The 121,896-nt window shown below is 43.5% G+C and overlaps 2 protein-coding genes across 2 annotated transcripts; both read right to left on the bottom strand.

The window, feature by feature from the left end:
- Positions 1-11,242: 11,242 nt before the first annotated feature.
- LOC148523645 (pseudouridylate synthase 1 homolog) lies at positions 11,243-33,368 on the bottom strand. Its single transcript, XM_088472996.1, has 7 exons — positions 33,085-33,368; positions 32,002-32,093; positions 29,470-29,572; positions 26,756-26,905; positions 23,298-23,429; positions 13,526-13,631; positions 11,243-11,941 (listed from the first exon to the last, which is right to left on the bottom strand). The coding sequence occupies exons 3-7, from the start codon at positions 29,563-29,565 to the stop codon at positions 11,247-11,249; spliced, it is 1,179 nt and encodes a 392-aa protein (XP_088329122.1). The 5' UTR covers positions 29,566-29,572; positions 32,002-32,093; positions 33,085-33,368; the 3' UTR covers positions 11,243-11,246.
- Positions 33,369-37,866: 4,498 nt separating this feature from the next.
- TMC3 (transmembrane channel like 3) lies at positions 37,867-94,340 on the bottom strand. Its single transcript, XM_088473035.1, has 22 exons — positions 94,237-94,340; positions 93,272-93,418; positions 92,931-93,006; positions 84,160-84,241; positions 83,628-83,734; positions 81,441-81,539; positions 79,483-79,625; positions 74,949-75,096; positions 73,138-73,181; positions 63,812-63,959; positions 62,714-62,823; positions 62,347-62,419; positions 60,535-60,765; positions 54,405-54,533; positions 52,967-53,034; positions 52,754-52,882; positions 52,281-52,391; positions 50,433-50,558; positions 49,388-49,466; positions 49,242-49,284; positions 44,513-44,802; positions 37,867-39,435 (listed from the first exon to the last, which is right to left on the bottom strand). Exons 1-22 carry the CDS (start codon positions 94,338-94,340, stop codon positions 38,617-38,619), a joined length of 3,306 nt encoding a protein of 1,101 aa, XP_088329161.1. The 3' UTR covers positions 37,867-38,616.
- Positions 94,341-121,896: the final 27,556 nt, after the last annotated feature.

The raw sequence follows: 121,896 nt of genomic DNA, 5'->3' as shown, positions 1-121,896 counted from the left end.
AAAACAAAACAAAAAGGGGGTGCTGGCAAAAATACAAGGCCTATGTACAAATTAACACAGGTGTGATATGTGTATGTTGAAATCAGCAGGAAGAGGTAAAGGCAAACTGCTAAATCACCAAAAGTAAACCAAACAAGCACGAATAAAGGCACGACACATGATTACATACAGTTTGTGGTTAAAAAAAATGAGAAAGAAAAACATACCGGGAGCCAAAACGGGAGCTCCGGAAGTCCCTCCATGTTCCTCCTCGGAGGAGCCTTCATTCCCCAAAGAACGGGGAGGGGTAATGATGGACTCCGGGGAGGGGGTAATTGGAAGAGGGGTGGGTGGAGGAGAGGGGGAAGTGGGACGGAGGGGAAGGAGGCCCGACAGTTCCGGGAGAGGGTCTGGGAAGGCTGGGGAGGAGTGGGGTATAGGGGAAATATTTGGGGTGGAGTGTTGGCTGGGGGTTGGGGATAGTGGCCGGGAACGCCGTCTGGCCGGACGGTGACGGCGTAGTCTTGGCTGTCCTCCTAAAATATGTCAAACAAATTGAGGTTAGTTTCTGGGCAAATCCGGGGCCCAAATTAAATAAAAAAAAACCAGCAACAAAAAACATGCAAAAAGGAGTAGAATGAAAAAAACAGAAATAGAGGGAAAACAAGCACACGCTGATGAGGACAAATAATTAATAGGACAGACAGGAAAACATGCACACGCAGATATGAGGACAAATAATTAATAGGACTGACAGGAAAAATATGAGATATGGTAAGAACTTACCCTTGTTATCTCTATTTCTACGAAGTCCATAGGGTTCCACAGGATACCTTGGGGTATAGGTGTGACGTCAGTCGCAGGGCACCAAAGAGTTAAGCTTTCAGCCTCCCAGGATGCACTAGGTCCCCCTCCTATACCCCGCCCCCGGGCCAAGGCACCTCAGTTAGTTACCAAGCCATAGGCCGGAGGAGGAGAAGGAAGAGAGAGAACAAAGATCTGGACACATACAAGAATCACATTCTCACCAGAGGGAGACGGAAAACCGGTGACCAGAGCAAAGCCCATCTGCAGCACAGGTGCGACAGGGCGGGAGTCCTGTGGAACCCTATGGACTTCGTAGAAATAGAGATAACAAGGGTAAGTTCTTACCATATCTCATATTTTCTACTTCAGGGTCCATAGGGTATCCACAGGATACCTTGGGGATGTCCCAAAGCAGTATCCTTTAAGGGTGGGGACGCTCCTGTGCAGAAAGGAGAATCCGCCGCCCGAAGGAAGCATCCTGAGAGGCGAAGGTGTCAAACCTGTAATACCTCACGAAGGTATGGACAGAAGACCACGTAGCAGCCTTGCAGATCTGAACTGCCGAGGCACCACGTCGAGCTGCCCACGAAGGACCCACAGACCTAGTGGAATGAGCCTTCAGAGAAGGAGGGACCGGTAGGCCTTCATGAAGATAAGCTTCAGAAATAGCCATACGGATCCAGGCTGCCAAAGTTTGCTTTGAAGCAGGCCAACCCTTTTTACGGAAGCCATAGAGGACAAACAAAGCGTCCGACTTCCTAAACGAAGAAGTGCGGTCAACATAAGTCCTTAAGGCCCGCACAACATCCAAAGAGGCCTCACCCACGGAAAGACCCGGTGAGTTAAAGGCCGGAACAACTATTTCCTCGTTAACATGAAACTGGGAAACAACTTTGGGAAGAAACTCGGGCCGAGTGCGGAGCACTGCCCTGTTCCCATAAAAAACCAAGAAAGGGGGTCTACAAGAAAGAGCCCCTAACTCAGAAACACGTCTGGCCGAAGCAATGGCCAGAAGGAAAACAGTCTTAGCTGTTAGCCATTTAAGATCCACTGAGCCCAGTGGTTCAAACGGCGGTCCTTGGAGAGCCCTCAGGACCACAGCCAAATCCCAAGGCGCCACAGGTGGAACAAAGGGCGGCTGAATGCGGAGAACACCCTGCATAAAGGTGCGCACATCCGGGATTGTAGCAATCCTACGGTGAAACCAGACAGAAACCTGTACCTTCAAAGAAGCAAGGCGAAGCCCATGATCTAGTCCCGCTTGCAGGAAGGCGAGAATCCGAGACAGACGAAACTCCCGCGGTGCATAACCTCTTGGTCGACACCACTGGAAGAACGTATGCCACACGCGATGGTATATCCTCGCGGAAGACGGTTTCCGAGCTCGTAACATGGTACGTACCACAGAGCTGGAAAACCCCCGGGACCTCAGCATGGCCGTCTCAACAGCCACGCCGTCAAAGACAGCCGAGTCAGGTCCGGGTGAAGGCAAGGACCCTGAGATAGAAGGTCCGGTCGTAGCGGCAACCGCAGAGGAATGTCCACGGACAGACCCTGAAGGTCTGAGAACCAGTGCCGTCTGGGCCACGCGGGAGCTATCAACAGGAGCGTCCCTCCTTCCTGTTTGAATTTCCGGATTACCCGTGGAAGAAGGGAGACCGGAGGGAACAGGTATGCGAACCGGAACGTCCACCGGACGGACAGAGCATCCACCAGAGACGCCCCTTCGTCTCTTGTGCGAGACCCGTACACCGGCAACTTGTTGTTGTGCCGGGACGCCATGAGGTAGATTTCTGGAAGACCCCACCTGTCCACCAGTAGTTGAAAAACGTACGGGTGCAGGGACCATTCCCCCGGATGAACGTCCTGGCGACTTAGAAAGTCCGCCTCCCAATTGAGCACTCCCGGGATGAAGACCGCTGATATGGCCGGAAGATTGCGCTCCGCCCAAACCAGGATCCGAGAGACCTCTACGAGAGCCACCCGACTGCGAGTTCCTCCTTGCCTGTTTATGTAGGCCACGGTGGTAGCGTTGTCCGACTGGACCTGCACCGGGCGACCCTGGAGAAACCGCTGTGCCTGCTGGAGAGCATTGAAGACCGCACGGAGTTCCAAGATATTTATTGGAAGCTCCGCTTCTGTCGGCGTCCACCTGCCCTGGAACAAGTGTGGACCCGAAACTGCTCCCCAGCCCCGAAGACTGGCGTCCGTTGTCAACAGGACCCAATTTGGAACCCAGAACGGACGTCCCTTGTTGAGGTGGGTCGTCTGTAACCACCACGTAAGGGACAGGCGAACCTCCTGGGTGAGCACAATCGTCTGGGACTTCAGAGACTGAGTCAGCCCGTTCCACTTGGACAGGATCAGGTGCTGCAGAGGTCTGGAGTGAAACTGGGCGTATTCCACCATGTCGAACACCGACACCATGGAGCCCAGTAACCTCATCGCCGAGTGTAAGGACACCCGGCGGCTGTGCAGGCAACTGCGCACCCTTGACTGTAAAGCAGAGATCTTGTCCTCCGTCACGAAGATCCTTTGCTGTCCCGAGTCCAATAAGGCTCCAAGATGCAGAATCCTCCGAGACGGGATTAGAGTGGACTTCTGCCAGTTGATTAGCCAGCCGTGCCGTTGCAGCAGTGCAATGGTCAGGTCCAAGTGGCGTAACAGGAGCTCTGGAGATCCTGCCACCAATAACAGGTCGTCCAAATACGGCAACATGCGGACTCCCTGCAGCCGCAGAGAAGCCGCCATGACCGCCATCACCTTGGTGAAAACACGTGGTGCTGTTGCCAGGCCAAAAGGTAACGCCCGAAACTGGAAGTGGTCGCTGCGGATTGCAAACCTGAGGAACTGTTGATGGCGCCAAAGAATAGGGACATGCAGGTAAGCGTCCTGTATGTCCAATGACACCAAGTAGTCCCCAGGTTCCAGCGCCAGAATGATGGACCGTAGGGTCTCCATCCGAAACTTCGGGACCCGCAAAGACTTGTTGAGTGCTTTGAGGTTGAGAATCGGACGATATGACCCATTGGGTTTCTGTACCAAAAATAGATTTGAATAGAAACCCTGGCCCCTCTGGGAGAATGGAACCGCCACTATAACTCCAGCCTGGAGCATAGTGTGCAATACCTTCCGCAGCTCCGTAGCCTTGTTCCGGTCTGATGGGAGACCCGTGGTGAAGAAGCGAGCCGGGGGTCTGTGCCGGAAGGAGAGGGCGTATCCGTGGGAAACCACCTCCAGAACCCAAGTGTCTGTCGTAGTGGTCGACCAACACTGGGCGAACTGTAGCAGGCGGCCTCCCACCCTGGGATCCCCCAAAGGGAGGCCCGGACCGTCAGGCCGCAGGCTTGTCATCTGGCTTGGGGGCCGGACGTCTGGTACTCCATGCCTGCTTCCGGGGCTTGACCGATTTCTTAGGGCCAGCCTGTCGAGGAAACGACTGTGGTTTGGGCCTGCCCTGGGCCCTAGATGACCGAAAGGACGATGGTCCCGAACCAGAAGGAGCAGCGGCCGACGGGAGACAAGCAGATTTGGCTGCCGCCAACGTGGCCACAATCTTATCCAGATCCGGACCGAAGAGAACTTCTCCGGTAAACGGCAACGCTTCCAGACCTTTCTTGGAATCTGCGTCCGCCTTCCAGGATCGCAGCCACAAGGTGCGACGAGCAGCTACCGCTGCTGAAGAAATTCTAGACACCAGAGTACTAATGTCTAGAGCCGCCTCGTTGATGTAGGTGGCCGAATCACGGAGATTGCCAATCAACTCCGCCTGTTCGGCCGGACAGTCGGATTCAAAAGAAGCCTCTAATGAATCCGCCCAGCGCTCCATCGCTCTGGCAACCCAGCAAATGGCCATAGCCGGCCGTGCTGCCCCCCCTGCAAGGGAATAAGCGGACTTCAGGCAGATTTCTACCTTGCGGTCCGTAGCATCCTTAAGGGAGGACATGGATGGCATCGGCAATGTGGCACTACGGACAAGACGGGTCACGTGAGAATCCACCTGTGGAGGGGATTCCCACTTAGCAAAATAATTATCCGCGAACGGATAAGCCACCGCCAGGCGTCTCTGCGGCTGGTATCTTTTGCCAGGTTGTTTCCACGCCTCCTCTAAATGGTCCACCAACTGACCCGAAAGAGGAAAGACTGTGGCATCTCCCTTCACATCTTTGAAAAAGGCATACTTAGATTTAGCCGCTGGGGGAACTTCGTCCTCAATCACCAAGGCTGTGCGGACCGCCCGAATAAGTCCAGGAATATATACTTTGGACTTAGCATCAGCGTCCTTAGTATGGAGAGGTTCCTGATCGTAAGGATCAAGAATCTCCCCATCATCAGATGTCCCTTCGTCATCCTCATAAGGAGCGGACAGAGACGCCACCGGCCTTTTATGAGGCCGCATCACAGACTCCCCTTGCAACACATCCGACAAGTGCTGTACAGAACTCGTCAGGGAGTTAACCCACGCTGGCTCCTGAGAACCCGGGAGCGGGGAAATAGGGAGACTGTGGGGTACCACCAATTGTCGTGGGAACCCCTGCATGGGTGATGACACCACAGACTGCTGGGACAAACCCCTCGGAGTAAACGCGGGCTGTGGAGCTAACTGGCCCACTAAAGCTGTTAACGCCTGAGCGAAACAAGCCCAGGGCGGCTCCTGTACCGGTGCTGTAACCGTAATAGGCCGCGCCATGGACAAACACTGCCGGCAAAGGCCCTCCGCGCTACCCTCCCCCTCCGCTAACGGTACTTTGCACCTGGTACACTGTAGCCGGAGGGGAAAATCACTTTCAGACATGATGGCACCACGTATGTGACCTCTCTCACCACTTAAGTATTTAAATAGGCGAGAGACCACCCTGCAGCACCGCACCGCAAGGGCTTTAGCAGAAAAACAGGGACAGTAATAAAGCTGACAGTTTAGAGAAGAAAAGTTACAGGCAGCAGCGCTAGCACAGTCACATACAATGCAGAGAAATAACAATTCCTGCACTAACAGCGCTGATCACTCAACTACACAGACACAGGGCCTGGTAGGACACAGCGCTGCATACACAGACCTGAGCCACAGCGGAGGAGAGGTATGCGGGGGGACCCAGACCACGATGCTTCCGTCCAGCGTTTCCAGCAGCGTTCACCATGCGTTCTGGAGAAGATGGCCGCCGAGGAGCAGAGAGGAGGCTGGCCTGGGGGAGGAGCGCTGCCACAGGACCAGTCGGCAGCATGCAGAGAGGGCTGTGTGCAGCGGGGGAGGCGCCGGCTGTGAGACAGGGAAGGCGCGCTCCCCTGGCATGCATTTAACCCCTGGGACGCCGCAGCGCTACCGCTCTGCTGCGGTCCGCTGTCCCAGGGGGTAGTGGAAGCGCAGGTTGGTCGCCTGGCTCCACGCTGCAGCCAGTCCCCAGGGAGCCCCCTGCCTGGGGACTTAGGACCATGTGATCAGCGGGGACCCACCGCGGGACCCCGCTGCTTACCTCTGTCCCCCTTGAATCCGGCCATGGTCCGGAGCATCTGGGGTCACCGCTAGCTGTGACCCCAGACGCCCACCAGCATCCCCGGATCAGTACCGGCGTTCTGGTACCGGCGGGGTGTAGGGAAGACAGCATGGACGTCAGGACTGACTGTCCATGCTGTTCATCCAGATGTGCAGCCACAGCTGCATGAAGAATAAGCTTCAGGGGCTCTTCTAGCCCCCACTCCAACAGGTGCACCCGACTCCGGCCGGGCACCAAACTAAACTGGGGTGCCTTGGCCCGGGGGCGGGGTATAGGAGGGGGACCTAGTGCATCCTGGGAGGCTGAAAGCTTAACTCTTTGGTGCCCTGCGACTGACGTCACACCTATACCCCAAGGTATCCTGTGGATACCCTATGGACCCTGAAGTAGAAACATGCACACGCAGATATGAGGACAAATAATTAATAGGACAGACAGGAAAACATGCACACGCAGATATGAGGACAAATAATTAATAGGACAGACAGGAAAACATGCACACGCAGATATGAGGACAAATAATTAATAGGACAGACAGGAAAACATGCACACGCAGTTTGCCCCACAAACACAAACATGAAAACCACAATACATAACACTTACTTTCAACGATCTGCATGCGAAAGCATGCCAGCAAGCGGGGCGTTCGCCGTTGCAGGTCTGACCACCTGCGCTCAAGCTGCCCGATGTTGCGGCGTGAACCCATCGACCGCAGGCGGGACCGTGCCTCCGCATACGCGGAGCACTTCTGCCGGTTGGTGATGGGTGGAGGCTGGCTGGTGATCCGCCTATCCATCACCTCCGTAAGCACCAGCAGCTCGCGCCTGGTGAATGCGGAGGCTCTCATGATGGCAATGGAGTTTTTCATACAAAACATTTTTGATAAAGTGTGGCCAAAATTTCTGATTGGCTAATGTATTTTGGAAATTAACAGGAGCAATTTTATTGGTTAGTGTATGAGTCATGTGTTCAACAGGGCCACAAATCTCTGGAGAGTTATGATAGGCTTGATGCAGTGACATGCGTTTGCAAATTTAAATAAAGAAATGAACCCCGGAAAATATGCGGGGATCCACAGCAATAGAACAATTGTTTAATTGTGGTTCACATGTTTTTTGAACAATAAAAGCGAATGTTCCATCCGTATGTATTCTGCGGGTAAACACAAACACGGACAAGAGTAAAGTTTCTTGCATTGTGTTGAAAAAAAAAAAACAATTAAGCTAATTGATACATTGATTGGCATGATACGATTGAGGGAGGTAGGCAGAATAAAGGAGCAGGTAATCGACATCTGACAAGGCCACTTGTGCGTGCGTTCCCTTCAAGCCATTTCGGGGATGTACGCTCGCTATTTCGCACGCTCGTTAGTTAGAGGAGGGGTCGCCGGAGTTTAGGGAGGAATTTTAGATGCGAACGAAAATACGAGCGAGCCATTGAATTTAAATATTTTTGTACGTACGCCTAACGTACGTGCGCCCGCTTGCGAGTGGGTCTGAATGAGGGCCAATGTCAACTATGACTATAACAAGTTATTTATAGTTGTTTCACTCCATCGGTCTCAAAGTTTTTTTATAGCAATCTTTTTTAATTAATAGTGGATTGTGTGGCTTATAAGCTACGTAGGTGGTTTCTTCACAGGATGCTTTCGCCGGTGTCTGCCAATTGATATAAACTACAGCATATTCTTAGGTAGGTGAGCTTTTTTTTCTATAACTTTAATTTTAATGTGCGAGTATCCCCTTTCACTATATTTGATCCTGTATACCCGAGATTCCCAAACGCGGTCATCAAGGCTCTCAAACAGTTCAGGTTTTAGAGATATCCATGGTTAAGCACAGGTGGTTAAATCAAATTGACTGAGATACTAATTAAATCACCTGTGCTCAACCATGGAGATCTCTAAAACCTGAATTGTTGGGGAGCCTTGAGGACCGTGATTGGGAACCTCTGCTGTATACAGTATGTTTCTTTAAGTCATCAATCGTATTATTGTCAAAAGCAAGTTTATATTGTAGGCACATACCAAAGTACGAGTGGGGTCCTTTGTTACATAATCTTCAGCAGGTATAAGCAAAATATTTGAAACTGTTTTTTTTGTGGAATTCACCACATCATTTTTGTTCTATTAGGGACAAATACCCCAATTGCATATTTTACTGTATTGATTTAATATTATTTTGAGTCAATGTCAGTTTTTGATGCTACAATAAATACATTGGTATTATTATGAATGATACATTCTCTTAGTTTATTATTACAACTGGATTTAGAATTTATACTTCAGGGCCTATATAGAGTGTTTTGTTTTCTCTTTTCAATAATGATGTATTTGGTTAGTAAGAAAAATACCTGTTTGAACATTATGAGGGGTATTCAATATGAAACGTAAACTTCGCTGTCGAAGTATACGTTTCATATCGGAGATTTTACCTGCGTTAAAGTATCGGGCGCGCGCCCGCTTATCCCCGTATTCAAAATGAAACTAACGAACACGGGAGCCTGCGAAGTGGGATTTGCGTAAAGTTACGAAATTTTCCTTAAAAAAATTGTAGGACCCCCCCTAAAGTTGTAAAAACATGGGGGATCACTATGGGTATCCCCGTTTTAGCCTTTAAATGAAACTCGGGGATTTAAATAGCCGCAGCAGGTGTTTTTTCCCGACATTGAAGAAGTGATGCAGAAGAGCACTTAGGTTATTTTTTTCGTTTTTTTAAGTGGTCCCATCAAATTTGGGGTACATGAAAATGGGTACTAGCATATTTTGATGTCCCTAAAGTAAGTTTTTAAAAATTCTGCAATTGTGCACCTGCCGCTATAATTCTATTCTAGAAAACATCTGCCGCATACTTGCAGAATAGCCCTGAACCTATTTCCCTATTCTTAAACAATTTTTTCCCATTTTTTTTTTCACCCCAATTTTTTAATTATTTTTTGGGGTGTCCCTATTTTTTTTTTAAAACTTTTTTTGACACAGTTCTTTTTTAAATGTCATTCCCAGGGGTGCAGGCTATTTTTTTAAGCCTGCACCCCTAAACCCAAATTCTGCACTTTTTTTCAACACGTATTCAATGGTGAAAAGTTATCCCTGTTTTTTTATCAGACTTTTCGAACCTGCGAAAAGTCTTTGAAATTGAATACGGTGTAAAACTAAAACCTGCGATGAGGACGTCATCAAAAAAACTGAGTTTTCGCTCCCATAACAGTGAATACCCCTGTATATCGTAAAATGTATTACAGAAATAATCTGAGCTTTTTTATTTAAACAAGTGATATAATAGAGTGTGGCCTCGGTTCTCTTAAATAAAAAAGCACAAAGTGGTCTCAATCCAAAACAGAGTGAATAGAGAATAATGTGACCCATACATCAGCAATCAGAATAAAAGGATTCCTGATTCTGCGTTATTGTCCCAATTTCACAAATCCCCAATCTGCGCTCATTCATTAGATAGTTTTCAGTGATGTGCAGATCATTTTCATTTTACTAGTAACGGTCTGCAAATTGGCTGATCGTTACCATACACTAGTAATCTACAGCCCCGATTGGTAGGTGAAATCCAACATGCTGGACAACCTGATTTACCGATTACGATCACTTTTTCTTCAGAGTCAGCAATCATTGAACCCCATACCCTGCAAATATTATTACACAATTATCTTCAAAACAGGGATTTTCCCATTATTGATTGCTGATGTAGGGGCCCCTTTAACATCTACTTGAAATTTTATTGATTTAACAACAACAGTAAATAGAATTTAAAATCCGAAAAATATGCGGAAGCACAACCCCCATCCTGCATATGTAAATGTAGCAATGTAATTAGCTTTTTACTCAACCATTTGCAGTGTTCTGAAGCCAGATGCTGGAAAAAGTAGATCCAGCAGTTCCTGTGTAAAGGGTCAGGCTGTTCCCATATTGGGACACCTATGATAATGACAATATCTACAGATGGAAACGGGCATTGTACACCTGCATGTGACGTAACCTCTTACATTAAAATACCTTTACTTTCATACCGTTAGTGCTGTTCCTTCCTACCTCTGCTGGACAGTGTGTGATATATTACTATATTTTGGATCTCGCTCATCATCACTGGATATCATTTATTAATGTGCGCTGCCTCACTCTTTTGTGATCTCTATATATACATTTTCATCCACCTTAGGGCACCATGCCAACGTGGCCCAGTGCACATATGACACAGCAGCATTGTTTGTGCACCCTGGACTGGTGCATACAGGATCACCACATTCCCCTTCACAACTCAATGCATGTTGGCTATGGCCATATACAGTAGAGGCAGCATGTGGCCACTATGTTTACATAAAAGCATTTGGCCATGAGCACATCCGACCCCACCGCTTCTCCTACTGGGTATGTGGTTCCTGAGTAGCTTTCTTCCTCCTCCTGCTTCCATTATTGTAATGCTGGCTGCAGCACCCCCGTCTCTAGTTTTGTATGGGTGCCTCCGATTTGTATATGTGGGCATCCATTACCACTATGGATACATAAGATTAATGAATTACGATTAATTGCATACGTACTCAAAACAACTGCACAATGACCAACCATCAAAAAACTCAGTATAAACGATCTAGTTTAATTATTAAGATTGGTTTCTTGACATACCTTGGCAGGAGTTAACTAACAAAGATATGTCTTGACATCCATCCAAAAGAAAAACTAAGGAGACATTTAGACAGAAAAAACATTTTCAAGATATTATGAAGCGATCATTGTTTGTGGAGGACTTCATGTGCATTGCTCGCCCCACCTTCTTCCTATATACTTCTACCACTCGCTAATGTTTTATATTCTACATATATCTGTCTGTGTGCTGCATAGGTTATACTGGGCTACATTATTCTCAGCAACTCAATAACTACTAAACCACCTCTCAAAATCTTATGTGTTTGACGAGTCCCTATCAATGAACTTCAATAAAAAACAATAATGTACAGTATTAACTACTTGGGTGTGTTTATTCCTTTGACCACATTGGGGGACAGTCTGTGTGTACAAATTTGGTGCAGCCAATGCCACATGGAAAGTCCTCTTAATTCTCCCTCGATGATGACTGGAATGATCTTCTCCTCTCTGAAGGCTTCTATGGTAGGCAAAGCATTGTCCCAGATTATTGTTTGATGGAAGTTATTGTCATGGTTACGCCTCTGATTATAATGTTCATAATGTGTAGACTCCAAAACCAAGCCTAAAGCCGGTGCTATGGGAATATTGGCCTTGTCTTTCTGCACAGACTGAGGAAGGTAATCAGTTGAGACAGCTCCTTGTGCCAATGCTATGACAAGACCAACCATCTTCCGGATCTGGTGCTGCATGAAGCTCTGTCCTTTGATCAGTATACGTGCAAATTCTACACCATGGCGAACGAACGGTTCAGAGCAGGAAATGTTGATTATGTGCCTATATGCACTCTTGTCATCAGCCAATTTCCCTCTTGTAAAGTTGTGGAAATTATGTGTCCCCTTATAGAAGAAAAGGAGGCTGTTGATGTGATGGAAGTCTTCTCGGGATAAACGGAAGCTGGTCACGGGAGCAGAAACAGCGCACCTTGACAGTGCAAACGTGGGCAATGTGTAGGAATAGGTGCGTGCATCACACATCTCCTTGCAGCTGAATCTCTTTGGCACTCGTTTTATGCCTGAATACGAAGCAGAATAAGGAAATTGGAAGACAAGACAAGTACATTGTTTATGGACGTTGGTATTTTTGTTTCTAATACAACATATATCTTACAATTATGTACCACAGTTGTTGTGGAACTACACATCCCAGCATGCCCTGCATGTCTTGCTGTTAGGGAATGCTAAAACTGGCAGGTCATGCTTGGATGTGTAGTTCCACAACAGCTGGAGGGGCTATGGTGCCCCAAACCTATTATCATGCACATCGATCACTGCTTCCCCTGTCCCAAAACAATTTTTCATTTTGCCTTCTGCATATTCCACCTCCATTGTAATAGGTGTACCTTTATCATGGAAAAAAAGAACATAAGCTAACAATAAAACAGTGCTCAACTATATAAAGCAGTTATCTCCTAAGAAAATGCAGCAGATATATTTTCACCAGTTTAAAGTAAATTAAGTAGTTAGTATAGGAAAGACAGCTCATTTCTCACAGTGCACAATCCTTTCATGTTCCAGGAATTATTATCCAGCTTCCTTCAAACCAATTTAGAACATTACAATTGCATTAAATACTTGATGCTGTTAAAATGGCTTTATGGTACATGCATGGCTGGCGCTACCATTAGGCACCAAAGGGCGCCTCAGAGTCCCCTTAGCAAAAAAATAAAAAAAAAAGGTTTATTTTAAACTATTCACAGTGGCCGCGAGTCTTCAGCCGCAGCTATGCCCTACCCAGGGGTGGATTGGAACACCGGGAAAGTTCCCGCTGGTCCAGTCCCAGGCACCCCGCTCCTGGGGCAGCTAACAGTGGCTGCCAGCCCAGGTCAATTTCTTTGTGCCAGCTGCCGCTTCCTGGATTTGCGTTCCACTGTGGAATGCAAACAGGAAGCGGTCATCTGCTCTGGCTAGCGTGCACTTCAGGGTGCCGTTAGCCAGGAGCATCGGTCGCGGAGTGTATGGAGCTTGTGCTCCAGCCAGGGAAACACTGCGAGTGTGACTGTGTTAGCATAGATGAAACCAATAGGTGATCCATTTGTGTACCAACCCTTAGCAGTGTGGACAGCGGGCAACGGCGATCCCAGTCAGGACTCAGGAGCAGGTCGCGATCTTGGATTTAGCCGGGGGCAGGGCGCCTCCTCATCTCCAGCACAGTCTGACCAGAGACCACAGTCAACATACAGTAGTCCTGGACTCTGTGGCAGCTGCACTGTAACAACGTGACCTGGAGCTCTACTTGGTAAGGTAAGAAGCCCAGGTATCCTATAGTATGTGGTAGACTAGATCACTGACTGCTATATATATATATATATATATATATATATATATATATATATATATATATATATATATATATATACACACACACACACACACATATACTTATAAGACGCCACCTCCACACTTTCACCAGAGGGGCTTGGTAGTGGCTGGTGGTGGTGGTGAGTGCAATGTGATAAAAGATTTACCTAGGGTGCCGGGATTCCTTGCACCGGCCCTGGGTACATGCTAGTTAAAAAGTAAGTTTTAGTCATAGATGCCAATTTGAGTATTGTAATTTACAATGTACTTCAATATCTGGTGATATTTACTGTAATTACCTAACACGCAGATTTCTGGGGGTAGGTTACAGTTGATTTTCTCCATAGAATTTGTGCATGATTCAAACAGTCTTAACGAGACAACTTGAGCCAAAGCGGAAACTCCCTTACAAGAAAACAAGCAACAAAAACATAGCTGCATTAGTGACGACTTGATAACAAAAAAAAAAAAATACATATAACAAATTATTTAGGTATACAGTGGTATAACTTGATGAGGTGGATGGGCAAACATCTTTTACCAAACATGTACTAAGAACCTCACTTATACTCCATGTTAATTGTAGAGTTTATCAGGATTGTTTGGACTATCATCATCGTTAGTACTTAGAGTGTGCACCTGCATTCTTTGTTCCCTGCATTGTACTACAAGTCTCAGCATGGTAGGACCTCTTATTAAGTTTAAAATTAGGGTGTGCTATACGCCTCCCACATTCTTAGCACAGTGTCCCAATGGTATCTGATGCAGATCAAAAAGCTGAGAAGGCAATTATCCGAGTTACTGTGACATCACTGGCATTGCCCCAGTATAGCAACAAAACCACAGAGTGCATTTCTGTAAAGCAAATTGGCCCGGCTAACATTCATACTGCAGAAGCTCCTCCCTCACAAACTACTGCTGAGTATATGTACGAGAGCATGGTGGACATGTTCGGTCAAATATATTTATATGCTAAAGTCTCCCAAACAAGATGAAACGCATTTGGTTTAGGTTAGATTTGCGGTCCAACACATTGCTATTTTACAAATACCTCATGTATGAGTTAAGACTATCTTTGCCATATTTAATATCAAAAGCAGAGACCACTACCCAAATGCAGATTTTGGTATCCAATTAGCGTGGAAGCAGTTTGTATGTTCTCTTTGTTTTTGCCTGGGTTTATGGTAGGTGCTCCAGTTTGCTCCTAAGGCCTAAAGACAGACATTTGTTGGTGCTATACAAATAAATATTAATATAGTTTTATAATAGTGGCTTCCATAACTGTTCTTATTAAAACAATAGTACTCTTTAATAACAACTAAGCCCCCAACACAGTGCATTTTCCTATACAACCAATGTATGCAAATTCAGTGCAAAAGAGCACTCTGAGGTCCGTATTCAATTAGAGGCGAAAACCCGTATGACGTCATTTTCGCCTATTGTAATTATCCCCGTATTCAATTACAAAGACTTATCGCCCATGCGAAAAGTCTTTGTAAAAAAATGGGGATAAGTTTTCTCCAATGTTTAGCTGGTGAAAATAAGTGCAGAATTGGGGTTTAGGGGTGCAGGCTTTAAAAATATAGCCTGCACCTCTGGGAATGCCCCCTAAAAACAAAGTGTGTTAAAAAAAAGTTGAAAAAAAAATATATATATTTAATTTTTGGGGTTAAAAAATATAAATAAATAGGGAACACACTTCTAAAATACCTAAATTCAATCCAGATGGGTTCCAAAGTATGCGGCAGGTGTTTTTTTTATTGCGGGTAGTAGCGGTAGGTGCATCTTTGAAGAATTGTAAAAAAGCATTTTAGGGACTTAAAAATATGCTTGCACGCATTTTCATGTACCCCAAATTTGATGGGCATAGTTATTTTTGAAAAAAAATTTGCTAAATGCTATTCTTCATCACCTTCTCAAAGCCGCATTTATGCACCTGCCGCGGCTATTTAAAAACCTGACTTCCCCTCAGCAGGCAAAAACGGGGGAACCCATAGTGATTCCCCATGTCTGGACATCTTTAGGGGGGTGATGGGATGTTTTCCTGAAAATTCCCATTATTTTTCGCCACTCCCAGATTCGCCGGGTCCCGTTTTCGCGTCCTTTGACACTGAATAAGTGGATAATCGGGCACGCGCGCAATACTTTTCCGCCTGGAAAACAGGCGTAGGAGGCGAAAAGTCCAGCAAATTGAAAATGGGCCTAAGACTATGACTAACAGTTTAAAAAGGAAAAAAAAAAAAAAAAAAAACTTGGTTTCATGACATTTGCTTTTAACAAACAAACAGTAACATCATTGGTCATGTAACTGTGTGGTCATGGGCATCACTAACTCATATATAATATGAGATATGGTAAGAACTTACCCTTGTTATCTCTATTTCTACGAAGTCCATAGGGTTCCACAAGATACCTTGGAGTATAGGTGTGACGTCAGTCGCAGGGCACCAAAGAGTTAAGCTTTCAGCCTCCCAGGATGCACTAGGTCCCCCTCCTATACCCCGCCCCCGGGCCAAGGCACCTCAGTTAGTTACCAAGCCATAGGCCGGAGGAGGAGAAGGAAGAGAGAGAACAAAGATCTGGACACATACAAGAATCACATTCTCACCAGAGGGAGACGGAAAACCGGTGACCAGAGCAAAGCCCATCTGCAGCACAGGTGCGACAGGGCGGGAGTCCTGTGGAACCCTATGGACTTCGTAGAAATAGAGATAACAAGGGTAAGTTCTTACCATATCTCATATTTTCTACTTCAGGGTCCATAGGGTATCCACAGGATACCTTGGGGATGTCCCAAAGCAGTATCCTTTAAGGGTGGGGACGCTCCTGTGCAGAAAGGAGAATCCGCCGCCCGAAGGAAGCATCCTGAGAGGCGAAGGTGTCAAACCTGTAATACCTCACGAAGGTATGGACAGAAGACCACGTAGCAGCCTTGCAGATCTGAACTGCCGAGGCACCACGTCGAGCTGCCCACGAAGGACCCACAGACCTAGTGGAATGAGCCTTCAGAGAAGGAGGGACCGGTAGGCCTTCATGAAGATAAGCTTCAGAAATAGCCATACGGATCCAGGCTGCCAAAGTTTGCTTTGAAGCAGGCCAACCCTTTTTACGGAAGCCAAAGAGGACAAACAAAGCGTCCGACTTCCTAAACGAAGAAGTGCGGTCAACATAAGTCCTTAAGGCCCGCACAACATCCAAAGAGGCCTCACCCACGGAAAGACCCGGTGAGTTAAAGGCCGGAACAACTATTTCCTCGTTAACATGAAACTGGGAAACAACTTTGGGAAGAAACTCGGGCCGAGTGCGGAGCACTGCCCTGTTCCCATAAAAAACCAAGAAAGGGGGTCTACAAGAAAGAGCCCCTAACTCAGAAACACGTCTGGCCGAAGCAATGGCCAGAAGGAAAACAGTCTTAGCTGTTAGCCATTTAAGATCCACTGAGCCCAGTGGTTCAAACGGCGGTCCTTGGAGAGCCCTCAGGACCACAGCCAAATCCCAAGGCGCCACAGGTGGAACAAAGGGCGGCTGAATGCGGAGAACACCCTGCATAAAGGTGCGCACATCCGGGATTGTAGCAATCCTACGGTGAAACCAGACAGATAGACCTGTACCTTCAAAGAAGCAAGGCGAAGCCCATGATCTAGTCCCGCTTGCAGGAAGGCGAGAATCCGAGACAGACGAAACTCCCGCGGTGCATAACCTCTCGGTCGACACCACTGGAAGAACGTATGCCACACGCGATGGTATATCCTCGCGGAAGATGGTTTCCGAGCTCGTAACATGGTACGCACCACAGAGCTGGAAAACCCCCGGGACCTCAGCATGGCCGTCTCAACAGCCACGCCGTCAAAGACAGCCGAGTCAGGTCCGGGTGAAGGCAAGGACCCTGAGACAGAAGGTCCGGTCGTAGCGGCAACCGCAGAGGAATGTCCACGGACAGACCCTGAAGGTCTGAGAACCAGTGCCGTCTGGGCCACGCGGGAGCTATCAACAGGAGCGTCCCTCCTTCCTGTTTGAATTTCCGGATTACCCGTGGAAGAAGGGAGACCGGAGGGAACAGGTATGCGAACCGGAACGTCCACCGGACGGACAGAGCATCCACCAGAGACGCCCCTTCGTCTCTTGTGCGAGACCCGTACACCGGCAACTTGTTGTTGTGCCGGGACGCCATGAGGTCGATTTCTGGAAGACCCCACCTGTCCACCAGTAGTTGAAAAACGTACGGGTGCAGGGACCATTCCCCCGGATGAACATCCTGGCGACTTAGAAAGTCCGCCTCCCAATTGAGCACTCCCGGGATGAAGACCGCTGATATGGCCGGAAGATTGCGCTCCGCCCAAACCAGGATCCGAGAGACCTCTACGAGAGCCGCCCGACTGCGAGTTCCTCCTTGCCTGTTTATGTAGGCCACGGTGGTAGCATTGTCCGACTGGACCTGCACCGGGCGACCCTGGAGAAACCGCTGTGCCTGCTGGAGAGCATTGAAGACCGCACAGAGTTCCAAGATATTTATTGGAAGCTCCGCTTCTGTCGGCGTCCACCTGCCCTGGAACAAGTGTGGACCCGAAACTGCTCCCCAGCCCCGAAGACTGGCGTCCGTTGTCAACAGGACCCAATTTGGAACCCAGAACGGACGTCCCTTGTTGAGGTGGGTCGTCTGTAACCACCACGTAAGGGACAGGCGAACCTCCTGGGTGAGCACAATCGTCTGGGACTTCAGAGACTGAGTCAGCCCGTTCCACTTGGACAGGATCAGGTGCTGCAGAGGTCTGGAGTGAAACTGGGCGTATTCCACCATGTCGAACACCGACACCATGGAGCCCAGTAACCTCATCGCCGAGTGTAAGGACACCCGGCGGCTGTGCAGACAACTGCGCACCCTTGACTGTAAAGCAGAGATCTTGTCCTCCGTCACGAAGATCCTTTGCTGTCCCGAGTCCAATAAGGCTCCAAGATGCAGAATCCTCCGAGACGGGATTAGAGTGGACTTCTGCCAGTTGATTAGCCAGCCGTGCCGTTGCAGCAGTGCAATGGTCAGGTCCAAGTGGCGTAACAGGAGCTCTGGAGATCCTGCCACCAATAACAGGTCGTCCAAATACGGCAACATGCGGACTCCCTGCAGCCGCAGAGAAGCCGCCATGACCGCCATCACCTTGGTGAAAACACGTGGTGCTGTTGCCAGGCCAAAAGGTAACGCCCGAAACTGGAAGTGGTCGCTGCTGATTGCAAACCTGAGGAACTGTTGATGGCGCCAAAGAATAGGGACATGCAGGTAAGCGTCCTGTATGTCCAATGACACCAAGTAGTCCCCAGGTTCCAGCGCCAGAATGATGGACCGTAGGGTCTCCATCCGAAACTTCGGGACCCGCAAAGACTTGTTGAGTGCTTTGAGGTTGAGAATCGGACGATATGACCCATTGGGTTTCTGTACCAAAAATAGATTTGAATAGAAACCCTGGCCCCTCTGGGAGAATGGAACCGCCACTATAACTCCAGCCTGGAGCATAGTGTGCAATACCTTCCGCAGCTCCGTAGCCTTGTTCCGGTCTGATGGGAGACCCGTGGTGAAGAAGCGAGCCGGGGGTCTGTGCCGGAAGGAGAGGGCGTATCCGTGGGAAACCACCTCCAGAACCCAAGTGTCTGTCGTAGTGGTCGACCAACACTGGGCGAACTGTAGCAGGCGGCCTCCCACCCTGGGATCCCCCAAAGGGAGGCCCGGACCGTCAGGCCGCAGGCTTGTCATCTGGCTTGGGGGCCGGACGTCTGGTACTCCATGCCTGCTTCCGGGGCTTGACCGATTTCTTAGGGCCAGCCTGTCGAGGAAACGACTGTGGTTTGGGCCTGCCCTGGGCCCTAGATGACCGAAAGGACGATGGTCCCGAACCAGAAGGAGCAGCGGACGACGGGAGACAGGCAGATTTGGCTGCCGCCAGCGTGGCCACAATCTTATCCAGATCTGGACCGAAGAGAACTTCTCCGGTAAACGGCAACGCTTCCAGACCTTTCTTGGAATCTGCGTCCGCCTTCCAGGATCGCAGCCACAAGGTGCGACGAGCAGCTACCGCTGCTGAAGAAATTCTAGACACCAGAGTACTAATGTCTAGAGCCGCCTCGTTGATGTAGGTGGCCGAATCACGGAGATTGCCAATCAACTCCGCCTGATCGGCCGGACAGTCGGATTCAAAAGAAGCCTCTAATGAATCCGCCCAGCGCTCCATCGCTCTGGCAACCCAGCAAATGGCCATAGACGGCCGTGCTGCCCCCCCTGCAAGGGAATAAGCGGACTTCAGGCAGATTTCTACCTTGCGGTCCGTAGCATCCTTAAGGGAGGACATGGATGGCATCGGCAATGTGGCACTACGGACAAGACGGGTCACGTGAGAATCCACCTGTGGAGGGGATTCCCACTTCGCAAAATAATTATCCGCGAACGGATAAGCCACCGCCAGACGTCTCTGCGGCTGGTATCTTTTGCCAGGTTGTTTCCACGCCTCCTCTAAATGGTCCACCAACTGACCCGAAAGAGGAAAGACTGTGGCATCGCCCTTCACATCTTTGAAAAAGGCATACTTAGATTTAGCCGCTGGGGGAACTTCGTCCTCAATCACCAAGGCTGTGCGGACCGCCCGAATAAGTCCAGGAATATATACTTTGGACTTAGCATCAGCGTCCTTAGTATGGAGAGGTTCCTGATCGTAAGGATCTAGAATCTCCCCATCATCAGACGTCCCTTCGTCATCCTCATAAGGAGCGGACAGAGACGCCACCGGCCTTTTATGAGGCCGCATCACAGACTCCCCTTGCAACACATCCGACAAGTGCTGTACAGAACTCGTCAGGGAGTTAACCCACGCTGGCTCCTGAGAACCCGGGAGCGGGGAAATAGGGAGACTGTGGGGTACCACCAATTGTCGTGGGAACCCCTGCATGGGTGACGACACCACAGACTGCTGGGACAAACCCATCGGAGTAAACGCGGGCTGCGGAGCTAACTGGCCCACTAAAGCTGTTAACGCCTGAGCGAAACAAGCCCAGGGCGGCTCCTGTACCGGTGCTGTAACCGTAATAGGCCGCGCCATGGACAAACACTGCCGGCAAAGGCCCTCCGCTCTACCCTCCCCCTCCGCTAACGGTACTTTGCACGTGGTACACTGTAGCCGGAGGGGAAAATCACTTTCAGACATGATGGCACCACGTATGTGACCTCTCTCACCAATTAAGTATTAAATAGGCGAGAGACCACCCTGCAGCACCGCACCGCAAGGGCTTTAGCAGAAAGAACAGGGACAGTAATAAAGCTGACAGTTTAGAGAAGAAAAGATTACAGGCAGCAGCGCTAGCACAGTCACATACAATGCAGAAAAATAACAATTCCTGCACTAACAGCGCTGATCACTCAACTACACAGACACAGGGCCTGGTAGGACACAGCGCTGCATACACAGACCTGAGCCACAGCGGAGGAGAGGTATGCGGGGGGACCCAGACCACGATGCTTCCGTCCAGCGCTTCCAGCAGCGTTCACCATGCGTTCTGGAGAAGATGGCCGCCGAGGAGCAGAGAGGAGGCTGGCCTGGGGGAGGAGCGCTGCCACAGGACCAGTCGGCAGCATGCAGAGAGGGCTGTGTGCAGCGGGGGAGGCGCCGGCTGTGAGACAGGGAAGGCGCGCTCCCCTGGCATGCATTTAACCCCTGGGACGCCGCAGCGCTACCGCTCTGCTGCGGTCCGCTGTCCCAGGGGGTAGTGGAAGCGCAGGTTGGTCGCCTGGCTCCACGCTGCAGCCAGTCCCCAGGGAGCCCCCTGCCTGGGGACTTAGGACCATGTGATCAGCGGGGACCCACCGCGGGACCCCGCTGCTTACCTCTGTCCCCCTTGAATCCGGCCATGGTCCGGAGCATCTGGGGTCACCGCTAGCTGTGACCCCAGACGCCCACCAGCATCCCCGGATCAGTACCGGCGTTCTGGTACCGGCGGGGTGTAGGGAAGACAGCATGGACGTCAGGACTGACTGTCCATGCTGTTCATCCAGTTGTGCAGCCACAGCTGCATGAAGAATAAGCTTCAGGGGCTCTTCTAGCCCCCACTCCAACAGGTGCACCCGACTCCGGCCGGGCACCAAACTAAACTGAGGTGCCTTGGCCCGGGGGCGGGGTATAGGAGGGGGACCTAGTGCATCCTGGGAGGCTGAAAGCTTAACTCTTTGGTGCCCTGCGACTGACGTCACACCTATACCCCAAGGTATCCTGTGGATACCCTATGGACCCTGAAGTAGAAAATATATAGATATTAAAAAACATATTAACAAGAACGCAGGGGCATATTAAAAACTGTGGGGGCCCATGTGCAGCGGGTTCCCCCACCATGAAGCGGGCCCCTACTTGCCCAGCATCCACCTGTACCTGATGAAATGTGTCTCCCACGTGGTGCGCTGGCACACTAGGCTTCTCCTGGAGTGCCATCTTTCCGGTGTTAAATTCGGAAAAATGGCGCATGCGCAGAAGAGAGCAAAGACTCTGTCACAGTGCCTGACTCTTTGTTAGCGGAACAATCTTTTTGAATACATCACTGACAAGATGGCGCCATGTGAGAAGCATAGAGGAAAGTTTAAAAGAACACAAAAAAACACTGTATCCTTGAATACCGCTGGCAGTAACAGATTATATACTCATGTAAGTGGAATTGTATACAAACTGAGGACCTGAAATACTATATAATAGGAGTTACTAAGCACTACTTTTCTGGAATCTGCCTTTCTTTGGAACTGGCAGGGGTCTCTTGTAGGAGCAGCATTTTTTTCTAAAGCATGCCAGCATGAACATTGATTTCCATTTTTTCTTTGTTATTTTTACATTTTCATTAATTTGTTGTATATATTTTACCCCCTTTTTTTTTATTTACAAATACCACACTGTACTAATAATTTTGGGTTAACATGGAAACCCAAGGGTTTGTGTGATGTCTGTCGTGTAGAAAGCACATGACTGGTTAAGTTGGCCATACAAGGAACAATCTAATAGAGCTAATCTGTAAGCACTGTATCCATGCGTAGGACACAGAACCGGACATCTAGGAAACCTGCTGAGTGATCAGATGAAATCTGCTCCACTTCTGGATGAAGGTTATGGTCCCACCCTATCAGATAAAATCTGGTAAAAGCAGAGTATTTGAAAAGGGTCAGCTTTAGTAGCAGAGAGAAGAGCAAAGATTAACCTTTGGCGACTATGGAGATATCATTCTGCACTCCATGTGAATAAAACTATTGGGGAGCTGTATAAACGTGTGTTGGTAACTGTGCATGTTACGTGATGCAGCTAACGCTTCCATGCATGTAAAAATTCAGGGAAGGAATCAGCTCCCCTGTCATTATCGCCTCTGCTATACCTAGATAGGGTGTCAATGTGGAGTCGGAAGTTATGAAAGGTTAGTGGAACTGACCGTTCCGACAACTGCAGCTATCGATTTCGACAACTCTTGTTGCCGCACTCACACAGCACTTAACTTGGCTGTTGGTTACGCAGGTGACGCTGGGGATTTCTGAGTGGCGCATGGTCAGACTCCCTGCAAGCGCCGGTCAGATGCCAATAGAGGGAGAGCGCAATTCGCTAGACAGGTGAATTAACACTCTCCCCCTTCAGTAAATCAACAGCCAGGCGGTGCCAGGACTTTCTTCACCACTGTAATGGGTGAAGCAGGTCCTGACAATTACTAAACAATAAGCACATAATCATATATATTCAACTATGTTTTTTATCACTTAGGGAGCTTCAACCAAAAGAAACATTTGCGGTGATGAAGCCTTTGAACACTGTATTGTATTATTATCTTATATTTATATAGCTCCAACATAATATGTACTATAAAAAATGTTTTTCTATTAGCACCAGTCACAGCCCCAGTGGAACTTACATGCTAATTAGCTGACATTGGCATACAAGATAAAAACAAATTTAACCTGAACCTTTTTGTATGAGCATTGCTGATAACCTAAATAATAATATCATTATCAACATATTCTACATATACTGTAAGACGAATACTGTACATGCTATATTTTCTCTCCTTTCTCGCTACCTTGTCCGTGCGTGCACAACGCTGGAACCGCAGTAAACGCATGTTGGAAAAACACGTCTCAGGGATACATTCCGCTTTTATGAGTGCAGAAAGCAGCTCCCCTTCGATAGTTGGAAAGCCAGATTTCATTAACTGCACAGAATAGAAGCAATGATATTAGTCTGCAGAACGGCCTTTTGCATTTCACAATGAAACAATGAATATGGCACAAACAGGCTGTAATAAAGACGACACTTGTATTCATTAGTGAAGCATGCAGATTCCATTTTCATTATTTGCCTCTGTCAGAGCAGGTAGGATAATTACTGATAAATGGCAATGTGGCACTGTGCCAGTGTCATGCCATAGTAATTCCGCTGGTCTGACACATTAGTACACTTGTGTATGATTAAGGAATTCCTGAAATCTTCTAATGCTTTTATAAGGACCAAATATCATAGTGGCAAGTAGCCAAGTTCACTTGCAATATGCTCTGGCTTCGGCCACTTTTGAAAAAATTGCTTCAATCTCTACATAATGAGCGTTTTCAGGTGACTTCAAGTTCTGACAAGCAGAGAAATAAAGAAGCTACAAATGAATGGTTATCTATAGGATTAGACTTCCTGCACCAGATAACGGTCAAATACCATTGGTGTCTGTACAGCTGCATTTTCCAGTAGCGCCATAGTCTGATGTGACACAAAGGCTACAAGGTGCTTAGAGATTATCATGCAGTTTTATCTAGTGGCTTAATCCAACAATGCAATTAATGCTGATTACTAACACTGTGATTTATCTCAAAGCAGGTAATACATACTACAAGATAAGATATCTTTATAGTGTGCAAGTGGCCTGTTGGCACATGAACTACTAACACTTTCTGAACGAACTGATATATTGGCGATTTATTGTCAGATTCCTAGATTGTAATATGTGAGGAAGTTTTTGTGAGTTATTTTAATGTCTTATCAGTATGTATCTCTGGGATATTGTAATTAAACTAGTGAGTTTTAAATATATATTGCATTTAAGATACCTTGCATTGCTACTTAGCATACTGGAATATCTTGTATAGAGCCTTCTAATTACGGAGGCTCTCTATGAGATTAGGATTAGGTGTAGGTTTACTTCAAATCCTGCAATAACCTCCAACAAACCAGATAAGAAGTCTTTTATTCATTATAATGTAATACAGCAGTATAAGACTTGTCATTGGCTGGGATGTGAGCACACAAGGTGCATAAAAAACACGTGAACTACATGTGTACCTGTAACGGAACAAAGAATTATGGAAGCGCTCACTGAAGGTGAATAACTTGTTTACCCATTGCACGAGACGTAGACCGCCTTCTGCGTGTTGTCATCTTAAACAAAGCATGGCCGGTACATCTGTAAAAGTCACCATTGGCTGGAGATGGCGAGTTACAGGACTGAACGTTTCTGTACCAATTATCATTTTCTACACTAAAGATAGTAAGGATTTCTGTATAGTACCTCAACTGTGCCAATTGTCTTGTATATAATTTTAGGATATGGAACAGGGCACACTAAGTATCATTTACTGTACAATTAGTGTGAGGTGAATAACAGACATTGAAACAGGGTCCCCAATATCTCCTGACCCTTAGTGTGCTGAAGTACTCCAGGGTCTGACAGATCAGGACTCCGTTATCCTAGTAGGTTGAAATTTCCCAAGTACAGTAGCTTCTGGCCAGTGAGCAGTGCTTCAGCCTACACTGGCACCCTGAGAATAACTGGTGGCTACATAGTCAGGGAGTGTGAAGAAAGGTGCTGCACAACGTGACTTACAACAGCACTCGTGCTGCAATTACTCCAGAGAAACATTATGCAACAACCCATCTACCTGACCCAGGGAGTTATGTACTGCAAGGCGCATCTATGAAATGTGCAGCCGCACTACTGGTGAAGAAAATGATCACAGCCGCACTGTACTAAGGAGGTGGGGTGTGCTAAAGGAAGCGGGTGATCACCCACTCTGGATCCGCTACTGTCCACACATAGTACATCATGTCTGGTATGACAGCAGAGGCAATGGAGAAATCCCTGGGTAGCACTGATAGCACAGGAAGGCTGCACCTTCAGGGGCTTGTGCAATAAGTTGCGAGCTGCAGCCACTGCGGGAACTTCTGTGAGTCTTCCCGTATTTCTATAGTGTCTTTAAAATGATTGCCACTTTCAAAATACGGGAAGACTCGCAGGAATTCCAGAAGCTGCTGCAGCTCACAGCCTATTACATAAGCCCCTCAGAGTTAACATGGAACCAAGTGTAGGCGATGAAATCTAAATTCCTCTTCACTCTACAGCTCTTAGCAGAGGGCGTGCACTGCGCATGTCAAAGATAAATATAGATTTATACACAGGTAAGCACAATTTTACTATATATTTGGTAAGCACATTTATTGGCACTTATATTATTTTACAGATTGTGCTGTACCATCCGGTACAGTATGGACAGGCTGCCACCTATGGTGGGCAGTGTGTAGCTGCATATGTATGTTATTTCCTTTATGAATTATAATCCATTTTGTGGTCGATATTGTGTTTTCTTTAAGTTTTTATAACTTTACGGGCTTAACTAAATAAGAACCACATTCACTAGATATTACATTTAGCCTTAACTTCCCATCTAAATTATTATCAGCAGCAATTGGCAGTGAATCAGGAAACTGTTGCCACATCATTCAATAATATTTAATGGATACCTATGGAAACATAGTAAAAATTGCATTGAAAAACATTTAAACTAACACAATCGCTGCAGGAAAATATCCAGTGTGACTACACTAATACAAGCTTCAATATACCAAGAAACACTTATTCATTTCATATAGGTAGGTTGTCAAATAACAACAACAACAAAAAACGCCTTTTATTTACACCTAGGTGTCCACGAATAATTATTGTTTATCATAATAAATAATGTGTCACTCTTGTGCTCAGCATAGGGGCTGCTCTAAGGGGGGCGATAACTGTTACAGCTGCACACCCCGACCTGTAATACTTCTCCCCTGCCCACTAGCGCTGTATTATAGCACAATCCCCTGGACCTGGCACACGGGCAGTGAGAGAGACTGCTGCTTAGCACTGCTACTGAACAGTCTCCTCTCTCTCACTGCCTGATGTGCTGCTGCGGCTGTGCTGCTATACAGCGGCAGCACCTGATCCGGGCCCCAGCTGAGTCCCTTCAACCGGCCTGGGCCAAGGTAAGCAGCATCCGCTCCTTTCCCCTCTCGCCGCCTCTGGTACAATCAACACATTTTTTCCATGGAGTAAATCAGAATAGAAGTTTGAAGGGGAGAAAAATTGGCTAGCAGAAATATAGAAGCACATAACATAAGGCAGAGAATATGGCCACTCATAGTGAATAGTCACGTGTTTTATAAATACACGGCTGTGGGTGACATAATAAGATATATATATATGTTCTGCAGTATAGAAAGTGACGTATGCACATTTACCTGCATACCGTGATAGCCACTACCACAGTAAGCCGTCAACATGGCAAACTTCTTTAGAGTCTTCTGTGCATTCTGCGACGCATCCTTAGGCTCACTTGTGGCTTCTTTACATATTCCCTGTTCAAATGTCTTTTCTTCATCTACTACGTTCTACAAGGAATAAAGACAACACAATGCATCATAGTACAAGAATCACAAACAGAATGCAAGGCAGACATGGCAGTGGTATGTAACATGGCTACCACCTTTGGCACCACTTTAAATTTGTTACTGGAGGGTGAATCAAAGTGGTTCTGCCAGATAAGGGAAGGAAAATCAATTTATCCTGTACGGTTATAATTAATATATGTATAACATATCTAAGAAATATCACTCTTACTTTAGTTTAATCTAATCACCACTGGTTTAAAGTTCCAAAAATAAATCCAACACGAAGTAATAAACACAGTATATAAAAGTTCTCATACTTTGACAGAACTTTAGATATTTCTCATTGCTTTACCACTTACTATGCAGTGAGGTAATACACAAAATAAGAGAGAATAATGTGGTTACTGTTAGAAGGTGAACTCAGGGATAGCTAATATTCCTTTATTGATATCAATTGAAAACAAAATCAGTTAATTTCTACAAGCTAGAACTATTAAAAACAAAATAAAAGAACGTTGTGAAAAAAAACCCAAAGGTTAAACTTTGTTTGATTGAGTTTTACCTAATTGTTGGTATAATAACCAACTTCAATAGGTAACTGGATACATCATTTATGTGGGTTCTCATTCTGAACAAAGATGATGTTATAATAAACAACAGTGGATTTGTATTAGTATAAAGGGTTTGAGATAATCAAACCTTATATTATTCCCTTCTAAAATAACTGTATGAACTTTAACATTAAGGATTCATTCTTTCATAAACACTGTTAGACTGATGAATGAATCTTTATAGATATATTCACAAAAATGGTTGTTATTCATACAGCTTGCACCTGCATTTATTGCACCTCTACTCGTAATTGCTGTCTTAAGTAAGTCTTTACCAGATTGTTTAGATGAGCAGCAGTCCCTGTCTTTATTACACTTTACAGCAGAAAAGGGGTGCCGTGGCGCCCAATCTCAGGGGTGTTGCGGGTGGTCCAGTCCAAAATAAAATTATTTGGGCCATCCTATTTGTAGGCTAGGCCAGTGGTTCCCAGACTTGGTGCTGTGACACCCTGGGGTGACACTCAGGGCAGCAATTTCTGGTAGAAGTGTAGTATTTATGAATGAACCCTTAATTAAAGTTAATACAGTTAACTGAAAAGAATAACATAAGGATTGAATATCTCCCCCTGTAGAACAATACGAAGACAGGTTGTTGTTTGTTAGGACATTATCTCTCCTCAGTACGAGCATCTATGTAAATGATCAATCAAGTTACTCATTGATGATGATTGACAACTATTAGCCAACATCCGATCAAACAAACTGTATCCACTCCTCTAAAGCTGGGGATACACCTAAACGATGTGCTGACCCAGCGATGTGATGTGACGTGACGTAACGATATATCACATCACCGTATGGCGACGCAATATATTGTTACATGCTTAATTTAACAACACTGCATCCTCCGTTGCATCGTCCCATCTGAAGTGCATCACATAACACAGGAAAATGTGACCGCTCTGTTCATCAAACGATACATTTTGTGGATTTGGGGGTACACGCTATAAGATACGTTGTTGCGATCCATGGTGGAGGATAAAGTCGGCCAATATATCATTACTCTCGCACTTTTATATTGTGCTTGTTTTTAATACTCACATATTATAGAAAGAAACCAATTTCATTTTCACGGTTAAATGGAGTAGCTCTTCCCCTATTTATACTAAATATTTAAAATTTATTATAGTGATTATGATCATTTGGATTACCATTTTGGGTGATCAGAATTTCAGGGCACATGGCAAATAGTAGGCCTGAATCAAATATTGGAATCACTATTTACGCAGTTGAGCGATTATCTGTAAACTGTGCATGCGTCTAGGTCGCACCGCACATGTGTCAAGGTACATTACCGCAGTTGCTCGCATCGACTTTTTACTCGCTGTGTGATTGAGTCAAGGAGCGTTTGGGGAAGGTAACGGGGAGTGGCGGCAGAAAAACGAAGGCCTCTCGCAACCGTTTTTGGGGTATGTCACAGCTTTCGTCTGCGATTCTGTACACCTCAAAAATGGCTCCAGAGTCTCGGTTCCTGTGGCCATTCTGCACGCCCATAGGGTTACTCAGAAGACTGCTATCAAATGACCTGCAAATGATGCTGCAACTTTTCGCGCAGATGCTTGAATTTGCAAAGGCATAGGCGAGCATCAATACATTCCTCGGTGTCTGCGACATTTGCATATTCCACACAGCAGCTGCGTACAGGATCACATCAGGCTCTGTGTTCATGGAAGACTTTCTATACTGCCAAGTGCAAGCTACTGTTCTCGCTTATCAGTCATTTCAGTCTAGGGACGGGCTGACAGCAGTCCTTCAGTACTGACAGGAAATCTGTCGTGTGCAGGAAATTATCTCCAATCCACAGTTATGGCTTTATCGCAGATATCTTCATGTCAGTTCCTGAAGCTTTCACACATATATTTGTGATTGTTATTCAGAATTATTGTATATAATCATAGTGATATTTCTGGCTTACCGATTCTTTAAAACAATTAGAAAACAGCGTTTCTGTACCTGGCATGGAAAACAAACGTTCATACTTAGCGAGCGAAGAACGCACTTCCAACCAATGCTGCTTGAATAAATACGCAGAAATGTAATGTTCCTCATATTCTCCCTAATAAAAGATTACAAAGCATTCAATGTCTATATCATTGGCGAAACAGTGTGCAGTGATACAGTATGTCGGACAAATACCAGTCACCTACACACAAGGCTTACAGCTGTACATTACATGCAAGAAGTTCTCCATTTTCTTGGCAGTTATGAATATTAATGATCATAATAACAGAATACTTAGTTCCAGTATTAATTCCAACACTATTGTTTTTAATTTATTTTGTTTATGGTGCCTTTTTTTTTATTTATTTTTGTCTTCTTTTTTTATTCTCACTAAGGGGTTGTTGGTTTTTTGTGTGAATGAAGGGCCTGATTCCGAGATTGACGCTGATGCAATCACTACTGCAATTTCTTGTGGATTATTTTGAAAATATGCTAATGTCTTCCAAAGCTTACCTAAGCATAGGGATAGGCACTGCTGCCTTCCTCATATCCGTCCGACGACGTGCATCAGCGCAAAACATCCTGAAATTCAACGCAGATTGGGCAGTCGCTCAGCTTCTGAGAGAAGTCTGACCTGTCGCAAGCACTGCATCTCTCCTCATGCTGCGAAGGAGATCGCAATGGCTTTGCGAGTGAATCCTCTGCGCGAGTGTCATCGCAAACCAATCGCTAGTCGCGCGCAGTACGGCTTGCACGCATGGCTAAAAATAGCTCAATCTGCGTAAATATCGGCGTTGCATAAATCTCGGAAAGAGGGCCTAAGCTCCTACATCACAATTTATTACTCATCTAGTTCATGAATACTGGTTCTTATCAAGGCAAACCAATGGAACTGAGGAAACAATATGGAAAATCACTTTGCTTATATCATACAGTAGTTCCCCAATGCTGATATATTCTGTGGGGACTGATACATCTAATACAGTAGTGCAGTGGTCTCCAACCTGTAACTCATGAGCTACTGGTAGCTCTTTGTCTTAATTGTGGCAGCTCACCTAGCTGCAATACTGCCGAGTCAACCTGATGTGCTTCCCCATGGTTCCACCCACAGCATCTACGCTATGGCGGAGTAAGTGACTCCCGCCCAGCCCTGCCTGAGAATCACACAGCAGCCCTGCCTATATCTTTTGCTCCTCTACTGCACGTACCTCCATTGAGCTGGTAATTAAAAGTGAAATGCGCCTGTGCTTAAATTTTATTTACAAAACTACAACAATATCACTGTAATAATTAAATGCATTTTTATTTTCTATGAAACATTTTTATTTTTCATTAAATTACCTTAAATTATTTGGTTATTAGCCAGAATTTTTTTTCTGCAATCTTAGTAGCTCTTCAGGAGGTTTCATTTTTCTAAAGTAGCTCAAATTAACGTTGGAGACCACTGCAGTAGCATTTGAAAGCTAATTTGAGGACAGGTTTGAAGAAAAGCAGCAAGAGAGTAATACTGTACTGAAATATACTACTTACTGCTCTTTATGCCAGGTACAACAAATATGATTAAACTTCAAAGTCGCCACGTACCTTGCCTTAAATACTCAATACTTTAAAGGAAACATTAAGAGGCTTATGCATACTTAGGAGCAAAAAAAATAAAAATGAGCAATTTGCCCCTGAACAAGCCATGCAGAAGTATGTGGTTGTTCAAATGCATTTATTTGTGTATGCAGCGAAAATACTGCCCGCTTTTGTATGTAGTTCATATATAATGTGCAGCTTTGTTTTACACTGAAATTCAAAAATGAGCTAAGGAACACCACAGCAAGAGAGAACTTGTATCTGGGTTCAAGGGCTAAATGTAATAGCTAGCAATCTTCTGCTGCTGTGGGGATTTAAACTGGCAATCATTGTAAAGGCTAAACCAGCTTGGTTTAGCCTTTACGATTGCCACTTTAAAAATACGGGGAGACTCGCATAAATCCCCACGGCAAAAGATCGCTCACTATTACATTTAGCCCCAAGTCTCTGTGGAGTAACGGGGAAGGGCACATATGTGGATGAAGCAAGGTTGTATTTCCTTCTGTTTATGAAAAAGGAACTAGAGGCAAAGGTACACACTAATTTAGTAAGTACATTACCTAAGGGGATGAATCACTCATTCTGAATTCATCAATTCATCTACTCTTTTTGGAATTTAGGATTGGTTTTTTTCTTCTCTCATTTATATATATGGTGACTGGACTGTATTTTCTGATCAATTGTATTTTAAGATCTTTCATATGTTTATATGCAATAACGTTACCTCATACTAATGATATAATTGAATCATAGTACATTATTTATAGAGTTCATGGTATTATATTGGCCAGCACCAATTGTTATTACTACCTAAACTCTGATATATGTAATGACGCAAGGCTTAGGGTAGCACCAACTCTATCCATGATTCTGGTGCAGTATACAGCTACAGAGTATTTCCACTGCAGAAGTACTGATATACCCCTATATGGCAGAACTCGTAATCAGTGCTCGGGTGAGACTTACCTGCAGGGAGGTCACTTGTTCTTCAGAGATCTAAGTTCGACACTTATACCTTCAGTAGCCAGGCTTGTACAGGGGCGTAAACAGACCTTCATCTAGGAGTAAAAGGAGACAACAAATTGGTGTCCTGTTAAGAAATAATTACCAGCTCTTTTTACTACTTTGGCAAAGTTGGGTTTATAATATTTGACAAGTCCTTAGTAGCACACAGTGCAACTCACTATACAGTAGGACAAGCAAGCTAAGATGAGGGGTGAGCAACTGGAAGCAAACTGGCAATAAGGGAAGACCCAAGGGCCTGATTCAGAGATGTACGCTAACCCAAACCCGATTGTTAGCGCACATCTCCGATGTGCATGCTCAGGACACATTCTGCGCATGTGTAGAACGGGTCCTGCGATCTCGCTTGCAGACCCCCCCAAACCGCAGCATGATTGACATTTAGACGTTTTTTCCGGGAGGCCAGGGTTTGCGACGGTGGTTGCAGAATTCCTGGCCTCGCATGTGACCAGGACCCGGTCAGACTACGGTAAGCTTCCACAGCTTGGCCAAAGGAGCAACCATCACGAACAGTGGTCGCAGCAAAGTGATCGCAGATACAGCTCGTCGGAGTCTATATTCTACAGCTACCTCCTGCTACATTAGCATTTTACATGGACGTAACTGCACAGCCGTTTGTGTGTGGCTCTTCAATTCCATCCACCTCTGAATCAGGCCCCAATAGCGGAGAGGTAAGCGGTGATTTAGGAGGAGAGGAAGCAGAAGGGGGCGTATAAGACGCCTCTGCTGTTAATCTCTCTATAGTTTAAAACTGACCATGGTACTCATTATATAAGATGCTATTTTAAGTATTTGTCCCTATTCTCTGGGTTTTGTAATAAGTAATTTAATAAAGGAGGAACATTTTAAATATGATCTTATAACTATATTCAGTGCCTTTGTATGATGTATATAGGGTGCACCAAGGTCAGATTGCAGTGTTTTAACATGTTGCCATACACCTTTGCTCCAGCTACAGTGTACTGACATGGCAATAACTGATACTATGTTTGCAGCTATGCAGTGCCTGCAGGAACTATACTTTACCTTCTCCATCTGCAAGCAAGATAATAATGTACTTGCTGTTCTCCATGTGTCCTGCCCTAGCCGTCATCCATTAGCCCCTCCGGGCACAGACCGACTGGTGCAGTTCTGGAGGACAGAAAACAACACTGGAAATAGTACAGTGACAAATTCTCCTTTCATGAATAACTTCTGAATTCCTCCTCCTCGAAAAGACGAGACGACCCTTACTTCCAGCAACTCTGTGACACACTGTCCATAGCTCACACAGTGACTGGCACACTCACAGGAAATACGGGAGAGCTGGGAATAAACTACAACTCCCAGAAACCCTTGCGCCATCCAATTCAAACTTACCAAACTTTGTTAGCTCAGTGTCTGACAAGTGAGAAAAGTCTATTTATTATATTTGCCACAGCCATTTTCCTTCGCTTTATGTAAATGATGATTACATTGAATGTGCTTTTTCTATCATTTGAAGGTAAGAGCTTACATTTTTGTAGTAGTAATTTTAATGTATAGAGGTCAATTCAATTTGGGTCGAATTGCAAGCAGTGGCTTGATATGATGCCCCATATGGGTGTGAATTAAAATACACAAACCCGGGGCTTCCGTAAGTGTGGCATATTAGCCTGATTCAGCAGCGTATGCAACTGCAATTACGTACGCAGATCGAGCAATTGAAGGTCACTGCGCATGCATATGCACCACACTGCGCGTGCTATGCGATCGCACTGCGATTACGGACGCCCTGAGGAATCTATCGCAGAGTGAGTGACAGGCTGTGAGCGTTTCGGGGTGGTGAGGGGGAGTGGTTGGAAAAATGCAGGTGTGCCAGTCCGTTTGAACACTATTTCATGGCGTGCATAAATTAGCCACTGCGATTGCATACACAGCCTGTGTACTCACTGCATGCGACGAGACTTGCAGTTTCTGCCGCTGGTCAGACTTAGAGGGGTATTCAATATGAAATGTTAACTTCACTGTCGAAGTTAACGTTTCATATTGGAGTTTTACCTGTGTTAAAGTATCGGGCGCGCTCCCGCTTATACCCGTATTCAATATAAAATTAACCAAAACGGGAAACTCCGAAGTTGGATTTGCGTCAAGTTCCGAATTTTTCCTTAAAAAAATTGTAAAGTAGTAAAAACATGGGGGATCACTATGGGTACCCCCGTTTTAGCCTTTAATTGAAAGTCGGGGATTTAAATAGCCGCAGCAGGTGTTTTTTTCCGACATTGAAGAAGTGATGCCGAAGAGCACTTAGGTTATTTTTTTCGTTTTTTTAAGTGGTCCCATCAAATTTGGGGTACATGAAAATGGGTACTAGCATATTTTTATGTCCCTAAAGTAAGTTTTTAAAAATTCTGCATTTGTGCACCTGCCGCTATAATTCTATTCTAGAAAACATCTGCCGCATACTTGGAGAATAGCCCTGAACCTATTTCCGTATTGTTAAACAATTTTTTCCCATTTTTTTTTTTCACCCCAATTTTTAAATTTATTTTTTGGGGTGTCCCTATTTCTTTTTTAAACTTTTTTGACACAGTTCTTTTTTAAATGTCATTCCCAGGGGTGCAGGCTATTTTTTTTAAGCCTGCACCCCTAAACCCCAATTCTGCACTTTTTTTCGACACCTATTCAATGGTGAAAACTTATCCCCGTTTTTTATCAAAGAATTTTCAAAACTGCGATAAGTCTTTGAAATTGAATACGGTGTTTAGTGTAAATGCTGCGTGACTGGCCGATGTGCGTAGATGGTACCGATGTATACGCAGAAGTGCAAGGCTGTAATACCGCTGCGATGAGCTGAGTGCAGGGGGAGAAGGGCCCCGAGGGCGCTGTTGGCCCCATAGAAACCGCGCCCCCTGCATCTTCGGGAGCTACGTCCCTGCTTACCAAACTTCTGGCCAGATTGCAACAAAGGGTTTTTACTATGAACAAAAAGTGCTAAAAAGATCCGATTTAGATCCCAATGTTAAACTTGTCAGGAACAAATTGTTAAACATCATGGAATAAGCCCAAAAGATTTGAAATGTTAAGTTTTCTCTTGTTTTAGAAATTGGTTTTCTAATTTTGAGTCTGCGATATTGAAATAATTATTACCTAAACCTAGTCATGTGATATATCAAATTAAAGGCAGTAAAATTAAACAATGTTCATCCTAGTCTACAAAAATCAAACTCAAGATTTGTAGTCAGTTTAGGTGGACCGTTAAATATACTGGGCATAATTCAAACAGAAATTTGAATTGGATGTAATTATTTTTAGCTGACTGCATATGTATCTTGAAATATTCCATCGGTGTCTGGAATTGTAGTCGTATTACAGAATCTCGTGATTTAGTATCAGGCCCACTGAGTGACATTAAAATGTACATATTCCCTCAGACCTTTGCAGAATTGAAGCCTACACTGTGCTGTGATGTATGAAGGAAGCTGGCCAGGAGATAGCATAGCACAAATGTGTCAACTAGCTGCAGCATATCGAGCACATTAAATTACTGACTCCCTCTAGTGGTGAATAGGAGGCGTAAACAGGCACATTACTAAAAAATTGTATAATGTATAAAATATGTAACCCTTAATCTGGTGACATGTTAAACTGATAAATGTTTGACTATCATAGAAGAAATCAGGGGGATTGTAGCTGCCAAGTGATGTGCAACTGAAAGCCTGTTGAAATGACGGCATTCAAGCACAGCTCTGTATATCCCAATCATCCTGATTTCTTCAGGACAGCTGATTTTGTGAGGGGTAGCCCTGCCATCATATGATCATGCCGATCACTCAGATTTGCGGGAGATTGGTAGGTTTTCAGTGACACATGCTGTAAAGTGGCTCCATTGTGTGCGGTAAAAAATGACTACACACACTGGAATTTTGGCAATTCCAAATATAATGTATATACAACCATATCGGGCGTAAACTATGGCCCATTGTCCAAATTGTAATCTCCCAATTGTAGTGTGGTGTCACAATCCGCTGCAGTACCACTATCCCACAAGGGTGCTACTCTCTCCAGTGGTGATACTCCAATGTGTTCCAGCCAGACTGGTCCCATATGCTGTTCTGTGACCATGCAAGCTTGTGTTAATTACCTGTTACCACAGTGCTTTCTGGGGCAGATCAGCATGTCAAAATCTTCATGTCAGATTCCTCTTGTCATTTCTGGTGCTTCATCTGGTGTTCTTAAGCTGGCCATACACCTAAACGACTAGCATAAGATCAAATTCATCATACGATTTCCCTTCAATTCCCGGAGCTCCCTGGCAGTCCCGGCAGCATGTTTGTTGTTTTTCTTAGCACACGATCTGTCGCAAGATCGATCCTGTATCTCACAGGCTCATAAGGGAAACAGTCATTGAAATGACTTGAATTGTTGCACCATGGATCGCATGAACAAAATAAACGGCACGATCTGCACACAATACGATGGAACATATGGTCTGCGCATCTGATCATAAGATCCAATTATGGGAGCTGCGGGAGCACGCATCAGATCTTATCTTACTAAAATAATATACGATTTTCACAAGATTCATCTTATGACTCATCGAAAATAGGGCAATCAGCCCGAAAATGTGTAGGTGTATGGCCAGCATTAGGCTCCTGTCTGCGGCGGCATCTGCTGTTGTTCAAGATTCCTGTTTACCTGCATTTACCAAGTGCATTCTGCTGTTTTTTCAGTGTTCCATCTACATGCATTTACCAAGTGCATTCTGCTGTTGTTCCGCTATGTTTACCTGCATTTACTAAGTGCATTCTGCTGTTGTTCCGCTATGTTTACCTGCATTTACTAAGTGCACTCTGCTGTTGTTCCACTATGTTTACCTGCATTTGCTAAGTGCATTCTGCTGTTGTTCCACTATGTTTACCTGCATTTGCTAAGTGCGTTCTGCTAATGCTCCCATCTCCTGTTTACCTGCATTTACTTAGTGCATTCTGCTGTTGCTCCCATCTCCTGTTTACCTGCATTTACTTAGTGCATTCTGCTGTTGCTCCCATCTCCTGTTTACCTGCATTTACTTAGTGCATTCTGCTGTTGCTCCCATCTCCTGTTTATCTGCATTGATCAAGTGCATTCTGATGTTGTACCAGTCTCTGTTTCATCGTTCAACTTTGTATCCAGTGTTTTCGGCCTGCTTAAAGTACCAGCTTTATTTCTGCAGTATACCCTGTGTGATAATAAACCTCATTGGTTCACCTATACCTTAGTAGTAGTGCTATATTCTTCCTGACCAAGCACACCAACATGGGAATTACCCAGAGACATGACAGGTGGTATGCATTTCCATAGCTTCCAAATGGCCCCATTTAGGCATAAGAGTTCCAGTTTGTGGACTCTGTGTCTCTATCTCAATGAGGACAGCTATGCCCCAATGAGGCCAGAATGTTGTTAAGCATGTCCTGTTTGCTGTGAAGCATTGATGAATGGCGCTGCGCACACTTTCCATGAGGTACGAGCCATTCATAGAGTCCTTAAAGCAGGGGAATAGGACAGGAGTAATCCAGCATTTCATAAGTGCTGGAAATGCCCCTATGATGTTTATATATTTTTATATTACACCATCAAAAGAACCCCCTTCACGTGTGTCCCAATACCACAAACTACAAATTTGAGAGGTATACATTCCCCTCTTGTTGGTTTATTTCTTTAAATATGTACATGTCAATAGTTATTCTTATTTTAGTTTATTTTAGGTAATATAAAGAAACATTACAGATTAAAGCAATAGGAAAATAAAGCTCAGAATATATTACACCATCAAAAGTTAATAGAATAGAATGTATTAAGTTTGTCTGTACTAGCACTCATTCTTATATTATATTTCCTTGCTCACTTCCCTTCTGTGTACATTGCACAATAGTGACATAATTGTTCTTCTGAAAGATGGCTGAATTCATCGATCATTCTGATTTGTTTGTATGATAGGGAAACAATAAGGGAGGAGTCCAGGCAGAACCAAATGGATCCATTCCACACTATTATGGGCACTTTATTTTCTGTTCCCAATTTGTCTAGTGAAGGATAGGTAACACTGTTCCCTCATTGTAACACCAGGTTAATTCACAGGCCAGAACTGGTGCTATAGTGAGGTGACATCCTGAATTATTGAATGAAAATATTTTACTGTACTTTAGTGTACAGAATATATATGGTGGCAATCAAGGTTGTCATTATTAAATTATGTGGTATAGAAAGAAAATATTGTGTATGCCATTTTAACACATTTGTTGGGTAAATCTAGTGTGAGGACTTCACTCTAGCTTCTTATATTATTATAGACTATTAAGTGACTTGACTGGCCTTGTACATACTTGCCACTCTCTCAGAATGTTAGTGACGCTCTTGGGTTCCACCCACTTCCCCAGTGATTTTGCAGAGGGGGAAGGCCCATGATTATGCAAATTTGACCCTACCCACCACATTTGCTCCCTTAGACCTCCCCTGAGGAATCTCCCGTAGGATAGTCCGACAGAGTAGTTTAGTATCGTATTGTATCAATGATTTGCTCTTCATTGGGAAGGATACATAGCTTGAATGGAAAATATTTTACACATTTGAACAAATTAACTCATTCAACGGAGAGACATTTACGTCCACACTGGCCTTTGACTTCTTTTTAGTTAGCTTTCCACTAGCTTTGATGTATTTGTCTTTATTATGAATAACCTGGATGTATTGGTCAGTGCTGCTGTTTTGCTGGTCACTGCTAGATGCATTAGACATTGAGTCAGACTCAGTAAGACAAGGTTCAAGTTTGCGCTTTGACTTGGCTTTCCGGTGGCGTTCTGCAAAGTGTTCATCAAGGTCAAAGTTCCTCGGATGTAATTTTTTGCGTTGATGTGTCTTGTCTGAGTCAGCCTGGAAACTTCCTTCCCAAGATTTATATTGCAGTCGGGCTAGATCTCTGTCTCTGTCTACACGATCCCCAATGTAAAAGCGTGGAGGGTGATAGAGATCTGTTAAAGAGCGAGGGCGGTTGGATCTGCGGAGTAAATCTTTTTGAAATTCATCTTCTTCCTCACTGAGGTGCGGAGAGTTAGACCGCCGTGGAGTCTGCACAACATATCTTCTGACATTTCTTGGGTATAACTCCACTATGTCTCCAGACTCGTCCATTCGGAAATGTCTTGGTAGCCTGGATGTTGAACGTATGAGCTTCTTGCGAGATTCATGCTCATTAACAATAAAATACCTTGTGTGTGGCCTGTGAGAGGAAACACTTGGTGCACTGGATCCATGGTGCTCAGGTGTTATATGTCTGACTCCTTTTCTGAACGAAGGCTCTGACGGCACATCTGCAACTTGCTTCTTCTGTGCTACTGGATTGTAGTTCTTAGTTCTACAGACATCATTAGAGCTTTCCAGCTTTACACTACAAACAAAACATAATTAGTGCATATGTGTAAACTTTTAACTACAAGTTTTACTTATTAATTATTGCTTAGGAATGGGGAGTTTATCTATTTTGCATTATTTTAGAATGGGTAAAGAGTAGAGACAGAGCATCAAATGCAGCATAGTTTCCAGGCATCAGCTTACAGCGTCCAAGGTAAGAGAAATTTGGGGGCTCTTTTAGAATTGGGCCTGAGGGCCTGATTCAGAGCCGGACGCTATTTGCGGACGGTCGTTCCAAAAAAGGGGCCGGCTGTTTAAATTGAGCACTCGCTCATTGCGGTTTGTTGACGCCTCTATGTCTGAGCGAGCGAACGAAAAATGCGCTCGCTATTTTGTAAAGACGCCCCTTTGCCGTTCACATCACACGTCATCTCTGGTATTTATTAGATTAATCGGGTACATCGAAAGGCATCTGAACTGCTCGCAGTGCTTGTGGTAGGTTTTTCCTACCGCAATCACTGCGAGCAGTTCAGGCTAAAGGACAACCAAGTGACGTGGTCGATGGCGCTCCTTTACTAATTATGTACTCCCATTAAACGCCCTTTTCACTGTTAGGCACGCCTGCGTTCGGATCTCCACTCCCCCGTTTTCAAGCACCTTCCCCTGTTACCACCCACAAACGGTACATTCCCTCAATCAAATTAGCAGCCACTCGCTGTTTTGCGAGCGCTCGATTTCCGACCGCAATGACTGGTTTGCGCATGCACATTACGACCCATACGCATGCACAGTTGTGCGAACATCGCTCATAGCGAACGAGCGGCCGCTTACGAGCGGCTCTGAATCAGGCTCTGAGTCGGGCGCAGCTTGTTATAGGGCATCAGATAGCAAGTATTAGCAAACTGCACATGAGCAGAAGCAAGTTTACGCATTTTTACGTATCTACAGCCGATTCTACGACAGACGGATATTGGCTTGATCCCTTGATCCAGGGCCACATTAAAACCTTTAGAGGCTCTAAGCACTTAAAATATATTGGCCCGTATTCAATTTGAAGCGTTAAGTCCGGATCCGCGTTAAGTTACCGCCAATTACGTAATTATTGCCTGTTTTTTGGTTTTACCCCATATTCAATTTGAAATAATGCAATGTAATAGGCGGTAAAGTATCGCCTATGAATGGCAGGCGGAAAAAAGTGCAGAGTTGGGGTTTTGGGGTGCAACGTTGCGGGAACCCCCGTGCAGGCTTCAGACAGTCCCCCAAAGGTAATCTGTGTCAAAAATTGTTTAAAAAAACCTAAGGACACCCTAAAAATTGACTTTGAAAAAGGAGGCAAAAAAAAAAATGTTGGGGTACAAACTTAAAAACTAGCGAACTTGACTCTCGGGAGGTCCCCAAGTATGCCCCAAGTGATTTTTTGATTGCAGGTGTTTGTGTCAGGTGGATTTTTCACAATTTTTTAAGTTCACTTTCTCAACTTTAAATATGCTGACCCCCATTTTCAAGTACCCCAAATTTGCTGGGATAACTTATTTTCTGGAAAAAATACTCCTAAAAACTATTCTGCATCAGGTATAGAAAAACGCTACTTAGCAGCTATTGAGCCCATTTAAAAACACCAAATACCTTCAGCAAGCCAAATCGGGGGGTACCAGTGGCGGGCTGGGCCGGGGGGCAGGGTGCCATGTGCCCCCCGGGCCGCTGCGTCATGCGGGCCGCGGGCCGGTGCAGTCTGTGTCACTGTGACACAGACTGCACCGCGTGTGTAGCGCTGACCGGACGGAGTCCGGTTAGCGCTACACAGCACAAACACACAGCCGCCGGAGCCGGCAACTGTGTGTTTGCTGTAATCAGCAGCCGCTGAGAGTCTGTCAGACTCTCAGCGGCTGCCGCTGCTCCCACTGCGGGAGCCATCTTCCGGCTCCCGCAGTGGGTAATGGGAGAGACGTCGTCATGACGACGTCTCTCCCATAATGCAAAGCGGCCAGAGGAGCCGGTGGAAGCGTCGGGACCAGGAACGGGGTTTCAGGTAAGTGGTTTTTTTTTATTTTTTTATTAAGTCTCTCTCTACTGTGGGGGCACTACCAAGTGAGGGGATTACTATGGGGGCACTACCAACGGGGGGATTACTATGGGGGCACTACCAAGGGGGGGGTTACTATGGGGGCACTACCAAGGGGGGGATTACTATGGGGGCACTACCAAGGGGGGGATTACTATGGGGGCACTACCAAGGGGGGAGTTACTATGGGGGCACTACCAAGGGGGGGATTACTATGGGGGAACTACCAAAGGGGGGGATTACTAATGGGGCATTACCAAGGGGGGGTTACTATGGGGGCACTACCAAGGGGGGGGATTACTATGGGGGCACTACCAAGGGGGGGTTACTATGGGGGCACTACCAAGGGGGGGATTACTATGGGGGCACTACCAAGGGGGGGATTACTATGGGGGCACTACCAGGGGGGGATTTCTATGGTGGCACTACCAAGGGGGGATTACTACTGGGGGCACTACCAGGGGGGTGGATTACTATGGGGGCACTACAAGGGGGGGGACTACTACTACTGGGGGCACTACAAGGGGGGGACTACTACTACTGGGGGAACTACAAGGGGGGACTACTACTACTACTGGGGGCACTACAAGGGGAGGGGACTACTACTAGGGGCACTGCATAGGGGGGCGGGGACTACTACTAGGGGCACTACATAGGGGGAGGGGACTACCACTGGGGGCACTGCGAGGGACCACTGTTGGGGGCTCTATATAAAGGGCAATACTGGGGGTACTGCATAGGGGGGAGACTACACCTGGGGCCACTATTTAAGGGACATTGCATAGGGGTTACCACTATTGGGGGCACTGCATGTGGGGGGGGACTGCTACTGGGGGCACTGCATAGGGGGTACCACCATTGGGGACACTATATAAGGGGCCTACTACTGGGGGCACAAGGGGCACTGAACAGGGGGGACCACTACTGGGGGCACAAGGGGCACTGCATTGGGGGGGATCACTACTGGGGGCACTACTGGAGGCCTGCATAAGGGTGTTATCTCCTGTGGCACACGGGGGCACTGCATATGGGCACTACGACAGGGGGCTGCCCCTAATCTTTATTTTTACCTTACATTAATCCCATATGGACCCGCCTCCTCCCTGAAACACTTGAGGGGGGGCGGCGCCGTAGCACGCACGTTCTTCGGGCACCGTAGCTACACGCTACTCCTCTGCCAGGGCCGCCTGCATGCATTTGCCCCCCAGGCTAAAAGTTGCCAGCCAGCCCCTGGGGGGTACCATAGTGAACCCCCATGTCAGAGCATCATTTGGGGGGTGACAGGCTGATTTCCCCAAAAATGACAGTACTTTCCGCTAGTTACAGTATCGCCGGGTCCGTTTACGCGTACTTTCAAATTGAATTCGGGGTAAAGCGTGCACGCGCGCGATACTTTTTGTGGAACCTGGTTTAGCAGCACCATTTGCAGTTTTGCACCATAATAAATGCGATAATGGAACATTTCTGTGGTGGCCCCCTTCCCTTGATGCCCTAAGCTTGTGCTTATTTTGCTTAATGGTTAATCCAGACCTGGCTTTATCCCTCTTTGTGTGAAATGGGCATTGACACTGCGGTCACACGCAAGAGTTCCGTCTTGTGGGAGTGTCATGGGGGTGCAGCCATACTTCTGTGCTATTCAGAGTCACACGTACAATGAAGGAAAGCCTGTTTCTGATGGATCTCTTGCAGCCAGCATAGTGCAGGTGCAAGTGCTGATAATAATGATGACAGTTGTGGCTGTAGATGGAAAAACAGTGGGGGGAGCTACTTCCTGATGGCCATTCAGACCCTGGCATTAGCTCTATGATAAGGTAATAACAAAATTAGGCCCATTTTGCGCCAAAATGCACTAAAATAACACATCTTCCTCAGATTGTAGAGGTGGACACCTCTCAAGATACTTCCCGCTCTGCAAGGGTAACATATGTATAGGGCCGGCTCGAGCCCAATTTTTTTTTAGGTAAGCGAATATTTTCTTTGGCCCCACCCGGGGTACTTTTGCGGGGGCGTGGTCTCGTAGGAAAAGCTGTACCCATAAAATCGGGTTTGGAGTGCTGTCACTATGGCTCTCCACAATAAGTACCGAGAGGGGCTCTGGGGAGTCTTGTGCTGGCGCTGCACTCACTGACAGCCTTATTTATCAAAGAATTTATCACTCAAAATGAGTGATAAAAGTCACTGTGTATGATAAGTGGTGCTCTAGCCAATCAGCTCCCAACTGTCAACTGTTAGAAAAATAGGGTTAGGCACTAGGAGGGAGGTTAGGGTTAGGCACCCCTAAGGGAAGGTTAGGGTTAGGGGGGGGAGTAGGGTTAGTTTTACTTACCTTAATCCCCTGTCAGGATCTTCACTGCTGCCGGTCTTCCGGCATCGGGATTTGAACCTGACGCCGGAAGACTGTCTGTATGGGGTGTATTTGCATGAACATTACGTTAATGTTCTCTATCAACTGATCCACTTCTCTATAATCAGTGTAAGGAACAGCATAGACAATGGGTTTTTAGTGAGATAAACCCAGACTAGCATAAGGTAAAACCTGCCAGCCACAGAGTGTAGAGAGGAGCAAGAGTTGAATGGTGGCTCCTGATCAGTAGTTTTGTATGGCCTGGTAATGCCAGGTTTCATCCCCCCAAGGACCCACCCACCCACCCACGGTCACCTGCGCTGGACTGCACATGCTATAAAGAGGTGGAAAAGTCATCATTAGGCCCCATAGGGGCCAAGCCATGCTAGTCTGCTTTCAGAAGAGCATATCAGGGGATCCTGGTAATGGCTAGAGCAGCATTGCTACCAACAATTTGCTATGAATCCTGGTGATGGCTATTCCTCCCCTGATCCTGACTTCAAGTACAATAAATAGGGGGGTTCCTTAGGGACAGCTCCTATCCTATTTGTGAAATATGAGTAAGTGGGAAATAATGACTGATATCACGCCTTTCTACATGCTTATTTTAATGGCAAGTCTAAGCTTAGGCAGGTATTGTTAAATAATTACTATTACACTAGTGTAATATTTATCCATGTAAAACTGAACGGAAATCCTGCTTGTAATGTGGGTATAAATTCATTGTACCTGTTTGAAAGGTGCTCTGCCCTCTGTTGTTTTACCCTAGACACAGAAGGGCTCAGGGTTACATTAGAAGCTTGAGGAGCTGCCGCACGTGTAGCAGACTGTGAGATAGTTTGTATTCTACTACGTTTGCTGACTGGAGACTCAAAGTTCACCACGCTGCCATTTTTCCTAGGCGTGGAAGAATGCATGGAGGATTCTGGGCTGATGATGTCACTGTCTTGTTCTCGCTTTTTATCATGTCCGTCCATATTCTGGAATCGAGCTGCAAACACAAAATGTAGTTATATACATAACACTGGGGAACAAAAAAATATGACTGTGTGAAACAAAATGTTTTCGCAGTAAAAATGAGTTCTTCATGGAGACGGTGTACTAACAACATTGATGTTTTTTGTTATATTTGTGGCAAATATAGTAATGCAAAGAAACAAAAAATATAACTGTATTCGTAAAACAAGCGTAACAGGCTTATTTTGGACGTCACATAAGCCAGCAAGACAAGATTTGGTGCCTCACAAAGTTTGTAAAAACCTGCGTGGAATCACTTCGCAATTGGACTAAGGGCCTGATTCAGAGCCAGACACTATTTGCGGACGGTCGTTCAGGAAAAGGGGGTGGCTATTCAAACGAACCGTTCGCTCTTTGCGGTCTGTTCACGCCTCCATGTCTGAACGAGCGAACAAATCTTGCGGTCGTTTTTTTGGATAACTACTCCCCCTGGCCGTTCGCATCCTACGTCATGTCCGCTATTTATTAGATTAATCAAGTACATCGACCAGCGTATGAACTGCTCGCTATTCTTGTGGTTGGTTTTTCCTACCACAATCTTGCGAGCAGTTCTGACTATAAAATAACCCAGTGACGTGGTCAATGACGCTGCTGTATTAATTATGCACACCCATAAAACGCCCGTTTTGACCTTTAAGCACGCCTGCGTTCTGATCTCCACTCCCCGTTTTCAAGCACCTTCCCCTGTTACCACCCACATACGTCTCATCCTGTCACTCAAAGTAGCAGGCATTCGCTATATAGCGAACAAACGTTTTTCGGCCGCACTGACTGGTTTGCGCATGCGTATTACGATCCGTACGCATGCGCAGAAGTGCGAACATCGCTCAGAACGAGCGTACTGCCGCTTACGAGCGGCTCTGAATCAGGCCCTTAATTTCAGCATAGTTATGATGTGGTGTGAGCCAAAAGATCACTTGAATGACTGCTATTTTTGTGCTGTAAATGTGAAGGGTATGAATCGATTTAAGAGACGCAAATGGGAATACCCAAGTATGAATTCTGCAGAACAACCGATACTACATAGCAAAGATTTGCCTGTACCATCATTCAGTTCCTTGTGTGAAGTTGAATGTGATGATGTGGAAATGTTAATTTCATCCAGTGCAAGTGACAACACAGATGAAAGTGAGTTTGAAGAAAGTTCCTCTACTCCAAACAAATTCTCTCAAAAGGAACTAAACGATTTAATTTGTGACTTGAATTTAGCATCCAGACTTCAAGAAAAGCACTGTCTTGAGCCGGATGTTACTATAACGTTGTATCAAAATAGAGAGCAAGCCGTACTGCCGTTCTTTAGCCAAGATAACAATCTTGTGTATTGCAACAATATTCCGGATCTTCTCCAGATGATGGGCTTACCAGAATATCGAGCAGAAGACTGGCGGCTCATTTTGGATAGTTCTAAAAGGAGCTTAAAATGCATATTACTGCACAATGGGAATAAATTTGCGTCGAGTCCTATCGGTCATTCAACAAAACTTAAAGAAATGTATAATAATATCAAGTTAGTCTTAGAAAAAACAGCTTATTCTCAGCATCAGTGGTCTGTTTGTGTCGATTTAAAAATGATAAACATTCTTCTTGGGCAGCAAAGTGGATATACTAAGTATCCTTGTTACATATGCTTATGGGATAGTCGTGCAAAACAAAAGCACTGGCAGCAAACTGTATGGCCTCCAATAGAAGTTATAACTGGGTTTAATGAAACAATTTGTAAAAGCATTGGACAAGTCAGGCGATTGTTTCATGTATATTTGTCGAACATTTCCATCTCTTAGTATTGAAAAATTAAAGGCAGGAATTTTTGACGGCCCACAGATACGGAAACAGGTGAAGGATCCAAATTTTATTACATCTATGACTGAAACCGAATCTGAAGCATGGGTGAGTTATGTATCTGTCATTCAAAAGAATTAGTCCACAACATGCTAAAATTTTTAGAGAAAGTAGGTGCCAACATGAGTATGAAAGTACATTTTTTGTACAGCCATTTAGGCGAAGAACAGGGTGAACGGTTCCACCAGGGTATTCAGGTAATGGAAAAAAGATATCATGGAAGGTAGGATCGTCACATGATGGCCGATTACTGTTGGAGTCTGCAGAGGGACTGCCCGCAACAAGAATACTAAAGAAAATCCTACAAAAAACGGTTCTCATAGCTTCCTAACACTTATGTATGTAATTATCCTGTGTCTTTTTATGACATTTTACAAATCAAATTTAAAAAAATATATTTTTAACATTGTTTAATTTAATTTTTCATAAATATTAAAGACATATGCATATCTCAAAAACTAGAGGCAATCGAAAAATAAGCATGGCATATTCATGATCAGGATCACAAAATTAATCGAAATCGACTTTTAAATCCCTGGCAACAGATTGACTGTTCCCCAGTGATCAGTGACATTTTAAAAAATAGCAAAATCGTGACAGCTTATCCCATGATCCACCCAAACCATGCTCACATTAACTTCATGCGTTTGCAAATAGAAACAGTCCTGCAGAAATGGAGACTTTTCTATATGCTTATTTTGGGAGTTTTGTTTACACATTGGATATATCCGCGCATTACTTGTTCCCATGCACGGTTACAGGACTTTTTCCAGGCTGCGCCCACCCTGTGGAATGCCCTCCCATGCACAATAAGACTTTCCACTAGTTTCCAAACCAAGCATTCTCTGAAAATTCACCTCTTCAGACAAGCTATCAGATTCTAGGACCGCTCACCTAACCTTTTATAGCTCCCTATCTAACTCTCTTCTTATAGTAAACACCTATCACATCTTCTCTTTCTTCAATTTAACATCCTCCTAACCCTAGACCAACTTTCCAGTGTGATTGGATCATACAACCCACCAAGAACATCTGCAATCGGGCTGGACCAATTTGCAATATGCAGCACCTATCCTTGTGTATCAACCCCTATTTCCCTATAGATTGTAAGCAGGGCCCTCTTACCCTTATGTATGTCTTTTATGTATGTATGTATGTATGTATGTATGTCTTTTACAACCCAGTATAATGTTAATTCAAATTGTAAAGCGCAATGGAATTTGCTGCGCTATATAAGAAACTGTTAATAAATAAAAGAAATACATTTTATGGGTATTTATTTATACTCATAAGAATGTGGACTATGTATTCAGTAGGAAGGAATGCCTCATGAATACCAGTCAGTAATAATGCCTATTAATTAAGTATTGCTGCTGGTATATTACTGGTTCCATGTAGAGTCCTAGGCAGGGGCATCTTAAGAGAGGAGGGGGCATGTGTTCAATCCATCAATGGACCTTCCTCTCTAGCTGTCAGTGCAAGTGAGTGGACTCTGGTGCATGCGATGGTCAGAGGGGAAAATGGATTACATTTTCCCAGCAAACTTTCTACTGTGCATGCGTAAATCTCCGGGAAAATGGTTGCAGCTCCATTTTCCCAGTGATTTGTGCAGCGCTGCTGGAGATTTAAGTATTAAGAACATGGGCGTGTGGTGTGGGCACCGCAGACCCTGCACCCATTATAGATATACATTACTGTTCCTAGGCAACAGTCTGGTTTAGGCCATAAAATTAATGCTATATTGTTTTATTGTTTGCATTGTAGTTTTCAGATCAAATCTTTATATAACCCATATCGTCCAACTAAGTCCACTTTCTATCAAAGCTACACTTGTGTTTCCTAATAAGCTCCTCCTCTTTCTGGTACCGCAAGTCATAGCAGTATGGTCAAAATCAGGACTACTGAGACATAAGTGTTTTGAAGGAAATTTGTGAAACCTGCACTATAGGTACAGACGTGACCTCACTCATACACCTATACTTTTTGCAGCACATGGAGTGACTTAGGTAGCGATGGGTAGCGATTCAAAGACTTTCGTACCTATTTCTTAATTTAGCATCTGTGTTTTGCTTCTTAGCTGTATCCAAAGTCGCTTATAGTGTACAGTGCGATTAGGATTAGTATTTTTGTCTCAATGCAGTTGGTATAAAGTAGCAGATTAGGAAAACTGCTGCGTGGTGGGATGCATGGCGCTGCTTACTTGTATCAGTACTCAATAATTTGTTTTTATACACAAGTTAGCATCCGAGTAGCACAACGATGATGCATGCAGTGCCAACGGCAGTGTCCAGGGTACTCTTGCATTGCAAATTTTGTCGCATTAGCGACTAAGATGCACATTTGGTACAAACTGCATGCAGGGACAAATGGCGCGGCTTAGTCACACAATCTGTGACATACCGGCGGAGCTATTTGGCACGATTTGAGGATAGATGTATGTGGACACCTCTGTAACTGATAGTAACAAAACTAATGGTTACCAATCATTTCCTAAACTGTACTTGAAAAATGACAGAATCTGATTGGTTGCTATGAGCAACACCATTTTGTCTACAAAGAAATCACAAAACCTACCAACAGACATTTGAAAAACCTTTTTCTTGTCCTCAGTTCTTTCCTAAAAAATAAATTAATTAATATTATTATTAATAATAATATAATAATAATGATAATTTCTGCACCATGTAGGTCACAGTATGTTCTCACAAGACTGCACTTACAGTTTGGATCTGTGCCCTTAGTTGATTATTAGTGAATTTCAGTGACCTTGCAATGCTCTGAAGATAATAGATTAACATACTAAAATAAAAATAAACACATTTTAATTCACAGTAAACACTATACAAATAAGAAACGAAGAAAGATATTTGTAAAGGTCGTAGAAAGACAAAGCAACAGATTTTATTTTATTTTATGTAATGTCATTTGCTTACACCTTATTTTGAAATATTAGGAAACTTAAGTTAACCCTTGTACCACCTGTCTACAGAGGTCCAATTAATTGATTGAGTCCACCTGTCTAGAATTAAGTTGTTTCAGTTTGAATTTGCATCTGTCTGTGGGCCTGATTCAAAGGTGGATGGAGGTAGAGTAGAGGCTGCGACTTTTATGGTAATGCCACAGCAGGGATTCCTACTGAGACGCCCACCATAGGGTTGCATTGAAAGTCGCACCATTGAGCGGATATCGGTCGCACCATCGGACATAAAAGCAACCCTATGGTTGCTCCGAATGTCTGATGGCACATGGCCCCCGGTGCCAGTGGAACTGCGTCTTTCGATGAAGTCCATGACACTGGCACGCCCCCGACATGCCCACTGACATGTCCACCAACAAAAGCCACACTCCTCCCCAGGAACATCTATGGTAATGGAATGGATCTTCATTCAATTCCAATATGCATCCACTGACGGTAACAATCGGGACGCATGCATAGAGTGTCTTCGACTAATGCACAGGTTTAAAACATGTTCTAAATCCACCACCTCTGAATCAGACCCTGTGAGAAATCCCAGAGTTTGTCAGTCAATTTCCAGAGAAGAGTTTCATCATGAAAGAACATTCAATGGGAAACACTGCATGCTCACTGTACTTTACTCATAGGCTTTAATGATCCCTATATACAGCAACAAGCCATATAACAAAACAAGAGCTGTAGTTTAACCTTGACTAATTAGTTACTGTATGTATCAGTTTAGTGCTAACGTTGCCTTAGGAATATCTGGCTGTGTTTTAAGCCAGGTTCATGGTCCAAAGAACACTTACAAGAGAAGAAGTAAAGCAGGAAGGACCACGACAGGACTGCTGACATAGCTCATCACCTTGTTGAACCAAGCGGGAAAGTCTGCTTCAATGGTTTCTGAGATTATGTCATAAATTTTCTCTTGTCCACTGTTGAAATAATTGCCATGATGTTATCTATATAGTACATATTAAAAACTTCTCTAATACACAGTAGTAGAAAACATAAGTCCTTATATTATTTCACACTTTTCTCCATAGTTTTTAAAGCGGCACATCTTGTAAATTTATTACCATACAATTGTAGCGACATGTAGTCTCAAAAAAATTAGCAGTTGAACAAATGTATATATAAAACGAAACCACTGTATAACAAAATTGCATTAGGGTGTAGTTGGTATCGGAAATGCATCTTTTACACTTGAACAATTATATAACGATTCCACTATTGAGATAATCTGTGTAAAACTGTAAACCCTTAACCACGGTGGCGTGAGATGCAACCATGGCCAGATGGGCTTTTACTGACTCGGTCGCATCCCCTGCGACCGTGTCTGCTGTTGTGTCCCACAGTGATTTCAGAAGAGATCCGTTCTGCACATGTGCCGGATGGATGCATAGTCTATGACCATGATATCACTGCCGAAATCGCACCCTGAATGCCATCACTGCCGGAATTGCACACCAGAATACCATGTACTTTATGACGCATGCACTGAAAAGTAAAAAAGCAAAGAGGCTGATGTCTGCAAGTGTAGAGATCAGCTGAAGCAGGGGGGACTGATGATCAAATCCCCCCTGACACACTCTACTGCACTCTTTTTTAGGAGGGAGGGGCAATGCTGAGTGGGAGGGGCATTGTCGGGGGAGGAGGGGGGGTTGCTAGCAGAGGGTGATCCTTAGCCACTGGTGTGGGGGAGGGTTTTATACCCCCAAGTTTTATTTATCCTAGGAGAAACAATTATACATTTATTTAGTGACACAGGGGCGGCCTATGTACACTGGTAGGTGGGTGGGTTTGTGTCACTGGGGTTCTATCTTCATTAGGGGGGTAGAGGTGAGGCCACTGGGGATCTGTTGCTGCTGGAGAATTTATTGACACTGGGGGATGGGAGGTAATATTACAATGGGGTCCTATGGACACAGTAGGGGGAGGAGGGTGCGAACCCCCAGGCGAATTTTATTTAAATAAAATGTTGAAATATCTTTTAAAAATATGTCTGAAACTTTTTTCAGTATATATATAAAAAAAAAACATTTTCTGTTCATTATTTGAATAAAGAAAAAAAAACATTAGCCTGTTAAGTGATAAATGATACAACCATCATTGTGGACTAAACCTAATTAAGGGCATTGTATGGTGCACAAGGGTGACATCCCATTGCTATTAGTAAATGGCTCTTGTAGCAGAAGAACCTAAATAAAATGAGCAGGGTGCAGCCATTTTGAGACAGGTTGAGGTATCTTACAAAGTATTTTTGTTTACCAGAAATAAAAACTAATATATTGCAATTGATATAACGCTTTAGAACACAAGACTGTCACAAAAGAAGAACAAATTTTCCTTTAGCAGTTTTTTCAGTGTCCTTATTTTGCAAAGGGTCATCTAAATTATGGCCTCCTGGCAAACAAAATGGCCAAACATTTTATACTTATTTTATGTACTTAAGTATATATAAGGAAGATGACAGAGGAAGCCAGGTGTGAGTTAGGTTAAAATCATTAGAACCATACAATATACATATATGACCTTACTACATTATATAAGAACATTGATGTCTAAAATAGTACCTGACGTTTTAGAGATAATAAAATACTTTAGCTATTTGTTGTACAGGTATAAGAAATAAATATCACTTAAATATAACTTACCTAAATGGGCCACAGTTTACGGATGGCTTGTACCTTACTATAGAAAAAACAGTTGGCAGCATGCACAGGAAAAGCATGAACAAGAGCATAGCAAGGTAGAAGTTATTGGACCTGCAAGAGAAGAGATTGTTGTATGTTCTACATGATACATAGTAAGCATATGATTATCAATTATGGAGGTTTACAATTTTGTTAAATAAAATGCCCTGACAAGCAGGGGATATGAAGTGTCCTCGGCCAGTAAAAGACACCAATCACCCCTGAAGCATAGTTGCACTAAATCTGTAGATTATATAAAAATAAACCCCTGAATCCAGAAAGTATTATGATGCTAGTTGGACTTTTCTTCTATAATAGCTATCATCATTCATAATACATTTTTGGAACACGTACTGCCCAGCATTTGTAAATAATATTATTGTGAAGAGCAGCGTTATTGTGTTTCTGTTCATCCAACACTGTTTGGTCCTGACCTTGAAGCTCGGAAAACCTGCTGATGTGGGACATTGCAGGTCAGTACTGCCCAGCTTCTTAAATACATCAGTCCTATCAGTTTAAAAACATTGAAAGCCGGCAGACATGGAGAAAAAAATGCCCCCATCCTGAGAAGATGAAAGAGAACAGTTTTAGAGTCACAAGTATTTTTGTACACTATGTTAAATGTAGAGTATACTGAGTGTATATACCAGATCATTCCTTGGTTGTAGACCAGATGCAGAACATTCTCGGCTATTTTGAATTCACCATATTCTGGCTAAAATATTTAGGCATAAAAAAAGAGAACATTTTAGACATTTGTCATAATACATATTTTCTTAAAATGTTATATTTCATAAAGGATGTTTTTGCTCAGATGTTTATTAGTGAACACGACACAAACATTGCACAGTATCAGTATGCAGCTGGGGTTAAATTCGAGCAACAAAACAGGCAAATTAAATTATATCTCATTGTCTTGTTAAACATCCAAATATGATTCAACCTAATAGCTATCCATACTGAACAGTGAGGACAGAAATGAAGAAATAATCTCCCCATACAACATCATATTTACGCGTATTAAACAATTACAAAGAAACATAACAGTCTGAATCAAATTTTATGTTCAACGACAGATCCTGCCATACCTCCAGTCCCATAATGCGTGTGGTAAAAAAATACTAGTTCAGTGTTTCTATATCAGTTATATATTTGTATTATGTGTTATGTTATGTATTTTCACCAATTTGTAACATGGGAACAGTACCTTGTATCTAAAATTCAAAACCACAGTATACCAAGTACAATGCAAAATCTGTGTTTTCTGCTGTGTAATGAGCTTCTTGGTGCCATACAAGCACCAAAATGTCTCACAATATCAGCAACTTCAGCCAATATTACCCTGTGCGTGATCCATTGGCTCTGTATCGGGCATGTTTGTGAAATGCACCAGAAGATTACAGCTGTGTATATATCCAAACTGGTAAGTGTTGCTTGGCATTTGGGGTGAGCAGACTGCTGAGCACATGTGTGGCCAGAGGTAGAAATTGTGGTTGAGATCAGTCTCTTTTAGAACTACCGTAGGAATAGATTTATAATTTATAATATAATTGTTGCTTGAATTAATGTTAGTGCTATGATTAGGGCTTAAGGTTGCGATACATCAAGACTTTATGCCAGAGATAGTAGTTCTAATGTTAGGGCTAGCAATTTGACTAAGGGTTAGGATTTCAGCGCACAACTGGCAATCGAATTAGGTTATTTGGCTGTTTTATTTGTTTATTGTTTTTACATTTTAAACTTGACATAATTTGATTTTTTTAGCAAACGGCAAACTCCTCTTTTCAGTGAGAACCTTTTTACCTGTTGACTGGTGTATGGTGTTTTTCTATAGCCTTGCAGGCTACATTATTGGTAACAAGATTATTGATGGTCCCATGATTAATGCTGCTTTTAACCATTTATTACAATAGTACTGTGTTCATGTGTTACAATGATCTCCTACTTTGTGTCCCAGCACTCGTTCCTAGATTTTATTTTATATTTTTCCTCAAAAAGCTTTCTAAATGATGACCTGCAGCACTTTTCTCAATTTATGATTTCTAACATTTTCTAAGATTCACAAATGTAAGGTCTAATACTCACAAATTTACTTTCTAGGTCCCAGCAGCAGCAGTCACTCAAATATCGCACAAACAGGCCCCGAAAGAAGTCAATTAGGAGGATACTCGCTACTGTGAATATCATATCAATGATGGAAAGCTTCAGCATCTCCTGAAATAGGAAAATGTTTCAGCAGTGATAAAATCATCGAAGGTCTTGATCTGTAAAGTGCCAACATGTAACTTGGTTCAGCATTTATACATGTGCGTGTGTTAGTTCTGTAGCTGGTTATGTAAGCTTGGTACTTGGGATTGGGCATGCAAATGTTGTCGCTGTAGGAATTAGTATAGAGAATCTCATTAACCGCCTCTGATCCACCGCTTACGTGCAAAGACGCATCATCTGTCACACATTGGTCGCACTATCTGAGCAACCCAATGTCCTTGATAGTCAGCCATTGGAGCATTGTAACTGCATACGCAGACATGGTCGCAGGCTGAGACGCCCCTGAAACGGATGCAACACGCCTGCGTTTGACTCATAAGCTTACCAATGACGGTCGCAGTGAGGATTTGGACGCAGAATGATTGACAGTCAGTGAGCTCACTGATTGTCAATCATTCTGCGCCCAAATCCTCACTGCGACCGTCATCGGTAAGCCATCGAGATACATGTGCAGTGTGACTCAGACATACATATGCAGTACATACATAATCCCTATGCTCCGCAAGCATTGGCACTGCGTCCACCTCTTCCTCAGGCCCAATAGCACTAATTCTGCTCTATCCAGCACTAATCATACCATATAAAATTGTGTCACTGTGCAAAAAATAGGCATGATCAAATAAAATGCCAGTAGCACAGTATTGCTGCATCTTACATGAACTTTTCAGAGTTCACAGGCAGCAAGTAACCCTTACATTATAATGACAAGGAAGCATATATTAAGTGCATCTGGCTATTATGTATTTATGTAACTAGGCTCTTACTTAATTTTATTATGTTTTCATTATGTCTATTCTCTGCTAATAATCCCAGTGGAGGGAAAATTCCCCAGATGCTCTAATGTTCATTAACCAAGAATCTTTAGAGGAACCTTATTTAATACAGGAAAAGATGTTTAAAGAAAAACACTAAGAGGCTATGTTAATGTAAATGAACTATGCTAATGTAACTTCTCTTATTTAAACCTTCACTCCTGCTTTAGTGTTACTTAAGATGTTAAAGCACTACTGTTACTTAACAAGGTCTATATGTGCATAGAATTGATGATTTAAATAACACCAGAGTGATACTTAAATAATCAGTAGAGATGTGCGGTTCGTTTGATTTGAAATATGAACACACACCAGAACTTAGGGGTTCCGAGTTGAATCGAGTCTCAGTAAGGAATCACTTTGGGATTCTGAGTCCTGGGTCAGGTCTTCTCGCAATTCGGAACTTGAATTTAAGAAAACGGATCTTGCGTGTTTCGAGCTGCATTTAAATCCCTCCCTCGTGATTGCAGGTGTTGTGAGGTGGGTATTGCCCATAGCAACCAATCAGCTTTTAGCTATCAGTTCTCTATTATTATTATTATAGAAAATGATAGATAAAATCTGATTGGTTGCTTTGGGAAATACCTCCACTTGTATGTTTTAGAAACTTTAGTAATCTACCACCAGGACACAACCTAAAGGAGTTAGTAGATACTTACTTTGAACATACAGGGAGATGTATGACCCGGCGATATAGGGAAGAGCGGTATCAGTTCATGTTATGTGCACTGATACCGTTTCTCCCCCATGTATTAAATTGAGGTTTGGCCCCTTTCATTATCGGCACTGCTATCAACAAGATAGCACAAAGATATGCTGGGCAATGTATGAACGGTCTAGTGGCTGCTCCGGCAGCTGCAGCTATCGATTTTCACAGCTGCAGCTGCCATTGCTTTAACACCACAGCAGGGACAGCACTGTCCCTGGCTGCGGTGGCTGCCAGCTTCGGGCTGCACTGGAAATCATGCGATGCTTGCAAAATCTCACACATGCCCAGTGGAGCCAGCCGAGAAGGGAGACACAGTGCATCAGCACTAGGCAGAAGCGTTGTGTGCTATGGCGGGGATCACAGGATGGGGGAGTTTCCACTCCCCCACTCCGGCAGATAAGATGTTAATACATCTCATCTGTACTGATTCCTGCTTCACCTAGGTGAAGAGGCGAAGCAGGAAGAGTGTCACATTTGGGCTATGGAGATTGTCTACTGAGGGATTGGAAGTTGGGAAAGGAACTGGAGGCGAGGGGTCTGCATATATGCCTTCCTCATCCACAAGTACCGGATGTTGGATAGACCTGACTAAAGGTGCGGAGTCTAACTTACTGGGAGGTGTTCGCCAGTGACCCCCTCCAATTGGGATTTGGGTTTAAGCTGCACCCAGCAAGCAGGTCGTGGCCCTTTGGTAAGGTATCTGGCACAAGTGGGAAATGGAAGAACACAATCGCAGGGAAAGCACAGGAGAACTATACTGGGAGTTTGCACTTGGGTGACGTACTGAGTACACACATTGTGGAGCCAGACACAGAACTCGCATAGGAGAATGACACTAGGAGATTGTACTCGGATGACGTACTGAGTACACACACTGTGGTTTCAGATACAGAACTGGCACAGGAGAATGAAATTTAGGAGATGGTACTCGGATGACGTACTGAGTACATACACCGTGGATTAACAGGAATATATCACTAGATGAAAGGAGCTTGTAACCTGGAAGCCTGCAACAGCAAGTATTCACTGGAAGTAACAACGTTTTACAGGCAACTTCCTGTTGTCCAGAGCCCGGCTAAATACCCTAAGATAGCAGTCCATTGGAGGACACTGTCAGTTGACAGCAACGAATGCTACCATTGGGTAAAAGGCTATTCAGGTGATGTAGACTGTCATGGCTGCATCCATGATGGCAACCGGAGCAGAACATGGATGTCCTAGCAGACCCCAGGCATAATCCTCACTGACCGCTGGAGAGTTCAGGGGATGCCAGCGCTGAGGTGAGTAATGGTCGATCCTAGGCCACAACCTGATAAATAGTTATAGCGGCACGATGCGTGCCGCTAAAATACATCTCACCCATAGTCTCTGAGTGTTAAGAAGATCTTAAGGTCATTAACAACCTTTTAGGATGTCCTAAAATTCAACAATGGAGCAACTGGGCCAATGCATTTTGCCACATAAGGCAAATATGTTAAACCATGTCTATATATCGATGCCTGCACACAGGAGTTTTCAAGCCCTGGGGGGAGATGTACTAAGCCGTGGAGAGAGATAAAGGGGTCTATGTACTAAGCCTTGGAGAGCGTTAAAGTGGATGGAGATAAAGTACCAACTTGGTCTTAGTACATAGACCCCAAAAGACCAACCAATCAGCTCCTGTCACTTTACAGGCTGTGTTTGAAAAATGACAGGAGCAGATTGGTTGGTCCTTTATCTTTCTCCACTTTATCTCTCTCTCCAACTTGGAGAGAGAGGCTCGTACATTTACCCCCTAACCGATTTTTGGCTCTAATTCTGGCTGGAAAGGGGGAGTTGTACTAAACCTTTGAGAGTGATAAAATGGGGAGAGATATAGGGGTCTATTTACTAAGCTGTGTTAGGAGATAAAGTGAACGGTGATAAAGTACCAGGAAATCAGTTAACTGCCATGTCACAGGCTGTGTTTGAAAAATGGCAGTTAGGAGCTGATTGGCTGGTACCTTATCACCGTTCACTTTATCTTCTAACACAGCTTAGTAAATAAACCCCAAAGTACCAGCCTATTAGCTCCTAACTGCCATGTTACAGGCTGTGTTTGAAAAATGATAGGAGCTGATTGGTTGGTTTTTTATCTCTCTCTACTTTATCACTCACGAGGCTTAGTACATCTGCCCCAAAATGAGATAAATTCAATAAAGTCAGGTAGAGATTCTGAGCTAGGACTGGCCTTTTTTACTCTGCCTGTAAACTATATCAAAATAAAGGATCATCCAAAGTATTTCTCAACTAAACATTTTATTAAGTAATAATTGCAAATTTGTATAAATTGTCTGGAGTGTTTCATTCTTCACACCCAGATTCAACATAGTTACACTCTGTACAATAGTAACCATAAAAATACCATGAGAAAAATACAATCTCTGAATGAACAAAGTGTCTGATTCAGCTTTGGACGGAATTGCAAAGCTGCTCGCACGCAGCTTTGCAATTCCGTCTCTGCAGATATGCTAATGCACAGGAGGCATCACGCATTCTGCTGCATTACTTATCCGAGCAGCATCGTATAATCTGTGGAATATCGGCTGGTTAAGGTGACCCATGGGGTCATGCAGCCGGCTGCCGCAGATGAGAGGAAAAAGCCAGGAAATCTCCATCAGCCGACAGAGAACCTGGCTTCTTCACTCCCCCCCCAAAGGCGGCGACACACCTTCGTTTCGGGAAACGGAGGCTATCACTGCCCCCTCCCCGCCCACAAATGGCAGCTGACTGTCAATCACTGATCATCGGGAATCTGCATTCAGCAGTGCGCTAGCGTGCACTGCTGAATGAGGACCAAATACCAGAGTTAATACATGACACAGCATAGGCATTGAAAAATTATAACAATATATATACAGAAGTATATAAAAAAATATAAAAAAATAGGATTTCAAATAAAAAATAAACCATAAATTAGAAAAAAAAAAATGATGTTTCTTGCTTTTCCAGTAATGCAATGCATTTTGTGTTGTCCCAGTCCACTTCCTCAGGCAATGTTATAGTGAATGAGGGCTCTAAGTGCCACAGTGAATTGGAGTCAATTGGTCAGCAATTAACTCCAAATCACCCTGACCTTTATAAGGTGATAATGACTGATACCAGCACTGCATAATTGCTTTTAATTGGCTGATTGTGAAGCTGATAGGTGTTTTTATCATTGTGCATGCATACAGTTTATTTTTGTGTACCTATTTTAGCCGAATTTTTTGTGTGCTGACTGTAAAATTGTACCTGGTCTAATAAAGTTAAATTAGGGCTTTTTTGGTATTTTGCAACCAAAACAATAATCGAAAAACATGCATGTTAGTCTATGTGACACGTGTGGCATAAACTGGGTGCATATACTACTAGTACAGGTCTGCACTCCTCTTCAATGCGTGCACCTCAGCAAATTGTCTATAATACGCTTTTTTTTTCCACATGGCTTTCTTGATCATAGATTATGGGCCTGATTCAGAGATGGACGCTAATGTGATCGCAGCTGCAATTTTGTAAGCAACGCAGCTGCGAAAATATGCTAATGTCTGCAAAGATCACCCGAGCTGCTGCCTACTTACCTGCGTGTGACGACGCATACTTACGTAAATATTGATAAAATCGATGCACATCGGCAGCCATCTTGCCTTTGCAGTAGGTCTGACCTGCCGCAGGCTTGGGAGCTCTTCTGACATGCAGTGCTGAGTACGTACTCGCAGTGGCTAATGTAACGGTGTTCAAATGTACAGACACGCCTGCTTTTCTCTGACCTCCCCCCCTAACCACCCCCAAACGCTGACAACCTGGCAGTCACTCTGCGATGGAATCTAAACGCGTTTATAATCGCAGTGATCGGTGAGTACGCGCAGTGGGGCATATGCGCATGTGCAATGGCAAACAATCGCTCGACTGCATACGTAATCGCCATTGCATTCGTCACTGAATCAGGCCCTATGTCCAGTATGCAACCAACATCAGGACCAGTGTGTTTTTATTCTTTTATATTCGTTCCGATCTTTACTATGAGTGAGAGTTATCCACCACATCTATAGAATCCTCACCATGAAAAGCAAAATTGTTTTTGGAATGTAATTGTGTTTTTTTTATTTCACCTGCTAGTTAGTGTTTACAAGGTGTTGTCAGTTGGATTGTTTACAAGGTATTGTCAGTTGGATTGTTTACAAGGTATTGTCAGTTGGATTGTTTACAAGGTATTGTCAGTTGGATTGTTTACAAGGTATTGTCAGTTGGATTGTTTACAAGGTATTGTCAGTTGGATATCAGTACTGAGTGTTAGAAGGTTTTTAATACTCCCATTAATATTCTTGCAGTTGACTACACCATCATGACATGCAGAGATGTACAGTATGTCTCAGGAGAAGGTAGATACTCATCAGCAATCTGCTATATAATAGGGATAATGCCTCACCTGTCCTACATAAGTTTCCCAGCACTCATTCTTCTGCATAGGGATAACTGAGGTAACTGAGGATGATGTCTGGTTTATGAGTGCCAAGGGTTTTGTAAAATTCTGCTCCATTTCTAGAGGAAACGTAGAATTCCTCAGCGTTCCCAAATCAAGTATTACTGTAGATATAACATTGGCTGCTGTTGTGGCAAACTGTGGTGCGGGATCCATTAAGGTGTTATTGCTGCTGTTCTGAAATACATTGAACATCTTACAGCTTATCCTGAAACAATGGCTCATAATTGAATTACACAGCAAGCAATATAACCATAGAGAATGTGAAAATTCCCAAATCCCTGGTCTGAATCCCTGAGTCAGAGCTACAGTACATATGTGACTGATTTACATTCATTTTACTTTCTTTCCACATGCCATAGACAGTGATGGTCACTAGGGTGGTAGATTGCATTTCTTAGTAGGGGTGCACATGGATTGCTATATTTCTGTTTCCATGGTTACGCCTGATGCTCATTGAACTTTTTGGTATTGGATTTCAGTGTACTCACTTTTAAGTCTACCAATTATTAATTTGATGTTATGTTGATTTTTCCATTATATATGTCATTAGGTTATTAAATAGACCATTATATTACAGAACATCATGGTTGCCTTGGATTTTAGTTATTGATTACATGTTTCCATAATCATCGGTTTTATTGCACATAACTGCTTGCTTTATAATATGTGGAAAGAATGAGCAAACTGCATCCCATTAAAATTATTGTACTGTCCCTTCCCAGATATTGCTGAAATTACAATAAAATAATTATCAGCAACAAGTGTCTTACAAGTCAGGACAACCTCTATAAACAATTTACTTTAATGATGTGCATGCAAAATGAACTCATTTTGGAAATTTTGTAACTGTGCAGACTTTACATTGTGACTAGATAGTAAAGCTTAGGCATGTCCAAATGTCTGATCTGTTTATCATCCAAATGCATAACTCAATGCACAGAGGCATTAAGTCAGTCACAGAGCATACAAAAGCAGAGGTAACACAGAGAATTGGCTTGTTGCCCTGGGCTTCTCTCTTGTATTTAGTAAATGTAATACAACGCCTCCATTACTGCATCCTTTGAAAATGACTTCTTTGACCTATCTCCAAGACATTTTATTTACATTCACCTCTAGAATGTCATTAACCTAGTATCTACTCTATCTTTATAGTACATTAATTATCTATTATCCGCTGGTATTCAGTAAGTTAATTTGAAGAATATTGTGGTTATTTGTTAATTTTTCAAAGAAAACCTCCTAATTAGACTGTTTACTCTGGAAAATGACATACAACTTTTATAGGTTATTTCTGCTTTCATGCAGACATGTAAACTCCACATATACTGTACTGCACCTTGTATGTTGTTTATACTCTAAAGCTGCATACACACAATGATTTTTTTTAACGATTATCGTTAAACAATATCATTTAACGATAATCGTTTGAAAAAATCATTCACTTTCTGAGTCAAACGATGAACGATTATCGTTTATGCGCGTTCACGTTTGTAGTTTGTAGTTCAGTCAGACTTGTCAACTCAACGATTTTCATCAAGGGAATATGCAAAAATCATTTGTAGTTCAAAAAATCGTTCATTACACTTTAAAAAATCTGACAGATAATCTGACAGAAAATCGTTAATAAAATTGTTGGTAACAAAATCGTTGTGTGTGTATGCAGCTTATGATGCCAGAAAATTAACAATTCTGCTGTAATGTTGGCATGCTAGGAAGAATTATCACTGTATTTGTTTCACTATTCACATTACTTACACTCATGCTGTTTACTTTGTCCAGCAGGGCAATGATTAAACTGTAGAGGTTCCCCAGATACAATACTAGAACTCTGAAAAAGAACAGGCACATTGAGTGTATTGATCTTAATCTCTAATTATAAGGCCTGTACTTAATTCTCCATGAAGTGCGGCCACAATATGTGTCTTTGCACAGCACAGTAGATTTTGGTGCCCAGTCATTGCTAATTTTTCTGCACTCCTCTATGGAGTGTGAAGGAAAATTGGCAATTTTGGTGACCATTAAGTGCTGCCGTTTCAGTCATTCAGACAGTACTTTGCAGTCATTGAATTACCCTAAGAGTATTTCTTTAGGGACTATTTCTGTGCACACTCTTCATCCATACCTTGCTAGCTGGAATCGTAATGTTGTTCTAGGATGATACATTTCCAAGGCAGCTACAAGCTCAAATGCTGAAGGAGCTATCATGGTTATTAGTGACACCACAACGCTCACCTGTAAAGCGATACACAGCATTAATATGAGGATATTGCTATTTCCATACTCCATATGTACATACTGTTTTCATTTTTTAACATTTTTTTCTGATACAAGTTGAAACAAAATGGTTGACTATCACCCAGAGATCTACACTCAGAGATTCACAGGTATAATACAGGGTGTCCACTGTATACTACTACTACTGCTACTACCTTGAGGCTACTGTGGTGACTCAAGTAACGGAAAAGTATCACCAAAAATATTGGAAACGATGACATATGTTAAATAAATATATAATGCATAGAAAGTTATTTACTAATATTGCTCAAAGGTGCAAATATGCATTTAAGCCGCAACAACCAATCAGCAACTAGTTTTTCCTGCATGTCATACAATAGGAGCCACATATTTGTATGTATTCTATGGTCCTGTTACAGAGTAGCCGCTTTATGAAATGTTAGTAAATGCCCCCCACACAGGATATATCTCTGTTGCTGCCTAGGGACTGTGATATGCTAATGAAGCTATCTGTCCATCTCTGTTTATATGTGTTTGATTTCATGCATCCCAGTCACACCGTCCACTGTTTTATTGAGTCCGTGCTCCAGCTGTCTAATTAGTACCTGGACATGTGCCAGCCCCATACTGGGCACAAAGATCCATCTAAATCAATTGTCCCATCCAAACAGCTAAATCAAGCACATACAGTAAGTGAAGCTACACACCCATGACACTTACAGTACATCAGACACCGACGCTTCGTGCATCTTAATACTCACTGCCCAGTGGGCACACAAAGTGACACGGACAAAACTACATGCAATTTCAGATGCATTGTATGACGCATGGGCAGACCACAGTTTAAGATTAAGATGCGCGTGCAGACAGGACAAAATGGCTAAATGCACTAATTTCCTCCGATGCGTCCAACTCAGACTCAGCCCCACTGTTTGCAGTCTATGAAATGACTTTAGATGTAAGTATGAATAAGACATTTTTTTACCTCATTTTTTTCCCAGAGGGTCAGTTCGAGTTTTGTGCGTTCCAGTTTCTGTGATCTGTCCACCACAAAATAAATAATGTAAATGCTGCCTGCCAGCGAGAGCAAAACTAGGATGTTTGCAAGAATCCGTAGACTTATTGTGACTGCTCTAAGACAAAAACAGCCGGTTATGGGACAAATATTTCAAAACCATATAACCTGTTACATATAATCTGAGATGCTGCTGTTACAACTGATTTGTTTAAAATCTACTAGTACAGTGGTTCCTAAACTGGGTGCCATGGCACCCTGGGGTGCCGCGTGGCACTTTCGGGGGTGCCATGGGTTAGTGGTCTATGACTAAACCAAATTATTTATGATCCATGTAATAGGCAGAACCTGTGCTGGTGGCTTCTGATCATAAAATATGTAGACAAATAGAATCACAACCCTGTCCACCACCACATAACAGAACCTATTTATGACAATTTACTTAATTGAATAATTTTTGCAGAAATTCTCAATAAAAAAAAATTTGACCTAGAGGTGCTGTAAAAAAAAATTCTGATGCTGTAGGATGCCATGATTCAAAAAAGTTTGGGAACCACTGTAATAGTATTAAGGAGCCAACTTATTTAGAAGGTTTGCATTTCATCACAATATACACCACAGCTCCATCTATTTGCTAAGTGACAGTGATATTCAGTGTCCATCATTGTTCAGCTACGCAGCTGTATTAGCTCAATATATGGTTTCCCCCCAGGCTTTTAGCCAAGGGGCATTATTTTATTTTGTTTTCTTCATTTAGATGACCGACTGATTTAATCACTTAGACAAAAGAATCAGGCTCCATCTGCAAAGTTGATAAACTTTGCCAACCTCAAGTGATTGAGATATATTGTATGTTCAATGGAGTAGGTCTAGTGCGGAATGACAGCTGTAGACGTTCTCTACCATTTGTTGGTGGTAAAAAATTGACAATGGTATGGCATTGCCCGAGACTCTGCTCAGCTCCAGGGTTACAGGTGGTATTATTTTTATTTTCATAATTACTATATGTCTATGGCACCACCAAGTGTCCGTAGCGCTGTACAAGGAAAATATTAATAATATACACAATCTATGTAATACAAACAATTAAAAACCTATAGTACAAGGGGTAAAATAATATATATATAATATATATTATATATATAGAGAGAGAGAGAGAGAGAGAGAGAGAGAGAGAGAGAGAGAGAGAGAGAGAGAGAGAGAGAAAGAAATTGGTGCACTCACCAGGTTTCTTCCTGCATATAAATGCTGCTATTTATTGCTCACAAATTGTATTATTCCAATGCTCAAACGTTTTCGGACCCAAAAGAACCCTTCATCTGCAGTCACACCCAGCACAACGCAGCATATACAAATGACCAAATCACCTGTAGATCCGAAAATGTTTGAGCATTGGAATAATACAATTTGTGAGCAATAAATAGCAGCTTTTATATGCATGAAGAAACCTGGTGAGTGCCCCAATTTCTGTTCTCTATGTCTTTATCTTTACTGAAGATGTGAGTGCGGCCTTACTTTGGATATATATATATATATATTGTATGTTCACTTGTATTTGATGTTGTTCTTGATACAAGTCTGCCAAGACTGAAACGTTGAACTACACTGCTGTGTCCAGGAGTCTTTTTCCTTTGAAAGTCCCGTGAGTGCCGCTGTTTGCTTGTTTCTATATATATATATATATATATATATACCAAGCAGAAATAAGGCGGCACTCAGAGGCTTCTTTATAGCAAACTTTAGTGGGCATGATCAATGTTTTGGGGTCCGTAATCCCATTGTCAAGGTACAATCAGAACTGTGACAAGTGCATGAAAACTCTTTTAAGTAGGCTCTTACCCTCTTGATCCCCTGCGTTCCCCACGACCACGCCAATCATCCTTCCAGAGGGTAATCCTATTTAAAAGAGTTTTTATGCACTTGTCACTGTTCTGATTGTATCCTGACACCGGGGTTGCGGACCCCGAAACGTTGATCATGTTTATTTACCAGTAAAGTTCGCTAAAAAGAAGCCTCTGAGTGCTGCCTTATTTCTGCTTGGTGTACATGGAGGTATTTGCCCCTTAAAGGAAAGCACCAGAGCAAGTTAGCCTGATTTTATATACAGTGTATATATATATATATATATATATACACAGACAACTAAGGCCCTCATTCAGGGCCGTACGCTCTGAGCAGAGCGCACGCTCTGAATGAGGGCCGCCCTCCATAAAAATGGAGCGTCCTCCTGGACGCTCGTATAGCTGTGGGTCACCACCCACAGCCTATACGAGCGTGCAGTTTGATGGCCGCGATGGTCGTGACCATCGCGACCATTGAAACTGCGAGCCGGAGCCTGCGGTTGAGGTTTTCAACCGCAAGGCCCAGAGTGATTTTAGCTCTATCAGAGCCAAAATCGCTCCCACTGACATCACTAGTGATGTCAGTGGGCCGGCTTCTGACGGGAGGCGTTCCCTTGGGAACGCCCCCTTCAGGGAGGCACGCCCCCTTTGGTGGGCGTGCCAATCAACATCGACAGCACGCCCCCTTTGATCAGACACAACGAGCGAAGGACTTTCCTTCGCTCGTCGCGTCTGGCGCATGCGCACGACGGAGCTCCCTCCGTCGTGCGCATGCTCAGTGCAGACCATCGACCCACTTGCGAGCGGACAGCCGCTTGCGAGTGGGTCTGAATCAGGGCCTAAGATATGAGAATACCGACAGCGCAACAGAATCAACAGGATGCCCCCCGGAGGGGGGGGGGGGGGCAAAATCAAAGGCAACAAAGGTCGGGGAGGCAGCAGAAAAAATAATTGATACAGGTTGAGTCTCCCATATCCAAATATTCCGAAATACGGAATATTCCGAAATACGGAATATTTTTAGCATGACTGAGAAAGTGAAACCTTGCTTTTTGATGTTTAATGTACACAAACTTTGTTTAAGGCACAAAATTATAAAAACTATTGTATAAAATGACCTATAGGCTGTGTGTATAAGCTGTAGACGAAACAAATATGAATTTCATGTATGTACACAAACTTTGTTTGATCCACAAAATTATTGAAAATATTGATTAAAATACCCTTCAGGCTGTGTGTATAAGGTGTATATGAATCATAAATGCATCCTGTGTTTAGATTTGGGCCCTATTCCTAAGATATTTCACTATGGTAATCAATTATTCCAAAATACGTAATATTCCGATATCCAAAATGCCCCTGGTCCCAAGCATTATGGATATGGGAGACTCAACCTGTATACAACTTATCATCCAGACATTTTAGTTGGACAGAAATTGAAGTGCTGAACAGAGGGTTGTCATTCGTGCCGACTAATCCACATAATGAGTTCCAATGGCAGATGGAATTGCATCAATTCTCACGTAAATTACGTTTGAAATTATTTTTTGCCAATAAATCATAGTAACCTGAAACACAGAATAGATTCTGTAATTTTCTTCAAAAAAGGTCTACTTCTAGATTCGATCCACAATCAAATGACCCCTCCATTAAGACATTTGTTAGGCTTATGGATAATGCGGTTAAGGAATATAATGAAGCAGCACCAGTGCCACAATACAACTTGTCTAAAGGGGAAAGATTGGCACTCAAGGATTTGTGTAAATATGAGGATGTCATTATATGAGCGGCTGACAAAGGGGGAGCAATAGTGATACAAGATCTTGTAGACTACAAGGCTGAGATCACACGTCAACTATCGGAGGGCTTGAAATATAGGAAACTGTGTAATGACCCAACAGATGCCTATAAGAGGGAGTTGGATGATATCCTTATCACAGCATATAAACAAGGGTTTATAACGGAAAAGCTTAGGTTAGCATTGATGCAAGCGAATCCGGTAGTACCGATCTTATACATGGTTCCGAAAGTACATAAGTCTCTAGTAAAACCACCTGGCCGCCCTATAATTTCGGCACGCAATTCAATATATCTACCTATTTCACAGTTCCTCGATAATATTCTGCAACCGTACTTAATGAAACAAGAGACATTTCTTAAAGATACCACGTCGTTCCTATTATGCCTACAACATATTAAAACAGTCCCAGAAAATACAATTATATGTGTAATGGATGTGTGTAACCTGTACACTGTCATCCCTCATAGTGAAGGTTTAAAAGCGGTACAGGACTTTGCACTAAAAGAGAGTATACAGGAATTGGATTTGAATCTACTATTGTCTCTGTTGGAATTAATATTGAATCGTAACTATTTCCTGTATGACGGTGCATTTTATATTCAACAGACAGGTTGTGCTATGGGTAGCAATGTGGCTCCGACATATGCCAACATATATATGCTGCAGGAGGAGAAAGAGATGTTCTTTGGCAATCCAGAGGTGGCAAAACATATATCATTTTTTTGCCGCTATATAGATGATCTATTTATGTTGTGGACAGGAGGTGAACAAGCCTTCATCGATTTAATGACATCTATTAATTTAAGAGCATCTCCAATCAGACTTACCTACCAATGCAGTTCGGATAGCCTCAACTATTTGTATGTGAAAATTACATTACATACCGGCAACATTATTACAAATGTCTATACTAAACTGACAGACAAAAACAATCTTTTACATGCCGCAAACCATCACCCTCCGTCTTTAAAACGGGGGCTTCCAAAATCACAGATGATGAGCGTGGCTCGAATAACGAGTGATCGTGCAAAAGTTGAATATGCCATTGACCAAATAGTCATCAAATTTGGTGAGAGAGGCTACAGCCTTAAATTATTAAAACAACAGAGAGAGGAAGTCTTGGCATTATCACGATCATCCTTGCTACATACGACATCCAAAAAGAGGGATACAGTAATACCCTGGAAAAATAAATTTTCAACATCTAGTTCGGTAATACAACACGCTAGCAAGGCCCTCTGGCCAATTATTGCATCGGACAAAGAACTAACATGCTTTAGGGGTCAACGACCGATGGCATGTTACTTGAGAGGTCGTAGCATCAAGGATCTAGTTGTCCGAATGGATATAACTGGATTAAACCAGATAAAGCCAAATAGAACAGGGTTTCTTCAAAAACCTCCTGGGTGCTATAAGTGCCTCAAATGTACCACCTGTAGAAATATGGTAACAGGGCCAACGTTTAAAAACCCGCATAGTGGTGAAGTATACAAAATCAATCATATTCTTACGGGTACTTCCACATTTATTATATATATTATAATCTGCCCATGCGGATTTTATTATGTGGGAAAAACAGTGAGGATGATGTGGGAAAGAATGGCCCTGCACCGCTCAGCCATAAGATCAGCATTGGCAGGCAATCCAACGGACCAACCTGTAGCAAGGCATTATGTGGAAAGGCACCACAGCTTGGCACAATTTCAACATAAAATAATTGACCACATCCCACTTACATTGAGAAGAGGAGACAGAGCTGGACATGGTCTCAATGATAAAATTTGCTGGAATGCGCTATGATTCCTGTAGAGAGTGCAATAATAAGGAGTATCCCTTATTTATGGTATAATGGGTTCTTGGTTCTCTCAATATGTCTATTTGTCTCGGTTTAGGATATTTTCTAGATATTCTGTTTTTAACTAGTCACAGACTCAATTTATGCTGACTATTATGGGATCCCCACAATTGGGAGTTATTCGGCATCATGGATTAACAGTGTGTGCAGCATTGCCAATATTGATGTTCTAATTGCAATGTAATTATTTAATGTAGACATTGTTGCAATAGTCTGTGTTTTAATGGTGGTGGTTTTATGCACTTATTATTGTTTTTTGTATGCCCCAGTGATGCGGTACAGTCGGGCTGCGTCCCGTTACCATGGGAGCAGCAGCCAGTCGACTGGTAACACGTCATCAGAGGGAGACGTGCCCTGCAGCGTGCAGACGCGGGCGACTCCGGGGAAGTAATGACACACTCGGGTGCTATAAAGGTAAGACTGTTGTCTTTTTTATTTTTGATACCTTGACAAAAGGGCATAGAAGCCCTGAAACGTTGGTGAAACAATAAAGAGTTTGATCTGTTAAGACCTCCAGTGCCGCTGAATATTGGGTCTGCTATATATATATATATATATATATATATATACAGACAACTAAGATATGAGAGCAACAGCTGAGTGGCAGTTAGCAGCGGCATCAAATGACCCAGTGCTCTTAATACTGACTGTGAGTGGGTACGCACTGGAGGCAAGTATAGTGCAGGCTAAGACCCGAGAGGGTAGAGAGCCCTGCTCATGAGAGCTTAGAGTATTGGGAAGTGTGGGGTGTAACTGGGAAGAAGTAAGGAGGGTGGACAGAGGGCGTGAGGAGGGCTGGTAGGCTTGAATCTACAGGTGTGTTTTCAGGGCACATTTGAAAAAACTATTGGGTTTGTAAATCACCTAATAGGGTGGGGGAGTTTCATGCTGAAGAGTGAAGCAGCACAGAAGTCTTGGATGCAGGAGTGGAAAGAGGTAATTATTAGTGAGGAGGCAAGGCGATGGAGGAAGAGCGGTGAGAGCGAGTGGGAGATGTTATGTGAGCTGAGATGAGGTTTAAGATGTAAGAGCAGCAGGAGAGGTTGCATCCTTAGAAAGGGAGTGGGAAAAGCTTAAACTGGATTCTGAAGTGGATACAGTAAATGCGTTGAAGGGTAGGACAGGTTTTAAGCAGAGTAAAGAGTAAGGAATGTGAGATGTGCAGCAGCCTAGAGGAGAGATTTAAGATGGGAGAGGTGGGAGAAAGAAGGTGAAGTATTTCAGGTGGAAGATAATAAAGAAGTGAACAATAGATTTTGAAGCCTCAATGGTGATGATGGGTTGAATCCTAAAGATGTTGCAGAAGTGATATAAACAGGATTCAACGATAGCATGAATGTGGGGTCAATGAGGAAGGGGGGATAGGAAAGTAGGCAGGCATTGGTAGATAAGTAGTCAATGATTTGAAGGCAAGGGGGAGAAGAGAGATGGGGTGGTAGTTGGAGATGGAGTCAAGATCCAGAGAAAGTTTTCAATTTAGAAAGGGAGAGATGAGGGCATGTTTAAATGAGGAGGAGACAAACAATACCAATGGAGAGAGAAAGGCTGATGAGGTGGGAGCAAGCATTAAGAGAGAGGGAACAGAGGAGGGGAGAGGGAAAGGGGTCAAGTGGAGGAATCTGTATGAAATTCGATTCCCGGCATCGCCTGGCCAACCAAAGCAGAGTTCCCGGCAGCGGAAGCCCGACAGCGCTGGAAATCCCGATCATCGATAGGTAAGTACTGACTAACCTAACCCCCTAACCCTCCTTAGGGGTGCCTAACCCTAACCTTCCCCCCAGGTGCCTAACCCTAATCCCCCCCTCTAAGTGCCTAACCCTAACCCCCCCTTCCCCACTGCCTAAACCTAAGTCCCCCGGGGGGTGCCTAACCCTCCCTCCCCCTAGCCATAACCCTCCCGAGGGGGTGCCTAACCCTAAGTTCCCCCCCGGGTGCCCTAAACCTAACCTTCCCCCCCTGTGGCTGTCCGCTTGCAGCGCCCGACATCCCTTCGATCGGGATGCCGGGCACCTGTCTCCCAGCGTCAGGGAGATGTCGGGCGTCTACATCTGGACACCCGGCATTTCACCCTCGCCGGGATATTACAGTCGGGAAGCCAGCTGCTGGTATTAAGGCAGCCGGCTTCCTGATTGTATAGTGGAGGGGGAAGTACAAAAGAAGGGAACAAACTTCAATCACCAGTGGAGGGGGAGTAAGAGGAAAATGTAAGTTGGAAAGAAAGCAATAAAAGGAGGAGCAGGATAAAGATTAAATGTCCTTATGATCATTAGAAGTAAGTAGCCAAATCAAGGGCCATGAGAGAAGATTGAAGGGGAGGAGGGGAAGGACAGAGGACGGAGCAGTCGTATGCAAAGAGAATTGTAAGGAAATCCGAGATTTGAAATAAGACTATTTGGAGAAAAAAGAGCAGAGATGTGAGATGAGAGCATTCATTGAAGGAAGTCAGTGAATAAGTTGGATTTTTTACAATGCTGTTCCTTGGTGCAAGGATATTTTCGGTGGTAGTAGTTTAGTCTAGACTGCTCAGGTTGATGCATGGACTGTCAAAAATTTAAAATAGACACTAGAGCAATTAAAATGGAGGTTAGGGGGATGATATAGAGTGAGGCAACCCTGTTGGGACAGGCAAAGGTGGCGATAAGGGATAGAAGCAAGTCAAGGATGAGGGAAAATAGTTGGTCGAGGATGTCAAGGTTACGACGAATGAGGATAGTCTTGGGAGAAAGGGTGATGGAGCAAGGGAGAGGGAGATGAGGTGATGGTCAGAGAGAGGAAGGGGAAGTTGATGAAATCAGAGATGTTACAGTTGTGGGAAAGACAATATCTAGAGTGTGGCCACTGGAGTGAGAAAGGGAGGAGGAGAATAGAAGAATCTACAATAGTAACCTAGGTAAAACCGTGGTTTACAGGGACTTGTGGGCACCAGTGCTGCATCTAAATGAATGAACAATCTGAAAATCCATAGGCAAACGCAGAGGAGGTATGTGTGTGTGTGGGAGGGGGGGGGGGGTCCAGTTGCCTGGAAACACACCTCCCCAGTCCACACCATGACCACAATAGAAATATTAAATAATATAATTTTACAAGTGCTTCATATTCTTCTCAGTATCACAAATTAAATAATTATCACCACCTGTGGATCTTTTAACATTTGTCGGCCATTAATAAATACACCTATGCATCAGCTAGGTGAGCTGGAAAACATGCACTGTTAGCGGTGCACTGCTATAGACCATCAATAAGGTTAATTATTAATACTGTATAATAATACACTATCCAGTGCATAAGGGGACCAATATATACATATATGTCCAGGGCAGTGCTAGCTTCTTCTACTGCTCCCCCAGACTCCAGGACTTGCTCCAATGCTCTAGAATGATGCCCACATCTGAAATAAAAACATTCAGCTCAGTCAGGATGGCGTTACTGCCACATGTAATGGCTGGTCCTGTATATGCTGGAATAAAGACACACAATACACTTTGTATGACGCATACTAAAGCAGATAAGTGCTTATTATGCCTTCTTCATGATCTGGCCACACTCACTCTGAAATCAAGCATTTGGAATCCCTCCTCTAGAAATCCTGCATTTGACACTGATATCTTATATAGATAGCTGGTGACATAAAAATATTATTAACTAGCCAGCTGTTCCTGATTTTATATTTACATGTGACTTAAAGTAAGGCAAATAATCAACAACATTTTCTGCCGTCATATCTGGTGATTGAATCATTTGAATATTTCTAATTAAGCAGTAAGAAAAAGCAGAAGATGGAACTTAGCAATATACTTACAAGTTTTTGCTTTTCCTTTTTTCTTGTTCCTCTAAAATCGCTTCCTTTTTATAAGTAAGAAAAAATGGAAATGAGTGATCTAATTGTACAATAGATTTGGCTTTCTGCATAATAACCATACCCAGCGCCATTACAGACTGTCCCAGGCCCCTGGATGAACATCTGCCACAGTGCCTCTGTCTCCCTTTATGTTAGCGAAGCCATAAAACTACACTAACACCAGCACTAATTATAGATCAGCTGCAAATCAGTAACAGTCAGGGCAGCCCCTTGGCGCAAGTTAGAGATGTTAAGCAGAAATACTGTTCTAAAAAGATGTGCCTTTTGTTCCATTTCACATTTTTAATGTGTTTCTTTATACAATTATCAAATGGTATTCTCTTGTAATTTATTTTCATTTGGTCAGACACATTTTGGGTGTCAGTCTATGGGGTCAGAATTGATGAAATGCCTGATTTGCTCATAAAGTGAAAGCTGATTTTGTTACTGGATTTATTTATATTTCGCAATTTTCACTCCATGAGAAATAGATCTATGAACGTGTTTAGGTCTTATCATAATTCCCATAGTATAAAAAAATAAAAAAACAGTGAAGGCCATTTATTCTGTACCCAGTGACACTTTGGTTTTCTCTAGAGATGTGCGTGGACCCCCATGTTTTGGCTTTGATTTTGGATTTGGATTTATCTTCAAGTTTTGATTTTGCAAAACCACCCTCAAGTGTTTTGGATTTGGATAAAATCTATGTAAATCAATTACATATTGATAAAAATCGAAAAAAACAGCTAAAATGTCAGAATCCAAAACCCGAGTTCGATATTTAAATCTACGTTCCGAGCCGGCAACAGATCCGAACCGGGTCAAAAAAGTGAATCCAAACCTTGAGCTGGTTCTACTCTGAACCCCTAAATTCAGGTGTGTTCGGATTTCAGAAATCCGGCCCCGCACATCTCTAGTTTTCTCATATGATTGTTTCCAGTTAAGGTTATGATGCTCTGTTCTTTTTACTATGACATAATATTATTTTTGTGATACTTCCTAGGTACACAATATAATTCTGTAATTTATTTTACAAGCAGTGTGAGGGGGAGCTGAGGGAAGGCCATGTGCAGAGAGATCTGGATTGCATATATTCTCTTACTGCTGACTATAAAGATAAGCGTCAGATTCTATCTAATTCAGCATATACATGTGTGACTTCCAGAATAATCCGTGGACAAGGTTTCTTAACAGTGGGACTGATTCAGAGTTGTACGCTAATGCCACTGCGGCTGTGCGAGATGCCCACCAGTGACTACGCAAATCCAAGTGACTGCGTACATTGATGCAGCTCGGTCACAGATCAGTAGATTACTGACCTTCTGAGTAACCCTACGATCATGCCTAATGGGCACGGGAACTGAGACACCAGAGCTATGGGATCGCAGTCGCAGGCTATGACACACCCCAAAAATGGTTTGCAACACGACTTCGTATGATTTGCTGCCCACAAACAATCTCTGTTTGACAATCTCTTTGCCAATAAATCCTCACTGTGAGTGACAATGACAATGAGACTTGGTGCACGCTTAGTGTAACTCAGACATGTGCACAAATTACCGCGCACTCAACTGCGTCAACATCTGCATTGCATTCACCTGTGAATCAGGCCCAATGTCTGCTGTCGTGCAACAAGATAGAATATAAATGTGAACAACACAGTTTGCAAGACATAAAAGCTCTATAGCAGAGCTAAATGAATGGGAGAGTTCTAGTGTTACACAATTGTGATAACAGTAATGTAATCAAGTAATGAATAAAAAATCACTCACTCTAATGCTGTTTACTATAGCAGCGATTTTGCTCTCAGCAGCTTCTGTATTTCCAATGAGATAATCCCATGCGCAAAAGATTCTCCAGCAAAACGTGTAGTTTTCATCAGATGTACTTGCCAAGCTTAACCTGGAGTTCTTTGCCATTCTAAGAAAATTGGGATGCAATCACATGTGAAAAGCAGAAATAGTTCAAAAATAAAAGGCAAACTATAGTCATAAGTTATAACATTTTACAAATAGGGTTAAGAACAAATAAGATCGTCCCGCTTATACAAGGTTTTCAGTTTCACCGTCACATCTGCTGTGAATAGATTGAATATTATAAATTTGCCTAATCTAGAATATCGGTCTTCTAAAATTGACAGATTAACCTCACTTGTTCATGGCAAACAAGGCCTGGGTTAATAACATGACTTTAAAGGCTGCATGGGAGCAAGGGATATTGGCGCTGTAAGTGCCACTCCACCAGACACCCTCCATTAGATTACACCTCTTTTAGGTCCACCTCCAACTGCTTCCTACCTTGTGTAGTGCAAGCAAGCAAAGGAGAGTGGTATTAATCTCTGGGGTCTGTCTTTCAAGACCTATTGGTGCAGTAAAAATCCTTAGTTTTGGGTATTTATATATATAAAAAAATAAAAATGTTCAGTTGCCCTGATAACACTGTCTGGAAGTGGTAGGCATTACCAGTCAGTTGTCAGTTAGCATATACTTCCCATCAATCACACGTGCACTGGAAGCCCTGACATGGCATGTGTGTTAATAATGGTACATTTTCAAAAATACGAGGGTAATCCAGAAAGTAAAGACTGTTTGTCTTCCTAACCTATGTTCTAAGTGCTCTGTGAATGGCGTGCTGTTATGGTTGTTTTTGGTGATGTGTGTTATTAAAGTGAACTCTATGATACAAAATCCCTCCTACTGTGACGTGAGGAGTGTTCTTTGATTCCTGAATGTGCAGAAACCTGTCAAAATTTATCTTCAATTACAGCAAGTGTATGGTGATATGAGAAAGTGGTGTGAAATGTTCAAACATGCATGACGAATTTCGACAGGGACTCCCAATACTAGTTTTGGGTGGGAGGTTTTCGATCTTCCACCCTATAGTCCAGACCTTGCTCCAATAGACTTTCACCTTTTCTCCAAACTCTAAGGGCTCCCGGACGTTAAACGTTTTGGAAGTGATGATGAGTTGAAGCTTGCAGTCAACAAATGGTTCAATGATCTGGAGGCAGCCGAGTACAACAAGGGGATTCTAAAGCTCGGGGACAGATGTGATAAATGCTTAAATGAAGGAGGTGACTATGAGGAGAAATAGACAAAGATACTCTGTGTTTACAAAAACAAAATAATTAACAAAAAATTTGTTTTAAATTTTTTTTCTTACAACCAAATTGCCTTTATTTTCTGGATTACCCTCGTACATGTAAGGTGTATTTCTAATAAGATATCAGTTGAAAGGTAATATACAGTATAGAAACATATTGATAATGTTAATATAATGCACTAATACATGTTTTATGAAAACTTATTGCAAAAATATTATGTAAATGTGTGATATTATATTGCCAGAAGTATAAATGCATACAACTTATTTATCTAATGTTACCAATCAGATAATCTAATGGTAGTAAGAAAAGCACCTCATTAGCAATTATTAGCAATAATTGTATTTAACTGCAGGTTATCTAACAAAAGAAAATGCCATTATTAGTTTAGAAGCTTGTGAGTAGGGCCCTCTTACCTCTTTGTTATTGCCAAGTCTTGTTTTGTTCCCAGTTGTAATGTGCAACAGAATTTGCTGGCACTATATAAGTAACTGTTAATAATAATCATTGGTGATATAAACATTAGTGGTCAGTCCTGAAGACCAGATCCTGTGTGTGCAGTGAATCTATATGTTCACAAATGTTAATAGGTCCACTCCACACATAAACAGGAACATGCCCCACTGCAATTGTTCATAGTCCATCTGTGCAGCTGAGGATTTTATTATTTTTTAAAAACATTTATCTTTGATTGAACGTTCCAATTATACATAAAGCAATTATACGGTACAGTTACAATATAGCACACATGTGTACAAAGTCAAAAGTAAGCTCCTAATTCAAATCCAATAATGATAATAACCTACAATATTGGAATAGCAACATTTCTCATCATGAATTAATGTAATGGATTGTCCTGCATGTGAACCTATTGTGCTGCTGGCTAGACCTGAGCTATAGAGTCTAATGGGAATCCTATTTTTCTCTATGGAGTGATGTGTTTCCCTGTGGAAAGCTCACAGGTCATGACCCCAGATCTAGCCTTACTAGCCAGCAGGTAACTCCATTCAGGGGATGATGTAAATATGCGGATATTCCCCCGAACACGTGTTTTTGGTAGATATACTGAAAATTTGCTTTAGTAAATAGGCCCACTAAAAACATATTCACATATTCTATTTTAGTGTGTTTGAGTGTATGTGTATATATAGATAGATATATATGTGCCATATATATATTCAGATTTTTTCTGGGGGGAGGGGGGGGGGAGCAAAACTCTAACTTGCCTCCGGACGACTGAGATGAGTTTTGCTTACTTACCACAATGCTAAGACAAGCTATCACTCAGTCACTAGAGAATAGTCTGTGAGCTTACATAGAGATCACCTGACATCATTGGGAGGTGCCCAATCGGATGCTCAACAGTCCGTTGCAGCGAATAAGATTCCGCAAACATAAATAAACATAAAGGGCCTGATTCTTGGCAAAGTACTAAACCCCGGCGGTTTGACGGCGTGTCTAAACTCCGGCGTTTTGGAGGCAGTTTCTAAATGACATCAAAACTGCTGCCTAGTAATTTTACCCCTAGCCTTGTTCTATTCTATTCTAAACTGTGTTTTGATGGTGGTTTTGCAGTGGTTTTGAAGCGGTTTTGGCTTTAGTTATGCAGATAGCAAAACCGCCGTCAAACCGCCACCAAACTGCCGGGGTCTAGAACCCGCTGCTTAGTAAATTTTGCCCTTAGAGTCAAACACAAAATGGCCACATTTTTTACACGTGTGTTTGCATCTGAGGGAAGCCAGGGTGTAGATGCGCAGTTTTGCTAATCTGCTGGGTACTCTGACTACCACCCACGTAAATCATCTAGATTTCACTTGTGGGTAAATGGGTGTAACTGCACAGGAAGAGGGTGATCACACTTAAAAAAAAGTTTGCTGTTGGCCTGTCAAGTTGTAGATGGAATTTATATATATAGATTGCCAGGGGGAAAGGTACTCCAAACCAAAACAGACAATTTGCCGTGGTGCACCCCTCAAAAACCTGAATATACAAAAAAGTAAATGTCACAAGAAATAATGATGCAAATAAGCCCAAACCCTCTGTGATACGGACACCAGCACTGAGCATGGCGAGCTCTGGGTCTCATTCAGGCCCGCTCGCGAGCGCAGGGCGCTCGCAAGCGGGTCAATGGTACCCAAATGCGCATACGCACGATGGAGGGAGCTCCGTCGTGCGCATGCACGAGACCCGGATAGCGACAGCAAAGCTGTCGCTCCGGGTCTCGCACCAAAGGGGGCGTGCTGTCGATGGTGAGTGACAGCACGCCCCCTTTGGTGGGCGTGCCGGGGGCGTGGCTGCCAGACGGAGGCGTTCCCATGGGAACGCCTACCGTCTGAGTCCGGCCCCACTGACATCACTAGTGATGTCAGTGGGAGTGATTTTGGCTCTGATAGAGCCAAAATCACTCCTGGGCTTTCGGCAGCGAGACCCTACCGCAGGGTCTCGTTGCAAGCCCGATGGTCGCGATGGTCTTGACCATCGCGGCCATCATCATGGACGCTCGCATAAGCTGTGGGTGGTAACCCACAGCTATGCGAGCGTCCAAAAGGCCGCTCCAAATTTAAATAGGACGGCCCTGATTCAGAGCGAGCGCTCTGGTCAGAGCGTCCGGCTCTGAATCAGGGCCTCTGTTTGAACGTCTTTAATGTTGGTGTTGTTTAAAGGTAAGTTAGACTTCTTGTTCTCTTACATCGTATTTCCATGATGACGGAATAATTAGACTCCAAAATGTTGGATAAGACAGTGTTGTGACTTATTTGCAGTCTGTTGGAGTGCCGGTATTTGCAGCTTTGTATATATATATATATATATATATATATATATATATATTGGGAATGTATATAATAATCCTAGATGGTCTGCCGCATCTCCACCAGTGGGAGTCGGCACTGCTGTAACATAGACGGGACAAGTTCACGACCAGGAGTGAATGGGGCAGAGAGGAGAATCCTGCAGTGCCAGCACAAATAAATATAACAGCATGCCGGGGAGCGGGGCTAGGGTGAATCGATGGAAGATGGGTCCAAATTACTAGTTCATTATATAATTAAGCCTAGACAGCATCCTTCCAATATCTAGCTATAACTAGTCACAAAACAATAAAAAAAATAGAATTATAATTGTCCTATGCTCTGTATGTACTGTAAGGTGTTATTTTGTGTTTATTGCACTAATGTTCTTCAACAGATAAGATAACATATTACTTTCTCAGAAGTGTGATGAAACTGTATGCAAAGACAGCCATTCCCACAAGAAAATACGCCAGCGGCAGACGGTACCCAGCTCGTCCTATTTTTCTTTCTCGGCCATAGTAACCATAAAATAACACTGAATATTGGAGGTAGCCCTGTAAAAATAGACAGATCCCTGTCAGAGGAGAGTATGTATACAGTATTTTCTAAATAACTAATATAACTGTTCTTTAAGTGACCGTACATGTTTACGTCATATTTTCAAAAGTATATATTCAGTGATAATTGCCTGTGCGCCTGGGATAATTTCATATTAGAACGATATTGCTATACATATACTGTGTACGCTGAATGGCCACTTTATTTGCAGATTCAATAGGTGTAGAGAGATTTAGATTTTAGACTGGCGTGTCCAAACTCAAATTTAAATTGCTACATAAAAATAAAGCTGGCCACTAAACATAAATGCATTTCACCCCATTCCGCAACATGTTTTATCCATGTACTGTACACACTTTCTTGCTCTTTTTTGCTGTACTCCCAACTCAGATCCAAACCCCATGTGTCCCATGAAAACACGCACAAATTCATTACACAGACAGAGTTTTAATTTTTTACATCCAGCAGGATGGACCTCATGCAGTTTTCACCATATACCAGTCCAGGGCTGAATTAACAGCTGGGCGACCTGGCAGTCACCCCGGGGTCCCTACACACAAGAGGCCCCCACACACGGTAGGTCTGACCCACCAATTACAGAGAACAGGGACAGGGCTGCCGTGGCACTGCTGCCTAATAGGAAATCAGCAGGAGACTACCATAAAAGGTAAGTAGTCAGTGCCTGGCTGTATACAGGAAGAATGAACCTCTGGGACATAATATTATTATGGGAAGACTGTGTGGCATACTGAGGGGCACTGTGTGACATAATGGGGGGCAATGGTACTTAATATTAATATGAGGGCTCTGTGTGATATACTGGGGGGGCACTGGGACACTATATTAATATGGGGGCTCTGTGCTGCATATTGGGGGGGCACTAGGACATACAAATAATATGAGGTCTCTGTGTGTGGCATACTGGGGGCACTATGTGGTATACTGGGAGGGTACTGGGGTTTAATATTGATATGGGGCTCTGTGGCATACTGGAGGGCACTATGTGGCTTATTGGGGGTACTGGTACATAATATTAATTTGGGGGCTCTGTGTGGCATACAGGGGGCACTATATGGCGTACTGGTACATAAATATGGGGGCATAGAGACATAATATTAATATGGAGGACTCTGTGTGGCATACTGGGGGGGCACTGGAACATAATATTAATATGTTGGACTATGTGTGGAGTACTGGGGAGCACTATGTGGCATACTTGGGGAACACTGAGGCATGATATTAATATGGGGGCTCTGTGGCATACTGGGGTGCAATGTGTGGCATACTGCAGTGGGTTGTTTTTCATACTAGGGGCTCAGTGGCATAATGTTTACACTGGGAGCACTGTGGCATAATGTATATGATGGGGCACTGTGTGGCATAATGTAATTTTATTGGTAGGGCCCCCCACAAATGTTTGTGGGGGCCCCGAGTCCCCCACAAACCTTAATCTGGCCCTGCACCAGTAGTCTCTCAATAAATATGACAACAGTGTTAGTGTTCCACATGCAATTATGTTGAATCATGTCTGGAACCCACAACCATGCTGTATTCAAATATGTTTTACCTGCCTGTTCTCTGTTTCACAGAAGCCCACAGAAATGAATACACACACGCAGGCATACACACACATTCAAATGGTATCTACAGTACCTATCTGACTTATAGAATCATCTGCATATACAGTATTTAGTTAAGGTAGGTTTCTCTAATAAACCGGCCATTGAGTTTATACAGTATGGGTTATATGTTTGGTGCAGTGATAATGATATTGACTGTAATATATAGAGATGAGAATGTAAGAAGCTTGCCCCCAGTGACCAGATGGTGTTCAGGTCCTGTGCTGATGGAAATTCCTTATCAGGGATTTTCTTGTTGACAGTGCTTCCAAATGGAGCTCCAGCTAGAATCTGGTGACAAACAAGTGAAATAGTTTAGTCTTTGAGACATGAGGTAATATATCTGTAAGTAAATGTCACTGACTATATCACAATAACAATGACTTGCTGGAAACCCTGATTCAAATCTCACTGTCAGGTCTTTCTGACCTTGAACAATTCACTTTATCTCCGTCTGTCCTAGGCACCAAAAACTCAATTTATCAAGGAAACTGTCATAAAAATTATGTGTCAAACTATATGTACTATCTGAAATACCAATAATAATCCTAGTAATAAGGATTTAATAGTAATTCTGTAATAGAAAAACATAAACCTACAGAAGCTGAAAGTAAAGGTAATACACACAGATAAATATTATGACGTGATCGACGCATAGGAGAGGTGAGTATGGATTTTTTTTTTCAGGTACACCCCTATGGATTACGTCAGATACTAGGTGAGTATGTGTGAGTGTGAGTGTGCATGTATGTTTAATTAAAATTATACTTTCACGGTGTAGGTTTGTTTATTTACGTTTTTCTTTAGTTGTGGAACTACAAGTGCCAGCGGGCCCGTAATGCCCCGCATGCTGGTATTTGTGGTTCTCCAAATACCAGCATGCAGGGGAGGCTTGCTAGTACTTGTGGTTCTAAAATAAAGACAATATGGAACATTTAATTTTACACTTTACACTATCAACCCGGCACCCACCGCCCTAGGGTGCCGGGGATAGCCCCGGGCTATCAGTCTAGGCCTGGGGTGCCCTGGAGAGGGGTACCCCTTTATTGGGGGGGTATCCAACTCCCCAGGGATCCCCGGCCTGGACTGACTAGCAGTCAGGGATAATGCTTTGGCCTGGGAAACCGGTGAAAGGTTTTCCCTGGCTGTGGCATTATCCCCCTGCTAGAAAGAGTTTGGTGCTGGTTCTGGAATTTTCAGGGGACCCCTACTCGTTTTGTCCCCTGATTTTCCAGAACCAGGACCAGCTCAACAAAGCCCTGTGCTGGTTCTTTATATACAGGGGCCCCCTACGCATATTGGCCCCTGTATTTTTTGAACCAGAACAGGCTTTATAAAGCCCGGGGCTGATTATGCTTTTGGGGAGGGGTTGCACGTCATTTTTTTTTTATTTTAAAACATTTAACATAAGTACACACAGAAACATGTACATATCTCATGGATATGTGCATGTTTCTGTGTTAATCTGACCTGCTCAGGATGTACTCGCTAGCCTGAAGCAGGTCTGTTATTTGGGGACTTTTGGTAATCTTTTTTTTGCGAGTCTGAAACAGACACCCTATTACATTGGGCGAGTTGATTGTTTTCAATGTGAAAACATCTGGATGCGAGTTTGAGAATGGAGAGTTTTAGTAACTCTGTAAAATGCGAGTTTTAGTGAACAGACACCCTATTACATTGGAGAGTTGTGAAAAATTGCGAGTTTAGCACCAAACTCGCAATTTACCAAAACAGACTACCTATTACATTTGGCCCCATGTGTCTGTATTTGCACCTAGACATGTTTTTACTTGTTCCTAGAAACTGACGCTGAGAACCCTTGCATTATCTGTTACACCAGTGTCAAACTGACAAAAAACATCTGCCTGAAAGCAGAAAAATATTATGTCTACAAATCACAAACAGTGACAAGGACCATCACTACAAGGACACAATACAGCAAAAATTATCTGGCCATAGAATAGCTAAGACTAGAATGGGGCTTGCATCTGTCGTAGCTCATGGGGTGTCATAGTTGGTGGTAATGATATATGTCTTATGTCTTTTATGGTGGTTATAAAGTAATGGCCAAGAAGGAATATAATAAATCAGCTTGAGGTTTGTATCAGCAACATGGTTGTATATCATCAGCTAACTTGTGTCTGGGCAGCAGCAAACCGATGTTGACATTTCTGTAGAATATAATGCACATGGCTATCCAAGGTTTTCCCCAAGCGATTCCCAGTAATATCCTCTATTTAAATAATTAGCAGAAGGGTTCAAGAAAACTGGGAATAGATTTTCTTCAGTTGTGCATAAGCAAACTATTGATATAGATTGGGCTGAATTCTACGTTAATGATTAATGTTTGTGTGCAAGCCTTACAGTAACAGCTCATACCTCTGGTAACACCACAAAGGCTCCAGTCAAAATTGTGAGGACAATATTAATTCCAAATAACCATCGTAAAAAGATAAAGTATGAGGCAACACCAGACCCAAAGTGACCTAAAAGTACAAAGATAAAGTTTTAGAGACCTTAGTTTGCGCCAATTTAATTTTAGTTTCCTAAAATTATGAGCTATCGTACTGGGCCTTCTGACTTGTGTGTGTCTTGGCTAGGAATAAGCTGTATGTACTTTCACCTACTGGTTGATTTATGGGAATAATATCTATGCATTAATAATAAGTCAGTTCAGCAAAATGATCTATTGGTTTGAACGTTTCTTTGTTGTTTTACAGCTGTCTCCTTAAATACCCCTATCACGCTTACGTTTGTGGTACTAAAATTTCCCTGGAAAGAATTAGCTGGTACATAAAGTTTGGTTTGTGAGGCTGGCGCTGGGGATAAGTACACATTAAACAAGCAATTATCAATTAATTGATCAAAAATGTAAAAAGTGTTGGCTGTTATCACAATTATATATACTTACTCTCTATCTTCTTTATTCTCATTTCCCATGGAATAAAAAGGACAACAAAGTTGTAAGACAGTCGAATAAATTTTCTCCAAAGCTGTAGAAAGAATAGGAGCTTTAATCAAAAACTTTATTTTTTTTTTTTAATGCTTGGTATCTCTGTTAAATAAGGGTATTAATCGGGATACGGTCAATATCCTGGCAAAGGGGTTTCCAGTGCTTAGAATACCGGTGCCGGAATCCAGACACCTGTCAGAATCCCGGCGCCGGCATCTCAGAGGTAAGTAGCGGGGTTATGGCGAGGGTTAGGGTTATTAATCATAGTGCCAATATGTGTTTAAATTGAGAGCAATTTTATATATTGTATTTATATGGAATTTTTCAGCTAAGAATCTGAACCGCAGGACCTGTCACTATTCATATGGCGTTATTAGCTGTCAGAAGATTCCGCTTATTGACTAAACTTCTTTCCATAACTAACATCTGATGAATGTGACCTTATTTATAAGACTTAAATGGAGTACAGTTATTTTGGAGAATGATCTGTTAACATAGCTGCATGGTGCGGATGAATGACTAAGAGTTTATAAGCTACTTATCAAAAAAGCTTTGGAAGTTTCTAAGGATTGAAACAATAATTATGAAAATTATATACTAAAATAGTTATTGGAAATATCAGGATCCTGTTATATTTGAAACGTCCAAGAAATACATAGACTACATGTGTGTATTGCAATGAGCACACAATTCTGTGAATTAGCAGCTCCACCATTTTGTGAGTGACAGCAATCTCACCCTGTGAGAGTGCTGAATCTGCAGTTAACCCCAGGGTGTGATGGCATACCATATCTGTATTGTGCAAGGAACACGTCCATTAAGGCGTCAGCCTTAATGATCAGAATTTCATTGCTTTTTTAAGTTTGAGTGGCAGAAAATCAATAGGTTTTGAGAAATTTCAGATCATGTCTAAGACGCCTTAACGAGACATGTGAAACTGTAAAGTTTTTTGTCTATGGAATTTCATTGCTCTGTATTAACTATCAGGGTTTGGAGGAGAAAACCGGGCCACCTGCAGGGAAGAAGGGCAACAAAATGGTACATTAGAGCAGGGGGTGGGCTGCAGGAGTGCGGAGCAGTGGCAGCAGCAGGAATTTGGAGCATTGGCAGCAGTGGGACAGTGCACAGGGGCATCAGCAGGTGACAGAGGGGCTTACTGGTGCTGGGCATGCATTTGAGAAAATAAAATCAATAAGACACACATGCATGAATGTATCAGTGAGAACCATCTATGCATCTATGTTAAAAATTTAATATGTGTAAAATAATAAAAAAAAGGACATGGCCACCCACCCAAAGCACAACCAGCCACGGGCTATTCACTGCCAGTACTGGTTTTGAAAATACAGGGGACAAAAAGCTTAGCGGTCACCTGCATTTAGCACAACCAGCATCTGGCTTTTTAGAGCCAGTCCTGGTTGTCAAACTACAGGGAACAAAAGACATAGGGGTCCCCTGTATTTAACACAACCAGCACTGGGCTCAGCCAAACTGGTCCTGGTTTTGGAAATGCAGGGGACAAAAAGCATAGGGGTCCCCTGTATTTTCCATAACCAGCAACAAGCTCTTTCTAGTGGGTGGATAATGCCACAGCCAGGGGAACCCTTTCACAGGGTCCCCCGGCCGAAGCATTAACCCTGACCGCTAGTCAGTCCAGGCCATGGATCCCTGGGGAGCAGAGGACCCCCCCAAAACAGGGGTCCCCCTCTCCAGGGCACCCCAGGCCTAGACTGATAGCCCGGGGCTATCCCCGGCACCCCTGGGCGGTAGGTGCCAGATTGATTGTGTAAAGTGGCTCCTCCCCCTAAAGAACAACCAGCCCCGGGCTTTTCACATCAGGACCTGGTTGTGAAAATACAGGGGACAATTAACATTGGGGTCCTCTGTATTTAATACAACCAGCAATGGACTATTCAGAACCAGTTCTGGTTGCCAAAATACAGGGGACAAATGACATAGGGGTCCCCAGTATTCAGTGCAACCAGGCTGGGGATCTGGGGACCCCCAATAAAGGTGTCCCCCTCTCCAGGTCACTTAAGGCCTAGGCTGATAGCCCAGGGCTATCCTCGGCACCACTGGGCGGTGGGTGCCAGGTTGATTGTGTAATGTGGTGCATTTGAAAAAATATTGTCTTTTGCAGGTAAACTATAGGTCCCAGCAAGCCTCCCCGCATGCTGGTGCTTGGAGAACCACAAGTACCAGCAAGTGGGGCATTTAGGGCACATGTAAAATAAATATTAAAATAAACAGACTACACTGATTTTTTTTAAATAATTTATTTAGTCTGCACTTTCACCTGGAGGGCAGCGACCTTTAAGGTCTTTTATGTGGCCGCCACCACCCCAGGACTTTGGCGTCTTTGCTGATGGACACCAACCCACCAAGGCTTCAGCACCTTCGCCTGGCGGGCACCAACACCACCAGGGCTTTGGCGTCTTTGCCTGGCAGGCACCAACCCGGCAGGGCTTCAACATCTTCGCCTGGGGGGCGGCGGCTTTTAAGCTCTCTTTTGTGGCCACCGCCACAACAGGACTTGGTCGTCTTCACCTGGTGGGCCCCAACTCACCAGGGCTTTGGCATCTTCACCTAGGGCAGGGATGGGGAACCTCAGGCCCGGGGGTCATATAAGGCCTAGTTGGAAAAAAGGTTCCCCACCCCTGACCTAGGGGGTGGCAGCCAATTAGCTCTTTTGCACAGCTGCCATTGGGCTTCAGGTATCCTCTACACCAAGTGGAGGCGTCATTTTTTAAATGGGCTACGCTGTCGAATTTGGCAAAATGGATGGCAGGGACTGTATCTTCTTGTATCCAGGCTCGCCGCCAACACCTGCACAGATGCCGGGCCCGCCGCCGATGTGTCCCACAGCTCACACCACCGTCGCCGCTGCAGCTCCCACCACCGCTGTAGCTTGCAATGATACCGCCACCACCGCCCGCTCCACTGCTCCCGCTGACACCCGCTCCACCGCTGCTTGGTCCTCAGTAAGTAACCTCTGCACTGCCGCCGTGTCCCCGCCACCGCTTCCGCCCACTGCCATTGCCGGGTCACCCCTCCATTAAGTCCCACAAAAGGTAACCATCTTGGTGCACCCAGGTGAAGCCACCACAGTACAACCCCCTGCTGAAAGGCTCCAACTGAGGCTGCACAACAAGTTGAACTCCTTATCTCTATATGGGGCATTTGTGAGGTAATAGTTTAAAAACTGTAACTTTCTCAATTACCTGTACCCCAAAATGCCCTACATTGGAACAAGAGCTACCTAATAAAACAAACCCCAAGTTGCCCCCTACCCTGACTTATGCCTTCCCAAAAATCCCCCATAGATTACAGCACAAAAGTGATCCTAAGAGTGTCAGAAAAAAAATGACAGTTGGAATTTTATTACTCCCAAATCCTCATTTATCTGCCCTTATAATATATATATGTATCTATATATACAGTATATATATATATATATATATATATATATATATATATATATACAGGTGAAGGACCGGCACTCCAGACAAAATGCTGCAGGCCCCGGTGACAATGATAGATGTACAGATAATACAAACAACAGGGATAGCACTCAGAGTCTCCAATAAATTAACAATCCAATGCACAGGTAGTAGCCAACCTTTCAGAGCTCTTAGCTCTTTTATCAAGACTGAGTCTTGATAAAAGAGCTAAGAGCTCTGAAACGCTGGCTACTACTTGTGCATTGGATTGTTAATTTATTGGAGACTCTGAGTGCTATCCCTGTTTGTATTATCTGTATCATATATATATATAGATAGATAGATAGATAGATAGATAGATAGATAGATAGATAGATAGATACCAAAGTCTTGGTCATATGTAATATGGTGGGTTAATATCTTAAATATCTGCACAAACAAAAACTCCAAAAATATTTAACAATCACATTATTTGCTGCATTTTCCACCGATAATGCAGACTTTGCATTTCAGTAAATAACTGCTCTATAAATCAACATAGGAGAGTTAATTAATTTTTACAGAGCCATTTCAAATTTTATTGCGTGACTGAAGCATTTTAATTAAACAAAGAATTAGCCGAGGCTGTTACCGGCTCTGGAATCATCTGGACTGGGATATTTAGTTTGAGAGCTGCTGCTTATTTGTACTAAATACTAGTCAGTAGGCACAATGAACGCTTTATAAATTACACATTGATGGCACTGTACAGAGCCTGGACCTGCACTGATAAAGCATTTTGTTCTGTAATGTGGTATCACTGATGAGGTGAAGGCCATGCTACACACAGATAAAGTGCTTTATAAGCTGTTTAATGTAAAGTTCAAGCTATATAACTTCAAGTGTAAAGCAATCCAAATAATCCAGCTCATGAAAGACATAAATGATTTGCACAATAAATTCTGAGTTAGACATAGGCAATCAAATCAATGCCGCAAATAGTCCCATTGGTTTAGCTGTATGTAATGAATATTTTCAGAAATGTTTATGTTTTTAAGGTTTGCTATATTGGAGATAATTGGTTAAGTGCACAAGGCTAGATTTACAAAGCGTCCTTGTATTTGCATCTTGCTACTTTACAGCAAGCCAGAATGATCTGAACGGTTGATTTTGTTTTTGAGGAAAACCTTGCAAGACAGCAGCAACCCTCAGATCAGATATATTTGCCATTTTAATATATGGTATGCTAATTCTATGTAGCTGTGTGAAATAGAGTTTTAAGGTGCTGGTTTGGGAAGTGCTGTCACCATTGAGGGAATCATGCAGGGCAGGTTGAGGGAATACAATAGGAATGTTCTAGGGATGTGATGTATTTATACAGGTTAATGCAACAAAGATACATATTAAAATTTGAAAATGAAAATGACTTGTTTACTGAGACTCTTCACCAAGTGTCCTTATATAAGATACTTTCCAGCTAATATATTCAAAACATGTTTTCTTTACTTGGGTGCTGTATATTGTGCCAAAAAGTAATAGTAAAAGTAATTGTTTCCCTGATCCAGTCCACTCAACAACTCTTTCAAAACCTGTTTGCACTTTTTTCAACTCTTCAACCTCTGACACTCCTCTAGCAACTTCCTCGCCCACTTCAAACATGTTGCCATCACCACAATATTCAAGGAACTCTTTATTGTCCCAACTGCTCTCTCCAGCTGTTTCCCCATATTTCTATTCCCATTTACCTTTAAACTACTCAAACATCATTTGCACAATCACCTAAACATCTTTCTCTCTGCTCACTCCTTGATGCTCTACAATCAGACTTTTGCCTTCTTCACTGTCCTGAAACTGCTTTTAGTAAAATGACCAACAGACTCCTTGCAGCTAAATCTAATGGACTCTTCTCCATTCTCATCCTCCTTAGCCTCATTGCCACTTTTGACATAGTCGATCTCCTTCAAACTCTTAATTTCTTAGGCCTCCATGACACTGTCCTCTCCTGGTTCTCTTACTACATTCCTGAACACTTCTTCAGTAGCTCCACTTCTACCACATCCTTCCCTCTACTCCCTTCTTTTTGGGCTCCACAAGGATCTGTCCTAAGACCCCTGTTCTTCTCATTTTGCTCCTCTTCTCTAGGTGAACGCATATGCTCCTCTCATCTTTAATGCCACCTCTATGCTGAAGACACAAACCTTCTAACCTTCTTTCTTCTAACCTGTCCTCTCACCTGCTTTTTTTTATCCCGCTTTTCCAACTGCCTCTCTGCCATTTCCACCTCACTGTCCAGCACTACATCAAACTTAAAATAGTCAAAATTAAATTCATCATCCTCCCTCCCATCCCTTCTCATAATCTCCATCAAAGTTGACTACATATTCGACCTACTATTTATCCAAGCCCCTTGCTTTGGTCTCACCCCAAATTCCACTCTCAGCTTCACAAACACATACAGTCCTTCACCATATCCTGCTGCCTACTCCTTGGGAAAATTGACAAAATACTCCCATTCATGTCATCCTCTTTCCCCTAGATTATGGTAACCTCCTACTAGCTGGCCAGCCCCACTAAAGTTTCCTCCCAATAATCCATCATAAATACTTCAGAAAGATTGATCTCTCTCTCTTGCTGATCCACATCCAGTACACCACTTGATAAATCCATCCACTCGATTCACATATCATCCAGAACCCAATTCAAGGTCCTCACATTTAAAGCTTACACCAGGTCCTTCAACCATACATATATCACCCAATCTTGATATAAATCCATTCTTATCCTTTTTCTCCTCCACCTTGGAAAGCACCTTACACTCCCACAGCTAAGACTTCTTCTGTGCTGCTCTCAACTCCCTACCCTGTTTGACCAGGCTCTACCCTAACCTTCACTCCTTTAAGTGTTCCCTCATAACCCATCCACTACACATCCTGATTCATCTTAAACCACTCTGATCATCTGCCAATGTCCCACCTACTCCTCCTGTCTCCTTCTGCTCCCTCCCTTAAGACTGTAAAGTATCACAAGCAGGGCCCTCTGAATCTTATGTCTTATATCTCTCCCCCACATACAACCATCCCTGCGCTGTCTCTAACTGTTTGAGCATTACATGATTTGTATGACTTGTACTTTCTCTGGATTGTATGATTATACTTTCTATGAGAATCTACACGTGTCCTGTCCTGACAGGTACCTGTTTTCACGTGACTTGCACATTCATATTTCTTTTGTTTGATTTATATTATTCTGTGTAATTATTTCCTTGCCTATTTGGTGCTGTGGAACTTGTGATGCCTTAATAAATGTTTTCAATAATAATTATGTGGTTTAAATTTGGTTGTAACGTGAAAATTAATTGCATTTGAACTCATTTATTATTAAACTTATGGTCCAAACACAAATTGTTATTATTATTTATATGGCACCACAAGGGTTCTGCAGTGCCTTCCAAAGTATATAAACAAATGAGTAGAACAAGAGAATAGTGACTTACAGTACAAGACAATGCAGGACAAGTATATAAACATTAATGCAACAGCGGTCATAACCATCAAATAAGAAGTACGGTGCCAGAAGTCAAGGGTTGGGTGCTGAAAGTAATAGTATGGGAAGGAAAAGCCCATGGAGGGCCCAGCTCATGAGAGCTTATATTCTAAAGGGAAGGGGTAAACAGACAGGGGTGACACAGATGGGGTAGATAGGGAGCATGGGTCAGAGAGTTAGTATGAGTGATGGAAGGCTTTGATGAAGAAATGGGTCTTGAGAGCCCATTTGAAGTTTTGCAGAGACGTGAAGAGTCTGACAGGAAGCAATAGAAAATTCCAGAGGTAGGGAGCAGCACATGGAAATTCTTGGGAGGCGGTCCTGGGAGGAAGTAATCAATTGGCATGAGAAGTGGCATTCATTAGTGAAGCAAAGCGAGTGGACAGGTGGGAAAAGGGAGATAAGGTCAAAGATGTTACAGAAAGAAGAATGGGTGAGACCTTTGTAGGTGAGTGTGAGAAGCTTGAATTGCATTTTGAAAGGGAAGGGGAGTCAGTGCAGGCTTGTAGGAGGTGGGGAGAATGATGTAGTATGTTTGGAGAGGAAGATGAGGTGGACAGCAGAATTGAGGACAGATTGGAGTGGAGAGAGGCAGGAGTCAGGGAGGCCAGATAGGAGGAGGTTACAGTAATTCAATTTGGAGATGACCACTGAGTAGATGAGGGTCTTAGTAGTGGAGGGCAGAGGGTCTTAGTGGAGAAAGGGTCTGATCCTGGAAATATTTTTGAGATGGAAACAGCAGGACTGCGAAAGGTACTGAATGTGAGGTTTGAAGGTGAGGGAGGAGTCAAGGATAACTTGAAGAAAGCTCACTTGTGGGCTAGAGGAGATGGTTGTGCAATCAATAGATAATGAAGTTGTGGGAAGTGAGCTTATGCGGGAGGATGTCTTGGACATATTAAGTTTAAGAAAGCGCTGGGACATCCTTTCAAGTGTGCTGGAGCTGTGCTGTGGTATTTAGAAAACAGCATGCTGCACTTTCTCTTCCCTTAAATACACCATTATTAAAGTGTGGAGGTGCACTAAGCCTTTAAGGTTACATTCTCAGAAGTGGAAGTACATCTGCTCATGGTGTATCCCAATGCTGTGCTCAACAAAAGGAGATTGTAGAATCAGCACATTTCAAAACCCATGCAGATGGTGGATACAACCTGTTGCATCTGTGATCTATTTACAGTTTATCAAAATAGCAATTAATACCTGTACAGTTTATAGGCTCTGATGTTGTGTTTCCCTTCCAGTGCACAAAGCACAGTGAAGTACACCAACGGCAGGTGAACCAGCATGCATGACTTAAACTTTCACAACAATAAAAACAGGACTTTTGAGGAAAAATATCTAGATTTACTGTATGAGCTCATAATTGAGAGCTATGAAAAAATTATACTTCTTTCCATCACTCTGCAAAGATAATTAACAATTACTTAATGGGTCAATCCTTTAAAATAGATTGAAGCACTCAGCAATATTGCACTATCACTTCATTTAAACATTTGCCAGCCAATTTCACTTCTATAACAGGTGGGGTGAACCTGATGTAGATAAATTTTGCCTAGAGCATTAATCATGTAGTTCAGGTAATGTATCAGGAGTATCCCTAAATTAAATGACACTCCATTTTCAGGAAACAAGACTATAATTTTTGGTCAAAACCACAAATTAGGGACATTTGTGTAACAAGCTTAGATTAATTGGCAAACAATGCAGAAATAATCTGCATTATTTATGAAATTATTATTATTTTTATTATTATTAATTGTGTCTCACCTCTGCTCCAGCTGCTTGATAACCTCGAGTTCTGGTTAGTCGTCCTTCATACTTCAACACAATCTCTTTAGCTTGTCTGTTGAATAGAGTCACAGTGCATTGATGTTTCCCACTAATTAAATGTTCCAAATCAAGACTTTAAACTGTATTGTTTTTATATGACCTGGTGTTTTCCTTGTAGTGGTAAAAAAGAAAATAATGTGTCTGTTTCTGAGATGAGAAATAATGATGTACTATCAAGTGATTAGATTCATGACTTTACACACTCCACAAACATACAGAGGGGCAGATTAACACTCTAGAGTCAATGATCTACTAAAATTTTAGTAACTTGGACTTACTTGAGAGACCGTAGTTTCTGTCTCATAGGCCATGGTCTACATCGAATATTTGCAATGATTTCCTTCTGTATTTGTATATTCTGAAACATAGTTTCTGGGTCATTATTCTCCTCTTTTCCTTCAGCATTTTCATCATCATCTGAATTACTGCGACCACAAATAAACAAAACATAAATTACACCATTCTGCTTAAAAATATTGAATGGTTGAGTTATTCTTATGTACAAAACTTACAATTTATTAGATTTAGTTAGAGTTATGAGATATATTTCTATGTTTAATATTGTTTGTTCATGTACAGTACAGGCTTTTACTAATCACCAGAAGATTTTTTCTTAAATGTTCATATTTTCCCTTAAATTTTCCTTTGTATTTCATACTTTATGACATATGTAAGGTAAATCTCTATATTATAACTTATGTAGCCACTCCTTCCAAGTGTCATAAATTAAGTCAAAAATAGACATTTATGATAAATACATCACCGTGCTATTTATTTATTTTCAAAATTATGTTTATTTTGATAAACTTTTCAAACGACGTACAATGGAATCAGAAGTCAGGCAGATAAATAAAATAGTATCAGCAGAATAAGCAAATTACTCAAATATTTAACCAAATATAGTATTGTAATAAATAGAAAGCCATAAACTCCAGATAACATTTTAGAAAACGATAACATTGGTGCACTGTGAATCCTATAGATAACTTGCTCTCCAAGGTGCTGAATCCATTAGTAAAAAAAACCCCTAAACTTGATTTATATGAATCATGGAAAGACTAGGAAATTGTGAAAATTGCACCAATTATAATGTTTCCAAACACATTAAACAATGTGTATTTTATATTATATGAGTTACTTTGATATTTCTATAACTTATGTAAAAGCAGATATACAGCAACATGTGCATTCTCAGTATATTTGTAATAAGAGCTTACTGGAAATAAATAAATATATTGCTTACCTTTGTGGTGGGACTCTGTAGATTCCAGTATTCCTCCGGACACTTTTGTATCTCTTCATTGACTTGGTCGGCTTCAGTGCTGCAGACACACTCACTGTTGTCATTGTGGTACAAACCTTCCCCTGCCAGGAGGAGCTGATCTCTGTGCTTAGTAGATTATTCTCCTCCTGTTTTATTGCCTTTAACGCCTCCCCACCACTGTGACAGAGCTGCAAGCTAGGAGTCTGTAGTGTCAGGCTTCATAGCTGTATGTAAGACAGCAATTAACTTGTGCAGCTTATTTTGTTTTAAAACAGATGCTCGTATGCAATGCTTGATTTCTCACATTTTATTATGATCATAAACTTATAAATATCGTATTGACTGAGAGGTAAAGATATCTCTGTCTCAGAGAATTGAGAGTATTATAAAACTTGGAACTGGAAATATTCCCCAATTTATAGTCAGCTAACAAACTGAAATTGTTTATTATGATGAACTAAGAAGTTTATGTATCAAGGCATGTGTGGAGAAAAGAGTGGAACATTTGCACATTTTTTGCTTATGGATAGAGGAAGAGTGAGATTGGGAGAAAGTGGGCGCCATGGGGTAATAATATTAGTAATTACCAGTGGTGGCTCCAGAGGTGGGGCTGCAGCGCAGTCCAATATTCAAATAAGGGAGCCACACCAACTGCCAGTGAGTCCTGGTTGGTGATGTTTGGCAGTGTTTGGAAGGGCAGTTGGTGTGCCTCATGCCCCACCTCATGGAGCCACCACTGGTAATTACCATGCAGTGTGTTTTGCAGCTGGTTCCCCTCACCCTGCGGCAAAATACTCTGTCACCAGTGCTTCATTTTCGTTAGCAGAGCGGCATTATGTGTAGGAATTTTATTATTATACTAGTAGTTTTAGGCCTGTCTTGAGTCCAGGTCCATCTTTACTCAGCCCCATTCCACCTCTGTCCTCCACCACGATACCTGCCTCCGCCCCATCCTGCTATACTTACTGTGCTGGGTTATGTTCTCCTGCTGTATCATGTCTCCGACGCCAGCAGTGAGAGCCATTGGGAGCCCACAGAAATGTCAGAAAAATGCAGTAATACTATATGTATAGGTATGGTACCACTCTACTCTTAAAACAAAATGCACTCTGGGCATGTTTCAGAGTCGCATGCAGACGTGGCCGCAGCTGTATCTTTTGCCACAGTTGCACATGCGTCTTCTGCTAATGCAGCGGCTGATTTATTTAATACTGAGACACTCACCTGCAGCATCTTATGGCAGTGCATTTCCATCTAAGTGCATCTTTAGACACACCATCGGTGCACCACCAGAAGCACCATTAGACACACCATTGGTGCACCATCAGACACACCATCAATGCACCACCAGAAGCACCATTAGACACACCATTGGTGCACCATCAGACACACCATCGATGCACCAGCAGACCCACCATTGGTGCATCATCAGACACCCCCCCGAAACTTGCACCAGCCTATGGCAGATACAGTTTCTCTGTCTGACCGTGGCCTCCCATGTGAATTGGCTGTGCATCTTTGGATGCAGCTGCTTACAGTAACATGCTCGCAACATGCCCATGTCTGCTTAGACACTCTGTTAACTCCTAGGAATGTCCACTGAAATCCACAGACCCTCTGTCCATATCTCTTTTTTGCGTCTCCATGCAGTATCAATCAGGTCGCATGAGGTGTTTGACTCTGACGCATGCACAGAGGAAAATAATTGTCTGAATATCAGCCTAGCACGTGACTCTGAATCAGGTCCTCTGGCTCTATACATTAGAATATAGAGCTCTAAATATGGTTGTTGATACAGTAGTAAAAAATATATATGTTGTGGGATTAACACTAGAGATGAACGGTTTGGTTTTGGCTCAGATCTTCCTGCCAAGTTCGGATCTCAGAATGAGGCAAAACATCATCTTTCACAGATATCTGTTCTGTGGCCACAGAATTTTGAGTTGAGTTGGAAATTCAAATATTACACCCATGCATTAACTCTGTCCAGTGACTACTGAATCTGCTAATTAATTTCCCACTCTTTGAATGTTGCAAACAAAAGATATGTTAATAAAATAAAATGTATTTGTTTATTTTGGTATTTTTATTCTCCTATTGCTAAAAGAAGGGCTGTTGTAAGCTTTCTTTATCCTTCTTCTTCAAATCGTTTCCCACTGCCATCATATCTGAGTCAGTATACGTACATTGCCTGTAAATGTCGCCACAAGCAGAGAATCAGTTTAGGCTGATAAATGAATCTCAGAGAGACACATGTATTTTGTGACCCTGTTAAGCAAATTAAATGGAAATCTCACAAACATGATTAAAGTCTTTGTTATCAATCTAGGACTTTAAATGCCATTGTAGAGCTGCAAATGTGAGAGATGCTGTATGTAAAACCATCATTCAGTAGAAAATAACCCAATGAGCAAGAGCAGTCTGGACGGGGGCCAAACCCATCCTGAATGCTTTGGGATGGCATCCAGTCTGTTTAGGTAGAGTTTAATGCGCCATTGTCTTACTCAGCCTGAATATGACTGGTCTCACTGCCTTAAGCTGAGTACACACTGGGCGATATTTTGCAGTGCGTCAGGAGGTCTGTACCCCCAATATGTCTGTTAACGACGTAGTTTACTGGCATATCGCATTGGCTGTGCGGCACAGAAGATGGCTGATACACAAAATAAGTATTGAACACATCAACATTTTTCTCAGTAAATATATTTGTAATGGGACTATTGTGATGAAAGTTTCACCAAATGTCAGAAACAACCCATGCAATCTACACTTGCAAATAAATCAAACAATAGATGTCCAGAAATTAAGTTATGTGTAATAATGTGAAATGACACAGGGAAAAACTATTGAACACATGAAGAAAGGGAGGTGCAAAAAGGCATGGAAAGCCAAGATACCAGCTGAAATCTATCAGTAATTAAAAAGCAAACCTGCCCCTTGTCAGTGCAAATTAATATAACCTGGTCCAGTCCCAACTGATGGCCTATAAAAAGGTGTCTCATTACCAAGGTGTCACACAAGAAACATCTCATGATTGGTAAAATCAAAGAGCTCTCTCAAGACCTTCACAACCTTATTGTTGTAAAGATGGCACTGGTTACAGAAGGATTTCTAAAATTCTGAATGTTCCAGTGAGCACTGTTGGGGCCATACTCTGGAAGTGGAAAGAGCAACATTTCACCATAAACCAGCCATGACCAGGTGCTCCTCACAATATTTCTGACAGAGGAGTGAAAAGAATTATCAGAAGAGTTGTCCAAGAGCCAAGGATAACTTGTGGAGAGATTTAGAAACACCTGGAATTAGTAGGTACAATTGTTTCAAAGAAAACAATAAGGAATGCATTCAACCGGCATGGCCTGTATGCACGCTTACCACGCAAGACTCCATTGCTGAAGAAAAAGCATGTTGAAGCTCATTTAAAGTTTGCTGCACAACATTTGGACAAGCCTGTGAAATACTGGAAGAATAGAGTCTGGTCATATGAGACCAAAATTGAACTCTTTGGATGCCATAATACACACCATGTTTGGAGGATAAATGGCCCTGCACATCACCCCAAAAACACTATACCAACAGTGAAGTTAGGAGGTGGAAACATCATGGTGTGGGGCTGTTTTTCAGCATACGGTACTGGCATACTTCATTTTATTGAAGGAAGGATGAATGGAAAAATGTACCAAGACGTTCTTGATAAAAATCTGCTGCCATCTACCAGGATGCTGAAGATGAAACGAGGGTGGACATTTCAGCAAGAAAATGATCCCAAACACACAGCCACGGACACTCTCAACTGGTCTCACAGAAAGAAAATAAAGCTGCTAGAATTGCCCAGCCAATCACCTAACTTGAATCCAATTGAAAATCTATGGAAAGAACTAAAGATCAGAGTTCATAGAAGAGGCCCACGGAACCTTCAAGATTTGGGGGTAAATTATCTAAAGTTTGATCTGTTTTTTGTGTGATTTGAAATTCGATTTGCATTCGATTTTGCATTTGGAGATTTACTAAAGGCAAAATCGAATGTAAAATCAAACATAAAACCGAATTTCACTCAAATCCCACTCAAAATTGAACATCGGAAAAACATTGGTACTTTAACATAGACCAACACACAAATCCCTTATTTACTATGCTTCGATTTGGAATCAAACACAAAATCGAACTTCAAATCGAACTTCAAATCCCCAAATGAATAGACCTGTTTCATGCTTTCGATTTTAGCATGAGCAGGTCGGATTGATACAGATACATGCATACGTCAGTGAGATGCATGCATGTATCTTACTGTAAAAAGCTTAGGTCCCCCCTAAAACAGAACCAGCCCCAGACTTTTCATAGCCAGTCCTGGTTGTGTAAGTACAGGGGAAAAATTGTGTAGGGTTCCCCCTGTACTTAGCACAACCAGCGCTGGGCTCATTTTTCAAAAAAAATGTAACTATTTCTAAGCTTTCTACAGTAAGATACATGCATGCATCTCACTGATGTATGCATGTATCTGTGTGAAAACGAACTGCTCATGCTGAAAATGAAAGCATGAAGCAGTTCTATTCAGTGTGGGCTTTTAAGTTTGTTTTGAAGTGGAATTTGCTGTTCGATTTGTACATGAACATGCAAAATCGAACAGCAAATCACTGTTCAAAAATGAACCAAAACGAATTCAATTTAGAAATTGCTTCTAAAATCGAATTTTAGTAAATTTGGATTTGAAGAGGGATGTGTACTCTCGATTTGATTTGAGGTGAGCTAAATCGCACATCAAATCGAAAGTAAAAACAAACTTTGATAAATATACCCCTTGAAGTCTGTTTGTGTGGAGAAATGGGCCAAAATCACACCCGAGCAATGCATGCGACTAGTTTCTCCATACAGGAGGCACCTTGAAGCTGTCATTACCAACAAAGGCTTTTGTACGAAGTATGAAATAATCTTCAGTAATTGTGTTCAATACGTTTTCCCTGTGTCATTTCACATTATTACACATAACTTAATTTATGGACATCTATGGTTTGATTTCTTTGCAAGTGTGGATTGCATGCGTTGTTGCTGACATTTGGTGAACATTTCATTACAATAGCCCCATTGCAAATATATTTATTGCAAAATATCTTGGTGTGTTCAATACATATTTTACCTGCTGCATCTGCATATATTTCGGTGCATCTGCTGATGTGCACGGACGAACTGCCGATCACCCGTATATATGCTGCAGGGACCCGGCGGTGAGTGACAGCTAAACTGGGTGGTCAAATTTAAATACCAGTCCAGTTGTGACATCAGGTATGATGCATTGGGGCGGATGATTGGTAATTGTATATGCACTTACCAATCGTCAGATAGATCAGCGGGTTAGCCATCGACCAAGTGTGTACCCAGCATTAGGGCCTCCGATTGACAAGTCTGACCTCAGTCTCATTTCACGTTATTGTAGTACCGGCCCGTCATTTTTAATTTTTGCTCTACTGCAAAAGCACAGTTTGAGTTCAGAAAATTGAATGCTCCTAATGTAAGCATACAGCACAGCTGGATTTAAATGTAGAGATTAGCTCCCATCCCATTTTCTGAAATGTGTGTTGTGACAACGAGGTAGCTAGTACTGCTGCAAGTCCAATACTTGGATTTTATAGCGCATGAGATTTGATGCTTGTTAATGATAACAGATGAACCACCTGAAGTTTTGAGATGGAAAGGCTACTTATAAGCCACCCACAGAGAGTCTTTGCTGAGAGTCCTTCTGTGCCAGTCTCTCTTCCCCTGTCTGTGCCAATCTATATTTCTATGTCTAGGTGCATCTCAGTCTACTCTTTGTATGTTTGTGTCTGTTCCTTTCTTTGGAACATCTGCCTCCCCTCATTGCATGTCTGTTAATCCCTATTCACCTACTTTCTTCTACTATTTCACCCTACCACCAACTCTTCCTCCGTGCCCCTTGCAACCCACTTTCCTAATGCCCTGCTCATTTTCCCGTTTTCCTTCTTCTCCTCATATATTCACCTCTAACCTTCCTCCCCATCTTCTGGAGTAGTTTGCTATGGCGTACTGGTGGATGCTGATCATAAGCAATGTGGATGAATGGAGGCACAACCATGTCCAATGCTTCATAACTGATCCTGAAGTTGGCAGATAACTAAAGTCTTCTTATTTTAATTATTTGTGCTGAGTGACTGAATAGTAAACCTACTAATGTGGTTCTCACCCATTTTCTACAGCAGGAGGGCTTTTTGTCCTTTGATAAATTGATCACTGTGTTCTATACCCTAAACTGCCTTTTAGGCTCAACTTTTCCAGCCAGTCCTGCTAATGCGAGTTTATGGACACCGCTGCAAGTACTTGGTAAAGCAGGATCTAACAGACTGATAGTTCTGCAAGGATGTGTTTGCTGAAGCAATGGTAAGCAGGAGATATTGAATAGAATGCAACACTTACAAATGTAATTATTGCATTTTTTAACATGGCTCTATTGCTTTGATATATATATATATATATATATATATATATATATATATATATATATATATATATTAGGGATGTGCAGGCTCGGATAGGTTCGAGTTTGCACGTGGAGTTCGGATTTTTCCCTCCAAAAAAACGGAACTCAGAACGAGGCAAAACGTCATCTTACATGGACGAACATCATCATTCCTTGTCTTTTGTCCAGGAATGATGATGTTCGTCCATGTAAGATGACGTTTTGCCTCGTTCTGAGTTCCGTTTTTTTGGAGGGAAAAATCCGAACTCCACGTGCAAACTCGAACCTATCTGAGCCTGCACATCCCTAATATATATATATATCAAACTTGCTATACGGATCGGCACTCACCCCAAATAGTCAATGGCTCCGGTGCCCTCCGAATATAGATGATATAAAGAAGTCGATACAAACAAGCGGCGGCACTCAGGAGACTTTGCAAAATAATTTATGTATTAATGTAATCATGTTACATAATACCACACCAATGTTTCGGGACACACTCGTCCCTTTGGCAAGGTATAACCAGCCTGATTATACCTTGACAAAGGGACGGGTGTGTCCGAAAACACCCGTAGGAATCTGGGACACACATCTATGCCATCCCAGACTTCTCCAGTGCTTCTACCACAATATATATATATTGTGGTAGAACAATATATATATATTGTTATATATATATACAACTCCAGAACATTGTACAGTTTATTTATATAATGCCATTGTCGCAATGTATTGGGAATAATACCCTGGCAGCCCCCTAACACTAATCTGCACATAGACCACCTGTCTAATTGGCCTGGTATCACAGCATCTATTGCCCCACCCACGGATTGATCGATCACCCTACCTACCTTTTTGAACTCTAAGTTCTTTCTACATCTCTATCCTGATTAATGTGTGTCACACCCTGCAATCTGCTAGCTGTCTGAGAGTCTCTGTTATACACAGTACACATAGTAAGTAATTCAGTTTGCTACGATTTGTCCACATACATCTACCCTTCATGTGCTAAAAGTCGCATTACACATAACCCGTGTGCGCTGTGCGACTCAGCATCAGTTATCTTTTCGTGCAACTTTTTCCCTTCAAATGTGTCTTATTTGCAAATGTGAATAGGACACACAAGCAAAATGATACACGGCATGCCTATATTTTGTGTGTGACTGTGGGTGTATCTGCCTGCAAAATGCTACACTACAGTGCCAGTGGCTGTGACTCTGTAATGTAGCATTTCGCATGCAGATACAGTCAAAAGTGACTGGAAGAGCTGTTTAATGCACAGATGCTTGATGCATGAGGACACATCTGTACATACCCCTCCCCTTAGCCATGAGTGCTGAGAGACAAATGGGGCTGACACAAATTAACTCTCAGGGGCCCAGGCTTGCCGGAGATATGTAACCACTCCCCCCACTATGCTACAATGATGCCACCACCAACATTTTGTTTTTACAAAGGAAACCTGATGGTATGTGGCAATACTCCTACTAGGACACACCTCTCACTCAGTATCTGTGTCTGCTGGATCTTTCAGCTGCTCTGCTACTAGTGTAACCAGGTCTGGTGTCATGGGCTATGCAGGGAGCATAAGTTTTCCTGATAGGACTAAAACTCTGCGAGTCCTCTTTAAGCCATCCCAGGTCTTCTCTCAGCTGGTGGTCTTTTCTACATTCCCCCATTTTTATACCTTGGAAACTTTGCAAGAATAACCACTTATCCTAATTGCTAGCACTAGAATGGAATTCTTTCCATCCAAAACTGGCGTGCATCTTTTAACAACTCCATCTTGATGAGACTTTTCTCTGTTAGTCTTCTTCAACACATTTATCTTAGTATCTCCTTTGCTATTTCAAAGTTTATGATTTGTAACACAGTAATGTATCAATTAGCTTTCTCTAATTCTCACATAAGTCTCAGTTGTAAGGATTCAATGAAAGAGTCACTTTAGACATGAGTGTTTAATGGACAACTTTCTCTTACACATTTTCTGCTTTACTCTGATGTTCCCCTGTGTATTCACACTCTATAAGGGTAATGGAATAGCCTGTGAGATGCAAGCACCGGCAATTCTGCCCTCTTTTTAAACCGGCAGTAGTTGGAACTGCAAAACCAGGTTGTTTTGCCTTTTAAATTATTGCTGCTTTAAATATACTGTGTATATGTATATATATATATATATATATATATATATATATACACATACTGTATATGTGTATAAAGTATACTGTATGTCTCTATCTAAAATGCATCTATATACACAGTATATAATATTTATATGACACCTTTGGCAAATATGCATCTACTGTAAGCTGGTGTAAGGTTGAGGTCATAACTAATATAAGATGAGGTTGGAGGTGTACAGGAGGCACAAGCTAAATCTGGTGACATACTGACTTCTTTCATCATGTCATGAGTTACAACCACAGCAGGAAATATTGTATGAAAACGTAACTGTGAATCTTTTTACAGCACTACGACAGCCAAGTGAACCATATAGAGGGGAAATAAAAATGATTATTAGGAAAATTGATTCGCAAAATTTTTCCAATTTGTCTACTCCTTATTTGGGTGATCTGGAGAGGTCAAAGGTTAACTGCACTTTGTGCTAATCTCTCTCCGGTCATTGGACCTACTTTCTCATGTTCGTAAAATTAGTTTCTGCGTTACCGGCTGTGACTGTTACTTACCATACTAATTTCACTGTCACACCCCCTTGTACACTAAGAAGGACCAGAAATTAAATCCTACACAATATCTCCCCAATACAACAGCACTTACAGACATCATGATCACTGCATGTCCCTGTTTCCCTGTCATGTTTGTACCATATCCTCTGGGGATCTGTTCCTGTCTGGGCTCTGTAATTACATACACTACCATTTTCAGGCATGTGCAAGTGAAATGATAATAGTGTAACATGCATCACAAATTCTGTTATGTTTATTGATTTATGTATTTTTCAAAATAGCAATTGAGTATAATTTGCACAGTCAGTTTTATCAGTATATATTTACTTATATTGGTTATAGGCTATTTGTTGGTAAAATAAAATATTGCCATAAACTGTTAAAAAAACATCTGCTGTACGCTTTATTCCAAAATGAGGCATTTGGACTCCTCAAAAAATATCTTATGATGATCAGTCCTCCCTGTCCCAAACTTCGCTACACTCTTAGGACCTCATTCAGAGTCGGTCGAAGCGGCCGCACGGTCGTACGGGAAAAGGGGCCGGATATTCAAATGATTCCCTCGCAAGTTGCGTCCCTAAGTTCGGATCTGTAGCTGGCCGACCAAGGGGAGGAAGCGGCCGTAATTCAAAAAAATACGCCCCCTTCTCGTACGCATTGCACTTCATCTCCGGGCATATAAGAATTAATCGAGACCATCGAGAACCATCGGAACTGGTCGTAGAGCTAGAGGTTGACCATACCCTCTCTTAAGCTCTACGATCATGTCAGTGTAAAAACCTCCCATGTCACATGTGCCATGACGCTACTTTCTTAATTATGCACTCCCATAAACCGTATGCACTCCCATAAAACGCCGTTCGCATAATTAGGCACGCCTGCGTTCGGATCTCCACTCCCCCGTTTTCAAGCACCTTCCTCTGTTACCACCCACAACACCTCAATCTGTCACTGAAACTACCGACCTGGCTGTGTTCAAGAAGAGAGAAATTTCTGATCGTAGCGGCTAGTTTGCGCACGCGCATTGCGAACTTTACGCATGCGCAGTATAGTGAACATCGGTGGCGTATGACCATGCGGCCGCTTCGACCGACTCTGAAAGAGGTCCTTAGTGTGGGGAGGGGTAATACCATAGGGGTAATAGTAATTGGGTGGAAAATGGGGGTGGGGTGATATTTTGCCACTGGGAGAGTAGGGGTGTAGGTGATACACCAAAAAAAGGTTTTATTGGCCCTGAGGAATAAGGGGTATTATACATATATACATACAGTGTATAGTCACACATGGGGGTACAGACACGGTGGGACCTATAGACACTGGTGGGTGTGTAGCGTTGTGCCACTGGGGATCTATCACCACTAAGGGGTGGGAGGTAGTACCACTGGGGATCTATTGCTACTGGTGGATTTATTGGCACTGGGGTTGGGGGTCAGTTTACAATGGGGGCCTATGGACACTGGGGATATGAGACTCCCCCTAGGCCAGGAATATTCAATATACGGCCCTCCTGCTGCTGTGGGAATACACATCCCACCATACATTGCCACAGTTTTAGCATTCCCTAACAGCAAAACTATTACCAATGCCCTAGGCATTTTTTTTCTCAATAAAATATTTAAATATGTTCTCAACTTAATTAAACAAATAAAAAATGTTGTTTTGATGAAAAAAGTAGGTGGTAAACTGTATAGCACTAGTCATAGCACTAGTCATAGCACTAGTCAAGTTCTTTTCAAACACATGACAGTTAGGAGCTGATAGGTTGGAGCATTATCTAAGATTAGAAACAAGTGATAAGAATATCCCTCGTCGATAAATCTAAGCCTATATTATTATTATGATACAGTGCCTACAGAAAATCATCCTATCCTGTCAACATCCTTACGTTTTGTCACTTTACACCCTGGAAAACAAATAAAAACTAATTTCTTCAAGCTTTACAGTATATATTTGCCTTACAACATTCAACTAATGATAAAAGGTAAGAGTTCTATAAAATAATAAAAAATGAAAAACTACAATAACAGGGTTGGGAGAGTGATCAGTCACCTGATTTCATACCTTGTAGAGCCACTGTTGCTGCAGTTACAGACACCAGCCCATTTGGATATGTCTCTACCAGGTTTGCACACCTACAGTAGATCGGGGAATATTTGCCCTTTATTTCTTGCAGAGTTGTTCAAGTACAATCACATTTTGTGGTGAGCAGCAATGGACTGTTCTCTTCAAGTCCATCCATAGATTTTATATCAAATTTAGCTCAGGGCTCTTATATGGTCACTCAAGGGCATTAACCTTCCTATCCTTAAGCCACTGAGCTGTTTTCTTGGTGGTATGTGTAGGAATATTGTCATGCTGGAAGGTGACCCACCTGCTCATCTTCAGCTGTCTAGCAGAGGGCCGAAGGTTTTCCTCAAGAATATTGGTGGACTAGGGAGCATTCATCTCCCCTTCACTCCTGACCAACAGCCCAGTCCCTGCTGAAGAGAAACACCCCCACAACATAATATTGACACCACCATGCTTCACAGTATGTATTGTGGGTGGTGATCTGTATTTGGTTTTAACCAAATATTGCACTGGAGTTCAGTCCAAAAAGTTCTATTTTGGTCTCATCTGACCATATAACCTTTTGTCACATTGTTTCAGAATCTTTCAAGTGTTTTTTTTTGCAAAGTGCAAACAAGATTGAGGGCGAGATGTATCAGTCCTTGGAGGGAGATAAAGTGGAGAAAGATAATGTATTAACCAATCAGCTGCTGGCACAATTACAGTGAGAAGCTAATTGGTTGGTAATTTATCTCTCTCCACTTTATCTCTCTTCAAGCTTTGATACATATACCCCTAAGTGTCGCACTTTTTCAGAAGACGCTTATTTTCTGCCACCCTGGCATACAGGCCAGCTTTGTGTATAGCTTGTTAGATACTGTAGCTATCACATGCACAGACCTATCACTCTCAGCCATAAAGAATTATAAGTCCTTCAAACTTGCCATTGGCCTCTTGGTAGCTTCCCTGTCTGATGTAGGCAAAGTCCTCGTGGTGCTATATGATTTCCACTTCGACGGCTGCTGCCAACGAGTCGGGAAACCAGCACACAGTCCCGGCCTCAGAGCCGTCAAGTAACCAAACCTACGGGAGCAGTGCCCTGCCAATCCCCTCTTTGAAGTGACCTGACGAACAGGGCTACTGCACCACGAGGGGAAGATCACCGTACCACCGCTACTAGCGAGTACTGTGAGAACCCATAGATTGCTTGTTTGGACCTGCCCCCACTGTCAGTTTCGGGGGAACATTTTAACCTACACACAATTTTTCACAGAAAGAGCTATAAACATGTTGCTACAGTTTATGTATTGAATGCTTTGTGTCAACCAACACTGTGGGTGTAATTTTACTATTTTCATAAAATGTATTATTTCATTCCTATTGTATTTTATCATTTTTATTATTATTATTATTATTATAAGTATTTAAGTTTTCACATACACCTACATTATACATAAACCTAGGTTTACAACCTTACAAGCGCTTTTTTACACTTTTATTATTGTAAATTTTAATTGATTCCTACGGCAAATCCATTTATATTTCCTTTGGGAGTCAGTGATTTCCTTTTTTCCCCTAAGCCACTATACTGATAATATAAATCATTGGAACACAGGCATTAAGGAAGGTGCAGGTCGCACTTTGTATATATAAGTCATGTTGGCATCTAAGCCAACAAGAGCTATATTTAGAGATCGCAGTAAAGTATACGGCTCGCTTAGATTGAATCGTGTGAGATCAGGTGCTCAAGCAGCCACATTGTGTATGTGCAAAATCTTTATGCTTGAAATTTATTTGATAGAACAATCTGCAGTATTTCTTGTGTTCTTTCTTATCTTTATCACACAGATTTTCTACATGCAAGTAACTTTTGTATCTCCTCCTAGCATTAGAGCAGAGATAAAGTCATTCTAGCATAAATGTTTGTTTATATATGTATATTTAAATATATCCCAGAATTAACATTGCTTGCTTCCAGATGAAGGGGGTACAATGTCTGATTTACAGATATTTACACTAAATAGCATAATAACATCAATATATTGTAGAACATTAACCTATAATTCACAAAATTCTTTAAAAATTGGACAAAATTGCTATGTCCCCAGTCGGCTGGGATCATGACCCAGTCCCTACCAAACACATTTTACTGTCAGAAATCACCACCCTACAAATTAGACTGTTCGAGTTATGTTAACCAATAACAACATATTATGAAGTACACACAATAATTACAGAAACAGTTTGCTGCATAATACCATCAACTGTGTCAAAATTGTGCAACATAAGGCACCATCGCATAAGTTACAGTCAGGTCCATAAATATTGGGACATTGACAGAATTTTCATATTTTGTTCTCTATTCACCACCACAATGGCTTTGAAATGAAACAAACAAGATGTGATTTAACTGCAGACTTTCAGATTTAATTTGAGGGTAATTACATCCAAATCAGGTGAACGGTGTAGGAATTACAACGGTTTCTATATGTGCCTCCCACTTTTTAAGGGGCCAAAAGTAATGGGACAAACTAAACAATCCTAAATCTAACTTTCACTTTTTAATACTTTGTTGCAAATCCTTTGCAGGCAATTACAGCCTGAAGTCTGGAACGCATAGACATCACCAGACGCTGGGTTTCATCCCTGGTGATGCTCTGCCAGGCCTCTACTGCAAATGTCTTCAGTTCCTGCTTGTTCTTGGGGCATTTTCCCTTCAGTTTTGTCTTCATCAAGTGAAATGCATGCTCAATCGGATTCAGGTCAGGGGATTGACTTGGCCATTGCATAACATTCCACTTTTTAGCCTTAAAAAACTCTTTGGTTGCTTTTGCAGTATGCTTCGGGTCATTGTCCATCTGCACTGTGAAGCGCTGTCCAATGAGTTCTGAAGCATTTGACTGAATATGAGCATATAATATTGCCCGAAACACTTCAGAATTCATTCTGCTGCTTTTGTCAGCAGTCACATCATCAATAAATACAAGGGAACCAGTTCCATTGGCAGCCATACATGCCCACGCCATGACACTACCACCACCATGCTTCACTGATGAGGTGGTATGTTTTGGATCATGAGCAGTTCCTTTCCTTCTCTTCTCTTCGCATCACTCTGGTACAAGTTGATCTTTGTCTCATCTGTCAATAGGATGTTGTTCCAGAACTGTAATGGCTTTTTTAGATGTTGTTTGGCAAACTCTAATCTGGTCTTCCTGTTTTTGTGGCTCACCAATGGTTTGCATCTTGTGGTGAACCCTTTATATTCACTCTTGTGAAGTCTTCTCTTGATTGTTGACTTTGAGACATATACATCTACCTCCTGGAGAGTGTTCTTGATTTGGCCAACTGTTGTGAAGGGGTTTTTCTTCACCAGGGAAATAATTCTTTTGTCATCCACCACAGTTGTTTTCCGTGGTCTTCCGGGTCTTTTGGTGTTGCTGAGCTCTCCAGTGCATTCTTTCTTTTTAAGAATGTTCCAAAGAGTTGATTTGGCCACACCTAATGTTTTTGCAATCTCTCTGATGGGTTTGTTTTCATTTTCCAGCCTAATGATGGCTTGCTTCACTGATAGTGACAGCTCTTTGGATCTCATATTGAGAGTTGACAGCAACTGATTCCAAATGCAAATGTCACACCTAGAATCAACTCCAGACCTTTTACCTGCTTAATTGATAATGAAATAATGAGGGAATAACCCACACCTGTCCATGAAATAGCTTTTGAGTTGATAGTCCCATTACTTTTGGCCCCTTAAAAAGTGGGAGGTACATATTGAAACTGTTGTAATTCCTACACCGTTCACCCGATTTGGATGTAATTACCCTCAAATTAAATCTGAAAGTCTGCAGTTAAAGCACATCTTGTTTGTTTCATTTTAAAACCATTGCGGTGGTGAATAGAGGCCAAAATCTGAAAATTCTGTCAATGTCCCAATATTTATGGACCTGACTGTATATAAGGGTCTGATTCAGAGATCTACATTATTGATGCTGCAGCTGCAATGAGGATTTGCAAAAATATGCTAATGGGACAGCCACCAGGTGTTTCAAGTTACAATTATTGGGAGTACAACGATGATGCCTATAAAAGGGGCTAAATCAGCTGCATTGATTTGTGTGAGGATAAAATGGCAGAATATGCTAGTACTACTCAGGGGCATAGGGAGGGCGGTTCCACTGGAGCGTGAGCTCCAGGCACCTAACTAACCAGAAGGCCAGTGGCGGGCTGGGCCGGGGGGCAGGGTGCCATATGCCCCCTGGGCCGGTAGAGTTTTGCCTCAGTGAGGGCCGGTATCACTAGTGCACAGGCATGACTGACGGCCGGGTGACAGGCAGAAAGTGCTCTCATTCGCTCCGACTATAGCAGCATCAGAGCAGCTGGGCAGCATTCTCTGCCTGTTACCGGGCTGTCTGTCACCCTATGTAGCTTGTGGCTGCACACTGAGCAGCGCTCCTTCCGAGGCCGCTCTGCTGCAGGGGCTGTGCACCTACTTCTGTGTCCTCTGTCCCTTCCCCGGGCTCCTTTCTCTCCCCAGCTAAGGCTCCGCCCTCTCTCCGGGAGGCCCCACCCCCTCTCTTACCCTGTCTGACTATAGTAATCTATCTCCTCCTGTCCCTGCTGAAGACCCCGCCCCCTCACCCCGAGTCTCCGCCCTTTCTTTAGTCTATCCTGTCTGTGTCATCTCTTCCTGTACCCTGGAGCTCCGCAGGGACCAGAAACAGAGCAGCCTTCCAGGCAGGTAAGTGCCAGTGGAGGACTACATGTTTACATGACATTTGAGAGGGAAGGTGGGGGGTGTTGGAATACTTATGCAATGGGGGGCTGTAGTTATTTTTATCTTTGGGGGGATGGGGTGTTTTAATACTGTCGGTGCTGGGGGTGATGTAATAATGTGTGTGAATGTGGGGGGGAGGTATTATTATTGTGTGTGAGGGCTACTGTATACTCAGAATACCTGTGTTATATGTTGGTCACTGATGACTTCTGCATAATCTTGTGATTACTGCGTTATCTGGCAGCCATTACAACGCTCCCTGATCAGGTGGTCACTGAGAACGTCCCTGCATTATATGGCAGTCACTGCGACACTCCCTGATCTGATGGTCCTTGCGAACCTCTCTGCATTATATGGCAGTTACTGCGACACTCCCTGATCTGATGGTCCTTGCGAACCTCTCTGCATTATAGGGCAGTCACTGCGACACTCCCTGATCTGATGGTCCCTGCGAACCTCTCTGCATTATATGGCAGTCACTGCGACACTCCCTGATCTGATGGTCCCTGCGAACCTCTCTGCATTATATGGCAGTCACTGCGATGCTCCCTAATCTGGCTGTCACTGCAAACCTCTCTACATTATTTAAAGCACACCCACATTAGGCACACCTAATTAGGCTATTATAATGTGTCTTTTCTCCATTGCAATGTGCTGGTGGAGAAATCGGGCCACTTACTTGTGTCTGCCCCCCAGGCCAAAAGTTGCCAGCCAGCCCCTGCAGAAGGCGCCCTGAAGTCGGACTCCGGAGCAGCTGTCAAGTAGCTGACAGCCAGTGCCGGATCCACAGCAGCTCCTGTCCTGCCTTCCTGCTCTAGTGAGAGACTCCTGGTCACTAGAGAAGCTTGTGCCGAGCCCTGATTGGTGGACTCAGCACATGTTCATCTAACCCCAGCAGGGGGCGGGGCTACAGCAGCATGTCGAGGAAGCTGCAGGGTCCACATTAAGGTAAGAGAGGTTATAACCCAGTAGTTATGGCTATCACCCCCCTGCCTGTAGGCAGGGCCGGACTGGCCATCGGGCACTTCTGGCAAATGCCAGAATGGCCGATGGTCAGATGGGCCGATGCGGCTGAGCGCAGGGTCACCGCCGGCATTGCGGCGTTCACCCTGTTTATTACATTCGCCACGGCTGCATCATTGCATAATGACGTTATGACGCGGCCGCGTCATGACGTCATCAGGCGCCCGGCGGCCATGTGAATCTGTGCGGCTGGAAGCTATTTAGCCAGCTCCTCTGAGCTGGCATGTTGCTGCGCTGCCCAGTGTTATGCGTGGGCGCTTCATAACGCGGCCGCATCATGACGTGTCCGCGTCATGACGTTATGACGGGTTGGTCGGGTTTGAAGATGCGCGGCGGGGGCCAGGAGTTATCGACTCTGAAGGGCTGCTCAGGAGGGTGGCGTGTGAGCAGTGCTGCAGCAAGTGTGCGGGGCCAGCAGAAATGGAACAGCAGCAGGTCAGTGCTCCCATCCTTCTCCAACCAAGTGTTCCCCACCATTACTGACCCCCATCCCAGTGTCTTCAATCCTGCAAGCCCAGTGTCTCCCTCCTTCCCTCCCCAACAATCCCACTACACCCATCTCACTGCCCCCCCTAGAACCCCCAAGCCAGTCACAGTGATGCCCCTCGTTCAGCCTAGTGTTCCCACCTACAAACCTTCTCTCTGGGCTTTTCCATCCTGCCCAGTCCCCCTAGCCACAGTGAACCTCCCCATCCAGCCCTGTGTTCCCCACTATCTCACTGACCCCTCATTGCAGTACCTCCCACCCTGCCAGCCCAGTGTCTCTCCCCTTTGCTCCCCAATCAGCCCACTGTACCATCTAACTGCCCCTCAGCAAGAACACCCAGACAGTCCAGTCAGTGCCCCCCCCTCATTCAGCCCAGTGTACCCTCTTTTCCAGCCTAGTGTCCCCCCCCTCCCACCTCCATCTCACTGCCCCCTTCCCATCTAGCCCAGTGCCCTCCTATATATCACCCACTGCCTCTCCCCATCACCCACTGCCTTTCGCCCTCTACCAGGCATCACCCACTACCTCTCCCTGGCACACACTGCCTTTCACCATCATACTCTGTCACCTACTGCCTCCCCTCTGTCACCCATTTCATTGCCCACTGCCTCTCCCTGGTGTCGCCCATTGCCTCTCTCCATCACTTATTGCCTCTCCCTGTCACCCTTTGCCTCTCTCTACATTGATCACTGCCTCTACCCTTTGTCCTCTCCATGTCACCCACTGCCTCACCACCTCCCACTATCTTTTTCTATCACCCACTGCCTCATCCTTTGCCTGTCACCCTCTGCCTCTACTCGGTGTCACTATCTCCCTATCACACTCTCCCTGTCACCCTCTACTTGACATCACCAACTGCCTCTCCCCGTCAGCCTCTGTCAACCCCTGCCTCTCCCCGTCAGCCTCTGTCAGCCCCTGCCTCTCCCCGTCAGCCTCTGTCAACCCCTGCCTCTCCCCGTCAGCCTCTGTCAGCCCCTGCCTCTCCCCGTCAGCCTGTCAGCCCCTGCCTCTCCCCGTCAGCCTCTGTCAGCCCCTGCCTCTGCCCGTCAGCCCCTGCCTCTCCCCGCCAGCCTCTGTCAACCCCTGCCTCTCCCTGTCAGCCTCTGTCTCTCCCCTGCCTCTTCCTATCAGCCTCTGTCTCTCCCCTGCCTCTCCCCGTCAGCCTCTGTCTCTCCCCGGCCTCTCCCCGTCACCCACTGTCTCTCCCCTGCCTCTCCCCGTCAGCCTCTGTCAGCCCCTGCCTCTCCCCGTCAGCCTCTGTCAGCCCCTGCCTCTCCCCATCAGCCTCTGTCAGCCCCTGCCTCTCCCCGTCACCCACTGTCTCTCCCTTGCCTCTCCCCGTCACCCACTGTCTCTCCCCTGCCTCTCCCCGTCACCCACTGTCTTTCTACTGCCTCTCCCCATCACCCACTGTCTCTCCCCTGCCTCTCCCCTTCACCCACTGTCTTTCCCCAGTGTCACCCACTGCCACTTTCCTACCTCTCCCACTGTCTCTCCCCAGTGTCACCTACTGCCACTTTCCTGTGTTAACTACTGCCACTCAGCAGCATCACCCACTGCCTATCAAACACTGCCTCTCCCCAGTGTCATCCGCTTAGTTTCACCCACTAGAGGCAGTGGGTGACATGAAGCGGGTGACACTGGAATGTAATCCAGGTAATGCATCCAAGTGACAGCATACTTACACTGTTCCATCTGTAATTATGGTGGTAGGAGTTGTTTAGGCAGCAAGAGTCAAAGTAAGAGCAGCATTTTTTTGTCCTGTGAAATCTAGATTTGTACCAGATAGCCTTACAAACTTTTACTAGAGTAAATATTGCTACCATGTATAGTGTTCCTGCTAGGCTGTTTCAGCGGGGCACCGCACCCTGCCCTATTTCTGAAGGGCAGAAAGCACCCTGCCCTCCAGCACAGCGCCCCTTTGAAACAGCCTGCGAGTTCTGTCCTCCACCCGCGGGCCGCAGTGTCCCGCGGGTTGGGAAAACGGCAGAGCAGCAATCACCGTTGGTGAATGGATGCCAGGCGCAAGTGCCCGGCATCCATTCACAGTGACCGCGGCGCTTGGTGACAGCTCAGTATGTCCGTAAGTGCTGGGCACTTACGGACATGCTGAGCTGTCACCAAGCGCCGCCAAAAGTGATGAAAAGGGGACGTGTTGTAAATGCGCAGATGTTCTCTAGCTCTAGGTCCAGCGCCCTGTCTGCCACCAGATCTAGAGTGAATACTACATGTACATCATATATGGGCCCAAAAGTAATAGCCAACGTTTTACTAGCACCGGCATGTTTTTTGTTCATGAAGTCCACAGCAGGTGGGCCTGTGTGCTCTAAATGCCAGGGCTGATTTTTAGTCCCAGTCCGGCCCTGCCTGTTGGTACTGTATGTGTGTATGTGTGTTCCTTCCTGCCTGTATGTACCGTATGTGTGTCCCTTCCTGCCTGTATGTGTGACCCTTCCTACCTGTATGTACTGTATGTGTGACCCTTCCTGTCTGTATGTGTGACCCTTCCTACCTGTATGTACTGTATGTGTGACCCTTCTTGCCTGTATGTACTGTATGTGTGACCCTTCCTGCCTGTATGTACCGTATGTGTGTCCCTTCCTGCCTGTATGTGTGACCCTTCCTACCTGTATGTACTGTATGAGTGACCCTTCCTACCTGTATGTACTGTATGTGTGACCCTTCCTGCCTGTATGTACTGTATGTACCGTATGTGTGTCCCTTCCTGCCTGTATGTACTGTATGTGTGTATGTGTGACCCTTCCTACCTGTATGTACTGTATGTGTGACCCTTCCTGCCTGTATGTACTGTATATACCGTATGTGTGTCCCTTCCTGCCTGTATGTACTGTATGTGTGTATGTGTGACCCTTCCTGCCTGTATGTACTGTATGTGTGACCCTTCCTGCCTGTATGTACTGTATGTGTGACCCTTCCTGCCTGTATGTACTGTATGTGTGTATGTGTGACCCTTCCTGCCTGTATGTACTGTATGTGTGACCCTTCCTGCCTGTATGTACTGTATGTGTGACCCTTCCTGCCTGTATGTACTGTATGTGTGTATGTGTGACCCTTCCTGCCTGTATGTACTGTATGTGTGTATGTGTGACCCTTCCTGTCTGTATGTACTGTATGTGTGTATGTCTGACCCTTCCTGCCTGTATGTACTGTATGTGTGTATGTGTGACCCTTCCTGCCTGTATTTACTGTATGTGTGACCCTTCCTGCCTGTATGTACTGTATGTGTGACCCTTCCTACCTGTATGTACTGTATGTGTGTCCCTTCCTGCCTGTATGTGTGTATGTGTGACCCTTCCTGCCTGTATGTACTGTATGTGTGACCCTTCCTGCCTGTATATACTGTATATGTGACCCTTCCTGTCTGTATGTACTGTATGTGTGTCCCTTCCTGTCTGTATGTGTGTATGTGTGACCCTTCCTGCCTGTATGTACTGTATGTGTGACCCTTCCTGCCTGTATGTACTGTATGTGTGTCCCTTCCTGCCTGTATGTGTGTATGTGTGACCCTACCTGCATGTGTATGTATGTCTGTGTGTATGTATGTAGTATGTGTGACCATTCTTGTATGTGTATGTTTGTATGTATGTGTGACCCTGTATATATGTGTGACCCTGCCATGTATGTATGTGTATATATGTAGCGGTTATATTATATAGCATTATATAGCACACACACTTTTATTTGGAAAGGGGGGGGGGTGCGGCAGCACGCCCGTGCTTCGGGCACCCTGGCCACATGCTACACCTCTGGTACTACTATGCACAGCTCTACCAAAGGCTGAAGGGACCCAGGAACAAGAAAATGAACAGGCTCAGGAGGTAATGCAGGTACCACAAAGGCTACTTTTTTAGGAGGCATTTGAACCTGATCGCATTGGCCGATAGCGAGGTCATACAGATGATCCTGCTGAACCGTAACAACATATTCTATCTGTATTCTATCTGTATGTCCAAGTCAAAGTTGACCTAGACTCTGACACGGTATGCTTTCACTCTCTCAGGCCTGCAAAAGCTTCTGGCTTTCTTGAACTTTCTGGCTACTGGTAATTTTCAGTCTGTCACTTGTAGAGTTCTCAGAATATCTCAGTCAACATTCTCACACTACCTGACACAGGTGATGGCAGCATTTAAACCCCTAATGGATTCCTGTATCTGCCTTCCCTAGCCAGGAGTCACACTAGCATGCAGTCAGGGTAGCTTTTTATATAGCATTTTGGGCATGCCTAATGACCTGGGTGCTCTTGACTGTACACACATTGGGCTGAGACCACCTAGGGAAGGGGTATATGCCACCTAGGGAAGGGGTATATTTGTACCGTTTGACAAACATGCAGGTGTTGTGTGAAGCAAAAATGAAAATAATGAGAGCTGTAGTGGGCTATCCTGCCTCATGTCATGATGCCTTTATCTTCTGCCAGTCATCCCTTTATGATAAATTTAGGCTGGTCAAATGGCATGATGGCTGCTAAAATCTAAATCTATGTTACATTATCTTGATAAATTGTGTGGACTTTTGCTATATTCTTGTTTAAAGGTATCTGACATTATGCTCAGCTGCTGTCTTTTGCATAATTTGTGTTTGCAGCAGCCACTACTGGCTGACTATGCATTAGACCAGGGGTCCTCAAACTACGGCCCGCGGGCCACATGTGGCCCGCTGAGGACATTTATATGGCCCGCCGGGTGTTTATGCCGCTGCTGCCTGTCTGTCATTTTTTTTTACATGAGAAGGACGGTCATTGGTGGAAGAGGGAGAGGGGGCGGCGGCCGCCGCCGATTGGCTGGCCGGCTGAAGCGCTGGATCATGAGAATTGTTGGCTGCAATCTAGCTTCAGGCGGTGAGAGGAACCGAACAGCGCAGCCGGACTACAACTCTCATCTACCAGGATTCAGAGGAAGCCAGGGCATTTGGGAGGGCCGCCTGAGCGGTGACTTGTGGGCAGTGAAGGTCGGAAGCGGGAGCGCGAAGAGCGGGAGAGAGAGTGCGGGAAATGGAGCCATCACAGCGCAGAGGCAGCTTGGAGGAAGTTGGGAGCATTATTACCTCAGTGTGAGCCTGAGGTAAAAGCGGAGTTTCACCAATCAGACTGCAATGATGGGCATTGCAGTCTGTATGTCTCTGTGTGGGCAAAGTTATTGCTGGTATATTGTTTTTGTAGCGCTGTATATATATATTGGTATTTTACTAATAGCAATTTGGAATCCCTAGGAAACAATGATGTCAAGAAAAACAAAAATTGACTCGGAGTGTAGGATATTCAATTTGATATTTCTACGCATCTCTCCCCTCTGAGATATATCCTCATCTCAGGAACCATGCACTCAAAATGGCAACCATCTTTGGCAGCACTTATGTCTGTGAACAGACTTTTTCTAGAATGAAACATTTGAAATCTCCAACCAGATCAAGACTAACGGATGCACACTTGCATCACTTGTTACGACTAGCAGTGACAAATATGGAACCAGACATTGACCATCTCATTAGCCAAAAGCAGGCCCATAGTTCCCATTGAAATACTGGTAAATTTGTTGATTTAACTTTACTTCATTTTAAATATTGTATTTGTTCCCGTTTTGTTTCTTCACTTCAAAATAAGATAGGAATTTGTTCATAGTTTTTGTTTTTACTATAGTCCGGCCCTCCAACGGTCTGAGGGACAGTGAACTGGCCCCCTGTTTAAAAAGTTTGAGGACCCCTGCATTAGACAGTGAGCAGGCAGGGGAGTCTGTTGCATCAGGTGACAATCTGACTACAGAAAGTGGGAGGATCAGAGCCGTAACTAGACTTTTTGGTGCCCTGTGCCAGAAAGAGCATTGGTGCCCCCTCCCACCCTCTATTTTTCAAATAGGGACATAAGACGAAACACCCCCAAAAAAGGCCATGATCTCATGGGGAAGAGCCAGGGAAGAGATAGGAGAGGCCAGGAGATGCTGGGGATAAAAGAAGAGGAAGCTACAAGTGAGAATGATAATAAACAGAAAATTTACATGCCCGAACAGTGCCCCCTGCCCTGCAGATCGCACTGCCCTAGTTATGGCCCTGGGTCAGATGACAGGTTATCAGAAGCGTTTCTCCTGTAAGTTATCATTATCACTATTACAACTCTCCCTGTTTTTTTGGGTTACATCTCCACTATAGATTTAGAAAAAATATGCAAAGGCCTTGGATTTATCTTTGGAACAGTGGGCCTGATTTACTATGGATTGCAATTCTGCTTATACGCACGCACCGCAGTTGCTAATATCAGCGGTGCTATTTAAATGTTTGCATTCACATTGCGATCGCAGCCCAACATGTCATTTCAGTCTTAATTGTAATTGTATTTGGTCAGTGTGTGTGTGTGTGCTGTGTGTCTTTATTTTTTTTGTATTAGTGTTTGTGTAGGGAGGGAGTCAGGAGGATGTTAAGGCCAGAAGAAAGGCAGGAAGAGAGTGATGTGGACCAGGTGTCTGCTCAACAGCCACAATATTCTTTGCCAGTGAGAAAATGACATGTGACTGTTTTGACCAATCAGAACACGTTTCCATATTCATGACTCCAGTCTCACTTCCTTTTTCGTGTGTATTTTTTATCTCGTCCAGGATTGTGAAATATAGAAGCATGTTCATGCGTGTTTTGTCTCATGCGAGGTTTGGAGCAAACATTCACAAATGCATACGCCATCAGAAAACACAGTGATCTAAATGTAATAGCCTGTGAGTCAGCGCCGCTGCGGGAATACATGCGAATATGTCTGTATTTTTAAAGCAGCAAGCATGTTAAAGGCTAAACCAGCTAAATCTAATAGCCTGCGAGCTGGCGCCACTTGGTTTAGCCTATAACATGCTTGCTGCTTTAAAAATACAGACATACTCGCATGTATTCCTGCAGCGGCATTGGCTCACAGGCTATTACATTTAGCCCAATATATTGGAACATGGTTCTTGGTAAATTTGCTAGTTTGGTCTGGACAAAGGGGGTCATTCAAACCCGCTCGCGAGCGCAGGACGTTCGCAAGCGGGTCGATGTTCCCCCACTGCACATGCGCCTCTGTCGTGCGCATGCGCGAGACCCGGCGAGCGACGGGCTCTCCATCGCTCCGGGTCTCGCACCAAAGGGGGCGTGCTGTCGATGTTGATTGACAGCACGCCCCCTTTGGTGGGCGTGCCGGGGGCGTGCCTGCCAGACGGAGGCGTTCCCATGGGAACGCCTACCGTCTGAAGCCGGCCCCACTGACATCACTAGTGATGTCAGTGGGAGTGATTTTGGCTCTGATAGAGCCAAAATCACTCCAGGGCTTGCGGCAGGGAGACCCTACCGCAGGGTCTCCGTCGCAAGCCCGATGGTCGCGATGGTCAAGACCATCGCGACCATCTTCATGGACGCTCGCATATGCTGTGGGTGGTCATCCACAGCTATGCGAGCGGCCAGGAGGCAGCTCCATTTTCATGGAGGAGGGCCCTGATTCAGAGCGAGCACTCTGGTCAGAGCGTTTGGCTCTGAATCAGGCCCAAAGTCGGGCGTGTTTGTGCGAAACAGGTCGTGTTTACTCTCACCCAACACAATTCTTAGTAAATTTACCCCCTGGTTTGCAGAGTAGTTTCAAAAGACTGGGAAAGTATGCGTGCACCTTCAATAATGTGCCCCACTTTAAGTGAGGCACATAATTTGGACACATTGGTGCGGTGTACTTTGTACATGAGGTCACATGTCTGCTACATTTATTCAACTATGTTAACGAAATGTAAAAATGATAGGCCAATGAAATGAAACACTTTATCTAACTCTTATTAATTACACATTTTCCCTACATAAAGGCACTTTACTAGTATTTCAATGTGCAAGCCAAAAAAGTAAGAACAGAAATGCAGTTCAAATGAAAATGTTAATATAAAAAAGATGAATGCTGTTTGCCTGCCTCAGGCCCCAGCTCTTACATAGGTTTGTAGCAGACGTCTGGCAGCCGCAGTGAGCTTCAGTTCCAGTAGATGAATCATTTCAGTATAAGGTTTCATGTGCTGCTGAAACATTAGTTTAGCAAAGAAGTGAGATTTACCAGTGGCTGCTGTGTGGAGCCATACAATGTCTAGAATAGCTTTCCTAGACATAATAAACCATATAATGCACTTGTGATATACTGTAATGATCCTAGCAGAGCTCAGGAAAATCAGTTCAAAAAGTTAGATGAATCATGTAGAAAATGTTCCCAAGGTCATATACTGCAATGCTGGCAATTAATACTGATATTTTCAGATTTGTAAAGAATTCACATCTTACGTTGGCAGGGACAGAACTACACTGGAATCATATAGAGGCTCATTTATATAGTTGGGTGTATTTGCGACAAAGCACAGGTGTAAAATGCACTACTCAAGAAAAGGGCATTTACTATACATTTTCAGTAAAGAAATAATAATGCAAGAATAGAATATCTTGGGGTAAATGTACAGTATTAGAGTCAGAGTTTTTTCTGCGGGATATTCTCGAACCTTATCACACATTTAAAGGTCCGAGTTTGTCCCACAACTAGGATAATGTAATAGCCTGCAAACTGTGCGAGATTTTGCTATTTTATTTATTTTTTTTACTGAGAAACCTTCAAGGACCTCACTGATTTGTGAAGACTTCTGTATATCTCGAACCTTGTAATGAAATTCGTATTACAAGTTTTCATATGAGAAAAGTTACAATCTATTGTAGAAAACTTTCCTTGGAAATTGGGTCACTACTATCCAGGCCCCCATTAAAGGTAGGGTAGTGGTGTTCCTTCCCACAGACCAGTAGCGGATTTACCGCTAGGCAACAAAGGCAGGCGCTTAGGGCCCGGCAGGTCCAGGGGGGCCCACCAACAGGGCTCTATATAGAGGGCATTTCTGAACGCTGCACTGGCTGTGTACTGAGTCCCCTCGGCAGGCTGTCAGTGCAGCTGCCGGGCGCCTGCTCCAGCGCACACCTGTGTCTCCTGAAGTGTAGTGCGTGTGGACGTCATGATGCATGTGCGTGTGACGTCACACGCATGAAGAGAGGAGCCGGGACGGCAGTGACTGACTAGATCCTCTTTGCGGGTAGGACATCATGCGCTGGGTGGAGCTGAGGGAAGGGCCAAAGGCAGTACTGGAGTCTGGTGAAGTGGGACCCTGGAAGAGAATGTGGCAGTATCAAGACCCCAGGAGAGGATGCGGCAGCAGCGGGACCCCTGGTGAGGATACGGCCAGCACCTGGTGGCACTCCGGCTGGCTTACAGTAAGAGGCCGGGACATGCCCAGAGAAGAAAGAAGAGGCTGAGGTGAGTGCTCCTGGCACAGTGGCTGCCGGCTCCTGCCGCCTTTATTGTGTTATTTTAAGTACAGTTTGATCCATTATCCGTCTGCTATCATGTTAGAGAGGGCAGGGGGGGAGCTTGTGGCACACACTGACTTCGATATATTATATTATATGATATTATACTGTAATAGTATTGTGTATGTAGAGGAGATGGGGGCATGTCTGCTACAATCGGAGGGGCAGGGGCACTGATGTATAATACAGTCACACAAATGGGTGTAATATTGGGTATTATAAGGGATGTGGGACCTGCTAGGCTACTACAGTCATTGAGGGGAGGGGTGGGGGTCACTGATATATAATGCAATCACACTAATAGTTGCACTAATAAGTATTATTTCATTGTGTTCCCCTCTCCACCTCATTGATTGTAGCTGCCTAGCAGGTTCCACATCCCTTACACCCATTAGTGTGACTGCCTTATATCAGTGTCGTTGTCTCCCCGCCCCACACTGCTTAGGGCCCCATGAGGTCTAAATCCGCCTCTGCCACAGACTGTTTTGCATTAGCCTATTGTTAAATTATACTGGTAATATTGCAACTAATTTCTGTTTTGCGGCTCAAATGTATATCCTAGTATCGACCCATTCTATTATGGACTACGGCAGGTAGAAGTGTCTTGAACATAACTGAGCATAGACAGTGAGTACCACTTTTTACACACACTACATATTACCTTGAAGAGCCAAAAACAATGGTAGTAATTTCTTGCTAAATTAAAGAACTATATATATATATTATATATATATATATATATATATATATATCTGCTGCCTTCTCTACCATGTTCGGGGTGTGGAGAAGTTTGGGCTACCTTAGC

This window comes from Taudactylus pleione, unplaced genomic scaffold (genome assembly GCF_031769625.1).
Source record: "Taudactylus pleione unplaced genomic scaffold, aTauple2 ptg000129l, whole genome shotgun sequence".
NCBI lineage: Eukaryota > Metazoa > Chordata > Amphibia > Anura > Myobatrachidae > Taudactylus > Taudactylus pleione.
This window is presented reverse-complemented; position numbering and strand designations above follow the sequence as displayed.

Coding starts and splice junctions, on each gene's coding strand:
- LOC148523645 (XM_088472996.1), bottom strand. CDS start 29,565: ATGAGGAACATTACATTTCTGCGTATTTATTCAAGCAGCATTGGTTGG. Junction 13,632..23,297: donor GTTGTGCACGCACGGACAAG/GTAGCGAGAAAG, acceptor TTTTCTTGTAAG/GGAGTTTCCGCTTTGGCTCA. Junction 11,942..13,525: donor CCCAGAAATCTGCGTGTTAG/GTAATTACAGTA, acceptor CTTCGTATTCAG/GCATAAAACGAGTGCCAAAG.
- TMC3 (XM_088473035.1), bottom strand. CDS start 94,340: ATGACAACAGTGAGTGTGTCTGCAGCACTGAAGCCGACCAAGTCAATG. Junction 83,735..84,159: donor GAGAATAAAGAAGATAGAGA/GTAAGTATATAT, acceptor TTGTACTTTTAG/GTCACTTTGGGTCTGGTGTT. Junction 50,559..52,280: donor GTAAACTGTGGCCCATTTAG/GTAAGTTATATT, acceptor TTATTTCAACAG/TGGACAAGAGAAAATTTATG.